The sequence below is a fragment of the Vicugna pacos genome, chromosome 2 (assembly GCF_048564905.1).
Source record: "Vicugna pacos chromosome 2, VicPac4, whole genome shotgun sequence".
NCBI lineage: Eukaryota > Metazoa > Chordata > Mammalia > Artiodactyla > Camelidae > Vicugna > Vicugna pacos.
This window is the reverse complement of record NC_132988.1, coordinates 108,063,682-108,207,860: the sequence shown is the minus strand read 5'-3', so window position 1 is coordinate 108,207,860 and position 144,179 is coordinate 108,063,682. Positions and strand designations below refer to the sequence as shown.

The window sequence follows — 144,179 nt, the reverse complement described above, 5'->3', positions numbered from 1 at the left end:
TTCTCTGCCTATGAATACACTATCATTTCATGCATTCATAGAGAAATCACTTCATCTCTGCTATGCCATTAATCTACAGTCATTTTCCCTATATTTTGCAGGAAAAAATTACTGAAAAAGTAATTTATATTCCCTGTCTCTATTTTTCCACTACTTTTTTACTTCTCAAAGTTTTGTGTTTGATTCTTCCTCTCCTTCATTCTACTTGAAATGTTTTCTCAGAGGCCTCTCATTTCTTTCTTCTTTTCTTCCTTTCTTCCTTTCTCTCTTTCTCTCTTTCTTTCTTTCTCTCTTAATTGAAGTACAGTTGATTTAGGTCACATGTTTTAAATGGCCAAATTAAATTAGCAGTTTTCCTTGACTTCTCTTCATCATTGAAAACTGTTGACTCAAATCTTCTTGTTTGGCTAGAATTCTAGTAGCTAGCTTTGGTCTTTTTCATCATGTTTCCTGGCATCTTGCCCCTCAGACGTCTATGGAAATTCAGCCACATATAGAGTTTTCACAGTTCACAGCAATGCCTCTCAGTTGTATACCTCTAGTCTTAATCTGTCTTTTGGTATCCATCTGGATCTTCCTAATGGTCCAGTAGACATAATCATCCATGAAAATCTATTTATTTTAAGACAAACCATTTTCTCCTCTTAAACTATTCTGATCATGTCTAAAACTCAGCTCCTTATTACAACTTTAGTTATATTTTCCTTTTAAATGTGCTAAGTGGCATTTTTTTCCCCAAACCATCCAAGTTTGAAACTATAAACCATCAGTTTTTTATTATTCATTCTCATTCATCACATTCAATTAATTGAATTATTTCCTCTTCAAAATATCTTGGATAAGTCTTTTTTCTTTTCATCTTCTTGGCTCATGAATGGCACCACCAACTCAATTGCTCAAACCAGAAAAGAATGTCCCATCCTTAATTATTCCCACTCCTTCTTCCCCGAATTACAGCAGTTCACCAATTTCTTCAGATTTCAATTATGAAACACTGTTTGTTTTCTTCTTCAGTTGTCCTTCCTCACTGCCAGTATCCTGGATTAGCCTCCCAAAATCTGTCATGGGTATCACTCTGAAAGATTTTATTTGGTTTTTCTACCATAGTCTTCTTTTACCCCATTCAAATTCCTGAAATCCACTATTCACAGACTAACCAGAGTGGCATTTCTAAAGTCAGATCTAATCATCTCCTACTGTCTTTCAAAGATGCCTCATTGTATTCAGTATGAAGTGCAGAGTTCTGAAGAAAGCTTGTGCTGTTCCATGTCTGGAGCCCCACTAAGTATCCAGCTTCATTTTTGTCTTCAATCACATTGATCTTTCAAGACACAATATTTATTTATTAGTAGTATTTTAAAATATTCTATAGTATCTTCTGTCTCCAGCTCTATGAGTATGCCATTCACTATAGGTAAAACATTTACCGCTCCCAGTCATTTATCTGGATAACTGCAACTCACTCTGTTTTGTACTTAAACAAAGCATTGTCAGATAATTTGTTGTTCAAGCTGGGATTTTTTTTTTTGAGAGTAGAAAGAGATAATAATAATAATTCTGCCAGGAAACAGATATACATAGGATCTATTCTGTGAAACCAAGATACAGGATAACCCAAATTAGGCACTGCTTCTTGGAAAAATGTTCTGAGTGTCAAATATAAAACATAATATTTTATTATATTATATTTTTATATTATTTATAATTATAAAATTAACTTGGAGTTGACAATTAGAACATAAATACAATTTTTAAAATTATATTTACATAATTTAAATGTCCTACAATATCACTTACACTCTCATGATTTTCTTCATATTTATTTTATCTCCTTTAGACTCCATGTTCATTAAGGACAGGGTCTGTGCCTGTCATAATCGTGCATATGCCCTAGCATAGCATCATCCCTGTCCACAGCACATAGACTACATTCAACCATTGTGCATTGAGCAACTGAGTTGTTACCAGCTTGACTGAGATGAAATCATGTCATCTCTCTTTTACTATGTAAACCACAGTTGTCCAGCTCTTGTAATTGTGTGCTCCATATTCAGATGCTTCGTGAAAAAGCATGACTATAATGACAAATATCCCCTACTAAAGTTATCCAACTTTCTCTATTGCCTCACAAACTAGGGACATGTTTTCTAAAATAGCATTTGAGGCCTTCTACAAGTGTCCAAGTTTGTCATTACTCAGAACACCCCTCTATTTACTATGTGTTCCCAACAAAATGCACTTTATTCAGTTCTCTTAAAAAAGCTTCCGTACCCCTGCAACGGCATGGATTTCCCAATATCCATTTTTACTTTTTGCATGCCTCTCAAATTCATGCCTGTCTACAATCTAACCTCATTAAAACCTAATCTTAGACAATATTACCTCTTAGAATATTTTCTAATTAATTTAGGAAGGTAATAAATTGAATTCTTTTGAACCACTATAAATCATTGTTTTCCTTGACTGGATTAGCGGATGGCAGTCACAGTTTGGAATCACAAGGTTGAGACTCCATTTCCAAGTCTTTTAGTGTAATAATATTTGCAGTCGAGAGCTATTCCCGGGCAACCTTCAGCAGTAAAATCATGGTAATAACAATAGTTACCTTGGTATGAGTTCTGTAAAGATCATATTACCAAGTGAAAGCATTTGTATTGGAATAAAAGACTCTTCAATGCAAGTCAGTGTTTTCCTCGGTTGCTGAACTGAGCTGGAGAACACTTACAGAATCATAGGTTTCCATAACCTTGCTTAGTTATGCATTGAGTGGCTTATGAATAATGGTGGTTTCTAGAACAAGATCGCATAGATTTATTTTCTCCTGCTCTCCCCTCCTAAATATAAATACACTGGAAATTATAACTGAAAATATTAAAGGGATCTGAAACCCAGAAAGAAAGAGGCAAATTGGCTAAAGACCACAAAACTTGAGGAACAATAAAGCAATATACTTGGGTTTTCATTTTATATCCCATAAACCACTGGACTAGGTTCTAGAGAGACTTGCAGCCCATGCAGCCCATTGCTACCAACAGGCCCAGTAGAAAACATACAAGAAAAGCCTACTCTCTCCAGCCAAAAATAATAATAATAATAAATAATAATCAGGGAAAGGGAAGTCTAACCTAGTGAGGAGCCCTGGCCACCCCTCCTCAGCCCAGGCCAGCCGGAAGTCTGACCCCTTCCAGGAGCTAAGCCCTAGGCTGACAAGTCCCAGTTTCACGGCCTGGATGTCAGAGAAGTTTGTCCGCCAGCAGCAGTAGCAGCAGTAGCAGCAGTAAAAGCCGAGGACTCCCTGCCCGCCGAGTGGCACAGGGAGAACCAGGACCAGCCACTCCTGCTACTCTCCCCCCGGACAGGCCCTCAGCAACAGCCGACAACCCAAGAAAGTGCCTTCCACCCCCATCAGCAGCAGCAGAGCAGATTATCCAGAAGCCCCAGCAGCACCAGAAGAATAAAACAAGAATAGCTTTGTGAGTGCTCAGAAAGTTGAAGTATCCTTAAAACAATAGTCCACAGAAGTTCACCAGAACCTGTATGCTCAACTTAAACAGAATGACTGCCAGCTAAAATAGAAGATTCTTGTCTCATCTCCTCCCCTTCAGTGTGGGTTGGTACCTAGTTACATGTTTCTAAAGAATAGAACACAGCAAAGGTGATAGAATGGACTTCATTCTAAAGAGTAGGAAGCAGCAAAGGTGATGGGATGTCACTGCCATGGTTAGGCTACGTAAGTTGTAACTCCTGTCTTGCTATTAGCCCCAATACCACCACCACCACCACACAAGCCCTGTCTTAGTTGAATCAGTTTGCCATATTGGAGAAGCCAACAAGGCAAGAAATTGATCATGGTCTCTGGTAAACAACTAATAAAAAACTAAGGCCTAAAACCCAACAACAAACAATGAACTGGATTCTGCAAAACATGTAAGTAAGCATAGCTGTTGGTCCTTCCTCAGTTGTGCCTTCAGATAAGACCCCAGCCCTGTCTGACAACTTGATTACAGCCTTGAAAAAGATCAAGAATCAGAGAAGCCAGTTAGCTGTTAGCAGACTCATGACCAACAGAAACCATGAGATAATAAATGTATGTTGTTTAAGTTGCTAAATTTGGGTAATTTGTGACACAGCGATAGATAACTGATACATGCCCTTTACATTCTTGACTATCATTATGCGGGAAACATCTCTGAAATTATGTGTGGACAAAGAATTCTTTAAAAATTGGGGCAAAGCTATTTAAAAGACAAATCCCAAAAAGCTGATTTATTTTCATCCACCCCCGTCACCTGGTCTACATATCAAGTAAAAGAAACCACAGCAATGCTTACTGTAATAAAAGACATCACTCCTTTGTAATGCTGGCCATTACTTGTACTTAAAATAAATGTTTGTGGTTTAAATGGTTAACTAGCTGTATCATAAAGGCTTTCAGTATTTTATGTTTCCTTCAAAGACCATTTGTAGTATTGATTAAACCCACAAGCATCTGGGAAGGTGTTTTGCCTCAATAGCTCATGCAGGCGCTTCTGTGCAGTGGCAGGGCAAAACTGAAAGAGGAGCGGCATAGAAAACACAACAGCTTTGCAAGCGGCTCCTGCATTTAACCTGAAAACTGGGAAATGCATGCATTTCCCATCTCCGTCAGAAATTTTCCCTATGTTGGTAAAAATCTGATGCACATTAAATTCAAGTTTTAGAATTTTGCCTAACTCACCCATATCTCACTGACATTTTCTTTTCAAATGCAAAAAAAAAATCTCCCTGTCTTCTGAATTTGGTGTTCTCTCTACTTGAAGTTGATATTGGGAGATAGTGGAAGAATTTGTAGACAAGGCTAGAAACCGATACCAAAGTTGTACTGTCCTAACATAACAAAATCAATTCCCTGTTTACGTCACATCTAATGCAGATGTCCCTAGATGGTGGAACGGCTTCCATGTGGTTTTACAGAGATCCAGACGCTGTGTATCTTGCAGCTCTGCCATTCTCTAGAGCCTCAGAGGCCTCGACTTGATCCTTTGCACCCAATTACTAGTCAGAGGAAAAGCAAGAAGCTCTCAGGAGAAGAATTTTTATGGACCATTTCTGGAAATGGTCCATAGACTCCAATAAACAAAAGCCAGCTCAATGGCCCCACTAATCCAACAGCAAGGGAGGCTGGAAAATATTGTTTACTTTCACGTCCAGGAAGGAAAAAAATGAATATTGGTAAATACTAAGAAATCTAAGCAACAAAAATATAGCAGCATTAAGTATCAGTATGATTAGACTGAATGCTGTAAAAATATAGTACATAATTTATGCAGCTTAATTCCAATGTTGATCAGTATTTAAAAAAGGAGGAAATATTTTTGAGAATTATATAACATCTAAATTATGTAAAATAATGTAACAGTGCAACATGTGAATTGCAAACACAATTTTTTATCACAAGGAAAAATTCCTTGGGATAGTAGTCATTTTTAATCTATTTCTTAATTATCTCTGAAAAAGTTACTTTTCTTTCCTCAACTCTGTGTTTCTCTCTTTCCAATAACTTGTTTTCCTTTCCCATATTATTAAAGGAAGCTCTCATTTTGTATCATACTAAGCTGTAAATGAAGTAATTCATTTTGTAGAAAGGCCCATGTGGATATACTTCCAAGACTGGGTCAGGTTTTCAAAAGAGTTTTATTTTAGCTAAGCAATTCCTGCACTTCTCAGCCAGACGAGAAACAGAGGTTGAATATGCTGCCTCTTGGGCAACAGAGCCATTAGGTGGTATCTCAGAGTGCAGGAGCTACCAGAAATGAAGTAAGTGACAGGAAGATGGAAGGAAATGGAAAACAAACCAAAAAAACAAACAAAAAAAAAATCAGAAATTGTTCCCCACTTCAGTTAATAGTATTTAGTTCACAGTGGACCGAGCATCTGAAGGGAAGTTTGTATGTGTTACTATCCCAGTAAAAATCACACATTATTATGCTGCAGCCTAATCCAGGTGATCGTTTGGACATGACCTTGACAAATCTCTCAGGCTACGATGTGTCAGAAAGTACTCCTGTATCTGTAATATTTTATACTGTTCTCTGGGGTTGTTTTTTTTTTTTTCTGGGAAAGAGGTCATGCTGGGCCTACAGTTCCAAGCAACCTGAGTAACCCTGAAACTGTAATTGGCATCGTCTGCCCACAAAATACTATTAAAAATAGGTGTTTGGGGGAAAATTGTAGTTTATTCTATTCCATTATCACATACGGAACCTGAAGGTTTATTTCTGTATTTCTTTCTGCAGCTGTTTTAAAGGCTTCTGAAATATTTAATATTTCTAAAATAAACTTGATTGCTAAATTACAGAAGTATCATAAAAGACTAGAAATAAGTTGATTTACAAAACGTGAAATCCACAGTGAGGCATATAGACTTGTTCTCTTTTCTCCCCTACCTTGACCCCACTGATACTTCTCTGTGGAATTTTATGAACCTAAGTGGGATAAAATAGGTGTTTTCTGTTTTTTAAAGTTACTTTTAGAACAGAAGCTTTAGTATAAAATGTACATGTATACATAAATGCACATATATATATGAAATATGAATAAAATATCCAGTTGACATGCTAACTACTTGTTTCAAAGTCAATATTTACTCTTCGAGTGAATGCTACACAAACCCTACCATAACTATACTTTCGTGGTGTGTGTATGTTTATACATGTATATTTTGCTATATACACATGAATCTCTCAAACATCATCAGACAATTCATGGGTTTGAACAGTGAGCTTTTCCTACCAAGAGAGTAGGTGTTATAAGAAGCAATTTTTTCCTCTGTTGCAGAGAGACTAACAAAAGATGCTTAATAAGAGATTTATCAGAAAACATATTCGTCTAAACTTATTTGGTTCCTGAAATAGTAGATTTTAGGGGAAGTCGTTATATGTCAAATAATACATACTTTCTGTTTTAAGTAACAGAAATCCTATTTAAAGTGGCCAAAATGATGCTTTCCCGCATAACAGGACATTCATAATGAGGTAATTAGCAAGATTGATTCAGCAGCCCAACAACATTAGAGATTTTGAATCAACCCTCAGTTACATTTTGGCTTTCCCTCATGGCTGCGACATGGCTACCCTAGTTCTGAATACCATATCCTCATCTGATAACACCAAAAATGTAAAGGGAAACCAGAAATGGTCATATTTTATTAGAAAGGAAAAACTTTCCCAGAAGCTTTCTCATAGAGTTCTCATTTCTTAAGATACTACTGGCCTCCATTGGGTTGTGTGCCTACAGCTTTCCTAGGGAAAGTGACTTCCTGGCGTTTGTGATTTCCGTCATAAACAAGCTATGCTATCAGGGAGAAGGGGGACGGGGATGGCTGTCACCTAGGTAGCCAGCACTGTGTGTGGATATGAATATACTCTGTCAGGGTGGACAAGATTATCCTCGAGTGTCTAACAACCCAGTCGGCTCATGCATGATTTTCATTTCAGTTAGGCTCTTGGTAGCGATCCTGGTGGGTTAATCTTCACACAGGGATGCAGGCTGAAGCTTCACTGGCTGCACAGCAAGGGGAAGGAGACATGAAATACTGTGCACTGGTTCCAAAAGGCTTTGGGCTGCAAGTGTTATCCTCACATCTGCTCACATTTATTGCTCAGTGGAAGTCACATGACCACACCTAACTGTAAGAGAAATTGGAATCTATAAATTTTAGTGTTTGCTTGTGACTATCTAAAACTTTTATCACTAAGGAATGAAGGAGGACTGAATACGGGGGAGCAACCAGCAATATCTAACACAAGTACCTAACTAACTGGGCGGTTACAGTAGATAGAACAATGGCCTCCCAAAGACACCCATATTCTGAATCCAGGAACCTATAAATATGTTTCTTTATATGACAAAAAGAACACTGCAGATGTGATTAAGTTAAGGATCATGAGATGGGGAGATTATTCTAAATAATCCAGGTTGGTCTAATGTAATCACAAGAGTCATTATAAAAGGGAGTCAGGAAGGCATAGTAAGTGGAAGGAAATGTGATGACAGATGCAAGAGGCTGAAGGGATGCAGAGAACGGGTCAAAGCCAAGTAGCATATTTAAGAGCCTTGAAAGCTGGAAGAGACAAGGAAACAGATTCCCTCATCAGAGCTTCCAGAGGGAACCAGCCCTCCTGGAACCCAGACTTTTACCTCGGTAAACTCAGTAAACCTCCTTTTGGATCTCTGCCCTCCAGAAATGTAAGAGTATAAATTTTCATTGTTTTAAGCCACTAATTTTGTGAAACTTTGTTATAGTAGCAATAGAAAACTTATACATGGTTTGTAAGTATTAAGCTGTACAATATATGTAAAGATTTATCAGGATGCCAAGCACACTGAGTGGCCCCAAAGGGCATTAGAACCCTTCTACTTTTGTTTATGTAAATGGATATTTTCATACGGGAAGAAACACAACAAGAGATAAAATTGTTATTATTTGAAAGGAACAATATAGGCAGAATATCAAAAACACTCTTCAATATGTACTTATATCTGCAAGAATTTGGGATTAAAAACTAGTGTTTCTTAAAAAATAACAGTAAAAGTCTATTTATATCTGTTATATTCAGTATTATTGGAGCAATAGGTTTTGTGTAGATCCTCCGTATGTGGTTGAGGAAGCTTCCCTCTTTCTTGGTATATTAAGAATTTTTTAATTTATTTTTCCTTTTTTATTGAAGTACAGTCAGTTTACAATGTTTTGTCAGTTTCTGGCATACAGTACGATAGTTCAGTCATACCTATACATACACATATACATTTTCATGTTCTTTTTCTTTATAGATTATAGGATATTGAATATAGTTCCCTGTGCTATACAGTATAAATTTGTTGTTTATTTTATATATAGTAGTTAGTATCTGCAAATGGTGGTTCAATTTTACCTAATTATAGGTAATATGTTATTTATCTTTGCTTGCTTTTAAGACTGTGTCTTTAGTTTTCAAATATTTAATTCTGATACATCTTAGTGTGGATTTCTTTGCATTTATCTTGTTTGGAGTTTGCTCAACTGCTTGGATCTGCAAGTTTGTGTCTTTCACCAAATATGAGAAATTTTAAGTCATTATTTATTCAATGCTTTGTCAGTTCCAACTTCTTTCTCCTCTACTTCTGGAATCTGATAATACAAAATTTAAGTCATTTGCTATTGTCCTATAGGCCACCTTAATTTTTTGCAGTCTGTTTTCTCTGTTACTCAGATTAAGAAATTCTATTGATTAATCTCCAGATGCACTGACTCTCTCTTCTGTCCTCCCCACCCAGTCTTGAGTTCATTTAGATTTTTAAATTCTGGGTGTGGTGTTTTTTATTTCCATAGCTTTTATTTGGTTCTTTCCTACAACTTCAGTTTCTTTGCTGAAATTTTCTATTTTTTCATTTGTTTCATAAACATTGTAATTAATTTTTGAAGCACTTTATGACAGATGCTTCAAATTCTTGCCAAATAATTTCAACATGTTATAATATTTGGCAAAATCTTTGCCCTGGCTATCGCCTGAATTGTTAAGGTACTCTCACATACCAGGCACTCCATTCTTCCAACTACCCCTTTTGATTTTATATGTGTATAACTTTTGACACACCATCCTCATTTCCCTGGCCCCGAACCAAGTATGTGAACCAAGGCAACAAGATACTTATTTTAGCCAATCCTCAATCAGAGGTCCATACTTAGAGATAGGAATTAAATCCACTTTATTTGAACAATATGAATTTACAGTTGGAGAGAACTTACTCCCTCCTTCCTCACTCTCAAAATTAGCAAAAAAAAAAAAAAAAAAACATGAAACCAGGAAAACAGTGTGTAATTCTTATCCATCTTTCAAGAACTAAATCAAGTGTTGTTTCGTTGTGATACCTTTATTCTTTCAGGGCTTTATTTTTAGTTCTAAACGGTATCCTTTTCACATCCAGAATTTTTGCCTGTTCCCATTTGTGTGTGTTTCATGAGGGAATGAACCCTATCTTATTCAATCTCGTATCTGACCATCTAGGACAGTATATCAAAAGCAGTAAATGTTGGTTATTTCAACAAATTAAATGAAGTTATTCTACAGTGTTCTCTCTCCGAATGGAACATTAATATCTTTTTAATGGGCTTGATTTCATTTTAGGGTTCAACATCTGTCCCTGGAAACACATTTCTGAAATTTCATTGGAAATCAATGGGAAAGTTTCTTCTGAAACCAATATTTCCTGTGCACAGAGCTTTGAGGAACATGAAGTAAATAACACAGCTGTAATTCTTCGCTGCAACATGAGGATGCCTCTCCTGAAATTAGTAACACCATGAATTGCCATTCACATTAAGGAATTAGAAGTGACTATTTCACTAAGAAGAAAAAAAAAAAAAGACAGTGCTATTCCCAGAAAGAGATAGCTTCATGCTCTACATATGTTCCATCCAAAAATGTAATTCCAAATGATGCATCATGGGACATGTATAAGATCTTAACATATTAGAAGTGTCTTTTGCATAACCAAAAACTGAGATCAGTGAGGCTCATCTGAAATCCCACGGACAAATCTGCTGTCCATAGAACTCACTCTTACACCTAAAAGAGCAGAGGAATTAAGTATTTAGCACATGTTGTAAAGATGATAAACCCCTTTGTTTCAGTAAAACCTCCAGAGAGTCATCATTTTATATAAAGAAACTTGGAAATGCAGTAGAGTTCTCTCTGCCAGAGGAAGTTTCTAATATATGACCCTTGTAAGTGTGCTGGATTTGTTAACAAGCTTCTGTATCAGTTCACAAGGCTGCAAGCTCTTTTCAGGACACTATCTGCCTATAATGTTTGTTCAGGAACTTCTATTTTGAAGTGCCCTTAAATGCTTTTTAAGCCTTCTATTATATACACACACACACACATATCTTTTTTAAGTTATGTTAACAATAAAAGTTTGTATTACTTTCACAGAATGATTCTCCTTATTCCAAACTGTTAGGCTATCAGGGATGTAAATTTTGCATAATTTTAATTCGTGACACGTGGGTGTGTGTGTGTGCGTGTGTGTAACAAATTCATTTACTTGGCTGACCACAAGAGAGGGTTTTGAATGAGATTGTATACGCATGTCTTCCTTTTGAAAAAAATAAATACATAAATGGATGCATTCGTTGAAATTACTGGAAACGTTTAGATATTGAATGGGACTCAGTCATACAGAACTATGATTCTGCATCATTCTGTTCACTCTGACTTCTCTTGGACACTTCTTCTCACTTATGCAAAAATATATGCAGAAAATTCAGGCTTTACGTTACTCAGACACATGACAGGTTTTCAGTCTTGTATTTTCTAGCAGGTATTTTGACCTTTTACTGATGTTGATTTAATGCATTGATGGCCCAGCTCTGCCCTTTCCCTGTATCTTCATTCTTCACCTGGCGACCTTGCAGTTCTTTTCAATTAAGACTATTTCCATATTCCTCAGATCATGTGATTTGCTTGAACCAATAGGATCTTAGCAGACTTTTCTCGTGCAGAGGCTTGACAAAGCACTTGTGTCTGTCACTTTCTTTTTACCTTTGCTGTGATTGCTAAGAGAGCATGCCCCAGCTAGTCTGTGAAGTTGCCTGGGGCTCTGTGAAATATTGAGGGGAAAGCAGTCATCCCAGACAAGGCTGTGCTAAAAGAGCCAACAGTCAGTTGACTCTCAGATTTGCAGGAGATTCCAGCCAAGATCAGCTGAGATGAGCCTGCCTGACCGATAGCTGATGGAAGACCGACAGATGAGCCCAGCTGGGACCAGAACCTGATTTGAAGCTGACTCTTAAACTCGTAAGCTATTATAAATGGTTGTTTTGTAAGCCACTGAGTTTTGAGGCAGTTTATTCACCCCATTATTGGAGCAAGAGACAATTGATGCAACTGTAGTCAAGGCAGCTGCATTAAGCTAAGTTCAACACAATGATGAGGGGGACCCTGAACCTGTGGCTGGGGCGATGCCAGTTGGCTTAAGATCAGCTACTTGAAGGAAACACTGTGTTTGTGGAAATAGGAAAGCTAGAGCCAGGCAGGATCTCTGGAGTTGGGATGCTGCAGAATGGGAGAGGGTAGAATGTGTCTTGGGAAGGCTCTTGGGGTGATTCAAAAGAAATGAAAATCATGAAAGAATTATCACTCCAGTTGTAAGGCTACACTAACATATGTGGGAAATAATAATAAAGTTATAGCATAAGAAACTATAAGACACTATGAGGTAAAATTGTACCACATACACTGTAAATATAGTAGACATTCAAAAGTAAAGAAAGGCGTACAAACTGGATACATCAAGGCTGGGTTTATGGGGAAGGTGGAGGAAGAAGTTGCTTTGAAATATGAATTAAGCTTGATTAAAGAAGGGACAGAGATTCTTGGTAAGCTTTTTCGAATAAAGAGTGAGACTTGTTAGACACTATTAATGTTAAAGCGTTGCTTTATTTGAGGTTATTGCACACAGGAAATATTTTTTAGGGCTACTATAATTTTTTAATTAATATTTAATTTACTGAAGTTACAAAATGAGAGGCTTAGTTTGTTCCATTTTTTACAAAACATTTAGATTTAATTTACAAACTTGTGATGCTCTTTATAAATCCAGTAAATCTTAAGTATGACTTTTAAAGGGGATTTTACATCTTAGTTAATTAAATCCCTTTAAATATTTTAAACAACATTTACACATTTAATATATTTGCTTTTCTTTTATATGCAATTCAATAATCTGAATAACAAAAAAGTTCCCTAGGAACTTAACCAATTCTTATAAGCCTAATAAATCACAGACATAATAAATACAGTAAATCTGAAATTATTGTAAATATTACAGTATTATTTGCAAAACCTAGTACCATTTCTTTTAACTTAAAATTATAAACTTAAGTCAATCATTTTAGGTATACATTTTAAACTAGAATTAAATGGCTTAACTGGTAGATCTGTGATTTTCATTTGGGAGTAATATTACTGTCCCCCGGGGGGACATTTGGACGTATGAGCAGGTGCTTTGGTTTTCACAATGTCTGGGGACCGCTGCAGGTATTTAGTGGGTAGCGAACAGGGACATTCAACTTCCTACAGTAAGTGAGAGCCAAAACATACCCCTTGAGGGCAATAGATAATGTCATCGCTTGAGTTCTTCTAGATGCTGACTCTCATAGATGATTCAAATTCAAGTCATGTATTTGGGAGTGAAGAAGACACTGTTAGGTGAGTCAGCAGTGAGACAGGAGAGGAAGTAAAGCAATGAAGGGTGCTTTATCAAGTCTGCTGCTGCTACTACTTGGGTAACTCAAGCATAACTCAACTGAGGAAGCCCGGGGAGCCAACGGACAATGCGGGTCTCTGGGGTGTCTTACCATGGGAGTGGGAGAACTGGGTTCTGACACACCAGTTCCATTGTCGTGGATCGAGGGCTGTTTCTGGAGGTGTGAAGTCTCCTGCACTTCGGGCAAAGCAGAGGGGACCCTGGCGGCCAGAGAAGTTCCCAAGGGCAAAAGCAAAATCCAGATGTTCTGGGCTTCTAATTGCTTGTTTCTTTGACTATTCCGATTGCAGCATGCTGAACAGAAATCAAAGAGCTTAAATTAGGGATTTGACAAATTGACTTTTTAACGTCCCTTTGAGTAGAGGTGAATCAACCAAAAGTAGAATGCTAATCCAGGCTTTGAAGCATCAGAAAATCTGATCATCTAGAGTTTGAGTCTCATTTGCTTCCTGGAGGTAAACAATGGTGGCTTTGAACAAGTGAACCCCAGAAAAGTTAACAAGGCCTTGGAAGAGAAACGCAACACTGGTCTCAGTCCCTAACCCATCATTTCTGCTCATTGTCACCTGCTGTTGTGTTGTATATGCTGGTGGATGGTGAGAGATGACCCTTCCCAGTCTCCAACAGCCCTTGGAAAAGGTCCTCAGATTTGAATCTCATGGGAGAGGAAAAAATGGAATTGAGCTGAGATTCAAAAATGTAAAACAATGTTTATTAAGGTCTAGGCCCATGAAAGTACTTCACAGGGTTCCATGAATTGTCTAAAATTGTATGTCAACCTTTGCATAAGTGTGTATTTTCCTGAAGAGAGATTCATGGCTTTCATTAACTTCTCTAAGGAGACCGTGCCCTTCACAGAAGAATAAGAAACATTTATTTAAAATAAAAGTAATCCGGGGGGAGGGTATAGCTTAAGTGGTAGAGGACACGCTTAGCATACACAGGGTCCTGGGTTCGATCCCCAGTACCTCCTCCAAAAGTAAATAAACCTAATTACCTACCCCCTGCCAAAATAAAATAATTAAATAAATAAAATAAAAGTAATCCAGTAGCGAAGGAAGAAACAAGAAAAAGGCAGAGGGATATAACTACTACCCACAAATATCAAATATTAATTTTGTCATGACCCTCATAAGAACCCTATTATTATGATAAAGAACTAAGACTTAGAGGAATTAAGGGATTTATATGCTCAAGGACACAGCAGGCGAATGGTACAGCTGGCACTCCACCTTTGATGCGTTTCTGACTCCAAAGCAATATACCATCCTCATCATGCTGCCGTGTTATCTTCAGAGGGTCCTGGAGTGAAGCCCTTGAACATGTATTTTCCAAATACTCTTAACAGTCTGGGGAGAGAAGGAACTAATTTCATGGAAACTGAAACGATCCAAAAGAAACTTGATAAATTTCAGAGTATTTTAATATGACCGTTCCCTCCAGGACCCTTAGACCCCAGTTTCAGGCCTATGATGACTCCTGAGGCTGCACCTGGACTGGTGGATACTGATGTTGCCTCCTCATTCCTTAGAGAAAGAGAGAAAGCATTACATCCATTCCCTGTGCGATTAAATGAAACTCATTTGATGACTCACTTAGTCATTAGAATATCCTAAAAAAGTCAACATATTGTAATATTCAGATTTTAATTGAAGTTCATCTCAGCAGGGTAAGAAGTTTTAAAAGTTCCAAATTTTTAAGTGATAAGCTTAGAATTCTTTCCTCCTAGCGATTTTATTTTTTAACTTCAATTTTGCCCCCAAAATTTTCCTGGAGGGACACTAGGGAACTTTTCATTGCCAAATCTAATAATTCATGTTCTAAATAATTTAACTGTTTTCCCCTATGTAAAAGATGACATTTTCATCATGAGCTATTTAGAAAATGCAAACAAAATGGAAATCATAGAGATACCGCAAAATCCCTGCTCATAAAATATTAACCGTGAGCCATTTGCTACTTAGCGTATCTTATAGATAGATGATAAGTAGATGTACGTATTTTTAATAAATAAAACAGAGGCGAAAATCTTCATGTATGGAGAATCACCATGCTCTCCAGGAAGCAGGAGGAAGCTTCCATGTACATTCACTTTGTTGTCTATTGATATAATGTGAAAACCAAGAGGTAGTATTAGAGAAGGCAGAAGTGAATTGCTTTCCATTACAAAGGGCAGCAAACAGGTGGCTGGAAGAAAAAAAAGAGACACTGTGTCTTGGAAGACAGAATGGGGCATAGCTGAGGCTAAATCAGGAGGGTGCTTTAAAAAAATTAATTGAAATATAGTTGATTTACAATGTTGTGTTAGTGTCAAGTGTACAGCAAAGTGATTCAGTTATACATACACACACACACACACACACACACATATATATATATATATTCTTTTTCAGATTCTTTTCCATTATAGGCTATTACAAGATATTGAATATGTTTCCCTGTGCTATAGAGTTGGACCTTGTTGTTTATGCATTTTATATATAGTAGTTAGTATCTGCTAATCCTAGACTCCTAATTCACAGCTATCCTCCCCTTTTCCCTTTGGTAATCATGTTTGTTTTCTAGGAGGGCCCTTTTAAGGGGCTTTGTAAATGACACTAGAGATTATGAGAGTTTGTTTAATCCTTTCTGTCACTCATTGTACCATCAACAAACATGTGCTAGGACTCTACTCCGCGCATTGCAAGGTGCCCTGGAAATAGAAAGGGGTGGGTCCTGCTCTCAGGATGCTTCTCGGCTAAGGAGAAGACGGTACACCAGTCAACACAGAATTCCGAAGAAGCATGGCTGGTGCCTGGACAGAGATAAGCATGAGAGAGAAAGGAGAAGACACATCGAACCCAGACTGGGCTGTGGAAGAGCCTGTGCTCTGAGGGGTGCTGGCCCTGGGCCAGAAACTGAAGGACAGGTAGAATTCAGCCAGACAAGTGGTATCATGCAGGTCTGCTCAGCAAAAGAGATTTTTGTTAACAATATTGCACTAGAAAGAATAGCAAGCCAATGGGCTCTTGTGTGCAAAGGGTAGAGGGGCCTAAAAGGACAGAAACTTGGTACAGCTTCCTTGGCTCTTCATAGACTTGTGCATAATCAGCAAAACCATACAGACACGAAGCGTGAGCATGTCTGACACGTGAGTTAAGTCCAAGTGGCTGTTCTCAATAGCATACATTCGTTTCAGCAACAAGTACATCCAAATATAACTAAGGCAGAAAGAAGCAAAGAGTAAGAGTTAGAAGGAGACAGATTTCGGGGAGCACAGAATAAAAGAGTGTTCTAATACAACAGGTATCAAAAGAAAAGAAATAAATGAAAGGCAGGAAGGAAAGAGAGAAGGAGAGAGAGGAAGGGAAGGGAAGGGAAGGGAGGAAAGGGGAAACAGTGCTTGGAAAAGCAGTTGGTTCCCCATCACTGACTACATTGGGGTAAACGGAGCTTCCTCGACCAGCATCCTGTGATTCTATAATTTGGGGTCAAACAGGTAACAACAGTATTTCTGGGCTGCAACTGTATTTGGTCTTTCTGTGTGTTTCTTTAGAAAAAAGACAAAGATTCACATTGAGAGGTTAAATGTATCTATTTCTGGATGATGAGATTACAAGTGATTTTTATTCTCAAAGTTCTATCTTAATAAATATCTGAATGTATACTTTATGATCAGAAAATACTATAACATTTTAAAGGCTTTCTAACTCTTGGTCAAACATTTATGAGTATATAAATATAGAATGTATATTCAAATATGACATTATAAGAAAATCAAGGGATAACTTCATATAAATTACCATCTTTCATTTATTATTTTTGATGCAGTAGCTTGCATAGAATAGATCCTCCATAAATCTATTGACTATTGATTTTTGCAACATAGGCCATCTTCCTTATGTAAATAGTACACATATCCATTTTGGTAGCTATTTTAAAGTCAAAAAAACCCCATTTGACCAAAACAGAACATAACATAAAAATGACTATCAGCAAAGGTAAACAGAAAGTGGCAATTTAGGAAAAAATATTGTCTAACATTCAAAAGAAATGGGATTGATTTGTAGGGTGTATTAAACCCTTATATAGATTAATGTTTCAAACTGGAAATTTGGGCAAAGAATATAAACAGAAATATAAGCAAAAAACAATAATAACAAGGAGAAATTCCTTTTCACTAGTCAGCATGAAAAAGCAAATGGGAAGAATGAGACAGCACATTTCTGGCCATCAGATTGGCTGCATTTTAAATATCCCCATAATGCAGAGAACTGTGTTATATATACTGCAGCTTTGTGGAGGTAATTCTGACATTTGTTTAATTGTTTAACTGTTCATTCTCTCTTACACGACAGTTTCACCTGTGAGTTTTTCCCCTGTAGAATTAACTGCATAAATGTCCAAAGAGGCTTTTCATCATAATTAACTTTATATAAAATAGGTAAAAAACAAGTTCATACTGTATAGCACAGGGAGCTATATTCAATATCTTGTAGTCACTTATGATAAAAAATTATATAAAGATGAACTTATGTATATTCATGTGTGACTGAAGCATTATGTACACCAGAAATTGATACAACATTGTCAATTGAATGTACTTCAATAAAATATATATATAATTATTTCAAAAGATAGAAAATAATACAAATTTTCATTCCAGAAATAATGGTTGAATATGTTATGGTGCATTAATGAGACAAATTCTATGAAGCAGCTTAAAATATAGTTTTATTATTTTTTAAATTTTATATTCACATATGATGCATAGAAAAAGAGCTAGAAGAACACACATTAAAAATACACATTCTTCAGGGGTAAGACAAGGATAGAGAAAGAAAGGGTACGTCAAAAGAGACATGTTTAGTTATATTGTGTAATTTATTTTACCTCATATCGACACCATGTCTTATTTGTAGTTAATCAATGTTTTGTTTTAAATAAAAGGAAGAAAAATAAACAATTCTGTATTATCTCCTAAAATTTTGGATGAAGAGGGGAACAGAGACATCACTTAGTTCAAACGTCTAAATGTAAAGACAAAGATCCTGATAGCAAAAGATTTAAAATTACTCAGAAAAGGGCATGTTTCTTGTAACCTAAACTATAACTCAAGTCTCCTGACTCAAATCCAGTGTTCTTCTATGCCCCTCATGTGCGTTCGAAGTATACTTTAATTTTGAGCACAATATCAGTAATTTCTGTGATTTAGATGATGACGATGCTGAGGGTAGTAAGTCTTCACTAAGTGTAAGCAGATGTGTGCATCCCCGGTTATAGGAAACAGAATTGAGTAGAAATTAATTATAACCACATTGCTTCCCCAGATTAATCATAATGAGCTGGTAGTAATGCTTCTACGCGCACTGCATGATAATAGTCAAGTACAGAGTTTATGGTCCTAATTATTTAGTATTAAAGGCTTCATTTTGAGGTACCCAGAACAGTCAATTAGGAAAAAAAATAGAGTAAGTGCATTTATTGAAACTGGAATTTACAAGGCATTATAGTTGCAGGCATAACAAACACTCCCAAGATCATCTCAAGAATTGGAATTTAGGGATAACAAACCCGCCAAAATGATGGTACCAGACACTGAATTTGTGATCACAGCTGTGCGTTGCAGCTTCTGAATGATTCAATAAAAAAAAATTATTTACAGATAATTCAACATTGCAAAGTCTAGTGGGATTTACTGCTTTCCACCCCCCGTATCCTTTCGGCAGAGAAGTTTTCTGTTGTCCACATTTCCTAAAAGAGACCTGAATCTTTGATGTTCAACTCCAGGATCAAGTAACAACCAGGGACCATTTCACTGTGGGGAAAAAAAATAGCATTTGGCCTCATGTCCAAATTCCTCTCCATTGTTCATTTACCAAAAGTAAAATTATAATAAAAACAAGATTATGGACTTTATATAGGCCTATAAAATAACTCCGGAAAATTACAGATCCAGGAAAAAAAATAATCAAAAACATCAATATCAGCTGTAAAACTTTCTAAAAATGCAACAAATAATGTAATAAAGAACAGAGGCGGAATTTGGCTCTGAATTGAGTTGCCCACCTGCAAGTTATTTTTAGGCATCCCCAAGATGGAAAGGAAAACATTAAAAAAAAAAAAAAACTTTCCACAAGTCCCCATAAAAAGAGTGCCCTGTGGTTGAATCTTCACTCAGACCCCAAACCAAGCCTCGGCTCCTCTATGCACAAGACATTGAATAAACTAAGGATAGAGGAAAAGAAACAAAAGAAGATAAAACGAAAGATAAACAAGTACCCAAGAAAGGAAGAAATGAAACTATTTCAGAAAATTATTTTAAAGTTCTTTTTTTTCTCTTCATTCATGCTCAAAGGTAATTACGCTCACCACACAAACAGCCCATGAGACAGCTTACTTGAGAACAAGCTTTAAAATCTGCTTTCTCTCTCTTTCTGACTCCCAGAAAGTACCAAGATTGGGCAAAAGAAAGTTATTTGTCAGACTGAATGGAAGAAACATAGAGAAACAACTATGATGAGGAATGCCCTTTGTCTCTGCAAATGCATTTTCTTCGCACCCTCACAATCTGTTATTAATGAACAGTGATGTGATCCCAAAGTGAGTGGAACTTAATCATTCTTTTACTGGAAGACAATGCGTCATAAAATTATCCAACAACAAAGCACATCTTGGAGAACGCCACCACTGGGGCTAAATTTTTTTTTTCTGTAAATTCTAAAACTTCCGTTTCAAGTTACATGGGCCACCAGTTTTAACATAATACCAGATTCGGTGGCCAAATATGGCAAGTATATTTCGAGAAGTGTAGGCCAGGTTGAGGTATAAGGCAAAGGTTTCAGGTTAATGATACAAGGACCCTGGGAGTCTGGGGTTTTTCTCTTCAGTCAGTCTGGCTTCCAGCACCATCACTGCCATGGAAACCTTCCTGGAAAGCCACCCACAACATGTATTTTCTAAATCTTAGGGACAATTCACAAGCTCATCTCACTTAGCCTCTCAGTGGTATTCATCACAGCTGGCCACTCCCTCCTCCACACGGTCATGCTCTCATCCTGTTTCTTCCTCCAGTCCTGCTTTTCTGTCCTCACACTGTATCATCCATTCCCATCTCCCTACCTTCTGTACGTACGCATGCACCGGGCTGTAGTCCTGAGCCGCTTTTCTTCCTTGCCTTCACTCCTTTCCATTTATTCACATCTATTCGCCGTCTTTTAATATCACCTCTCATCTATGTCCAACTTAGAAATTCCCCCTGAGCTTCATGCCCCCATATGCTGCTCTCTCCTTGATGCCGCCACCAAAGTATCCAATAATTTCAAACCTGATGTGACCCCAAAATGAACTATTGTTCCCTTTTTCTTCAAACCTCTTCCCTTTTCGATCTTTTCTATATTGTTTCCTTTTAAATTTTTATTTGTTGAAGTAGAGTCGATTTACAATAGTATATTAGTTTCAGGTGTACACCATGGAGATCCAATATTTTTATACATTATACTCTGCTTCAAGTTATTATAAAAGTGTGGCTATATTCTCTGTGTTGTACAATATATCCTTACAGCTTATTTATTTTACACGTAGAAGTTTGTACCTTTTAATCTCCTATATTGCCCTTCTCAGCCCTCCCCGTTGGGAGCCACTAGTTTGTTCGTATCTGTGAGTCTGTTTCTGTCATTATGTTCATTTGTTTGTCCTACCTTGTTAAGTGGTACTGTCACCTACCTAGGTGCTCAAAGACAATAAACCTAGAAGTCATCTTTGAGTGCTCCCTTTTGCTAATCCCTCACACCCGATTCATAATCAAATCTTTTACTTCGATCTCCAAAAAGTCTCAAATGTGTTCTCTTCTTTTCTAGCTGCTTGGCTACTAATTTGGCCTGATTCTCCTCACATTTGCCTGGATTACAGCAATGGCTTCCCGACTGGCTTTCATGTGTCTGTCAATGTCCGCTTGCAATCTGATTTTCACACAGAAAGCCCAGGGATGGGTTTAAATGTGTAAACGGTGTATTCCAACCGAGTATCAGTGTATAAATTCCCTCCTTTGATTACAATCCTTTAATGGCTTTCTACTGCGGCAAATCCAACATTTTCAACATGACCTATAAGGCCCACCCTTATTTTCCCTCTCCAACTCGTGTGCTATATACTTGACACGTTGATTTCCTTTTAGTTCCTCAGTCAAGTCAAACTCTTTACTGCCCCAGGGCCTTTGCATTTGTGGTCCTATTTACTTGGACCCTCTCCTCTGCTCCCTTTCCTCACTTATCTTCATAGCACCACCTTCTCCTTCCTATATTCAGGCTTTACCCTCAGTCGCTCCTAGACCACAGAGTCTATTTTCTTCAGGGCACTTATCAGTGAATTTACCTAGACCAGTTCTTTGTTGCCTTGTTTATTTATTGTCTGTCCCCCTTACTTCTTATGTACAACCACCTCACTGAGAACAAGTACCTTAAAGGTCTCATTCACTGCTGTAAACGCCAGCACCTGGAAGAGTGACTTGTATACTGTAAGCATTAAATAGAGATGTCAGGTGAACGAACGAATGATTGTGGGAAAGAATGAATGAGAGCCAGCAGCAAAAAGGGAAGGCATGAAATGTCATCTGCACAATGACACACAAAGTCCAGTGGGTAAGACAGACATCAATAATTGTAATGTGTTAGCATAGCTGGTGAAAAAATTAACACAAAATAAGATAGGAACACTGACAGGCTCTGACTTCCATTTGGGCAGGAAATGACTAAGAGGGGAGGCTTCAGAAGCATTGTTTTCAGGGACGCTTATGGCACCAGGATTTGCCTCCATGCTTTTTTTTTTTTCTTTTCTTTTCCTGCCAAAAGTAGTGTTTTCTCCACATTGGCCTCCAATTAGAGATTTTTAAAGGTGCTTTAAAACCCCATTCTCTAAGACACCCTTGCACAGAAATCAGCAGGTCCCCGGAGAGAACCCAGGCTCCACGCAGTGAGGCTAGAGAATGGAGAACAATGACAACACGCCCTGGATTGTCGGGATGGGGGAGCAGCAACCTCCATGGAAATCAGTTGATGGCGCTCATTAGACTGTTTCCTGTGCACAGGAACGTGTTGTGGCAATTCAAGATTCAGCAAATACCAAGAAAGTTTCACAGCTGCACAGCTACCATCACTGCCTGACAAATCCCTACCCTTCCTTTAAGAACCGGTTCAGATGTCTTCTCCTCTTTGAAGTATTTGCATCTGATCCATCACTTCCTTTCCTGAGCCCCAGTAGGCTTCTATAATGGCATGCGTTACAATGAATAGCAATATTTATCTGGCACATTGCGTTAGCCACCTCAGGCTGCCATCACACAACGTCATATTCTGGGTGGTTTAAACAGCAGAAGTTTGTTTTCCCACGGTTCTGGTCTGGAGGCTAGAAGTTCAAGATTAAAGTGTTGTCAGGGCTGGTTTCTGGTGAGGATCTCTCCTGGCTTGTAGCCTTCTGGCTCTGTCTTCGAATCATGGAGAGAGAGCTCCCTTGTCTCTTCCTCTTGGTACCAGGGTGCCAGCCCTATCAGATTAGGGCCTCAGTGTATGACATCATTTAACTTTATCACTTCCTTACAGGCCCCTTCTCAGCAAACAGGCACATCAGGAGCCAGATCTTCGACATGTGAATACTGAGAGGACACAGCGTTCAGTCCGTAACACATCTATCTCACCAGGACCATGTCTTGGTCATATTTCAAACCTAGCACTTGCATCTGTGGAGCCTGGCATAGATTAAAGTCTCAAAAAATAACTTTTCAATGAAAGGATGGATGAATGAATGGATGGGTGGATGAAGAAATCTTAAACGAGGTAAAAATACTATTTGGGGATGTAATTCAATTTTTATGTTGTTACATAGTTCTTTTAATTGATTATAATGTCCCATGAGAATCAGCAGCTTTTAAGGTATAAGATTGAAATGTAACATTCTAAGAGCTGACATAATGAAATTGGCCTTATGACGTTCAACTAATCTACCCCATGACCTTGGTCTTTAGATTAAAGACAAGCTACTGTGGCTCAGTATTCTAAGTAATTTGAATTTTATATGTTGTAGAATGAATTGCAATTTCCAGTATAGGAAAATGAAAAAGAACAGTCTGAACATTAGAAAAGCAGTTGCTTCTCTTACACTTTATTTGCCCTGACTATGTTTTGATTCATAGAGCATTAAGTACCGTAGGGGTCATGAGCTCAAACTTCTTAACCCGATGCTCTCAATAGTTATTGTCCCATTGCTTTAGGTTCTTCCTCTTAAGGAACACTGATATTTACAACATGTGAAAAATAATGCCCAGTTTCACAGAATTGCCTCATTGAATTAACATTGTGTTCATACACCCAGACATCTTATAAAATTCCATTGGTTAAATAAAAGGGGAAAGTCCTACAAAAAATATATACAATGCCACTGCCTTCAAAATCTGAATTTAAAAAGTCACCCTGCAGACATACCCAAAAACAAAAGGAAACGTTTATATTTATCTCAAATACTGATAGACACTATCATGACAACTTTTTTTTAAAATTACAAGTAACTTAACCTGTTCACTTTCTGTTCTAGGAAAAAAAAGTGTACAAGGAATCAGATATGGGTAAGCATATATATGTCTATACTATTATCTGTCATGCTGACTGGTCTTAATTTCATACCTATGCTTTCTGTAACACCCCTCGCCCAACTTTACCTCTTACCCACTTGGCATTCTTCACCCCACCACCCTGCTCTCCTTCATTTCTCCCCCTGCACTCACCGCCTTCTCACATACTGTATAATTGAAACTTATTTTATTGAAGCACAGTTGTTCTATAATATTATATAAGTTACAAGCATACACTATAGTGATTCACAATTTTAAAACATTATACCCTGTTTATAGTTATTCTAAAATATTGGCTATATTCCCCATGTTGTACAATATACCCTTGTAGCTTGTTTTGTACCTCTTAATCTCCTTACCCTATCTTACCCCTCCCCACTTCCCTCTCTCCACTGGTAGCTACCAATTTGTTCCCTGTATCTGCTTCTATTTTGTTATACTCTCTAGTTTGTTGTATTTTTTTAGATTCTACATGTAAGTGACATCATACAGTATTTGTCTTTCTCTGTCTGACTTACTTCACTTAGCATAATGCCCTCCAAGTCCATCCATGTTGCTGCAAATGGCAAAATTTTGTTCTTTTTTATGGCTTAGGAGTGTTCCATTCTTTATTTGTTCAGATTTGCTGGAGAGTTCAAAATCTTTACAGGCAAGCAAAAGCTATAAGAGTTCAGCACCATCACACCAGCTTTACTACATGTTAAAAGGAACTTCTCTAGGCAGAAAAAAAATGATTATTTTTATAATTATTCTTTATGATTTACTTGTGAAAATTTATGCTCCACAAGGGCAAGAAATTTTGTTTTATTCACTTACAATCCAAGTTCCTACAAAAGTGTCTGGTATACAACAGGCCCCCAAATGAATATTCAGGAAATTAATAAAGTAAATAAAGTGGTTACTTTCTTGAAAAGGTAAATATCTCATTGATCATTTCTGATTCCATCATGATCTAACTAAATGTATTGGAATTGTGTCAATATTTGTAGATGAATGCCTATTTTAATGTTTCAGATTTTAGCATGTTCTGTTTTACCTTAGTAACATTAATCTGAGATCTTATTTAGTGTAAATAAACAAACAGATCAAAAAGTACCTAATGACATTTTCAAAAATATTCTGCTTATGCAGGCTATATACATTTATTAGTGATTTGTCCTCTACTACTTCATTGATCACTACTTCAGCAAAGACCCAGCCTTCCCTCAGAGCACATGGTGTTAGGAAGCAGAAGACCTGGATGTAAGTTCTGGCTCCAACACTCACGAGATATTTAGCTTGGGTTCATCTCTCTTTGTGTTGTAACAACAGTCATACCAACTTTCACCAGGAATTGTAAGACGTCATGCTTGCGAGAGAGGAATACAAACTATAAGCTGCTAATGCAGAATTTCACAATGTGCTAGAGTACATTAGTGCCACTCAAGGTGTTAATAAGTGTTCTACAAAAACATAGCCAAATAAACCAAAATGGGTTTTTGAGCCTTTAATATGCTAATAGGTACAGTGAATCATCAAGAGGAAAATGCAGTATGCTTTACCTACCCAACTTTTTTTCTTAAATATAAAATCATTTTTCTCAAGTTTTACCAATTCTTTCTGCCAAAATATTCCTTTAATGCTGGGCTTTAGAAGTTTTAATTATTTTCATGCTATATAGGTGACTAATTAACAACTCAAACTACTTAAAAGACTTCTCCACAGAAAACTGCAGGTCATTTGCTATGTATAGCCTTCTTCATCTAGTTAAATACAACTTCGTATTTAAAATTTTTTTTGAGTATTATTATTTATCAAAAGTATATTTATTCTACAATTCCTTTCATGATAGCAACAAAAAGAATAAAATTCTTAGATAAATTTAATGAAGAAGTTTAAGAATTTTGCAATGGAAATGATAAGATATTGTTAAGGAAAATTAAAGAAGATCTAAAGCATTCCATGTTCATTGATTCAAAGATTCAGTATTGTCAAGATGGCAATTATTTTCAATTGATCTGTAGGTTCAACATAAGATTCACATCAAGCCTCCACAGGCTTTTCACATAAATTGAACGTTGGTCTAGAAATTCACATGGGATTGGAAAAACCTAAGGTAGTCAAAACAATCTTGAAAAGAAATTGAGCAAAACTAGAAGACTTTAATTTTTCCAATTTCAAACTCACTGTAAAGCTATAGTTTTGAAGACAGAGTGGTACTGGCAGAGGATAAATATGTACATCAATAGAACAGAACTGAGAGTCTAGAAATAAAGCCTTACATTTCTAGCTAATTGATTTTTAACAAAAATACCAAAGCAGTTAATTAGGGAAAAGGACAACTTTGTTAAGAGATGGTGATGGAGCAATTGTATATCCACAATAATATGGATTTAGACTCTTACTTCACACTACACATAAAAACTGACACAAAATTTACTATAGACTAAAATATAAGAGCTAAAATAACAAAACTTTTGGTAGATAGCATAGGAAGAAAGCTTCTGGACCTTGATTAGGCAATGGGTTATGACCCAAAAGTACAATCTATATGGTCTGCAAAATAATCGCCCTTCATGCCTTAATTCCCAGAACCTATAAATATGCTCCAGTATGCGGCAAAGGGGAATTAAGTTTGCAGATGGAATCGAAGTTGCTAATCTGCTGTCCTTAAAATAGAGACATTATCCTTGGCTCTCCAGGAAGGCCCAAGGTAACCAGATATTTAAAAGTAGAAGAGAAATGGAGATGGAGGAATTAGATCAGAGTGATGTGATATGAGAACTTGACTCACTATTTTGGCTCTGAAGATTGACGAGCAGGGTCACAAGCAATGAAATAGAGGCAATCTCCAGAAGCTGCAAAGGGCAAGGTAATATATTCTCCCCTAGAGCCTTCCAAAAGGAACACAACACTGCCACACCTTGATTTTAGCTCAGTGAGATCCTTTTCAGAATTTCGAACTACGAAACTTCAGTATGATGACTTTGTGTTGTTTTAAGTCACTAGGTTTCTGGTAATGTGTATGGTACCCATAGAAACCTAGTACAGAAGAAAATCTTCAAGACCTCGGGTAAAACAAAGATTTCTTAAATATGATACCAAAAGCACAATACACCAGATATTAAAAGTGATAAATGATAAATTTGACCTCATCAAAATTCAATACATCTGTACTTCAAAAGACATTAATAAAATGAAAAAATAAACAACAGACTGGAAAAAATATTTGTAAAACAAATATTTGATAAAGGATTCATATATTAATATAAAGAAAATATTTATAGCTCAATAATAAGAAAATAAACAACCCAACAAAAGTAGATAAAAGAATTGAATATATATTTGAATAAAGAAGATATACAAGTAGGTAACAAGTATAAGGCAAAATGCCCATCATTAGTCTTTAGGAAATGCAGATCAAAACCACTATTAGATACCATTACAGATCTACTAAAATGGCTATAAATAAAATTGGCATACAATAACAAATGAATGTGACAAATGAAAAAAAATAGTGATATAAAATAGTGTAGCCATTTTAAAAAGCAGTTTGAGAGTTTCTTAAAAAGTTAAACATATATTTGCCATAGGACCTAGGAATTCCACTCTTAGGTGTCAGTCCAAGAAAAATAAAAATATATATCCACACTAAGACTTTTACAGAAATGTTCTTAGCAGATTTATTTATAATAGACAAAATTTAGAAACAGCCTAGATAACCCTCAGCTGACGAATGGATAGGCAAAGTAGTATATCCATGTGATGGAACACTATTCAGTAATAAAAAGAAACAAAGTATTGATGCATGCCAGACGATGGACAAACCTCGAAAACATTATGCTGAGTAAAAGAAACCAGACACAAGAAAACATATGTTGTATCATTACTTTATGTGAAATGTCCATAAAAGGCAAATCTATAGTTTAAGATAGAGTTTAATCAGTGGACACAGATCTTATTGAGGTGATGGGAAGTTTCTAAAACTGATTTACTGTGATGATTGCACAATTTGTGAATTTACTAAAAAAAAAAACAACTCATTAAAAAATTGTATACTTGCAAGGGGTGAAGTATATGATAAATAAAGTATGTCTCACTGAAGTCATATATAAAAATGTATGTATTCTGCATTTAAGATGTGATTCTAAAAGTTTCCCCAATTCTAACCTACTATTTTTCTTCCATCCTTGGTTTAACACATTTCCCAAAAAAAAATCTCAAAATAAAAAAAATCAGTGAAGACTGGCTTTTGGTACCATAAAGCCCAATTGAAAGAGAGGTTTTTAGAAACACTTCTGCTCTAGAAAGTGAGATATGACTATGAAATTATCCCTTTTGAAATCAGTTTACACAATTCACAACTATATAATGTTGACAACTCCCAAATTATACATTTTCACAGATTTTAGAATGAATTTTTATAATGAACCTTCTATTTTAAAATGAACAGAGCTAAATATTAAATGGCCTATGAGCTTATCAACTGTCAAATGGAAAATAAAATAAGAAATAGGCTGCCGCTGGAAACTTCATCCCCATGGCTAACTTGTCATTCACTACGAGGTAATTTATCAGCAGCAGGGACTGAAAAAATACACAATTTAAAATATAAATTTGGTTAAGCCATTTTTGAAAATGCTTCATTTAATGCTTATTGAATTATAGCCAGTCACCTCAATAATTTTTTTTTCAACACGGCCCCTGCTGTTAGAATTTACAATAAAAATTGGAGATAACAAAACATATAATTCCCTAACATTTCAATGCAGTGAACCATTAAACAAGAGGCATGTTTGCAAAATCAAAACCTGGATGTATTTTTATTATTATTTTCAAAGAAAGAACTTCTGGCACACATCCCAGACTCCACATTCAGAACAGAAATTAAAGCAATTAAAGTCTCATTGAGAATTACTGATAATAATATAACATAAACAGTGGATCTTACATTCTAGCTGTCTAGATAAGCTACCATTATAGAAGAGAGTAGAGCAAGTAGAAATTCCAAATCTCTTATTTTTTGGTTACTATTAGCAACATTTGCAAGGAGCTAAGCCAAGGTGGGGGATAAACAAAGAATCAAGAGTCTGGGAAAGAATGGGATCTTAGGCCCTCCCTCTCTGCCTCTGGTTTATAAAAACTGGCTTATAGAGGACATAATAACCACAGGAAACATATTAATGACATTAAATCTAATACGCATGGAAAGAACTGAAACTAAAATCCATTAAAACGGTTTCAGAGAGATTGATCGGTTGAGATTTTGAAATAGCCATAGATAAAATGATTTGGTGAATAATTCACTAGGTGAACATCCATTTGAAAAACAAATGAACGAAAGCAACACAGTACCTTTACCATTATTCTATTATCTGTTAGGAATAAACTGAGTAAATTGTTATTCTATTGGAGACTCCTCAAAATTTCAAATGATTAACAGTACCTTTTATAATAAAAACATTTACTATCAGTTAAGAATTTCAAAATATACACAGCATTTTATAGTTACATTATTTTCCATAGCACATTTCTACAAGCCAGTGCTTTAAATTTTTTGAAGATTTTATTTGTTCCAAAGCTCAATAAAATATATATATGTTTGAAGGTCCTGCAATGAGGAGGGTGGGTCATAAAATATTTAATTACTATCCATAAAATTGACTCCATGATTATGCAAATAAGGGTATGCTTTTAGTTAAATTTGTTATAAAAAAACTACTTTCAAATCAGATCATATTACACTATTAGTTAAACATCAAAGGAAAGCAAACTATGTTTTATCCACAGAATCAACGTATCTGCTAAATGACTACGACAGAAACATCAACAATTCCTTTCTCATACCTGAGAATTTACAAGTAAAAAATTTCCCCTGTTAAATGTATATGCCCCCCCAGAAATGACTAGATTTTCATGAAAATATTACTGATGACTGAAGAAGAGTAATATAAATCTCAAGCATTCCAGACACAACTTCAGAAATAAGAGTCTTGGTGAGACAGACCATCTTAACATGTCCAGCCTTCTCTTTCCCTTTCAAAACTCAAATCAAACTTCCTGCTTGGTCCCAAATGCTGGTTGCTTTGACTGGGCACCTAATTTCATTTTCATTTTTTGCTCTTCAATTAACATAGCCATCAACTAGCTGAGTAGAACAGTGCAAGTAGGATCTTGTATGGACAGGTTATGTTAATTATCAATAACAATAATAATAAAACTAAACTCTTTTCATACATAACCTCATTGAATCTTTACAGATGGGTGAACATTAAGTATCATTAATCACATTTCGATAAGAAACCTAGGTTTAGGAAAACAAAGCATGAGACCACAAATTCCAATAATCCTCAATGTATCGTTACTCTGTTTGGCACTGAGGATACAACTGTGACAAAGACAAATTCCTTGTTAGCATTTCTGCCCCTGAAACATCTATCCTAGTTTAGTCTCTCACCCAGGATCTTTCCACACTCTGCTAACTTGTTTCTCTTTTCCGATATACTAATGCTAAAGGGTTTCTTGAAATTATATTAGTGGCAAAATGGGGATGGATCACAGCCAACTACAGATACTGAAGGCTTTTCCTTTCACACCACTGAAATGATTCTTCTGTCAACTCTACCATCAATTGCTGGGGTTTACAAATGTACTTGGACCATTAGGGAGGGACATGTACGTGCATTGCAGCTCAGACGGGATTCAGGAAGGAAAAAGGGAGAAGAATCTCTTGTAGGAAAACACTCAGACAACTTAGGCAGCTGCTGATGGAAGACCCTCCACTAAGAGTGATGGGAAGGTCAACTGGATGATTCCTCAGCACAGGAACCATTCAGAGTTCACTTCCCAAGCAAAGAAACTCAAGTACATCAGCTTGTCTTTCATGAGGCTCCCTGGCACTGGCAACGGAAGATACTGGGCAGCCCTGCTGCTATTGAGTTCACTCTCAGCAGACTCCTTAGGAGGAATCCCCTGTCCGAGAACCAATAGGACTTCTTAAAGGCACACTCCGCCCAAGTCTCTTCTGCCCGCAGCCCACATAAAGATTTTTTAGCCTCCAGGATATAAGCAATGTAATTTTTTTTTATTATCATCCCAATCTTTTGTTAAGAAATATCTTTATATCCTGCATTATTCAGAGCCTTCTTTTGTTCTCAAGAGTCATTCTTCTAACAAAATGCTACTCTTGCAAAACAAAATTTGCATTTTCTAAACTACTGTCTTAAGGGTTTTAAGACTTATTTTAAAAGCATTTGTGCCATAACAATTTAAAATTTTTCCTGAAGCAAGATTATGACTCTGATTAGAGCCAGAATCTCATAGACCTAGTGCTAAGTAACACATAACAATGCTTAATTTTATGAGTTTTTTTCACCACAATGGTTGATATCTATGCTAACCATATGCCAAGAATTGCACCAAGAAGGCTCGCTTGCTTTATCATATTTAAACACCATTAAATAATTCTATATACTGTGTACTATTATTATTCCCACTGTAGTGCAAATGCATATTCTATTCCTGTTGGAAGACATTTAATGGCTTTCATGTCCCTAAAGAACACGACAAAAAGCCCCTAATGTGACATACTTGACCCTTCATAGCTGGGCCAAACTTTGATTTTAGCATTGTCTCTTCTACCATCATGAATACCACCCTAATCCTCATTCTTTCTATCCAGCTACACGAACATTTTGATTTTCACTGAATTCTATAATTTTGCACATTTTAATTTCATTTCCCATGCCCCAAAGGTCTTTTTCCATTCTTCTTCAATTTAAGAAATGCTCTTAGATTTGCATCTTAGCTCAAAAAGCTTCTCCTATGAAAGTCTCATCAATTCCCCAAGACAGAATTAGGCATTCCCTTCTTTGTGCTTGTTTATGTCCATTCCTGTCTGCCAGCACTTACCACACTGTAATTTTTTATCTTCAAGTGTGTTTATCTCATTAGTTATTGGATTACATTAGGAGTACAAAAAGAGGACAGAATCAAATATTAATCAAGGACCAAATGCATATCAAGTACAACAGTAACTCCTTTGTCATAATTTCCTTCCTATGTTTTTTATATAAACATATACAAAAATGTATAAATTTATATAATTATATAGCATCTATATGTAAACAAATATATATTAAAACACAACTATAAAAATATGTATCATATCTTACATAATGTATATGTTAAAATATATAAATATATGAAAATTAATTTATACATGAATTATGTAAATATATACAAAATGATAAGAACTAACTAGTAAGATAAATCCAAGACACAGACCCATATCTAGCATGTGTCCTTTCTCCTATATCTTCTTTTTCTTCACCTTGGCACCTTCAGGCCATTGAACAACACTTGGCACCTAGCCAGTGCTTAATAAATATTTGGCCAATGAGTGAACCCATTTATACTTACCAAGCACTTACATAATAATCATCACATCATGCTCCACCATAGGTCTGAATAAGGAAGATGATGATTATCTAAGTAATAATGAATCATCTCAAAATTAGCAAGTTGCTGAAGATTTTCAGAATAGATGGTGATATTTTATTTATATAAACCTGAACTATATAAGAAGTTCTTTACACAAGGCCTATAGATCCTTAGAGTCTAGAGTTGAAATGATTGAAGTTCATGACCTTCTTGAATTTTGTATGGAATTTGTTGTTCATTTTTATAGAGAAAAGTCCCATAGATGTTTTTTAAATAACAATTTCAAAAGTCCTACGACCTTAAGATGATTAAGAACCACAAGACTATCATTATTCCTATATTTATTATTACTCTAAGATTATACCATTGAGAAAGAATAAGTTATTCAGATACTTATTATGTTTATATCAGAGCCCTAACATTTTATGAGACAATAAAGGAAATGGAGCTGGAGACTCAGCGTACTGAAAAAAAAATTATATGTTTTGCTTCAAACTTGTAATCCACCAATCCTAGCAATTTATATCTTTATTAAGAGAGCCAAACTATATTGAACAGTTGGCTTTTATTGACTTGGTTCGCTTTGTTTTGAAAGGAGAAGTGGGTGAAGGGTGTAGTTTTTCTCCTTCAGTTTCTGAGAGCTGCCTTCTTGGAACACGCTGACAGGTATGCACGAAACATACATACTTCAAGCAAAACATCTGTTTCTTTCATCACTTTCAAGTCAATTTGAAGTGCTTATGTTCTAAATATTAATCAGCAACCCCAGGCTTTGGCACTGCTTAGGTCTTATTTAGAAGGAATACATACACAAACCACAAACCCTGAAGAAAGCACTTTCTTTTCTGATAATGTTCTCATTTCAAAACAGATGTATGCCAAACAGGATTTGCTTGGATGTCTGAGAAAAATGTACGGTGGGTGTGTATCATAATAACCAAATTTGATCTGTTTTAATGTAAACATTTTAAGTGTTTTTATGTCAGTAAAATATCATGCTACTCATCAGATTATACAATAATATTAAGGCTCGATATTCTGTTTATATGGTGATTAAACCTTAAAAGATAGCAACTTTAATTTCACATTGGTTGGACCATCTCTCTCCCGTTACTGTATGTAAAACATTTGTCCTCTACATTGAATCCCCAATCCCCAAATGAAACTAGAACAGGAGAAAACTAGTTTAATAGTTTATATTTTAAACATAATAAAGTGGAGACAAACATATTTTAAGCTAATAAGATAGTATTTTCCTCATAGAAAAGTAAGAAGATCATGGAATTATCCTGATTCTGTAAATTAGAAGACAGTTCATCCAGAAATAAACAAAAAGAAAAGCAAATCTTGAACATCATCTTGCCTTCTAGTAGCAATTATAAGTTAGTTTCAAACAATTTCAGTGAAGCACAGCACACAAATAAATAAAAATTCAAGAGAAAATAACTTGCAGTTAGTCTCCTGAGTTTCAGTACTGCATGAAATCCAAATCGGGCTTGGCTAGAGATATTCTGTTACTTCCTAAGGGAAATCAATACTCTTTAGAAAAGAAAAGGGGGAAAAAAGCATTTTTCTTTTCTTTTTTTAACAAAAAACTGCACCTAAAGCTTGCTTCTAGAAGCTTAGAAGATTCACAGTCCCAGAGTGACTTCAGATAGCTGCATAGAAACAAAGACACACACAAAAAAATCAGGAAAGTTGCCAGAAGTTAACTGTATTCCCACTTGGAAGGGAAGGAAAATGAACCTGCTTTTTCTGAATTTCTAGGGGAGCTAAATTTTATTATTTCTCTCTCTTCTCTGAAAGCAAAAGTAGCCATCTTGAAGTTTATATGACTGCTTATGAAAGGAACATATTTCAATCAACAGAATGAGACACAGACATCACTTTACCAGTGGAACACACGTTGTTGATCTTGAATGGCTTTTCCTTTTAACCGAGAACACTTTTCAATAGTAAATAAATATTACTTGCAGATATCGAATGAATTTGCAAATATATCAACGTCAAGAAGGACGACGATTTTCTTGCTCTCCCATGTAAGTTCTGGACAAGGACATCTCTGAATGTGTTCAAGGCTCCTGTCACCCTGTGGGATGGTCTGCCATGGGCATTGCCATCCTCATGTGACCAGGTTAAAATGAAATTTTGGAAGTCTAGAAGGAAAACGAAGATACAAAGGGAACAGCCTCCATACTTAGGAGTCTTTCTAGACAGAAAAGGAGAAAAAGTTTTCCCAACCATGTAGCATTTTTTGTTTGCTTTTTTTCATAGTAATTGGCAGGTTTTAAGATTTAAGAAAAAGTATGTCCCTTGTAGACATTAAAAATAGAGAAAACTTTATGCAGACATGAAACTTTGATTTTAGGCTTTGTGGACATCTTCAGAATGATAGTTATATGTAATAAAGTACTTTTTACAGTTCCCAAACTTTGTAACTTTATACTGTGATTTATATCAAGACGATGACAAGCATGCGGAACAAGAGCAATTATTAACCATGTGTTTATGAGTTGAAATAATTTTACCGGCAGCTAACAGAGATGTTCAATTTTTCCTTCCTTTCATCTTCCAATCAGTTCAGTTCACTTTGTGGGAGACATTGTCAGTGCCCTGCTAATGTTCCAAGAATATCACCATTCCAGCCTGTTCTGTCTGATTGCCAGATGCTAAATCAGCATCTCTATACTGAGGGTTTTCCCAGCATCTCAGAGATCTTGTTCTGTCTTTGTGGGTTGCAGAATAAATATGTTGAAAAATTATACACCCCAGGGTCTGACTGACAGGAGTTGGTATATAAATATCCCAGGCCTCTCACCCCTCAATTAGGAAAACTCTAAGATGTATAATCTCCACTACTTCCAGAATTTCCCAGAAGCATCAAGCTACCTACAAGTGGTGTCTGACCAAAAGCACCACTTTTTTCTTTTTTCAGGTATTTCCTTCATATCTCAAAGAAATTCTGAATTTCAATCCTAGTCTGTGGGTCTGCTTCTGGGAGAACCTAATCCAAGAGACACTTCAATTGTTTTAAACAAGTTAACTCTTATTTATTAGAGTCTATTATATTTCTTTGCTAAGCTAGACCCAAGAACAAGGGTTGTCCACTCAAATACATTCAAGAGGAGAACAGGAAGCAGATTTAAGAAGCAGACCAGGTGCAAACCTGATGTACATGACAGGGCATGCCGTATTAAACGAAGATATTCACTATTCAGCATCTGCCAATTTTGCCTGGCAGGAATGCCAACCTCTATTTGCTGGATCTTCCTAGTTTTTCAGGCAAAACTAAAAAAATCCTGAAATTTTGATATTGTCAACTAATTAAAAAATGATTTATTATTTCTATAATACTCTTCAGGCCAACAAAACCTGTGTAAGGGCTGGATATGACCCAAAGCCTGTTACTTTGTAAACTCCACACTGAGGAACAAAGATAAAGAATACCTGGTCCATAAATTATTAGTCTACTAGTTCTATTCTATTCTATTCTATTCTATTCTATTCTATTATTAAATTATTAGGTCTATTAGTAAAGAAATTTGCAACTTAGATAGGGTAATGTGCATGCAAGCCACTATCTATGAAGCTGAATTTAAGTGATAAATGAGAGATGAGTAATCATCAAATGATAGTTTGATGAGAAGAAAAGACATTCTGTTTGGAAATGATGGGGAAGAAGGGTTGACAAGAGTACAGGTCAGGAAAAGCTTTATGGAAAAGGAATGTACCCCACAAAGGACTTCAAATTGGCCAGCTTCTGCAGACAACACAGCTGCAAAAGTTCAAAACTTGACAACAGGACCTGATCCATTACCCTCAACGGTGACACTTCCCAGTCCTAGTCTAATCTGGGCAACTACGACATGCCATGCCTGTCTCCAGAAGCTTTACAATGCCCATCAGCACGTAGTGGCTCTGAGAGTCCCTCAGTAGAGAATCTCATTTGCCTTTATTTCCCCAGCATCTTCTCACTATTTTGAGTCCAGAGTATTTCTCATCTATGGGGGAACACCATTTGAGAACACTCTAAGAAATGACGTTGTAGGAGTATCTCTGATTCTAAGAGAAGCAACTAAAGAAGGGGAGATATAATAATTTATCTTCTTCAAATAACAAATATACCCAAAATCTTTATGATCATCCCATTTCTAAAAATTTGTGCATACCAGAGCAGGGCCAGGACAGACTTGAATAGGATAAGGTTGCATTCATGAGTATGTGGATTTGAAGGCCAGTGTGTTTAAAATCTCCTTGAATTCCTTTACCCACAGTGTTCCTCAGTCTCCTACAATGGCATCTAGCAGTTGGTTCCTGTGGCCTGTTGAGGAAATTAGCCAGCACTAACAAGACTCAAGCCTTAAACACTGCATGGGCAATTGAGAAGGAAGTTCCTTTGTGGGACACTTCTAAATAACACACTTCAGTGTCAGCATTAGTGAAAGGAAGTGTTGGCTGTATCTCAGGACATAAATCAATTCCAGAGCAAGTTCATCCACCAGGATCAACTCATGAACCAAACCAGAGGATTGCTTGGGCCCAAAGGCAGAAGACACACCAAAACTCTTCTAATAATCAGGGAGAGGGCGACCCCTTGCTATGGAAATTAGCATCTTTCTTTCTCCATGTGCTCATATGACCACAGTGGTCTTGGAGAATACATTTGAAGATAGAGGCTCCTACATTGTGGCTATAGTGGCTACTATCGTCACAGATGTCCCAATGTGACAAGATAGTTACCAACTCACAATTTCAGATATGGCACCATCTTATTAGTGAATCAGTCTGCTCACAAGCTCAGAGAACACTCTGGCCATGCTCACGCCACATCTCAGTGCAGCACTGGAACTGGGGCACCTACAACCGGGGAGAAGACTTGACTTGACCCCAGCACACAGAGGAGACCCAGTCCCAGGGATGTCCATTTCCACCACTTCTATTTAACATAATATTGGAACTTCTAGCCACAGCAGTCAGACAAGATAAAGAAATAAAAGGCTTCTAAGTTGGAAGGGAAGAAGTAAAATGATTTTCAGATGGTGTGACATTTTATAAGAAAACAATGAAATCTCCACCCCAGAACTATTAAAGCTAATAAATGAATTCAGCAAAGTTGCAGGATACACAATTACTGTAGAGAAATCTGGTGCTTTTCTCTGCATCATAATGAATTATCAGAAAAGGAAAACAAGAAAAAGAACCTTATTCAAAATTGCATCAAATTGGTTAAATATCTAACAATAAGCTTAACCAAGGAGGTGAACAACCTATACTCTGAAAACTATGAAACATTAATGAAGGAAACTAAAGATGATACAAAGAAATGGAAAGATATCCCATGCTCTTTGGTTGAAAAAATTAATATTGCTAAAATGGCCATATTCCCCAAAACAATCTATACATTTAATGCAACCTCTATCAACATACACATGACATTTTCACAGAACTAGTTCAAATAATCCTAAAATTCATATAGATCCATAAAAGAACCTGAATTGCCAAGGCAATCTTGAGAAAAAAAGAACAAAACTGGAGGTATCACTCTCCCTGACTCCAGATGATAGTACAAAGCTACAGTGATCAAAACAGCATGGTACTGGCACAGAGCAGACAACGATCAATGGAACAGAGTAGAAAGCCCAGACATAAACCCACACACCTATGGTTAATTAATCTACAACAAAGAAGGCAAGAACATACAGTAAGAAAAGATAGTCTCTTTAACAAGTGGTGCTGGGAAAACAGGACAGCTACATAAAAAAAAAAGTGAGATTAGAACATTTCCTCATATCACATACAAAAATAAACTCAAAATGGTTTAAAAACCTAAGCATAAGACTTGAAGCCGTAAAATTGCTAGAAGAGAATATAAATCATAGCAATATTTTTTAAATCTGTCTTCTAAGACTAAAGAAATAAAAGCAAAAACTTAGCAAATGGTACCTAATTAAACTTAAAAGCTTTTGCACAGCAAAGGAAACCATCAACACAAGGAAAAGATAACCTACAGGGTGGGAGAAAATATGTGCAAATGATATGGCTGACAAGGAGTTAATAGTCAGAATATAAAAACAGCTCATAAAACTCAGTACCAAAATAAACAAACAACCCAATCAAAAAAGGAGCAGAAGTTCGGTATGGACATGTTTGCAAAAAAGACCTACAGATTGCTAACAGGCACATGAGAAGATGCTCACCATTGCTAATTATTAGAGAAATACAAATCAAAATGAGAATGAGATATCATCTTACACCTGTGAAAAGGGCTATCATCAAAAAGTCTACAAAAAACAAATATTGACTAGGATATGAAGAAAAAGGAAATCTTGTACACTGCTGGGGGAACTGTCAATTGGTAGGGTGTGGTGTTTCCTTAAAAAACTAATAACAGAACTACCGTATGATCCAGCAATTCCACTTCTGGACATACAGCTGGGAAAAACAAAAACACTAATTCAAAAAGCTACATGCACTGTTTACAATAAGCTAAGTTACTGAAGCAACCCAAGTGTCCCTCAACAGATGAATGGGTAAAGAAGATGTGATGTGTACATACGTACACATTTTGTAGTAAATTAGAAGGATGAAGAAACACTTTTCAGATGCCACCTGGTGCCAGCTACCAAATCGAGTATACAGGAAATTCTACAGGGCAAATGACCCAGGATTCTCCATGAAAAAAAAGGCAGAGAAAATCCAGAACACTGACAATACCAAATACCGATGAGGATGTAGAGCAACAGGAATTCTCATTTACTGCTTGTGGGAATTCAAAATGGTACCCCCACTTTGGAAGTCAGTTTGGCGGTTTGTTACAAAAGTAGACATACTCTTACCTTAGGGTCATCAGTTACACTCCTTGATATTTACTCAAAGGAACTGAAAGCTTATAGTCACACAAAAGCCTGCACATAAATATTTATATCAGATTTATTTTAAAAAAGAAAGAAAGTTGCTTGCCAAACCCAGGTCATATGTTTTTCCTCTCTGAGAAGAAAAGGGTTCTATGAAAACCCTCACCTTTCCATTCTTTAGCCTGTTGTCCGCTGACTATGTATAATGACTGCCAATTAGTCAAAACATAACTAAGTTGGGGGAAAATGATGAGACAAAATAGGAGTATAATTATATTTAGCTTTAGAAATAGCTTGTAAAATATGCACTTTTATCAGCAGTGCATAAGTTACTGTTGCTCCATATTCTGGTGAAGCTTTGTTACTGTTAGTAAGCTGGAAATGAGTATAGTTCCCAGGTAATGGGAAAGTTTGAAAAAGCTAAAGATTGTTGCCCTAATTAATTTTTTGGAAGTCGCTCTCACTGGAAAAGGTAGTTGCTCTCACTGTTACAGATTTTTACAAGCTATGCGATTTCATGTGCTTCTTACATATGCATGTCTCTTACACTTTTCCATTGCTGTGCGAGTCTCAGGGAGAGTGGACTGAGTCTGAGTGCATCCCTCATCCCACAGTATCCCAGTTATGAGCGTCACTGACAGCCTTCTACACAGGTATGTTGAAATGCTTTGCCAAGTCCTTTTTCATAGCATCTTAAGATGATATAATAATTTATCAATAATAATTATAATCATAATATCAATCATTAAGTGAAGCAAAATGAGATTTTTTTCCTATGTATTTGCAAAAAATCGTAAAGGACAAACATTGGGATTCTAATTTTAGTATGTAGTTCCAATTCAATGAGGAACTGATGCCCAATCTTAACTGATGTTAAGTTATCCCCAGGATAAGATGGTCTTCACCCCCTTCCTAATGTTCAAGTTATTATGATTGGTCCAGAAATTCTTCCTTCTTTCTTCTGTTGCTTTGTGACTAGTATGATCAGACACCTAGCTTGTCTGAGCCTGTCCCAGTTTACACCCATGGTTCTGGTGCAATTATTAATAAGTCCCCCTTTTGTTCTAAAAAATGTCCTGATTTGGAAGTAATTGCATGGTCTCTCTTCTTATAACTAATAGGCTTCTTGTTTTCTCAGTTTAACATAGGAATGACTGCCTGATGCTATGACTCTAGCCTGAAGCTAGTTTCTATGTTCTCTTTTTCAAGAGTCAGTGTTCTCACCCTGTTAGCTGTTCCCTCTCTGAAGAAACAGAGTTCTGAATGTCCTAACACAACAGGAGGAAGATTTTAAGCCGCTTTCACGTTGATGCGTTGAATGATAACCACCATGAACATAAATGGGGGTGATCCTCAGAGAAGGCTAAGGCACACACAATTTCCAGCCTCTACCCCCTCATGTATATTCCTTCCTTTTCCTAGGAATGTCCTTCCTGCATTTTCTTACTCATCCTTCAGAGCTCCCTTAAAAATATCAAAGGATGTATTACCTTCTCTGACCCTTCCTGAAGCATCCAGAGAGAAATAATCACACTTTGCATCTCTTCTCCAATAATCATCCACTCTTACCTCTTAATAACATGTGCCACATTGTGCTGTGTTTTCTGTGACTATGGCTGTTTTCCCAAGTAAACTGTAAGACATTTGAGAATATCTTTATATCATTATCCATTTGTAATACCAAACACAAGGTAGAGTGCTCAACAAATTCTTGCCATGTGTGAATGAATACAGCCAGTTCAATGTAGCCAACACATACTGAGATCAATTCTATTGGTTTTAAATTGTTATTCTGTGGTCATAAAACCCCAGAACCCATAACAACCAAGATTTCCAACTTATTTCTGATGAAACAAGATTTCCACGAACTTGCCTTGAACCTTGTCATGGTGCAATTGCTGGAGGATAAACTCATATTTTTAAATGTTCGCTCCTGTCTGTGAATGGCCCCCTCCCATTTCTTCCTCTGCATTTCTAACAGGGAATCATGCTAAATAAATCCCAACCGCCCTGCCTATAAAGCATCCTCTCGTCTATGCTCTCTCTCCTGTGCATCCCCTAAAAAATGCTTTGGTGCAGATTCCATCATTTTACCACTGAAAGAAATCCTCTATAATCATCAAGTGTCAGAAAGTCCTGGGCTATAGAGGAATCTTTGGCAGCAACATCTTCTAAAACCAGCTCCATTCTGAATGTTGCTCAATTTAACTTGCCAGTAAACTCGAGTAATCCAACTCCAAAACTATTATCCAGTTATTTTATGACATTCTTAAGCCATTATATGTAATATAGACTATTTTCCTCTAACATAAGAATCTAAGGATAATATCCAGTCAATAGTATGTCTATATATTAACTTTTCAGATTAGCATATATCAGTGAATGCAAACCAAGCTTTCCAAAAGAAGTTCTAAGAACAGCCTGTGATCTGTAAAGTTTTGCAAGAACTGGAGTTTGAGGAGGGGGAGGAGGAAAGAGTGTTTCTTAGATCTGAAGACAAGAGACATCATTTTGTGACTCTGATCTCCTTTGTATATCTGGTTCTATCTATACTTCATCCATCCACCATTCTTTCAACACATATTTGGGGAAATCCTACCCTGTTCTATGTATTGGCCTAAATACTTTGAGAATTACAAAGCTGAATAAGACATGAATTCTGCCTTCAATGATCTTACAATTAAGGAGGGTAAAAAATAAACATAAAAAATCATTTTAATACAATGTGGGAAATGTTATAATAGAGGTAAATTTTGGGTACCCTAAGCTGTAAAAAATTGAAGTGACCTCTATTATATTTAAACAGAAAAGGCTAGACATAATAAATCTGGGGGTTAGGTCTTTGAGAGTGAGTAGAATTTTATTAGACACTTGAAGCAAAATATGAAATTCCAGGCAGAAGGGACAACATGCTCAAGTTGTGGGGACAGGCAAGGGAATGACACATTATGGGAATGTAATTGTAGCCACAATTACAGATGCATACAGGAAATAATAGAAAACTTAGGCTGAGGAGTTAGAATTCAAATCATTTATTGCTTATCTGTCATGCTAAATAAAGACTCTCAAATTTATACTTCTATTATTAAGATTAGTTAATCTGAGGAGTATCATAGACAGATTATATATCTGGAATGTTATTCCATATTCCCTTTTAAGTTATTATCCTTTGTACTCCTTTGGGAAACATAAAAGGGCTGGAGCATCTCCACCAAAGGCCTAACTTTAACTTAGGAGATAAGAAGGCTGGTGGTGAGTAAGTACCGTTTCCCAGCCCTACACATTAGTGCAGATAAAATCAGTAACCTAACTCCATCCCTACCTAGCTTCATCCTGGAAACCGTGGAAGGCAGTAAATGTCTAACTGAATGAGATAAATTGCTCATTATAAAACTCCCCTTGAGAGAACCAAGCACAAGGAATTAAGAAGCCCAGAGCTGAAACTCAGAAGATGAGAATGCTGGACCCAGTTCTGAAGATGTCACTTATGAAGTGAGTAATACACTTGAGTTCCAGTGCTCATTGCTGCTCTAAACAATTGTGTCCTCCCAAGATATTTTGCTGGAGGGTAGATAAAAGGTGGCAGAAGCTGATAGACTCCTGCAGATCAGGAATCAATGCCAAATTCCAGAAAACCATGGACCAACTCCTCAAAGTGATCATGGGAAGATGCAAACACAAATTGTTGGAGGAAATGTTATCCTTCCCACAATTTATGAAGACCTACCTTATGCTAAAGCTTATCACTTCAACCACAGAACTAGAGTATCACATATTTTTTAATTAGGAATGTTATGGTCAGCTTTCAAGATGGAAGGGTCTTCAGAGACTGGCCCGCACAAGCTTCTCAGTGAACAATGTGGGAAGCTAAGAGGAGTTAAAGGCTTTAGCTGAGGTCATGGAGTTGACAGGGCAGACACAAGACTCCAGACCCTCAAACCAGAGTACTTTAACACTCACTTTTATTTTGTTCTCATGGATTGCACAGGGTAAATATCAAAGATATTAAGTTTCCTGCTCTTCAGAATGTCACCCCACAACAGCAAACAAGGTTAAAGGCAAGGGTAATAAAGTCTACACGAAATTGAGATGATGAGAAAGAAGTAACCCGTCTCAAGTCACGCTGTGCTGTGCCAAGTGCTTCATTTAGACCAATACTCTAATCTTCTTAACGAGTCAGTGGCTAGAGGGGGAGGGAAAATACATGCCTTATTTCCTACTTGCTGGCCAATGCAAACAAATCCATCCTTAGGTAAAGAGATGGAGACAGAGAGAAATTCAGTAACTTGCTAATAGCAGTTTCCTATAGCTGTCATGACAAAGTACCACAACGTAGGTGGCTTCAAAGAATGTCTCACAGTTCTAGAGGCCAGAACTCCAAAATCAAAGCATCTGCAGGCTGTGCTTTCTTTGATGGCTCTTGTGGGAGAGAACTGTTCCTGACTCTTCTAGCTTCCAGTGTTTGCCAGCAATTCTTGGCCTTCCTTGGTGTATAGGTGCATCTTCTCCTTGTCACATAGCCATCTTCTCCTCGAGTGTTCTCACATCATTTTCCCTCTGTGTGTGTCTGTTTCTATGTCCAAATTTCATCTTTTTATAAAGACACCTGTCATATTGGATTGAAGCCCACAAAAACTACCTCATTTTAACTTGATTACCTGTATAAAGATTTTATTTCCAAATAAGGTCACATTCTGATATCCTCTTGTGTAGGACACAATTCAGTCCATTAACACTTGCCTCAGGATATACAGGTGGTCCCCTGACCTCCCATGGTTCAACTTACGATTTTTTAAATTTATGATGGTACAGAAGTGATATGCATTCAGTAGAAACTCTACTTCAGATTTTAAGTGTTCGTATTTTCCTGGACTAGTGATATGTAGTGCGATACTCTCCTGTGATGCCAGCCAGCCAGCCACAACTCCCAGGCAGCCACGTGATCACAAATGTAGACAACTGATACACTTAACAACGATTCTGTATCTATTGTGCTGGTTTTAATTTTTAATTTTTAATTATTTTTAGTTATTTTTCCCTTTTTATTGAAGTATATTTAGTTTACAATGTCGTATCAATCTCCTAGGCATGTATCTGGAGAGAACTCTAAGTTGAAAAGATACATGCACCCCAACGTTCATAGCAGCACTGTTTACAATAACCAAGACATGGAAGCAACCTAAATGTGCATTGACAGGTGACTTAATAAAGAAGATGTGGTGTATATACACAGTGGAATACTACTCGGCCATAAAAAAGAATAAAGTAATGCCATTTGCTGCAACATGGATGGACCTGGAGATCGTCATTCTAAGTGAAGGAAGCCATTGTATATTTTCACTTTCAGCACAGCTTTCAATAAATTACACGAAGTATTAGGCACTTTATTATAAAATAGTCTTTATTGTAGATGATTTTGCCCAACTGTAAGTTAGTGTAAGTGATCTGAGCACATTTAAGGTAGGCTAGCCTAAGCTATGATATTTGGTAAGTTCAGTGTATTAAATGCATTTTTGACTTATAGTATTTTCAACTTATGATGGGTTTATTGGTATATAACCTGCTTGTAAGTAAAGGAAGATAGGTAAAGCTACCAAATATTAGACCAAAAGTTGAATCCAATCTGTCTCACCTGGAAACATAACTAAAAATTGTTAACATTTGGAATGCTTATGACTATATTAACAAGCTACACAGGAAGGAAAGGGGTGGGCACTGATTCTTTGGTCAGTAACTCTCACTCATTCTAGATTCCTTGGACCCCAGTGACTTTTTTCATACTTCTCATATTTCATAACCCAAAGTCAGATGTTAAAGCATCCTGTCTCCTTGATTGTCTCTAAATGCTGTCCTTGGTTCTTTGAAAGAAACTGACCCCACAAACTTGATTCCTAGAAAAAAATATAAATACAGGATGGTTAAGGTTCATACTCCCAGCCAGACCTGACCCAGGTTATGAGTGATGCTAATGCATATGCTCAGAGTGAAACATGGTCCATGGAATTGCACGTAGCATAGCACAGTGGTTAAAACTAAGCTTCAGGATGGGGTTGCTTGGGTTTACATCCCTACTAGGCAATATATATTGGATATGTAAGGTTAGCCAATTTATTAACTTATGCACCTTATTTTTCTCATCAGCAAAATATTGGTAACAATAGTACCTAATTTAGAGGTCTTGTAAAGATTAAATAAAATGATTCATAAAAAGCATATATCACCTGATTCATGGTAATGGCTCAATGATTTTTAGTTCTTACTGTTACTTTGAGGGTGAAGAGACCTAATGTGACATGCTCATGCTTTTTCTCTTTCATCCCCTTCCTAGCTACCTCCATCCTTACCATAACAGTACACACACAACCTTGTGTATAGCACAATCTGGCTTGTAACTATGAAGACTTCCTGAATGGTCCCAGAAGAGTCTGAGCATGCTTCTCCCTCAGGAACTTTGCATCTGTCCATTCCCTTAACTGGAATACTCTTTCTGCAAATAATTGTATGGTTAACCTCTGTACTTCCTTTGGGATTCTGACCAAATTCCAGTGGCTCAGAGAAGTCTTTCTTGACAACACTTTTAAAAAGGCAGCTTAATCAATTTATATCTTCTGACCTGCTCCATTTTTTTTTAGCACTGCTTGTTACTTCACTTGTAATTTACAACCATTCATGGCTAAATACCTGCTTCACGATGTCAAAGACAGCTAGCTGCCAGCAAATCGCGCCTCTCCTCTTCTTCCTTAGCTGTGGTATCTATGTCATCAGCACAGCAGTACTGCTAAGTAAAAGACTCCATTTCCCAGTGTGTTTTGATGCTGATTATGGGCATGACCAAGTCCTGACCAATTAGGCGTAAGCAAAATCTGGTGCTGGATTCTTGGGAAGGATCCTTAAAAAAGAAAACAGACTCTCCACAAAAGTGAGTCCCTGTTGTTCTTCGACCCTTTCGAGATCCCTGGAACATGGACATGCTAGTTGGAGCTCGAACAGCAATCAAGGATTATAAGGTGGCTTTGAGGATGGAAGCCATGTGCTCCAGTGGAGAAGCAGATGGCATGAAAGGAAACATATAAGTGAGTTGTGCTCTACCTAAATCCTTTGCTTTTATATGAAATAGAAATCCTTGCAAATTTGGTCACGCCCTTGCTGCTATTAGCTGAACACAAATCCCTTACTAATTAATTCTTCTGTTGAAATGTAGGGTCCATGAAGGCCAGCTGTGAATTATTTGTCTTTTTTTATATTGCAGTTGTAATGCCTGGAATAGTACTTGGCACATGGTACATCATCAATCAGCATTTTTAAAATAAATGAACAAAAACAACCAAATATCCACTATATGTGTATTCCAAAAAAAAAAAAAGATGAAAAGGATATATGTGATTTAAATGTCTGCTATCATCCAAAAAATGATGGGTCATTAGGCATGTTTCTATTGTCACTTTATTAACTTTATTGTATTTATTGAATGTAGCATTGTTCAAGATGAGTGTCAGGTATTCAAATAAAATAACTCTTGTCTCAGAGTCAGCATGTTGTAGCCTGGATTAAATTGATGAATATTTTTAGTACCACCTGGGAATCTGACATTGGATTAGAAGTTTTAGGGATATAGGAGATATAAATCTTAGTTTATAAACTTGGCTGAGCCAGAAATATTATATTCCTTTATTTTCTCTTATTCAATTTAAATATAATCTGAGCCTAGCATACATAGCTGACTAAGATCTCAGTAAGAGCTATAATAGGAATTCCCTTCCACTCCAAGTTTGGCCAAGATCTCAAGCTCTGAAGCATATCCAAAGGATTGGGAGGTCTTTCTGCTCAAAGTCCTTTTGCCCATCCATGTTTCTGTTATGACCTCCTCGTCTCACAGCCCATGATTCCTTTAGATTCAGCAAACCACAGTTATCAGAATCCTTGAAAAGGCACAAGTTCTTAGATCAGGGTGATCTGCAGGGACTGCTACACCCCACTGGGTCCTTCCACCTAACCCCTTCCCCTCCCCACCTACTGGAAATCGCTCTTCCCATAGTCCTCTGGTCCACATAACTGCTCCCTGTCCTACCTCCAGCACACCAAAACCTTATATTTTTTGCAAAACATAGGAGGAAGAATTGTTCATTTCAAGCAGCTTCCGCTTCCTGGTCTATAAATATTACAGAGGCAAAGACTTAAAAAGAAAGAGCTTGCAGGAAAGCAAAGAAGGGAAACAATACAGACAGGAAAATAGAAATAAATCTCTCAGAACAATTTTGTACCACATGAAGATCATTTTGAATTCTCCCATTGACCTATCAAGAAGAGATAGTTTTTCCCACTATACAGATAAAAAAAAAATCAAAGCTCATAAATCTAAATGAGAATGTGGTTGGAACGTGACTGAGTATGGATTTCAACCCAAGCATCTTTATATTTAGAAGCCCTGCCCCTCTTTCCACTAGGACTGTGGTTTTCAGGCTTTATTCCGTAGCATCTTAGTGGCCCATGGAATTTGTCAGGGGAAACCAAGGTTCTCAGGAGAGTTTTGAATGCACATGCCTCCAAGGTGGATTCTCTCTCTTAATCAGAGCAGTTCTGCACCTATCTGCTTAGCCGTTGTCCATGCAATCACATAATACAGTAGATCCCTGTTGCTTAAGGCAGTACTTTAATCTTTGTGCCATTATTTTTTTCCATTTTCCTATGCAGCTATGTCATTTCTGCACACATATCACAGATAGCTCAGAAAAATTCTTCAGCAGTCTACTTCAGCATTGTGTAAGGAATATCTAAGTAATTATTTCCTAGTATTAAAAGGCCCAAGTTTGAACCTAATATGCTTTTATTTAAAATTTTGAGCTGGTTTAAAGTCACTCTTACATTACGTGTCCTCTCACTCATATTTTATCTGCATAGGCTCAGTGAGAAAGAGAGATGTATCTATCGAGACTATGCCTGGGAATTCAGCATCACCAATAGGAGCATGCACACTGTATTACTCAAACATGTGAGTGCCTTTGATCGTGTAAATCACAGTTGAAAAATTGCCAATACCTGCTGCTTGGAACCCAGGATCACAGTAAGAAGAAAGGTCTGTTCTTGTATTTTTAGTAGCTTGGGTTTCTCCAGCTGGCTATACTGTCAGAAGAGATTGGAGCTCTAAATCCATATTCTTCTGGTCCACCATGGTTATAAAATCATGAAATATGATATTCTTGGAAGATGAAGGTGTACTTAAGAGTATTTCCATTGGATTAGCAATTTTAAAATGCCATGAAATTAAAGACTTCCCATAGGAAAATGATCTTCCTAATCCTAGAGGAAAGAAAAGTGTTTGAGTTGGCCCCATGTAGGAAGACATCTTCTCAGATAATACCAAAGTTTCAAACCGGAGACCATCAAATAGTGGCATTGTACAAACAGGTCATATGTTACTTTCTCTGCTTCCTAAATATACTGTGCCCTGGGCTTAGGAGAAGTACTGGCAGTTTATATATTTCTTTGGCTTGTGTTCAAAATAAAATTGGTAGAATCCATCTTCTTTTCATCCCCCTCAGCTCCTTCATCTAAAATTAGGCTTTTACTTGAACAGAGTCTTTGGCTTTATTATTTATTCAAAACATTAAATACCAAGGGCAAAATCCAAGCAGGCCCATTTTTTATATGGTCTGGAAATAATGATGCACACAAAGGCTGATAGGTTGACCAAGGATATACCACCACATAGCATCAGAGCCTAAATTTAAACTCAGTCTGACTGAATCAATGCCCTTAGCCCCTGTGTAATTTTGGCTAAGACTGCAAAGCAGCAATAGTTTCAATAGAATGTTAACTGGATTTAGGCAGTTTGAATAACCCCTCCAAGTGACACAATATATTCCATTTAACAAGAATATGATGAAAATTAATTCCTTTGCCTTCCTTATTCTGGTGGCTAATGTTAAACTATGCATAGAAAGCATGCGATACACACTTCATTGATTAATTATTTAAAGCAATTATTTATCATACATTCTTTTGCTTTTTAAATATTCATCCATTCACTAGGCCTTGGGGATACAAAGAAGAATTGTAAGCAGACCATGGTGTCAACGCACTGTGCAGAGGTAGTTGCTGGGGGAGGAAGAAGCTGAAATACAGTCTAGACACTATTACCAACAGGGCACCCAAGCGACTTAAGTCACCAGAGAGCATGTTTTTTCCTGATTCTCCATTTGGCTGATTCCATGTGCCACAAAGGGACTTATACTAGTAGTTTCTTCCCTGCCAACGAGGTATCTGCCAACAGGTAAATCCTGGCCAAGACCTCTCCAACAATTCCACATTCACATGCATTCCTACCAAGCGCCACTCTACCAATACTAATAGCCCCCTTTCCCGACCAAGGTTGGTCACCCTGCTTCTAAAATTGATGTGATTATTTCTGATTCCACATCTGCTCATGCCAACTCTCTTATCTGGTGTATATTTCGTTATTGTATCTTTCTAATTAAATCCTAACGTTTCATTGTTCAGAATCTAGTTCAATCACAACTCATTTCCCTCTTTACCCGACCCCATAACAATCCATCATTTCCTTAATTTCTTTGTCATTATAATTTATTGTAGCAATTAATTATTTGCAGGGTGCTCATCTCTGCAACCATGTAGTTTCCTCAAGTATGTGGGGTTTATCTCCTCAGCTAGATAAAATGTTCATGTCATATATTCTGAAAAATCTATTAATTCATTTTAACATCCAAAGATTTTACTAAACATGTATTCAATCTCATTGCCTGGCAATAAAAGTATCATTCTAAGAACTAAGAATACACCTAAAAGTATAATAGCAAGAAACACTGTGCATTTAAAGAGAATTTCATAAATATTGTTATATTTATGTGAAGCTGATCGAATAAATGAATTAATGAACAGTGGTTAGTCAACAGGTCAACCTGGAAAGACACACTCCAATCTGGTTATTCTAATCAAAATTCTGTAAGGGCAAAACAAGAAAAGTAAAATAAAAAGTACCATACTCCCAAAACTAAAAAATGCAATTAAAAATATTTTCCAATTAGTCATTAGTACCTTTCCCTCTTCAGAAAGGAAGACACATGTTGGGGCAATCTCAAGGATCCACCAGTTCTCTATTTGCAATGGAGATCACTCATCTTCGAGTGACAGAATATGTAAACCAGGTCTGTTAAGCATTAGAAAGGTTTTGTTGTGATTAAAAAGACATTCTTGTTTGTGCAAGTGAAATTGGCCTTTTTAATTTTCAATACCTTGTAATGATATGATGTGTTCTGCCCTGTATCTATGACTTTTTCCAAATCACCACTCCTTCCTGGTTAATCTCCTGTCCATCTATTTATTCTCCCCTACGAAGATCACTGTTACAGTCTTTGGACAGATCCCACTCTGCCTTTAAGAACACTGCAGCCATGAAGATCACACCATTTATAAAGACCTTCTTTTATCAGGAAAATCAAGACAACAACATTTAGGAGTCTAATTCCTTTAGTAATAATCTCTTCTTTTTATTAAGAAAATGGAATCAGTTTTGATCAAGGTGGAAAGTGTTTAGAAAGGCAGTTATTTGGGGCAATGAGAAGGAAGAATGTGGGAAGTATGTATCATTCATTCATTCTGTTCATCTGCAATATTTTAATCCTGAATATATTATTCCTTAAAAAAAAGCAGTATCTTAAGAATTCACTAGTTGCCCATCAGATGGGAGAGAAGACTAATATTGGGTTCTCCCTGTATATTGATGTTTGCCCAATATATTAGAACTCCTTTTGTGGAAAGATACTCCCACTCAGTTCAGATTGATTTAAATATAAGAGAAAATTATTTGGATAATGAAACAAAGTGTTCATGTTCTTGCTTCACTGTGGCATAATACCTTTAGGAACCTGTCTCTTTGTGTCTCTCAGATCTATTTTTCCCTGTGCTGGATTTGTGTTAAGACATGATCCCGTTATGGTAACACCAAGATGTTTCAAGATGCTATATTATTATCTGTAGCAGAGGCCAGCAAATACAGCCCATGGACCAAGACTGGTCTGAAACCTGTTTTTTATAAATAAAGTTTATAGGAACACAGCCAGGCTTATTAGGTTATGAGCTGGCTATGGCTTCTTTTACACTACAAGGCAGGGTGAGTAGTTACAGTAGAGATCAAATGACTCACAAAGCCTAAAATATTTACAGGCATAGTGAGCTGACCCATGAGCTGTAACAACACAAAATGAATTCTCTTTTACAGTATGTCTCCACAAAAATCGTGGATTTATGTCTCATTTGTGTTATATGTCAATCTCTGTCTCAGAAACAATGACCAAAGGTTTGGTCTTCCATAATAGGCCAGTCTAGGGTCGTGTGCCCATGGATGGAGCTGAGATAGAGCCAGCCTCACCGCAACTGCATAAATTGATGGTGAGGAAGAGGTCACTTGCAGAAGGTGCAGTCATCACTTGAAGAAAGAGTGGCTTCTGGGTGTGTGAGTTTGCTAGGGCTGCCGTAACTAAGTCCCGCACATTAAGTGGCTTAAACAACAAAAATGTATTGCCCTTTTGCTCTGGAGGGTAGAACTCCGAAACTGAGGGGTTGGCAGGGTTGGTCCCTCCTGAGAACTGTGAGGTAGGAGCTGTTCCAGGTCGCTTTCCTTGGTTTGTATGTAGATCTTCTCTCTGTATCTCCTTACATATGGTCCTCATTTTGCCCCAAATAAAACTTAACCCACAACTCTCACATGGTGTGATTGTACTTTAGTTGACAAATCTTTACAACAATCATATAATATTTACGTTACTGTTTTCAGTTATGGATGAAGAAAGAAAACAGAGATTTTAGGGAGACAAGACTTGGAGAATTTGTGATTCTACCAAATCCCATGGCAGTTAAGAGGTAGAGTAGGAATTAGAAATCATGTCTCTGTGAGTCCAAAGCCCATATTCTTGGCACTCGCCTGCAGGATGGCAAGTGGGTCATTAAATAAGATGTGGACGCAAAGTGCTCAGGTCTTAGAGAAAGCGAGCAGCAGCAGAGAAGTGGCAGGTGTCATAAAAAGATGAGAGACTTTGTGGCTGGACTTCTATTGTCTAATCATTGGCCCTTCTATGACTCAGGACAGCAAACTTAATCAAACTTCAATCTGCTGTTAAATAAAATGAAGATGATGAAACCTGCTTCATAGAGTGGTCATATAGACCAATATAACACAAATAAAATGCTTTGAACAGTGCCTGGCAAATGAACACTAGATATAGTTGTGGTCATTATAACAAGTATTGTGATTTTCAATGTCATTAATATTCTTTCCTCAACAATGTATTAGGTTGAATTTAATAAATTTACATGGGAAAAACATGTTATTTCATGACTATATTGATTCCCTTATATAATTTCAAAACCTTTCCAAAAATAAACACATACATTTATGGAGTTTTTAAAAATACATGGTAGATATGCATATTTAACTGTAAACATAAGAAAAACCATTTACCAAATGTTTACAAGAAGTCCTGATTGTAATGATACAAATATCTCCTGACTTCTTACAGAATGAAATGTCACTTTTCACACTTTTTCATACTAAAGGAGTTTAATATCATAAAACTACAACAAAAATAAAGTTGTAAATACTCTTTTTCTTTAACATAAAACCAAATATTACTAAAAAAATCTTTAGGATTCTTTAAAAATTTATAATCTAAATATATGGCTATAGAGGACAAGAAAACAATTGGTGGAGGTGTTTCCACAAATGGGTTATTTGAAACTGGTAAGAAATAAGGGGTAAACAGATCATTGTGTTATACTGAAATAAATAAATAAGATTTCTTAGTCAACTGTTTCTAGATTTTGAGGTTACTATGGGTTTATGCTTTGCTGTGAGAAAAATACAGTGACTTTGTTCTGTTTATGGTTCTGAAAGATGATGAGACTGTCCTGAACATCTTTTTCCACTCAGAAACTGCGTCCTGATAAGAATTTACTTAAAAGAGTAATAAATAGTTCTGTGTTTCAGTAGAAAAGAAAATGTCATCAATTTAAGTGGAGGAAAAAAGCAGAGCAATTACTATAGACAAGTGGGTGGTCTTTTTCTCAAGTCACAACTTGGAGTATTGAGACAAGACCAAGAGAGAGGCTGTACCATTGACCAATTTTTGCCAAAGATCAAATGAAGGTGACATTCCCTTGAACGCAGTATCTTCTCCAACATGTTCCAAACTAGACCCACTGGACTGTTAGCTTTGATTAAGAAGAAACCTTTGCATAAATCAATTATAAAAATGCAAATGACCCTCTGAACAGATGGCTTGTCCCTATAATCTCCCCCCCAAACCCAGGATCTTTTCTCTAAATTGCTTGTATATGTTCATGTACTTGTTTGTATTATTTGAGACAATTTAATTCTAGGTGAAATGTGCTAAACGACTATGTAAAAATTAAAAGAAGTTTTAGAAAGTCTGTGGCTACCAAAGCATTATTGACATTTACCAGGAATATGAAACTTATGAAGATGATGGATGCACTTACAAGTTATAAAACACATACCGTTTTATAGGCCCATTGAAGGAAAACACAATTGGGAACCTTGGTGCAACATGTCCCTCTCAGTAATGGATAGCTGATGCTGATCGTGCTAAGCCTCTAGCTCATTCTGCTTAAAATATAATTTTTGAACCTGTACTTGTGTTCTTGGCTTTCTTATGAACTCATTAGGGAAGTTCAGACCCAAACCCACAAGTTTCCCATCATGCAGTTTATTCCTTCCCTTCCCCCGGCCTTGGCATATGCCCTTGCCTTATTATTTCTGACTTTGTTTGTGAACGTCTGGTGGGAAAGACCTCAGAATTGGAAGTTCCAATTTCTTCTAGTTCTATTTCCCCTAATCCCCTTTTTCACCTATTGTTTTGCTTTATCTCTAGATTAAAACTTTCTAAATCAACTTTTAGAAAATGGCATGGCCCTCCAGGAGCTAGGAATATGGAAGAATGCAAAGAGAGGAAGAGGACGGATCAACAGCTTTGGTTGTTAGTTGGAATACGTAGCAGAAGAGAACCCCTACCAAACGAGGAAAATGGCCCCTAGCCATCCATGACCTGTGCTGACGGTTCCCTCAGTTTGCTTCCCACCCCAAAGTTCCATGGAAATACATCTATCTAAATCAAAGAAGCTGAAACTTGTTTTTTGAGTTAAGCTTTCTTTTAAATACTGTATGTCAAATAGGTTCAAAGTATAATTTACATTTTTGCTCCCAGAGTGTTACCAAAGGAGGGAGAGAGTAGGTTCCACGATCATAGACTGCATAGTCTTAATCGATACTTACACGCTAGTTACATTTCTCCGAGATTAAGGCCCTCTTTAAATTGGGATATTGTTTTTGTGTCATTTCAGGCTTTTGGAATCTAGCAGAAAGCAAATAACCACATGTGCAGACATTTATGAGATGAACAGTCTTATTCATTGCCCCCTCAAAAAACTATACCCCATAATAAACAGGCAACTTTGGTTTTTCCCTAGCCTGCTTTGCATAAGTGTTACAGTCCTACAAGCATTCTTGATCCAAATAATTGCTATGTGACTGCTATTCGCATAAACAGTACTAAAATTTCAGTTTCCATCCAGCAAAAACATAATAGAATGATCATATTTCAAATCTGACCTGTAAAGTTTCTGGGATGTAAAATTAGAGCAGCCAAAGAAATGTGCTCTCAGAACTCCCTTTAAAAGAACCTGCTTCAAGGAGCATGGTTGAATGGCAGCTTTCAGCAAAGACCCATTCGGATTTATTAGGGATAACACCTGTGAAGGATAAAGGACGAGGAAGCAAAAATGAGCAGGCAGAGCCTTCAGACTGTGATGTGGGTCTGACCCTTGGGAAAGGAAATAAGAAGGAAGAATGACTGGGTAGGAAGAACCTCAGCTGGACGTACAGTCCGTGTGCTTCATTCATTATGAAGCCAGACCCCCCTGGGCTGCTCCCAGCCAGTGACTGAGTGCACTAGGCTACTGGGACCAGTCTATTTCTTCCTGAAGTGAAACGCCGGCTCAGAGACTCCCCATCAGACTCTTGGAGGTGCTCTCAGAACTGCCTATTCGTTACACACAACACTGTACACAACACAAATGTACTGTCAGTCCCAGTGTCTTCCCTCAAGGAAAGCATCAAGAAGAAAGATTCATGTTCACTTATTCATTCATTTATTCATCCATTCAATCAATAAATATTTATTAGAACACGTATGCAGGCCAGAGATAGAATTCCATATCAGAATGACAGGGTCTCAGTCATTGTAAAGCTCGCAGTCAAATGTAGTCAGTCTTAAATATTTCAGTTCTTGTGAATGTGATCAGTGCTGTAGGCAGTGTCCCCAGAAAAATGTCACATGCATGGATGCATATAAGGAAATTCTGCATAAATATGGGAGGTTTCATGAGCAGAATCGAGTTCCTTTCATAAGCAGCTTGAGTGTCTGCCTTTCTCCTGGGTCCATTAGCTCACATGGCAATCCTGTCCCAGTCACTAGACTCCTGCCATGTCCTTCCACACCAAAATTTCGGCTTTTGATAAGTTTCCTTTTATTTCTTTTCTTAGGGATTAGAGCCTGGCTGCTCCTGAATTGCTACATTGCTTTCTGAGGTTTCCTTTCATGGCTCCCAATTATTATTTCTGACCTACATCATTCCAGTAACTTCCCAACTCATGCCCTTTTTCTCCAGGGCCTCTCCATTCCATTTGGCCCCATTCTGATGTCCGATGTCCACTCCTGAAGCACAGATTTGGTAATGTCCCCCTTTAACTCAAACATCTTTCCTGCCCCCCATGCCCACAGAAGTATGCGTGGAAAAGTACGTGATGCCTCCCACACAGCCAATCCACTTCACACTCTATTCCTACACAACTCCTGTGCAGGAAATCCACGCCCAGAGAAACTCAGGTCTTCACTTTTCATCAGAAACAAGGTTCATGTTCTTGCCTTAATGCCTTTTCTCACCTAAAATATCCTTCTGTCACATTTTCTACTGATCTCTGCCCATATGTCAAAGCCTAAATCAGGTGTCCACTCCTTTAACACATACGAGGAAGATAAATTACTATTAGGGTAGAAATCAAAGTGGTTATGTGGGAAGAGAAAGTAAAGAATTCATGTAAGAATTATGTTAAGAGTAGAAGTAGCCATAATTAGTTTCTTATTTTAAACATGAGGATTAATTTTAAATACTAACAAAATAAACTGCTCTTGTTTAGCACCTGTCCTGTCTCCAACTCAATTTACATATGGGAAAATCAATGCTTACAGATCTTAGTAAACTATTCAAGGCCTCATAGGATTTAGGGTAAAGTTAACAATTGAATGCAGGCTCATTTAAAAGTTTACAGCATGATCCTAACCATGAGTAAATGACTTGAAGTTTTGAAGCCTAAGCAAATTTGTTTCTTTATGAGAGAAAGAAACAACAAGGATTTTTATCTTTGAAGTGTTTAATTTTGAAACATTTAAATAACATTGAAGAGGAGACATCCACTAGTCAATTGCAAACATGGGAATAGAACTTGGGAAAGAAATCACTAATATAGGTAATGATTTGAGTTATTTATATGATGGTAAGAGATAAAATCCTATGGGTCGATGTACCACCAAATGAGAAAACAAATACAGAAAAGAGAAGGAGACCGGAAGCTAACATTTTGGAAAAAACTTCCATGAATGATAATGAGGAAGAAATTGAACGAGAGGAGCCAGTAGAATTTCAAGACACACATGGGCTCCAACAGCAACATAATGTTGTAAGATGGAAAATGAGTTGGTGGTCTATGTTCAGGGGATGACGGAGATTCCTGAACAAGGAGTTGTAGCAGACCAGTGGGAGCAGGGCCAAATGGAAAGAGGTTAAGGAGTAACTCATATCAAGGTTTTTGACTTTATCAAAGAAGGAAGTTGGCTCTTGGACTGGGCTGTTTATAGGAAAAACTCTTCTGAGGGTTATTAAGTAGTACTTACCCCTCTAAGAACCGTGTTCCCCATTCTGAGAAACTTCCCAAGTAACGTGAGCCATCCACATTCTCGCAACTACCCTTCATGCTCACTGAGTAAAGCAGCGCATTCTTCACGGACAGTTGTTCTTTCACGATTGAATTGCAGAAGCTTGAAGATACCATCGCTTAGTGTCCAAATGACCATTATTCAACTGAAAATGTTGACCAGCAACTGTAACTTGGTGATTCCAGTTTTGAAGGCTATAATGATGATATATTACACTGGACTGCAAAATTTTTCAGGATAGAGTCAATGTAATATTATCCAAATACCCAAGAACACCCCTTACAAATACAAACACACACATACACACACACACTCTCACCTACAGCACCAAACATAATACATGTACTTTTCATTCAATAGGGCTTATTGGATGAATTAATAAATAAATGAATGAGAAGATAAATAAATAAATAGCTTGCTAAGTAAAAAAAAACAGATAAATGCATTTGCAGAGATATAAATATAAACAGAAATTATATTTCATGTAACAATGCTGTATAATAGTACATAGGCTAAAGAGACACAGAAATTAGAAAGACTTTCTAAAGATGAGGCTTCTACAGGAACAAATGCTATTTTATATAGTGTAGTAAGTACTCAAGTAAAGGTCTGGTGACTGGAAAAGAGATAACAAAGTATAATCATTCCTGAGTGGACTATTGATCCAGACAATGTCTAAAGTACAAAATAGAACATTACATTTTTTAAAAATAATAATATTTCAACAGATAAGGAATATAAAATATCTGGATTGGTAAATGTTCTTGTCAATGTTCTCTTTTTTTGGATAATAGCTTTTCACTTCTCATTTATGAGAAGGTCTATTTCATAAATGAATAGTGGATAGTATCAGTCAGGAAAGCTAGCTTAGGCTGTGGTTAAAAAAAAGAAAAAAGAAAAAAAACTGAATCTCAAAAGCCTAAAACAGAAAAAGGGTTTTTTCTCACTCAGATGACATGTCCATTTTGGCTTTTAATTAGAGACCCAGGCTGATGACGTGTATCATCCAGTACATCACACATTTCCATCGTGGGGGAATGTCACCTAGCAACATCACACAGCAGCTCTGAAAGGCCTTCCACCAACCAGGGACGTGTTGTTTCCACTCAAGTTTCTTTGGTCAAAAGAAGACTCACCTGATTAGGCAGAAGTTAATTTATTTTTTTTATTTTATTGTTTTAACAAATCACAATATAATATAGTCAGAGAGCCAATTTTTTTAATTCAATTATTTTCCCTAAAACAATCCCAATGCAGGTGATGTGTGTGTGTTTTGCAAACTTTCAGAGTTAAAATGCAGAATTAGCAAAGCTAGAACTTCAAATCTCACGACCGCCTATACTTATGCCTTGCTTACTATGCGCCAGGCTCAGCATTAAGCGCGTTAAGACGAGATACGAGGTGAGCAAAGCCCGGCCTCTGCCTTTGACGAATGCCTGCGCTAGTGGAAGAGACGGGTAAGTGAATAACTCATCATGAAAAATGTGTTTGGTTTTGTGGCAGGGAAATTAATTCTGCATGGAAGGGTCCAAGAAGACTGCATTGATACCTGAGGAATATTTAATAAGGCAAATGCGAATTTGTCAAATGAAAAATGGCAGATGAGAGGAAGTGAGGTGGGCTGGCATTCCTAGTGGAGGGAACATTATTAGGACAGACATGGAGACATTCAAATGCGCTGTATCCTACTGAGGCAGAAAGTGTTTAATTGTGCTTGTGAATGGAGCACCCAAAGAAGGTAGCCCCAGATGAACCCAAAGGCAAGCCAAGGGCAGGATGGGAAGATCCTCAAGCTTAATAATCATTCTTGATGATCTAGTTTTCAGAGTGTCCCAGTGTCGTTCCTAAACATCAATGATCTCTTCTCCTTAGACATATTAAAGGTAAAAATTACAAAATTCTAAAAGCATTTTAATACATTTGAAAAAACCTTATAATCATCATGTGTCCTTATATTCTGAGATATTACCACAATATGTAAAAAATTAAAATAGGTTACATTTAACACACCACATAAAAACATTTAAAGTATAAGCTATTTTCCTTCAACAAAGAGATCTCTATTTTCCTGAAACATAGAGACCACAAAAGATTGAACGGAAATGTATGTGTAAACAATGAATTCAACACTTAAATTTCACTCTATTCAGCTCCAAAGGGAACAGATTGCCAGGGCCAAATTCAGATGACCCTGAGTTGCACAAGTAAGCCTTTATGCTATGTGGACCTGAAAATCTCCACCAGAAGTTCACAAAGTAGAAACTAAATCTGAAACTAAACCCAACTCCACATCAGCCTCTCCTGAAGTCACCAAATTCCATGTCTTCTGACCACAGTCACCACTGAGTTCCTGTTGAGTCCAGACCTGTTTTGGTTGCTAAAGCTACTCTGTCTGGTTCCTAAAATATTAACTACAGTCCTTCAAAAAAAACCAAAAAACCCAATGGTCAAAATAGCTGACTATTACAACTGCTTCATACTAACAGTCCATTCTACTAAAAAAAAAAAACAAACCCAAAGTCGGTTTGACAAATTTATTAAAATCATGAAAAATTTGAGAGAAATCCTGGATGATACTGGTCGGCAAAAGGGACTGTGTGTGAAGATTTTGTAACAGCAACCCCTGAGTTAAAACGGTTCTCAAACACTGTCCAGGTACCTCTTCTAGCAAAAGATTTGTTTTCTTTTACAATTAAATATCAACTAAAAAAAGAAGAAAAAGAAATTTTAACATAAGCCTAATGCAGTGTTATTTTCCATTAAGAGGCAGAATTACGAGATGACATAAATACATGACATATATTTGAATATTTAAGCTCTTGGAAACATCATGTCTTTAGTAACCAAATATGGACATATTGAGAAATCAGATATCAAAGAAGCTTTCAGAGGGTCAAGCTTTCTGCCATTTATAAGGGTAGTACAAAGAAAAGTTCTTTCATATGTTGCTTCTACAAAAACTTAAAACAGAATATTTCTCTGATGAGAAAGGAATCCTTCTACAATAACCCCCTACACAGCAATCCAAGTGTCCTGAGTTGACTGACTTGAACAGCTTTAAGTGACTTTGGGAATGTAATTGCCAGAACATAGCTTCCTGTTTACAACAGATTCTGCAGTAGTTAGCTCAGGCTGCCATAACAAAACACCGTAAACGAGGTCGCTGGAAGGGTAACAGTCTGCTTATCTCACAGTCCTGGGGGCTAGATGCCTCAGCCGCAGGTGCAGCCCTGTTTGGTTTCTGGTGAGAGCTCTCTTCTTGGCTTGTAGGCAGGAACCTTCCTCTCTCCATGCGTGGCCTCTCCTCTGAGGTGCACAGATGGGGCTCTGGTTTCTCTTCCTATGAGGACACCAGTCCTATCAGGTTAATCCCCCACCTTTATGACTTCACTCATTTAACCTTAATTTTGTCCTTATAAGCCCTGTCTCTAAATATGGTCACACTGGGGGGTTAGGGATTCAACATATGAATTTGAAGTGGACACAATCCAGTCCACACAAGTTCTTACCTAGAAATATGTAAAACCTCTTATTATATTCTTATTCCTTTAGGAAATAAACTACACTAACCCTAAATATGCGACCCTTTAAGATTAGCAGAAAGGGAACCTTGAGACGAGGAAATATTCCCTCCTGGCCTTCTCATTAGCAAGTAGACTGCAGCAAATGCCAAAGCTCCACCCACGGCGCCACCAGAGCACTTTGAACGCGATGTTACGTATCTGCCACACAAATCTCCATGCCCTCCTAGCCCAGCTTGTCAAACTGGGCTCTGGTTTGGGTCTCACCTACCTGTCTAAACAGTCTGACTAAGGAGACTACATACTAGTCAAAGAGGAGAGGTACTGCTTTACCTAGCAGAGTAGAACTCCACCGAAACGCCATGAATAAGGATGAAAATTAATGTATAAAATGCAGACTCATGTTATAGCAAGGTCAGTGGAATGACCAGATGATTCTGGCTGGAAGTTTGCGGGGTTCTGAGAGTCAGTATTCAGTCATGTAATTTCTGAATGGTGGTTGTTACTGGGTGCATTATCACAATATTTCGCTGCATTTCATTTTAATTATCAGTTAAATAACAAAGGGTTTGCAAGGTGTGCTTTGAAATTAATATTTGATTAGTATGAATTCTATGGAAAGATGGACTTTCTTTTTCCTTTCTGGTGAAACGTATAGGATTATATATTTTTCAGACTACGCCCTGATCTTGTCCTGACGTCTAAATGTAAAAGGCAGTGACAAAGAGTGAAGGTAACCACAAAAGAGAGCACAGAAGGGTCGGCTCCAGGGACAACAGCAGGAGGTATCAGAGGGTGTTGGCTAAAAGCTCACCTTTCAGGCTACACTTGCTTTCAAATTCCTGTTTCCCCAGTCCTCACTGAGTCATTTTGAACAAAGCGTTCTTTTTTTTCCTCCCCAAATCCCAAGGGTCTTTATCTGAAATTGAATAAAAATGCCTTCCCACCTCATAGAGTGACCCTGACTGTGAAACGCCATAATACCTGTGAAGCACTCAGCATCGTGCTTTGTTATCCCAAGGCCCCAAACAGGAGTGATTATTTTAGTATTGTTGCCACTAGCAAGGCTGCTGACCAGAGAAGGGGAGCAGTTTCCACTATGAAAGGTTTCATGTTTATGGAATATTTGTAAATGAATGTTCAAATTCAAGAACCAGCCTATGCAGATCTTTGGACAAGTTTCTTGCTTCCTCTGAAGTGCAGCTCGCCATTTGGTCCGATCTACTAATTCCATCAGGCTCCATCGGTCAAGCTGACTCGTTAGAGCTCTAACTCCACACAGGCTTTAGATAGAGTGAGTTCAAAGGACTGCAGTTTCCTCGGCATTTTACTTACAATAAATAAGCAAGTTCTCACAACAATTCTCTTTTTCCAGGTGAGGGGACAGAGGCTCAGAGAGGCTAGGTTAGCCCATACCCTAAGTAAGAATGCTAAAATTTAGATAATACACTTACAAAGATTACTACCAAGTATATTCTAGCTTAGGTGTCAGCAAATTTTTTTTTTTTTTTGCAAGGGCCAGATAGCTTAGGCTTTGCAAGTTTATTAGTCTCTGCCTCAAGGATGCAGCTCTGCCTCATAAGAGAAGCTATTGACTATAGGTAAAATAATGAGCATGACTGTATTCCAATGAAGTTCTTTTATAAACACCAGAAATATGCCAGATTTGATTCTAGGGTTGTAGATTGCTGACACTTGTTCTGGTTAATAGTTATAGTTCAATTTTAATAGGAGCACTTAAGCATTAAAGAAAATCATGTCCATCTATGTGTCTCCCAAACAGAATGTCTTGAATTGTAATTGTCTAAGTCATAGTAAAAGCCTTTCCCCGTAGTCCATTAAACACTGTGCCTCATTGGGCAACATTAGCCTAAGATGCATATTTAGACACTCGAAAATATGTTAGACAGATTGTCATAGTAGTCACTTGATATATATTCGATGAACAAATGAATGAACAACCGAATAAAGAAGCTATTGGTTTATATTGAGGGAGAATGTCCCCATCTCTATCTTCCTCCTATCCAGATGAATGTGTCACGGTTATCAGATGTCCCCTATATGCCAAATTCTCTGCTACAAAGTGGAGTTGTACAGAAGAATAAGACATTATTTTTCTTTCCAAGGATCTCAAGCCTGTGAGGCAAATAAACTACAGAAGCATGGTAAGTATTGCATTTATGAAAGCTGTGTTGGCTCAAGATACTCAGACGTGGATTTTTACAGGAATACTCCTCAAATTTCGCTTCTTGCAGTGTCCATCCGTATTGTACTACTGTTCAAGATGTTCAAGAATCTACCATTCTCACCAAAAACTCAAATTCTGCCTACATTTAGCCTGAATTAAACTGATTTCAGGAAGATAAAAACTAGAAAGAGCATTACTTATTGGATATTTTTCTTGTCATCTCTTTGTTTTATTATTTTCTTTTTTTTAAAAAAGCAGTTCTCTCAAACTTCATGCTGATTCTTTGGCCCAAGTGTTATTTTGGAAGTGAGTTATATAAATTCTGCCCTTTATAGCTTGTATTCTCTATTTCCTATCCTTATGCTTAACTGGTTTTCTCCAAATGCCTTTTCTGAACTTTTCCTTAACATTAACCATACAACCACCACAGAGTAAAGTGTAGATTTTATCTTTATTGTTAAATGCATGAGGCGTCACAAAAAATTGACAGTGTTAAGCTGATGGCAATTTGAGAAAGATGAATCAAATGCCAAAATATGTGAGGGAAAATATCAATACAGAAAAAAAAAACAGAAAAAGAAATGTCTGCAATGATCATGGCATAGTTTCAGAAGACAAGATATGAAGAAAGGGTTTGGAAGATAGTCATATAATCTGGATGAGATAAGTGGGTTTCATTTGTCACAACCCTGGGATATGAGTTTTCAGATCATTGTGAATGATGCTTTGAGTGTTATAATAGAACTGAAAAATGTGGAAGCATATGATTTAATGCCTAGACATCAGTTTTGTCTGCCAAATCCCAAGGAAGACGTCTATAAGCCCATCAATCAACATTAGGATCTCTGTGTTGAGCAAATGACATCCAGATCATAAAGCTGTTGTCATTTAAAATGCATTTTTAAATCACTGCTCCACTACCGTTTATAATGGGTATATTTTTAACTCTAATAATTAATCAGCTCTGACACATTTCCTTTCTTTTTCTCCTGTTCTCCTCTGACATCCTTCTTTTATAAGAAGCCATTTTTTAATTTCCTGGATGCAGAAAACCAGCAAAGATATTCAGGTTTCTACATTTCATCTATGAAATGAGCTTTGAAGGTTTATAAATTAAGGAAGTTGAAAAACAATCTTCAGCTTAGATAGCATCTTGACGTACATGTGCCACGATCAGAATGACATCTCCATTGGGAATACAAATTCACGGCTCCTGACTATATTTCAGAAAGACGTTGCTTGAAAATGATGTACCTCAAGCACACAGTCATATCACGTTCCCCCACCTCTTTGAGAACCGGCTCATCAGATAATTTCTCTTAAAGAGATGCCAGTACTGTAATTTGCCTCTGCTTTAATCAACAGTGAGATAATATAGAAGCCGCATTAAATGATTCAGAATGATTTAGTCAGCAGGAAACCCATTAGTCTAACCATATTTTCCCATACTTTTCAGCACCATGTCCTGTCATCTGGAAATAATAGGTACCATAAAAGCAAATTCTGAAGGCTTTAAAAAAATTGCTAGGAGAGAGCACCGTGTGTTTATTTGGAGGTTGATATTGCCACATATTAATCAAAATGAAAATTTTTTTTCCAGTATATTTGAATTAGATTTCCGTATGAAAGAATGTTAAAATGTTACATTTAAGCATGATATATTTACATATTTATTTTGATCAGCTTGGATTACGCCAGATGTGCACATATAGAATCATACTTCTGTAGGTGTTTTCATTTCTAGTAAATCAATTCATAAACTAAACAAAATAAATAAATAAAAAGGAAAAAGGAATGAGGAACTGGCAGCTTGAGGAGAAGCTCAGTGCATATTAAGACATTTTGAGTCAGTGGTCTGTGTAAGGGTTCATGTCTTGTTATTGTTCATGGACTACCAAGTTTTCAAGATGCATTGGAAATAGTTGTAAAAAATCACAATCACCAATGTTTAATGAATGTGATGGAAGGAGTGAGAAACATTGTAGAAATACAAAAACACAAAAATTTAGTATTTGATCATCCCCTAAACTCTGAGTACCTCTGAGTTCCTCGTGATTTGTGGGTTCTCAGTGAATATGAATAGATAACAATCTTTCTTTCTAAAAACTCAGATTCCCCAGAAGATTCTCCAATTTTCAGAGTGTGTCAACATAGCTGCCCAAGCTATAATGTAGCTGTTCTGTAGCCAGCAGAAAGAAGAGTTGGGAGAAATAAGGGTTGAAACGACAGGGTGATGGCAATAGCTAAAATAAATTCAATTCTTTTAACTGAATGAGAATTTCTTGTTATCATTTTGCAGAAGAAGAAATTGGTAACATTACAGTGATGAGTAGAAAATACTAATTCTTAACGAGAATCCCAAGTTCCTACTCCAGACCTCCAAGTTTGCTATCTCTTTCAAGGTCAAAGTGAAGAGGATGGTTATTAAGTCAGTGATCAGTGTTTTAATTTAATAATGTAAATAAGATCATCCTAAGTGGCCTATTTGATTGCTGCACTATTTATGAAAATACACTCAACAAAGCTACATGAAATTATCTACTGGAGTCACCAAATGGTGACGGTTAAAACATGGTTTCCACTTCCCAACTGCCCCCTAAATTCACTACAATGATTAAATGAGCTAATGAAAGTGAAGTGGTTAACACAGTGCTTGGCCCTCGGTAAGTACAAACTGTGAAAAGCCCTGGTTCCCGTGGAGGTGATGGTTAAAGGACAAGAAAAATAAATAGGTCTGCAGTGGTGGAAGAGCTTCTCTTTTTGACCTATTAAAAAAAAAACTAGCACTTTATAACACTTATTACATTCACAGGCAAGCTCTAAGTATTTTGAAACATTAACTCATGTAGTATTCACCACAGCCTAATGAGATGGACGTTATCTTTATGCCCATTTTATGGATGAAAGAAACTGAAGCACAGGGAAGCTGTGCAGCTTGTGCGAAGGCCCAGCTAGTGAGTGTCAGAGCCAAGATTTTAATCCAAGCAGAGTGACACCATGGCCCACCCCTTAGACAACGGGGTCTTCTGACTTCCATCTGCATGTATATTGTGGCTGTTACCAGTGAAACCACCGCTATCTAACTAATATCTTATAAATGCAAGTGGTTTTCAAAGTAACATCCTTGTGGTGTCCTTGCAATTATGAGGCCAAAAATCACAAGGATCATTTTTCTCTTTATATCCAAGACTAAAGCAGAGCAGTTTAGGCTGAGTTTGTGCTAATTTGACCTCATTATCTCTTCTGAGCAGAAAGCTTTGGACTGTGATCAGGGGAGATGTCTGTCTTCATGAGAATTAAGCTCTCATACCAATAAAAATGATAAAGAATACAATGATTTGTTTCAACTTCATTGTTTAGCTAAGGCACTTAGGCCCCAAATGTATGATCCCAGAATTATCTAGGACCCCATCATCCTTCACGATGTGAAAGACGACTTAGATTTGATCTTAAAGCCCCTAAGGAATCAAAACTGGGGGGGTGGGAAATGGGATGAAAGGAAAAAAAAATCCCCAAAGCCTTCCAAAAATATTCCACCCACTCTAGAGTTTTGGACAACATTGTCAAAGGAAAAACATTTAACACTCTCTTTCTTTAAAGTTGGATTTGTCTGACTGGCCGGGGCTTAAGAAAATGTTATGTTTATTCTGTGGGAATATTTGTGAAGAACGAGTTTAACTTGGCTACTGGGAAAGTTGTTTTTGTTGTTTGGGTTTCTTGAATGTTAGTGTTTGGGATGACTTTGTTTTCTTTGGGGTGAAGGAAGCAACTTTTCATACAATTTAGTGGTTATATGAAACCTCCTCCATTGGCCTCTCATGCATGCCACATAGTGTATATAATATATATTTCAGCTAGGTTTGTTTTCCCAAAATCCAAGAATGACTGCATTAAAGTTGCTCAATTTCAGAAAGATTTAAACCACAGGAAGGATAATTCTAGATGACGCCAAACTACAGGGGTTTCCTAAGTAGACTGTGTATCATTTCACCTCTCTCCTGGGTGCTCCATCCTGTGTCTTGGGGCCTCAATTTAAAAGCCACCCTATTCTGATTCAGTGTGTGCCTGAGTTAGAAGGCTTCACAATTTCCTCTCTAATAAATGCAAAGTCTGAAGCTCCTTCACCCACCTCTGTATCTCCTCACATTCTGATCCTCTCTCTCCCAACATATACATACAATACACACAGTTCTGAGTACCAGTGTGGCCTCAGGTTTCCCTTTGTCCCTTTAACTCTCAAGAACATTCTGCAACCTTAAAAATAGCTCTAAGCCAGACTCCTGCAAAGTAACACAAGAAAGTCTGATTACAGACTTTATTTACTCTCTGGCATCCAGAGGAGGTTTAAGAAGTTTAATGAGACAGCTTCAGGACTTTAAATATTTAAGTTGTAGGTCATTCTTTTTCTCAAATTAGTTATCATAGACAGTTTGGAATAAAATATCCTATAGATAAAGTATGAAAGTAGAATTTGTGTTTCAATCCAAGTCAAAAATGCAAAACTAGCCTGGAGTGTTGTATACACAAATTCAAACTGGGTTTAACATGAGTTAAATGAAGAGACTACTTCCCAGAGGGTGGAAAAAATTTTTTAAAATAAAAAAAAATATAAAGAAGGATAAGAAGATTCTTATTCTAGCCCCAAAGGGGCAAGAAGGGGGAGGATTGAGCCCATATCACATCAGCAGCTTTGGCCTCAGGAAGGGGACGGAGGTCGCAACAGGACACTCACTGACATCCCCCTCCTCCTTCCCTCTTTTCAGCTCCAGTCTCTCCTCTTGGCCAATAACAACCGAAAGCCTTTAGAAAGGCGGCCCTTTCATGCAGTCTGGACAGGTCCCCTTCCCAGGGCACAGGACGAACGAAGTGCACCAGAGAATGGATCTGGAGGGGCAAACAGCACAAATATTCTGAAGATTATGTTTTAAAGTTTAAAAGTTAAACAGTGATAGATAGATAGATAGATAGATAGATAGATAGATAGATAGATAAAAGCAGTTTATTTGGACACTATTGAATTCAAATATGGTAAAACTCTGAAAACCCTTTGCATCAAATTCACACTAGGTTCAAGTCTGAAACCTCTTTCCCCACCAAAGCCCAGCTAAAAACTAAGTTGAAATTGTATAGGCAACACCTCCTTGAATAAAAATATTTATTAACTGAAGTATCGCTTTCTTTCAAAATAAATCGCTTTATACTTTGACAGAAAAGAGATTGTAATCGGATCTTTCCCATTCTATCTTTGCTCTGGGATTTCAAAAGGCATCCTGCTATATTTCCAACTCAGGGTTAGAATTTAAGACTGTGAGATTCTGGGGGTTGTAAAATGATCGCTTTACCAATAAAAATGGTTTTGAGATAGGTTGACTGTTTTTCTAAACTGAACTTAAGTCAGAGGATAAACATTCCTGTTCAGTATCTATTATTATTCTAAGTATTGCTATACTAAGAAATCATGGAGAAATCCTAAAAGAAAAAAAGGAAGAAAACCCAGCTGTGCCCATCTACCCTGGAGATAGGCATGAATGGTGTTAATGGAGTTAGCTATTTAGCCAAGTAATTGAGTGTTTTTTCTAGCCTTGATTGACTCACAAGCAGTAAAATGAAATTTGGCAAATACCTCATTACCCTTGTGCTAGAGCTCCATGGAGAGCTACTATGGGATTCTGACCTGGCAGTGGTTGGACACTTTCTCAGAAAGCCAGGAGCAGTTCCGTCCTCGTAATGAAGCCAGGGGCTGAGTGATTTCTCATTGCAGAAGAAGATTATTAACAGAGAAACAGGAGCAGTGAGAGATCTGTCCAGAGAGAGGTCCATGAAAAGAAGAGTAGCTTCTCCAGGTTCCATGCATAACCTACTTGACATCATGTGACCAAAAATGGCTCACCTTACTCTCCATTACAAGACGCTCACCTGCAGGTGTCTTGCTGGAAAGGCAGTTGTTAGGGAGATACAGGGATAGGGGATTGAAAGCACCAACACTTAAGCAGCTTGTTGGAATCAAGCTCCACAGCAGGTCCCGAAACTGGTGGATAATTACAGGAAATATCTGGGCAATGGTTCTCAATTACAAATGAGAAAGTGCTCCGTCTCCCCCCACCCCACACCGCAGGGCCACATTGGACAGAGAAGGGAGTAAGCCAGCCACACTGCCGTTTGCTCACTAGACTTCAGTCGTATCCACAACTTTCCATTTCTCCCAGCCCACTAGTCTTTTTTTCCTCTGGAGTTTTTGCCCACGAGCTTCATTCTGTCTGGACATACTTCCCCTGGTTCATTGCATGGCTCCTATTCTCCCCACCCCAACCTCGTTTTCTCTCACCTAGTAGGAATGAGGAAGCTTCCCTGTCCATTCCTCCCTCTGGATGATAAGCCATGTGAGAATAGGGACCAAATTTGAATGGCCTTTTTTTTTTCACCATCTAACAGAGTGTCTGGCATGTCGTAGACCCTTAATAAATATTTATTCAATGCGTGAATGAAATTTTCATCCAGTTCTAATAATACAGTAGCCCTCCTAAAGGCATATCCTCTTTTCCTTTTTTTTTTTTTTGTTAACATGGGAAATTATACCAAAACTTTCCCAGAGCCTTTGTATTTAGAAATGCCTGATTAGCCATCCCTGCCCCACCATCTACCAAGGAGTCTTGTTGCCAACAGAGTCACAAACTGCAGGGCAGACAGAGCTGAGAAAACTGCATTCAGTGCAGCTGGGGATGGTCCTTTGTTTTTAAGTAGATCTTGTCTTTATCAGAGCTTGAAGACATCCTATTTCTTGTAACGTGTTGTGAAGATGACACTGTCTTCTCATTAATATCTAATAAAGAGATTAAAGTGACTTACAAAGAAAACGATTGCTATTGTAAAAGTTCCAGCAAGGAAAGTGCTCAGTCTAGCTGAAGAACATAGGTGTCTTTTTGTCAAAAGTCCTACAGACTTAGGAGAAAGAGGAAACCCTCCAGGGTACATTTTTTTTCCATTTTTTTTTTTGACTGGCAAAATTTGTTTACCTTCTCTGAGACTCATTTTACACATTTGGAAAATGTGGATAATCCAGAATTCACAGAGTCATTGTAAAAATAATAAGAAAAACAAAATTATATGTGTATATATGTACACACATATATGCTTAGCTCAGTGATTTGCATATTTGATAATTTATGAAGTTTACTAGTGTTACACACAAGAAATGTTAGGATGGGCAAAATATTAATATGCCAGGTTGTCACACTCAAGAACTCTTAGACACATAGACAATTTCAGGGTAAAGAGAACTAACAAATAACAAGAAATGTGTTAAGTAGAGCAAAGAGTATAGCTGGAATAAAAAAAAAAAAAAAGCTTGCCTAGAAAAAACATAGGCTACCCAAAGTAAAATATTTATAAGAAAGAAAAACAGCAAATACAATCAAAATAATAAAAGGAAAAGAGGAGTTCCTCTTCTCAACTGAAAAGTGTCTAAAAACACGAACACTTTAAATATTTTTGTAAGTTCTATGCTGACATAAATATAGATATGAATTACATTTAGTTGACGTGCTCTGGAACATATTATTTATTCCCAGCAGAGGTTCTAATAGGAGTCCCAGCATTCAGATCCCTTCAATACAATCTGGAGTGTCCGTCCAGTGGGTGCACCATCTATGATGGGCTTTGTGCAAGGAACAGAGCAGCCCCCTGGGAAAGAACCAGGAAGCCTGGACCTCCACTTTGGTTGTGCTCCCGTGCAATGTTCACCAGCACCTGCCCAGCGAGCAGAGCAGAGGTTGAAATTTTACTCACACTCCCTTCTTCAAGTATTGCAGCCTGGCCTAAGGCTGGGTACACACAGAAAGAGCACCTTGCTTGAATTTACCCACCCCAAATCTCTGGAGATAAGACAGGAAAATCCAGTGTTAAAAGGAGGAAAAAAACTTCAGGTGTGTTCTATTAAATTTTTTCCTTGCTTGCACTCTTTGCTATCAGAGATTGTGACCAGAGAAGGAAAAAGTAGATGGTGAAAATATAAAGAAAAGGAGAGAGTTCACCAAAATTTCGACATGGTATCAGGTGCCCACAGGAATAGTGTAAAGGAATGGGAGGGAGTTAACCTTGAAGCAAGAGCTGGCATCCCTTGGGACATGGGATGATCATGCTGACCTCAGTTGTGAGGGTACCACTAACAGTGGAAGTTAGAGGATGCACAGAAAACAGTGAGTACTGGGAGGGGCAGAAGTCACCTGAGCACTGCTGAGCAGAGCAGGGAAAGTAAATAAATAGCAGGTGTCCTACAGCAGCCAAGTTCATGTTCGTGGAAAATGGTGAACAATGGTAGTGAGATATCCATGGCAATTTCTGTTCTAGGGATGAACAACATCAAAATTGCCTACGAGCTCTGAAAATTAAAATTCCTGGCCCTAGTCTCAGGGACTTGTAAATCTGCATTGGGGTTCTGGAGATCTCCATCTTTAAGACATCCTCCAGGCATTACCTTAGTCTTCAAAATAATTGATCTGGAAAAACATAGACAATCCCTGGGGAATCTGAATTCTTTCGGGGGAAAATCTAAAGGGTGGGCAGAAGAGTTGATGTTTCTACAGGGCGGGAGAAGGCAAAACAGAAAAAATTTATTTTGTTACAGTTTGCAGAGTTCAATCTTTTTGGTATCAATATCAGAGGGAACAGCATCTTTTCAGTGTTTATGATAGAATCAAGAGGCAAATTAGAATTGTAAAAACGATAGTTTCCAAAAACAGCTATTTAACTGGCAGTGTAATCTGATGAAACCTGTGAACTAAAAATCTGCAGAACCGATAACATTGTCTGGATTTTTGGTTTTGCTTTGTTTCAATATTCTTGAGAATTTTTAGTAAACAAGAAATGTCCCAGATCCCAGGAGGGATTGGGTGAAAGAAATAAAAACCTCATCATGTAACTTTACTTGAACGTGGACACGGGTAAAGCATCGATTAGTAATTTTCTGAAGTTGCCACACACATTTTCCAGCAAAATGAATGTGTCCTTAACCTACCTTCCTTTGTGAGCACTAGATAACTGAATAAGTGGAGGGAAGAAATGAAGGGAAAACAAAGACACTATTGATGGATTCTCTCTGGACTACAATGGTCAACACAAGGGCGGGAACAGAGTTACATTAGAGAGTCATGGCTTATGTGCACAGTCATGGACTGTATAGCATCTCTGTCCACACAGCCAGCGTTCAGAGGAAAGTCAGAACTGAACATGCATTTATATCTGACTCCTGAATTATGAAGTTAAAAAGATACAGATAACATCCTTTTGGGAATATTAAACATTTTTCATTGTCAGCATTTAGCATTACTGAATGTAGGTAAACGTTTTTTAAAAAGTAGCTTTCCACCTAGAAAGAATCATTTTGTCAGAATTTATAGCAGCCAGTGATGTTTGCACCAGGAGCTTAAGATGTCCTCATTCTAAAAGAAATTTCCTCCTAAGGGGGGATGCCAGTGGTCACCACAGGTTTATTAAAAAGTCAATGCCAACCTACATGTGTGTGTTCTAGATTGTTCCCGGTGTGTAATACTAAATTTTTTTGATAAATGAATACATGAATAGGCCAGATTGACATATATGTTCCAGCACACTTTTGATACATCATGAGCTCTAGAAGTTTCTCTGTGCAGCAGAAAAGGCCTCTTTCCTAACTGTTGCCCAGTTGTTATGAAAGTTAGTCCTTCCTTTAGTGCATTTGCTATCGTCTACCCTCCTGACATTGAAGATATCTTTCACCTTTTTTTTGTTTGTTTGTTTTCCTAAAGCAATGATACTAATTTAAATTACCTGCCACTTATAAAGGAGATTTCTTACTTTTAACTAAAAAGAAACCTGTCACCATGGTGATGCTATTTATGTGAGGGGAAACGGAGTTCAGGTGAGGAGGATGTCACAGATCATCAGTCTCTCCAAGGACTGCCCGTTCTCTGCACTGCGGCTGCAGGAAGACAGAGTCCATCTTCTCCAGGGTAACCCAGAAACCACTCCTCAGACCTGGTGCCCTCAAGTTACACTGAACACTGAGTGTCCCGTCCCCACCCCAGTGGCTCCCACGGCGCTTCCTGTGGACAAGCTTTATGGTTCCTGCAGGACTGGAAAGTTGTTGAAGCGGCCCCCGGCTCTGGTCAGTCCCAGCATGTGATCCAATGGCCCTGGGATTGATCGAAGTGATCAGGCTCCAGGAACAGCGGGGGGAGTTTGGCATTCATTGTTGTTACTGCACAACCAACTGGCCGTGATGCAGCGTGGGCGGCAGCAAAGCCAGGAGGACTGCGTGTTCCTCCCTGTCCTTTAACTTCTGCTGGACTCCCTACCCCAGATCTCTTTAATCCGAGAATCAGAGCCATCCCTCTGGTTTAAAAAGCCTGCGCCTCCTAGGGCAAAGGGCAAAGTAATTCTGTCAGATTTGCTTATGAATACTTCTTTGAAATGATCATTTTAGACTAATGGTAATAGCAGAATCTCCGATATGTCAAAATCGGTTACTTTTCTTATCCAGTGAGATACTAGAAGCTCGAGTCATCAGCTTAACTGGCGCTGACATCCCGCACTTCGTGGCCCAGCCGACGTGGACACTTAACCATGCACCTTAGATCCTAGTTTTGGTAAGAAAACTCTCATGCTGTTCTTCTTTGATTTTATTTCTATTTCTAAATGAGAACAAATTATGTTTACAAAAAGCAGTTTAATAAATATTTGGAGTATAAACATTAGCTGAACTCTAAAAACAAAATGACAGTTGGGTTACTCCTGCAAGAAAACAAGCCCAAAGATGTCTAAAGTAAATAAAATGATGGAAAAAAGAGAAAAACAGATTTCATTGGGATCCAAACCCATTAAAGAATAGTCACACCTGAATATGTGATTTACCTCAAATGTTTGAGTCACAGACCCTTCTGTTTCAGAAAATGCCTAAAACAGATGTTCCAGTCGGGAGAGCTCAGAGCCTTATCAGACACATATTATTAATTCAATCCAATTTGGGGAAAAAAATTAACGAATATCTACTATGTGCCAGTCTCAGAAAATGTGAGAAAGATGACTAAGCTCCGTAATACGATGACACATATCAAATCTGTTTTATTCACGAGTTCCCAGCACAATAACTGGCTTATCAATCGTAGATATGTATTTATTCATATGAAGGAATGGAATCATCCCCTCTTTTTCTGGGACTGAAAGTATAGTCATCATGGGTGACTTGTACTTGTTCAACACACCCCTGGGAGGTAAGCAGGAAATATATCATTAATCTTGACTACCTGGTGAAGCCCCTCATTATTAGGTTAAGCAATATACCCAAAGTCAGGCAGCAAAGTAGAAGCAAAATGAGGAGTACTCTTTCCCCTCCACCATAATGCCTGGGTCCACACTCATCTCCATGGTTCCTTTTCCACTCATGCGGTGGGAAGTGCAATCATCAGCATTGCCCTTTCCTTGATTCACATGGAGATACTTCATTCAGAACGTAAGCTTCACAGACCATCAGGCTTTGCAGACAGAAACTGACATTTGTTGAGTTCTGGTCATGTGATGAGCGCTGTGCTAGGTTTCACACGTTAGCTTATTTAACCTTATCTAATTATTCTCTAACATAGGCATCATTTCCCGTTTTAGGTCATTAGATATGGAAAAATTAAATAATCTGCCCAGGGTCAGAGAGTTGGTAAGTGGTTGAGCTAGGATTTCCACAATCTTGGTCTTATTTCAAAGCCCATTGTCTTTAGTACACGTTGACTCCAAAAAGGAAAATTAGCTCCTCTTCACCAAGTGTCTGGGGACTCCATCCTAAGAAATAACTGAACAAGCTTGCAGTGGACCTCCCTAACGAGAAGTAACCCTGGTTTCCTTTGATCAGAAGGAATGCTTCAGAACTACATGGTGTTTACAATGCCTTGCTCCAGGGATTGCTTTCTTTCCACTGAGATGTGAAACCACAAACTAGCTGCTTTGGGTAATTAAAGATCCTTTACACCAACTGAATGTGTCAACAGCAAATGTCCTGGGTAAATTTCAAGTAAGTAATTGCATTCTGCCAATCTGAAATGCCTTTCTAATTTCATTCCCTTAACATATCCATTTACTGTACCTTTTACTGTGGCTGTAGATAATTCTAAAATAACCAGGACCACACAGTCCGTTGTTCCAAATAAGAAGGAGAAAATGGACTTTCATTTGAGGAGTGTGTCAAGTTCTTCTATATCATTGGATTGAAGCCAATATATAAATATTGGGAGTTCATTTTTCCCCTTACATATCAGGTTTCTGATGGCTAAATCAAGCACCAGGAATAAAAGCTGATTATCTCTTTTTTTTCTATCTCACCCTTACCCACTATAGTGTGGGTAAATCAATTTATTCATATTATAAGAACTCTGCACTCCTTGGAGAAAAAAAATATTGAAATATTACATTTATAGCTACAGACAACCTAATACCCAAGATATTTTTAAAGAGCTCAACTCTAGAAAATAAAGTGTCATCCTAAAATCCATCACACATGCTTTATTATAACAAGCCATGTTATGCCCCAAAGGGGAAAAAAATCTCAACAGCGAGCCATAATTTGCAAGATATTTTTCTCATAGGACTTAGCAGGGAGGATTTCCCTGCAGTAAATCATTTTTAAATTTACTGGCAAATCAGTTGGCTAAGTAAATATTACAAATAGAAAAAACATAATATTCCATAAATTAATATTTCAAGCAAAAGCCCTCAAAGAATTTGTGTTCATAACTAATCCTTCTCCCTCAAGAATATGGTATATAATCAAGCAATTTGTAAACTAATGTCTAGCTAATAATTCTGTAATTGCTATGAAAGCAAATGAACCAATTGTTAATCCTATCTAAAAGCACTCAAAATGGTTTTATAAGAGGTCTCTCACACCCGGGTAACACACCCACCACACACACACACACACACACGCACACTCACTGTTGATCTCATGATCTCATTTTCAAAAGTAGTTTTATAGCTGTGCCTCAGAATTTTGAGTAACATAAAAGTAGAAAAATTGGCATAGAAATATATGTCCGTTTCCATTTTTATAAAGCCTGAATGCTTCTTATTTCTTTGATTCCATGAAAATTATACAACATTTTTCAAACTGTCAAAAGAAAGTCATAAAACAGGATCACTAACTACCAAAAATTGGCTCTTTTCTCCAAGTCAAGTGTACCAATTTCTCATACTGGCCACATAGAAATCCATAATGTTTAAACTTAGTAAGAGGTCCAGAGGCCACAGCCTCATTCAAGTTAAAAGAAATGGGGAATTGTTGCATTATGAGTTTCTCATTCCTCAGGAATGAAGGATGGCAAGTGGCTGAAAAGCATCCCCAGATTCAATCATGGAAGCATTTCCAGTGATTCTTTAATTCTTCTTCCCTTTTTGGATGTCTCTAATCCTGGAACTTAGCCAGAATTATACCAACGTTCTAAGATATAATTGCCAGATAAACAGTTTAGCAACATAGTTTAAGAGTGAGAGTGTGTGTGTATGTGTGTGTGTGTGTGTGTGTGTGTGTGTGTGTGTGAACTGGTGAATTAGCTGGGAAGATGCCTGGATTCTGAGCAGTCCTCAGTCTTTAGTTTGTGGAGGTAAAATGCAAGAAGTTACAGACTTAAATCAAAGGTGAAGCTAGAATCCAAGCCTATAGACTCCTAAGTCAGCTCTTTGGTCTATCCATGTTCTTGTTACAGGAAAATGTGGGGCCAGAGGATGGCTGTGTCCCAGGTCTCGGTTGAATCCCTGCGATGCATTCTGCGATGTGTGGGTCCTCGACTTCACACAGGAAAGAATTCAAAAGCGAGCCACAGTTGAGTAAAGGTAGATTTATTCAGAGAGATACATACTCCATCGACAGACTGTAGGCTCTCAGAGGCCAAAGAGGCCATGAGGTGTGCAAGTTAGGTGCTCAGTTTTAAGTAAAAGTAGATACACGCTCCACAGACAAGAGTTGTGGTCAGTTTTACTCAGAAGGGAGAGTGACCACGAGGTGTAAGGATTGTTAGATTTTATTGGCTCCGTAGCTTCATATGGTAACAAGTGGGAGGGTTATTCCAACCACTTTGGGGAAGGGGCTGGGATTCCTAGGAATTGGGCCATCACTCACCCTTTGACCTCTTAAGGTCAGCCTTAAAACTGTCCTGGCACCTGTGGGAGTACCATTTAGCATGCTATTGTATTTCAATATTGAAGCTCTGGGCATTGAATCTTCCACCATCTTGGTGCTCATTGCTGTGTCATTGTGTTAATGGCTGTGCCATGCCCCCTTCCTTGCTGTCTCACTACTCTATACTAAATTATTTCCTTCTTTTGCTTGCCTATAAAATATGAACTCCTGGGTCACACAACTAGCCTCTCTAATATTAACCCTCTCTTAAAATCTAGCTTGGTCATAATCTTTTGAGAAAAATATCCTCAATGAACGTTTAATGAATTACCCTCAATTCTTTGTCCAGCATTACGAAGCCAATCCCAACCTAACTTTCTCACTCTATCTTTCACTGCTTCCCAACGTTAACCCTATATCTCTGGCCCTGATCTCATCTTATAAAAAGCAACATAGAGCTCCCGTCTCCTTTAGGAAATTAAGTTTGGATTTTTCTTCTTCCTGCAAAGGAGGTAATGACAAGGTCATGAGGACTTTTGAGAAACACTTGCTGTGGGCTCAATCATCCTTTTGTTCGCTGGCCATTCCTAAGCTGAGAAAAGTCAATAATTTTCTGTTACTGTAAAGATTTTGACAGCTACATAGTCACTGCAAAAATATGCTCCAGACCTTAAAGTAATCCATCTCATTAAAGCCTGACCTCTGACAAAAAAAATGCCAAGGAGTTAAATATTTTACATGCTTCTCATGGCAAAATGTTACTTCTCCATAAAAAAGCAATCCCGAGAAGACACTGGAAGATAAAAGAGGTTTTTTTACAGAGTCAGGGAAATCAATACTCATAAGACGATCATGATTACTTGGGAAGATATATAAAATGTCCAATAAATTGTCCACAAATGCTTTTAGATGACCATATAATAGGAAGAACTGAATTCACATGATATCTTGTTTTCCTATCAGTGAAGCAGAAGCAATGATAGATATAAATGTGATTTTTTCCCCCAGTGGCATGAATCTTTTTTTATTGAAATTGGCTGTGATTTTAGAAGAAGTAATAGGAGCAGGAGTATTCTTGGATTGCTGCTTATTTTAGGAGAAGGCAAATAGGAAACACGAGCATCTACTCAATGCTTATTTAGTCCCACGTACTTTGCAAGCTTTATCTTCATTCTCATTCTTCAGAGGATGGCGCTAATAATCCTCTTGCAGAAGATGATGCTAAGAGAGATCAAACATCTTGTTCAATGTTAGCAGAAATCATAAAGGAACAAACGAGAACATAAGCCCTGTTGTACCCACTAACTATACATACACTTTTCAAACATCAAAGGAGCTAGAAATGGAAGAAAAAGAAATTTGAAAGTTTCTAGAATGTTCAGTCTAATATTTATCATCTATATTCACACACACACATTGCACGTCATGTTTCAATATTAGCATACAGTGGGGAAGCCGCACACACTTCTCAAAAAGATGATCTACTAGAGCATCTTCAGACCCCAGATTTCAGATTAATAATTTTATGGCAAACTTTTATGCCAAAAATGATACTATACCTCCCATTCTTTGAATCTGACAGAGTTTCTCAGCAGATGTTTCATCCTATGACTTAGGGACTTTATTATTTAAATCCAGACTCAGTAGATGTTAAGGTTCAGAAATCTTCAAGCTACTCCATATCCAGGGATTTGGAAAAAAGGAAAGGTTATTCGAACTTAGTTCATTTTGGTTTCAGGACAAAGGAGACGTGTGTTAAATTTATCCCCATGAGCTGGGAAAGAGACACAATGAGCCAATTAAGAGACTAAGACAAGTGGCGGGTTTGCATTAGGTCCTTGTATAATTGATTGCAATATCTTCCATAAGGGGAAGAATGGCTTACACTAGGTAAAGTTTCCACCACTCTCCTACCTAGTGACTCTGGTTGACAAGTTTAATCAATTGATAATAACATGCTTTTCTTAGAAACAAATGCATAGCCTCTGAATTGTTACCAAATTCTCATCAAATATTTTACTACTCTCAGTAGTAAATATCATCAGTATCACTTCAAGAAAATATCACCAGTGAATAATTTAAGTTGGCATCTGCATCACTTAGACCTCAGTTCTGTATGTAACAGAAACCTCAAATAAAGGTGATTTATTGTACAGTATAAATGAAGTCCAGAAATAGACAGATCAGGGCTTGTATTATGGCTCCACAAAGTCTTTAGGACCCAGGATATTTCTCTGCAAACTTTAGTATTAAATTCCATATTCAAATTCACCTTGTTGTTCAAGTTTAAACCTTCTTGTCATCATGCAACAGTTACAGTTTTATTAGAGACACCAAAACCAATATAAGTGATATAAAGAGATTTATTATATGGATTAGACATTGTGCAGTTGTGGGAGCTGGTTAAGTACTCCATGAAGGCCCACTGCCTCTGCATACAATGTTGGAGTCAAGCAGAGATCACAGTCAAGAAGGGAAGATGGATGAGAAGTGGGAAAAAGCAAAACCAAACTAGAATGCATGAGAACAAGCTGAAATCCACGAAGATACACTGTAACCTTCATCAGTTTCTTACAACCTCCAAGAATCCAACTTTAATCCTGCCGGTGACCTGAGAAGACCTAGGACACTTTGTCATGGAACTCCACAGAAGCCTGTTAAGACACAGCAGGATTCAAGGAAATAAAGGAAATTCAGCTGCTGTCCCCCAGGGCACCTTATGGCTGCTGGGATTTAAACCATCATATCAACATTCTGCGTAGTAAGAAGGAAGATGTATGGCCCATCTGAATCAGCTCCTTCCTTAAAATCTTTTTAGCAACTTGTGTTGTTAACCATAAACGCAACATAGTGCATCGTGTCTCTAGAACTTTCTCATCTTTCAAGACAGAAGTTCTGTAACCATTCCCTGAACGGAAACTCCCCATTTCACCCTTCCTTTCAGCCCATGGAAACCACCACTCTGCTTTCTGTTTATGTAAGTCTCACTCGTTAAATGAGCTCCCCCAGCTCTAGGTATGCTGCTCCCCAAGTATTTTCCACACTGCAACCAGAGTAATTTGTAGCAGTGCAAATCTCATCATCTGTCCTCGTGTGAAGTACACAGGAAGAGCTCTGAAAAACTTACAAAGCCTTCCCTGTTAGTCCCCTGTTTACCTTCACAGGCTCTTCGCTCCAGATATCTGCTGACAAACAGGGTCCCGCTCACCTTCAGGTTCTTGCTAAAGTAGCTTTTTCTTGTTGGAATATCCTACTCAACTCACTGCACCCCCCTGCCCCCACCACTCTCAACTGCTCCTTCTCTAGATAAAAATTTGTTCACTCAGTCAACAAGTATCACTGAGTCTCTGTGATGTGTCAGGCACTATTCCAGCTAGGCATGTAGCCAAATCTCTAACTTCCTGCCACCTCACATTTTCGTTGGAAAGATGGATATTAATCAATTAATTAAACAGACAAATGTAAAATTACAGTGGTGCTAAAAATTACAAAAAAAGGCATACACAGAACTATGCATTTTTTTACTATGTAGATTTGATCTGGACAGGGACATGCCCCCTAAGGAAGTAATAATGCTTGAGTTGTGATCTGATGGACCAACATTAATGAGGCAAAAAGCAGTAAAAAAGAGCATTTTATACATAAGCGCTAACCTTTGGAAATTCCCTGTAATAGGAGGTAATATGGTGTGCAAATAATATTAAAATTAGGCATTTAGTTTAGTGGTCATGGCCTTAGGGGAACTTTCTAACCATCCAGCTCCACCCACAGCTGGGCTCTGACAAGCTCCTGTGTCACCCTGAGCAGAGCTCTATTGTCGCATTTACATGATACAGTGGATACAGCGTGACTGTTGACATGTCAGTGTCACTCACCACAATGTAACTTCTTTTAAGACCAATACCACATGGTCTTCATTGTTACATGCATAGAGCGCACTGCAATGATGATACTGTGAACAAGAAAGGAAAGGGGAATGAAGGAAGCAGCCAGGAAGAGAGGGAGGAAGAAAGGTAGGAAGGGAGGGGGTAAAGAGGGAGGGAAGAAAACTGCTGAAACTGTTCAAAAATAAAGAATAGCCTGACACCCTAAAAGGTGAGAGGAAATACGGGATGTGCATGGAAAGAGTTTACCCTGAAGTGAGAGCTGAGTGCATGTGTCCAGTCATGGAGGCTGATTTAATGGAGACGGAGAAGGCTGCCTTTGAGGCCTCATACACCCTAGAACAGCCTCTGGGAGGAAAAGATGAGTAGCTCAGTTTGAGTTACTGCAGGGAGCGGTCAGTGCTTAAATCCTCAAACGAGGGCCTGCTCAGAAGACCTGAGCACTGGGGACTAACTTGCCCAAGAAGGACACAGTTTAGCATGAGAAATTCTATAGACAAAATCAAAGGCAGCAGTAATCAAGGCAGGGTTCCTGTGGCTGAAAAATGAACAGCAAGGTTTGTATCCAAAGAGAAGAATTTTGTTTTCAAAATGACAGACAACCTTCAACAAAAAGCTTTCTTTAAATAAGTGGAACAATGTAAAATTGCCTGCATTTGACCATTTTTTAATCTATAAAAATAATAATTTCAAGTAGGCTGGAAAGAGAAAGAAAAATGCCATATGACCTCATTTGTATGAGGAATCTAAATAATAATAATAACAATAATAATAATAATAATAATAATAATAAAGACACAAATGAACTAATTATTTATAACTAAGATGATTGATTTCTTGATTATGTGTAAGCACACTTGACTGTCCTTTATGATTGGATTACCGAATTCTGTTGATTTTTATTTTGTGATGGGCTTTATTCCTTTGATAACTATGTAAGTTTAAAAAGCTAAAGCTCTAATCTGTTCTTAGAAACAATAATTAGTACATATATGTAAACTAACAAAAAAGTGCAGTATACTATTTATATGTATTTACATGCAATGTAATGTGTATGTGCAGTCAAACTATAATAATTTCAACTAATAAAACTGAAAAAGAAAAAAACAATTAATTTTGTATAGTCTAGCTAATCTAATACTATAAAGAACTAAACTAAATAATCCAGAACTCCCTGTACATCTGGGCTATCTCTAACTTCTCTACTTTTTTAATATATTACATACCCCCTGGTAAAGAAGTTTCTGTACCTTCACCAGCTGATAGTGTATGTTGTTCTGAAAAGAGAGAAAAGAAGTCCATTCATTTGCTCTTCATTCATTTATTGAACATCTACTGCTTGATCTCCAAAGGTGCCAGGCATTGTTTCAGGGCTGCAGGAGTAGATAAAGCAGCAGCTTATATGGAAGCAGACCTTTAACAAATAAAGAAAAAAATAATAACAAATGTTAACATATTTCTATATTACAAGTGTTAGGAATAAATGGGTAAGACGCAATGAGAGAGAATAGGGAGTGTTATGGGTTGAATTGCGTCCTCCTCAAATTCATATGCTGAAGTGCTAGCCCCCAGAATATGTGACTGGATTTGGAGATAGGACGTATAAGCAGGGGATTAAGTTAAAATGGGATCCTTAGGGTGGGTCTTAATCCGATTTGACTGGTGTCCTTATAAGGGGAAGAGATGAGGACACAGACACAGAAAGGAAAGACCCTGTGAAGACACAGGGAGAAGGCGGACGTCTACACGCCAAGGAGAGGGCGCTCAGAAGAAACCAACCCTGCCAGCGCCCTGGTCTCAGGCTTCCAGCCTCCAGAACTGTGACAATACATTCCTGCTGTTTAAGCCACCTCATTTGTGGTGCTTTTTTATGCCAGCACAAACAGACTAAAACAGGGCCAGGGAGGTGGGTGGAGGTGAGGGCGGGACTAGATTCAGCTGTCTCCGAAGGAAAACTTGGTGGGAATTAGGGGGGGCTTGGTCAAAGGGGAAAGCAGCACAGACAGTATTACCATGTACATACCATGGAGTCAGAAACCTGAAAACCTCTGTCCCCTCTGAGTGGTAGCTGATTCTCTACCTCGGCCACCAGCAGAGAGGCTGCTATGTGGATGTGGCTTTCGTTCATAGTTTCACGTTATACATACTCTTCGTGGTCAGATTTTTAAGATTTCTCACATCATTTACTACTAATACTGATAATGCCTAATATTTATTGAGTGGTTATTCAACACTTCTGTGGTATCAACATGTTCAGTGCTCAAAACAATTCTGTAAGATATTCTTTCATTAATCTTATTTTATAGGTGTGTTACAGACGTGAGGCACAGTGAGGTCAATGCATTTCTCAGGTGTGCAGAGCGAATATAAGAGAAGGAAGATGAATTTGATGAGTCATTCTTGCTTTAGAACCCATGTTTACACACAGTTGTAACAGTGCTGGAATATTGTATGAATAAGCTCTTTAACCATTATCTATTTTTTTTTTTTGGTTTTTATCTTACCTGAATATTCATCCTGCCCTGAAATTAAATTATTACAAACATACGAATTATACTTCAGACCCAGATAACATTTTTTAGTTACGAATAAGCTCTGGACTCCAGACTCTTTAAGTGAATAATAAATGTTACCATGTTTTAAACTACGATCATCAGGGGTTTTGTAACTTGCAACCAATATTTCTCTAACAGATTCCTCATATAAGAAAAACAAAAGAAAAATCCTCTGAGACAACATATAAGAAAAATAGAAGAAAATATTACCCAGACTTACACCAAACACCCAAACTGCTAATATTTGGTGTTTATCTATTAGATTATTTTTCTACATATAAATTTTCTTTATAAAAATTGGATCATTTTGTAACCTACATGTTATCTGAACATTATGTTACTGATATTTTGCTATTATGTCTATTTTATGTGCACGAAAAATTTATGAAATAAATGGCATTAATGATTCTTATAATGCAGGGGTCAGAAAACTTTTTTCTGTAAAGGGTCAGAAAGTAAATATTTTAGGCTTCATGGGCCCCAGTGTATCTGTTGAAATTGCTCAACTCTTCTACTAAACGTGTAACTTTAGATAACATATAAACAAATGGGGATAACTGTGTTCTAATAAAACTTTATTTATAAAAACAAATGGTGGGCCAAATTTGACCAATTAGCCAGTTTGTGAATTATTATTTTGAAGCATTGTTTTGATTAGCTATCTAGAATCCCACAAGTGTACATAGCATGATTTATTAAGCCCTGCTTCCATGTAGGGAATATATTTCCTACATGTTTCCTATGATCTATAAAACCAGAAAAGCAGATATGTTATAAATACCAATTGAATGAATAAACAAATGCTGATAGATTTTAGGATCAGGATTAAAATTTTGATGTGTAAGAAAGACACTAATTTGAGAGAAAAAGGAAATATACGGTACAAAACAAAGAAGAGGAATTTGGACAACTTTTTATTGAATGGGATAGACTTGAGAAAGCAGATGAATTAGGAAAAACAAAAGAATGCTGAAATTATCAATGGCCAGATGGCAGAATCCAAAAACCAGTCTCCTTGGAAGAGAAGATTTATAGTGTTGCAGTAGAACAAAACCTAGATTAGAATTTAGTGATTCAGTGCTTAAATCAAGAGAACTTCAGGTCACATTAATTTGAGGTTTGATTTGAAAAAAAGCCCCTTCACTGGAGGGAAGATGTCTGTTTCTTTGCAAAGTAAGAGTGGTAAGTGGATAATATCCAAGTTTCCATCTAAGTCTACATTGTAAACTCTGTGTTAATTTTTGTAGCAATCTCTGGTCTTAGGTGTTCTTTATCCTGGAAGCAGCAGTCTGGTTTTCAATAGGTTAAGTTAAACATGGGCATTTCTTCAGAGGGAGTATTAAATCATAGGACAAATAAAAGGGGCCCTGGATCTATAACATTCCACATAATAAAGCAAAGGCACAGATCAGTAAAGCATGCCTGTTTGCGAGCATTAATCAGTGCATATTATTAAAAATTTCCCCCAAATTCACAAATTCTATCAAATAAAGCCGTGAAGAAACAAAAACATTCTTGACCATATGGCAAAACCTAATCAAATACCCCTTTGGAAACATGGTCCATCTGCCCCTTAAAGAATATTACAGCAGTTGTCTTCCAGGTTGCCTGTTCTCCTCCTCAGTAGTTGAAAGAGGAGATCAGATGATACTTCATTTGAACAAAATCTTTATTGAATCATCAAGTGCAGGCTCTGTGACTTGTGAACCAGGAAGCAGCTCCTCCCTGCTCACCAGTGAATGCAGGAGAAAGGGCTTGGAACATTGGTGATAAATGAGAACCATTCAACTGCTCAGCAGTTTGAAGCTGCTGTTTGGTGAGATCTACACAATAATTTAACAGATGCCAGGAAGCACTTAGAAATGTAATTAAAAAAAAAAACCTATTTATCATTGGCAAAGCTTAGGGTCAAAGCATTCACCTGTGACTCGGCTGATCTTTGTGGCTACTGGTTTTCAGCTGTGTCCTTATCAGGAAGAACATAGAGATTCATTATTTTAGGGCTATTTAAGGCAGAGACCTTGAACATTTTTGCAATGAAAGATTACTTTTCATTTTCCTAGAACTTTGGTATCATAGGCAGTTTGGGGGCAAATATCTGAATATTAGGCTTGACTTCTGAGTAAAGTAGAGAAGAGACACTGCTAATGTTGGCCATTCAAAAAGCCAGAAACAGAAGAACTTGACAGAAAGGTGGGAATGGTAACCAACCTGAGTAAGGGAAGTGTAGTACATGTTTTCATATTTAAGGTGACCTGCGTTTTTATTCTAGTATTTACAGTACTCAGTAATTATACCACTACTGTTACTATTGAAATTACTACTGCTACCACCATCACTACTTATCAATTATGGACAATTTACAGTGTGCTATTCTTTAGTAAGTTTATCCCCAGAATACATTTCCAATCCCTGCCATGTGCAGAACACTGTATTAAGTCCTCAACACATCATAATACGGTTTTGCTTTTTTAGTCCTGAGCATTTTCAGTAAGTAAGCTGCTTTATATGTCAACGTTTCAGGTCTGGAAGTTATAACCACGGGTGGTTATTCAATATTTCCATTTAACAAGTACGTATTTTCATAGATGATAGAGGATAGAATGTACAGTGAAACATCTGCATGTGCTAATAATGCAGGGCAAAGAAGGTACCAAGTGATTAGGACAACCTGGAAGAGGCTTGCAAGGTTACATGAGAAGAACAATAGTATCATCTTCCTTCCACTGCATCTTGAGCAGAACCACAAGAATAATCCGTAGCAAGGCACCATTTTATTAATTCAATGTGTGTTGAGCACCTGTTGTGCTAATGATAATATTATGGGCTTTTAAAGTTATTTTTTAATTCTGATACAATGATAGAAAATGTATCACACGCTTTTGTAAGAAGTGATACAGAGAGATCCTGGATATCCTTTACCCACTTTCTCTGATGGTGACATCTTGCAAAACTATAGTCCAATATCACAACCAGGATGCTGGCACTAAGACAGTCAAGCTATAGAACATTTCTGCCACCACAATGATCACTCATATTGTCTTTTGGGGACTACAATCTTTTTCTTTTATTTTATATCACCAAATACTCCTTAACTCACGATGACCACTAATCTGTTCTAAATATCTATGATTTTGTTATTCCAAGAGTGCTATGCAAATGGATTATATACTGATGTTTTTGCTATTGATTTTCTAAGCATAATTCTCCAGAGATTCATCCAGGCTATTTTGTGTAATGGGCCATTCCTTTTGATTGCTGAGTAGCAATGTCATGGTATGGATGCCCCATCATTCACCCATTCATCCATTGGTTGTTTCCAGTTTTGAGCTATTAGAAATAAAACTGCCATAAACATTCACACACAGGTTTTTGCAGGAATATAAGTTTCCATTTCTCTGGAATAAATGCCCAGGAGGGCAATTGCCGGGTAGTGTGGTAATTGCAGATTTAGATTTTTAAGATGCCAAATTGTGCTCAGAATGGCTGCGTCATTTTACATTCCCATCCACAATGTATAAGTGGTCCACTTTTCCTACATATTCTCCAGCATTTGGTATTGTCACTATTTAAAAAATTTTTTTAAATTTATTCATTCTGATATGCGTGTACTGATTTCTTACTGGAATTTTAATTTGCATTTTCTTAATGGTGAGTGATGATTAATATCTTTTCATAAACTTATTTGCCATCTGTATATCCTCTTCAGTGTAATGTTTCTTCATGCCTTTCCTCATTTGCTAATTGCATTGATTGTTTGATTTTTTACTGTTGAGTTTTGAGAGTTCTTATATATTCTAGATACTAGGTTTTTGTTCTATATGCAATAATTTCTCCAAATCTGTACCTTGTCTTTTCATCCACTTAACAGGCTCTTTCACAGTACAAAAGTTTTAATTTTGAAAAAAATCCAATTCATCAATTCTTCCTTTTATGGTTGTTTCTGGTATTAAGTCTAAGAATTCTTGTCTAGATTCAGATCCTAAAGATTTTTCTAACAGTTTTATAAAGTTACATTTTATATATGTCTGTCACTAATTTTGAGTTAATTCTGTATATAATGTGAGATTTTATTTGAGGTTTGTTTTTTGCCTAAAAATATTCTAACATCATTCTTTTTAAAGGCCATGTTTCCTCTGTACAATTTATTTTGCACCTTTGGCAAATGTCTTTGGAATATATCTTTGCTGATCTGCATCTGGGTTCCCTCTTTTCTTCCACTGACCTGTGTGTCTAAACTTTTGCCAGTACCACACAGCCTTGGTTACTGCAACTTTATAAGTTTTGAAATGGGGTAGAGCAATTCCTCCTATGTTATTCTTTTTTATTTTTCCCAACTTGTTTAGCTATTTCATTCCAGTCCCTTGCTTTTAATATAAATTGTAAAATATTTTGCCTATGTCTACAAAAATCTTGCTGTGATTTTTATTAGAATTGCATTAGACCTGTATATCGCATTGGAGGAGATTAACACCTTTACTGTGTGGATCTCCTCATCCGTAACGCTGTACAAGTTGCTCCATTTCTTACAGATCTTCTTTGGGTTTTTAACAGTGTTTTGTAGTTTTTATCATACAAGACTTGCAAATTATTTGTTATATTTACACCTAAATTTTTAATTTTTGAAATGATTGTAAATTGTATTACATTTTACATTTTCCCATGTGTTAATTGCTATATAGAGGGAAATATAATTGATTTTTGTATGTTTATCTTATATTCTGTGATCTTGCTAAACATGCTTATGAGTTCTATGAGTTTGTTTTTGTTTCTGTTTTTTGTTTTGATAGATTCTGTAAGAATTTTCATGGAGATGATGATGTTCCCTGCAAATAGAGACAGTTGTATATGTTTCATTCTGACTCTGTGTGCTTGGTAACTTCCTCTTCCAGCCTTATTGCATTTGCTAGAGCTTCCAGTACTGTGTTAAATACAAGGGTTGAGAGCAGACTCCTTGCTGGGCTTCTGATCTTAGACGGAAGCATTCAGCCTTTTACCACTGAGTATCATGTTAGCTACCAGGTTTTGTAGAGTAGACGGCTTCCTGCTCAGTGGTAGTGAAGGTCCTAGCTCTCCACTTGGCTTCCCTGATACCAGTCCACAAGGAGAAGGGCATGACGTCACTTCTGAATAAGTGAAAGTCCAGGCAGGCTTCCCACGTGGTCTCCACAAACATCATGGGGTCACTGTTGTTACTGCCAGTGAGGAGGGTGAATATCCCAGCTGTCCACTCTCTGCCACCACCCTGGCTTGGGAATTGAGATGCCCCATTACAACCTGACAACATTGGAAATCTAGGTTCTCCACTCAGCTTTTGCTAAAAGAGTGGAGCGGGACCACAGTTTGTGTGTGTGTGTGTGTGAGAGAGAGTTTGGGCTGGAGTAGAGCAGTTATTTTCCAAAAAATGTCTGTCTTGCTGTGCTTCGCCTTTCCACTGTCTTTGATTAAAGAAAGTGGGTTTTTCTTAGACCCATTTTTTGATCTGTGCTTAGTGTTTCTGGGTTACTGTTTTCTTCAGCCCCCAATCTGAGCTATATGAAGCACAAAGAAAATCCCAGGAAACACCACAGTATCAGTCCTTCAGTCCCAATATATCCCTATTGGTTTCTCTTCTTCTCTCCACCTTTCAGGGTCTCTCTCTTTCTCTCTCTTTCCCTCTCTATCTCTCTGCATATATAGATATAGATATAGATATAGCCAAGAGCTTTTCTGTCTGTGCTTAGAAGGTGAAATAGAGCAAAGAGTGTCTTTTCTATCTTCCTGAAAGTGTAAGTCCTCCATAAATTATGATTTTTATTTCTTACATTTATTCAACAAATATTTATTGAGATACCTACTAAGTGCCAATGATACAAAGTGACTAAGACAGTTATAATTTCTACCCTCCAGATGACTACAGTCTAGTAAAGAAGACAGATGTTAAATAATACTTCACAAAATTATTAGTTAATTACAATTCAACTAAACTGTACCAGACAAACTAGCAAATGAGCAAATATCAGGAACCTAACCTAAATACAGAAAACTTAGTTCTATACAATATTTTATACATCATACATGTGTTAACTATATATAACATTATGATATATAAAAAAGAGTATAGTTTTTTCATACAATATGAAATATAGTGCTTCATCTTTTGAAATAAATCAGCATAAGGAAAATAAAATGGTCTTATATTTAGTGCCTAATAATCTTGATCATGCAGTGATAGTTGAGAAAAATGCTCAGGAATGTTGAATCACAAATCTGGAAAAGTTGAGGATATTTCTCAGTGGTACATTCTTATGCTTTCAAGGTTACTGTAATGAATGACAACTCTCTTCTCACCCAGATGCTCTTGTACCAACACAAATAAGACAGAATTCCAGGCTGAGTGAACTTTGATTAGACTCCAGTATGGTGATTCTTACGGTATCTGTGCCTGTGAAACTCTTCAGTGACACAGGACTACTTCATTATGGAAAGTTCAGCTACTTTGTCTTTGGATTGGACTGACTTCATTGTCTACCACCCTCTAAAGAACATGCTGACATTTTTAATTTGATGGACTGCTGAGAAACCACAGCAGGATATAGAGCAACCCATCAAAAGTGAATTGAGGATTTCATTGATGTGGAGAGCTAATTATGTGACTATGGGGAGTGGGACACTGATTGAAATCCATATGACTTTTTAGAGCTCAGGAGGCTGGCTCCTGAGAGGAATAGTAAATGAGGGCGACTTGCTCTCTGCCCTCAGAGTTGCTGCCCAGTCCTCCTCTGTAAGAAGTCAACTCCAGGGACCCTGCTCCCTCCCCCAAAATGAAGAGTTCAGAGAATGGCAGGAACGTTCTTCCCAGATCTTGAAGTAGTTTTTGTTTTGCCTTAAGAAGATGCCCAGAGCCTGCCTTCAGATCCTTTACTAAATGTATTAACTCTGTCTCTACACTTTCTCTAAGCTTATCTTGAGCTCGGATAGCTTTGAAATAACACCAACCACTTGTATACGTATATATGTGTGTATGTGTGTATGTGTGTATGTGAATGGACATGGATATGTAATAGATAAGTATGTGTGTGTTTGTTTACATTTTGTACATACAGTTTGTTTAAATTCCCTAAGAACAAATCAGTCCCATGAGGTTATGGTAAAGGTTACTAAACATAGAAGACCTGGGCTTGAATTCCATTTCTGTGACTTTGAGCAGCTGATACATTGTATTGTAAAGATTTCATAAGTACCTATTACTAAGACAGCACCTACTACTGTGCTTTTCAAAGAGGTACTCAGTAAATGTTGGTATCTACCATTTTCTTACCTCATATCCATCATTTGTTTAACCTACCTCATCTTTACTGAGCCTGAGAAGTTCCACGTATGTGCACAATCTGCTTCCATTTACCTAATAAGGCTCTCTTTGGCCTTCATACCATGTCCAAATATTTGGTTTCAATTCATACTTCCTGGAGTAGGAAATCCCTGGCTCTCCACTCTCAAATATATGCTTTTAGGATGACTGATCCTTACCTCAGTTCTCACGGCTCACATTCCTGACTGAACCAGCCCTATTGTGTCTCCAAATCAAATTCTGCCACTTTTTCAGAGTTTATCAAGGTAGTTTCAGGAAAGGGAAGAAACATTTTGCTTGGGCATTAATTTAAGTGACATATAAGACATTGAGTTATATATTGTATGGGCATTACCTCATTTAATTCTCACAACCCTCTTATCTTGGTATTACTATGCCCACTTTTTTACAAGTAAATAGATGCTCAAAGAAATCATTCATATGAAGTCACATATCTAGAAAATAACTGAATCAGAACTCAAATTTTGGTTTACTTGACTTCAAAGGGCTTTGAGCTCTTAACCCGCCTATCATAGTGTTTCTTAAAATCAAATGATGACTTAGTACCTCTTAAAGGAGAAAACTGGTAGACTCACATTGGTGATTTAAATGATGATTTTGATAATGTTACTTCTTAAACAGAAAACTCATTTTTATAACTTTTGTGCAACCCACAAACAAAAAGATATTCCCAATGGATGTGAAAGAGCCTTCTGAAACTCACCATGTGAAAATTGGTCTCCTAATATTTAGTTCTATTCCCAAACCTACTTGTTCTAGATTCTTTTTTATTTCACTTAACGACAACTGCATTCATCTCATATTACAAGTAAAAAATTTTGATGCCATCTAACTCGTCTTTTTCTTGTTCTGCACATCCAGCCCATCAGCACATCCTGTTAGTTTTATTACTTTCAAAATATTTTCAGAAAGTAAGCTTTTCCAACAACCCCCACTTCTCCCATCCTGGTTCAGGTCACTGTATCTCCCACCTGAAGTAGGCTCCCTACGGGGCTCTTCGCGGTTGTCCTTGATGTCTTTAAGTTCATTCTCAACACAGCAGTCCAAGGAATACTTGCTAAACCAAATTAGATCACAACACTTCTCTGCTCCAGTGTGTCCAACGGTTTCCACTGGACTCTGGATAAAAGCCAGAATCCTTCCTGTGACTTACAAGACCCTATACAGTGTTTTTACCTCAAATGTTATTTCATTTTATTCTGCCTTTTGTTTATTTATTTATTTATTTATTTATTTATTTATTTATGTATTTATTTATTATTGAGATACAGTCAGTTGACAATGTTGTGGTTAATTTCTGATGTACAGCATACTGATTCAGGAATATATATATATATATATATATATATATATATATATATATATATATTCAGGAATATATATATTCCTCTTTATACTCTTTTCCATTATAGGTTATTACAAGATATTGAATAGAGTTCTCTGTGCTGTACAGTACAACCTTGTTGTTAATCTATTTTCACTGAACAAGAACAAATCATCCTAAAATGTATATGGGATCACAAAAGACCCAGAATTGCCAAAGCAATACTGAAGAAAAAGAACAAACCTGGAGGAATAACCCTCCCAGACCTCAGACAATACTACAAAGCTACAGTAATCAAAACATCATGGTATTGATACAAAAACAGACATATGGATCAATGGAACAGAATAGAGAGCCCAGAAATAAACCCACACATCTATGGTCAAGTCATCTTCAACAAAGGAGGCAAGAATATACAATGGAGAAAAGACAGTCTCTTTGACAAATGGTGTTGGGAAAGCTAGACAACCATATGTAAATCAATGAAATTAGAACATTCCTTCATGCAATACACAAAAATAAAATAAAAATGGCTTAAACATAAGACACCAAAACTCTCCTCAAAGAAAACATAACAAAATGTTCTCTGATACAAATCAGCAATGTTCTCCTACAGCAGTCCCGTATTGAGATCTCTTGGGCCACGTGGACCTGATCATTCTCAACAAATACACAGGCACGCTCTTGCCTTAGGGCATTAGTATCTTCTAGTCCCCTTTGCCAGAAGTGCCCTTTCCTGGTTAGCTACATGGAAGTCCCTCGGTTCTTTGATGGAATTTTACCAACTCAGGAAGACCTTCCTTGACATTATTTAAAATTGTAGGTATCCTCAACTCTCCTCTTTCCCTTTCCCTTTTCCTCCTTATCTCTAATCTATCTCACACACTGTATATTTTACATATTCATATTGGTGACTGTCTCCTCTTTCATTAAAGTAAAAAACCACAAGGAGAAGGATTTTTATCAGTTCACTGCTATATTTCTAATAACTAAGTGATTGATTTGTGCATAGACAATAAATAATTGCTGAATCAAAGAATAAATTTAAAATTAATAAACTGCAAAATCAATAAAAGTTAAAAATGACATTATTTAATTTTATATTATGTTATAGATTTAGTGTCTAATTTATAGTTTATTTAAACTGTACATATAAAGTTAAATGTTATAGATTAGTTTTATGATACTTATGTTGATTTGTTGAAACTAATTTGCTGATACTACATTCAATAATAGAAACATATTAGCATATTTTTGTGTTTCATGTGTTTTCTAATTGATTCTTTTGAATTTGTGTGCAGAGTCATAGTTTGAGTCACCATGATAATCACTTGTTTTAATTTCCTTATTAACAATGAAATTGTTTTTTATTTTGACGGGTCAGTCTAATAGTACATTTCAAGCTACAATATGAAAAAATAAAACATTCTTTGCATATTTGTTACCATGCTTATTGCCAGTGAAGTTTGGATAATTGGTATATAAAAGATGAAAAATGTCCCCCAAGCATCATTTTTACCATTAATGAATATGGCGCAGAGAGCATGAGTTATTTGTTGACTCCCACGCTCTGTGATGTGCAAAGATTCACTTTCACCCATGACTCTTTTCTTCTGGACTCTCATGAAACCTATCTTACCACTCCAAGAGAAGTGTTCTGTCCTTTATTTCTTGTGAAGGTGATTGCAGACATAAATGCAAAGATGGGCCATAAAAATGCATGTCAATCCTCAGTTACAGTGATGTTATACAGGTGACTCAGAATATGCTTATACTATTTTTTAAGATTCTTATACAAAGGAAAATACAAAATTTATAAATTCTTATGGAATATGTCTGAAGACCCCCAGGATCCACAAATCTTAGTTTAAGAATCATTCCTTATAAACAACATGGTCCTACTGTACAGCAGAGGGAACTATATTCAGTATCTTGTAATAACCTATAATGAAAAAGAATATATATTATAGCAATCACTATGCTGTACACCAGAAGCTAATACAATATTGTAAATCAACTATATTTCAATAAAAAATTAAAGAATAAAAAAGAAACATCCCTTATACCACAAAGATTTTGCAAGACAAAGTATGATAAATGACACATGGAAATATGACAGTAGATTCAATTGGAAGAGAGATATTCAATTCACGAAAAAAAAAGGCAGGCTTTTTAAAGAAGTGACACTTGGGCTAAGGCCAATTTAGCAAGGTGGAAACTGCAGAGGAAGTTAATTCAGGTAAAGAAAATTGCATGGGCAAAGGATTAGAAGCCAGAAAGTCCTAAATTTCTCAATTAACTAAAAACCTTTGACTTGAGGGAAAGGAAAGTACAAGAATGAGGTTAATGTAGATTAGCATAAAAGGATAATCCGGACATTAGCTACGTTAGGAAATATTGATAGCTAATAGACCTCCAGTGACCTCGACACCTGCCAAGCACTGTTCTGAGTGCTTTACACACAGTAATCTGTCTAACCCGTACAATAACCACTTGAAGCGTGTATGTTCTCCTATTCTCTTCTTTCCTGAATCTGAGAGAGCCTCAGTAACTTTCTCAAGGCCACACCACTGGACAGATCCCATAGTTTGATTCCAGAGTCCACGTTTAACCACTGTGTTCTAGATCTCTACGTAAACAGCTCAGGACGTCAAGCATTAGGATCCCATAGAGCACAATACATTATTGAGTGTTGATATAGCAGAAAGAGCACAGAATACTTTCAGGAGTAGGCAGCGATGTTTTGAGACAAAAATCTCCCACACGTTAATAAAATACCTCACACCTTCAGTTTTCTCATTAGGCCAGAGGGTGAGGAAGAGTTACCAAAGACCTTTTGCCTTCTAACAAAACACATAATCAGAAGGCTCGCTTCTCATTTCCTTCTTTCTGTTGTAGCGTCCGTTTGCCTCCTGCCGTTTCCCACGTCACCTCATCAGAGCCTTTCCTTTCATTTCAAGCCCTGTAACTGATCTGACTGCTCATTTGTCTTTTTTTCTCAAGAACTAAATATTTTAGTAGTTTATGCCCCATGAATCTGATGTAAGAAATTGTTGGCCTTCAGTAATCTCATGAATGCTAAAACTGATCCACGAAAACCGGAAAAATCATGTTAAGATCTTTCTTTCCAGGGTTCTCCACCCTCAGGACCATAAGAAACACTTCGATAAAAATGTTTTGAATTTCCAGGAAACAAAAGTCAAGCATATTAGGCAAAGCGGTTTTATTTTTCTCCTTAGTAAATCACTTACACTTTCTTATAGCTTCTTTCATCTGTCAACTAGAATGATAAATGGAATTCCCTTGAAGCATAAATTAAAATTCATTTTAATTTTGATAAATATAGAGTGGATATTTTTTGTTCTCCTCCACACATTCTTTTTACTAAAATGTGCAGTCTGGGACCTGATCATAGCACTATTTGTAGGTGACACACCAAATACAGAGACATTTTATATAACTTTATAATAGGTATCTGAATCGTAGAGCATAGATGTTTAAAAATATCAAGGCCCTTAATATTTAGCTTAAATTTTGCTAAATCAATTTAGACCACAACATGAAAATATATTTCCTTCTGATTAAAAAAAAATTTTTTTTCTTACTTGAAGAGACAAAATGGAATATATGTTATTTTTCTTTTTGTGTTTAAGTGAAGGCAGAGAAAATAATACGAGAAGTAGTAAGTAAGTAATAAGATAGAGTAAGATGGTATAATTTATATGTTTATAATGATAACTATGGATTATCTAGAAAATTGTAAACTTTGTTAAGTATTCTGTTTTACAAAAGCACACTTTGTTGATTATTATCGAGATCATTAAATATTTTCAATTGTCAACAGAAATAATAAATGTCATTCACCTGCATCTGCAGTAAAAACAATCCCGGATCAGTGTTATGCTATGTGGTATGTGCAGCAGGACTGAGAAGAGGAGTATTAGATGGATCTTCAGACAGAAGAATAACTCCACTCTTCGTGGGGATCAGTATGATAAAATGTCACCATTCCAACCTAAAAAGCAGTTGTATTAATGTATCCAATACTTCATTTAAAATATGTCCAGCCACTATTGAGTGCTGGAGATAGCATTCTTTGGCACTGCAATGAATGAAAAAGACAGTACAAACAGGTATTCACTGACCTCATGGAACATTTATTTGGGGGAGACCTAGATACTAAATAAATAAACATGTGAGCATATAAATAATGCTCAGATCCTCTGCATAGTATGGTAGAAAATGCTGGGAAACTGGAAATCTAAGTTGCAGCATAAGTGGAGGGAAGAGTACATGGAGACCTAAACAAGATTAAATGTTTACTCCACTAATTATCACCCAGATGAACCTGGGAAGACATTTACACTCCCTGGGCTTCTGTCTCTTCATATGTAATGTGAAGGTACTACAGTGGGGAATCTCTAAGGCCTCTTCCACTTTGTATGGTATTCAAATCCTTGCATTGAGAAACACAAAGGAACGTTTTCCAAAGGGAGTAGACTGCCTTCACACCCAAATGGCATCCCTCTGTCAACTAAAATGTCCAAGGTTACAAGCCATCTAAACTGAAGAAGTCCCACTCATGATAAAAGAAGTAACTTCGAGACTTCCCATCAGGATGACAGATTGAAATGCTCTCCATTCATTAGCTTTCCTCTCCACTCCAGACTTCATGAAAACAAAACAAAACAAAAAAGTGATTTTTTTTAAACCATCTGTAAATCCAAGGAGAATGGAGGCAACAGCATGCAGTTTTTCCAAGCTGCAGACTCTGTAACTCAGCAGACCAAGAAAGCTGAGCTCTAAATGAGGACCTAAGAAAGCTGCTAAGCACCTCGACCTACTAAAACATACACAGAAGAGTCATAAATTGTTTTGACCTAGTACCTTGCAGAAGGATGATGTCAGGGCTAAAAACTGGAATATTGACAAAAATTCCACTTAAGAATCCTTTACACACCTCCCCTTCCACATCTAATTCTCCACCTTGAGCAGTCGGAAGACAGATTTGCCGTATCCTGGTTAAAGATGTGACAGTTATTCACTGTAAAAGATATCTGTAAAAAGACCCTGGAATGGGAGCCCAAGCATAACTGATGACAAGCGTATTAAAATGAAAGCAAGCAATTAAGTGAGAATGTATACACTGAATGTAGAGACCCTTAGACTGCTTCTGTAAAATTACTTTTGATCCAGCACTCTCATTCTCAGGAATTGTTTCCATAGAAATAAATAATAATACCAAAGATATATTAAAAAGAATAATGCATCCATATTATGAAATATTAGACATCGATTTAAATGATTTATTAAATTTATATGCAATACAGCAAGAAATAACCCCTTATAAATTTTAAGTGGAAAAAGTAATTTTGAGAACAATATCTTTAGAATACTCATACTGGTTAAAAAAAGATTTTAATAAAGAGGGAGTGTAGCTCAGTGGTAGAGTGTGTGCTTAGCATTCATAAGGTCCTGGGTTTAATCCCCAGCACCTCCAATTAAAAAAAAAAAAAAAAGAAAACTTAAAAAAAAAGCTGGGGTAGAAAGAAAACAATTTATAGAATGTGTATCTGATTGTTGTGTAAAATACGCAAAATAACGTAAAGCAATATGCTGAAAATTGTTGATTTCAGTAATATCATTGGCCAAGTGCGGAGGAAAGCTTTTTCCGTGCATAATACCCAGCACAGTGTAATGATCTACAAGACAGATTTTCATGTGCTCATCATACCTTTTAAAAGCTTCTGCGTTAGCACCTATACACTATCATTGAACTTAGATGTTTCCTCGTCTATCGACCTGATATTCTACAGATTAGGTTGAACCATATGAAATTGTCCACATTTAACCATTTTGACCTACACAAGAGGTAATTTCATATGCTTTAGCCTATTATTGATCTATTTGATTCCTATTTATTTTACTCTGGGATAAAGGAAATTCCCTGAGGACTGCAATTTTTTTTTTTAGGTCTCTTATTCCTTGTGCTGAAATAGTGCATGACTGATAGTGGGCATCAGAAAAAGAGTTTATTAAATTTATGTAGGAGTGAATAATGTAGCATGTATCATTCTTCTCATTTAAATAGGAAATATACTATTTTCAAGTGTCAATTTTTAAAGATATCTAATAACATTTTTATTGCCTCTTTAAACAAATAGTTGTTTAAGAAGTGAAATTGATAGTTTAACTTCTAAGGATTATTGCTTTGTTTACATAGTTGTACCTCATTTCCAGTTTTACTGTGTTATCAAAGATATAGCCTGTAAAATTTTAACCTTTTATAACTTTTGGCCAAATATATGACTAAGCTTTATAAAATTTGGAAACACCTAAGAAAACATATAGTTCTCTTGTAGGAGATCCAGTTAACATGTATCTAGTATTTCAATTTTATTAACTGAATTATTTGAATTTTTATCCACCATGGGTTAATGATGTTAATTCATACTACAATTGAATCCATTTTCATCTACTTATATTTTTAAACAATGTGATGATATTCATTACATAAAGTTTATAACCATTAAGTATCTAACATAAATTTATCAATAAATAATGATTCCTTACTCCATTCAAAAAATACTCTTTTTTGGAAATTTAAAACTAATTTGTAATTATTAAACTATCTCCTTGTATTTGAAATGACGAAGGCTACACAAACAGGCCTTAAAAATTCTTATATACATTTTTAATCCAAAATCTATCTTTACTTTTTTTTCCCAGTGATCTTTAACTACAGTAAAAATTATAATGTATGAAAATCGAATGAAGTGGCACTGATTTATATGCAGTCAACAGGGCAACTAAACTGCATAACTATTCTTATAAAATTTAAATTTTAGTTTGGACACAAAACAAAACCAACAGAGCAATCCTTGATCTTTTTTTGGTATTTGTCTGATTTAGTTCCAGATCCTCAAAATGTAAGCTTGCTTTCTTCTGTGTCATTAATCCTTTAGAAAGAAAAAAGAGACAGTAGAAGAGAAAATAAGATTATTTTTTAAAATATACATGTGACTAGATAGATATATATACACACACACATATATATATAAAATATACATATATACACATATATATAATATACATATATACATATATATATATTCATTCATGTGTTTGATTTGTTTGATCCTTGCTTAAGTGTGGTAAACCATTTTTGGAATAATAATTGTGTTAATAGCAAAGGTCTACTAATATTATATATATATGTATGTATGTATGTATGTGTATATATATGTGTGTGTGTGTATATATATATACATATATATATATATATATATAGACCTCCATGGTGTGTGTGTGTGTGTATGGAAAAAGAGATTAAGATTTATTCTTCATTCACTAGATGAGTGTGATATATTTATTTCTCAGAGAAATCTGGGTCATCTGTTTTCACTTGAATTCAATTTTCATAATCATTGTTGGAGAAATTTGGTGGAGTACACCACACATATGACACTATTCATCTTCCTTGCAATTTGCTTAAATGCATGTTTTCTGATTTTCCTGTCAACCTTTCCATGGACTTGTCTCTAAACTAAGCTATGCTAACATATACACTGAAATATTAGCAGACCTTTGCTATTAACACAAATATTATTCCAAAAATGGTTTACCACACTTAAGCAAGACCCAAACAAATCAAACACATGAATGAATGATTGCCTACAGCTCAGGAAGGAGGACAAAATTTGCTATTTCAGTCTTTTCATTTGCTTGTTTTCTGATTTTTTTGTTTTGGTTTTTGGTCACAGCTTCTTTTGTAAATCTAATGAATCTCAATCCATTAATAACAGAAAATTCTTTATCTTTCTCTTTACAGACAGTGGAAGACTACATAATTTTGCTAAAAGGAAATGAAATCACAGAACAGGAAATTAATTTCCATGACAATTACCTAAACATTTCAGCTATATGTTACATTTGAATTTTAATTTTTCACTGATTGGACTTCAAATGTGAAATGTATTATTATTCCTATTGTATTTAGTACTTATCTCACATTTTAAGCTAGAACCTTGATGGATTCCGCTTAGTTTGAACCACAAGAACTAGGCTATGCTGCTCTCCATAGTAGTCTTTATAAATCTCCCATCAGAAAGTAAACTAATACATCTCTTCCATTCCCTTTGTAGTACATAATATGTTCGTAATCAATATCCTCATTCTTCCAATAAAAGTTGACTGAGCTTCTCTCACATGGTAGGTACCACTTCAACCACTGGATATAAGAACAACGCACAAAACAGACAAAACTCCTGCCTTCGTCAGACTTATATTCTAGGAGAGAGCTCAAATTTATAGCGTGAAAGTTGGTGAGAAGTGCTATGGAGAAAAATAAGATGGGGAAGGAATGGGCGAGTGGGTGCAACATTGAGTGGGTGGGTCTGGGTAACTTCATGGAGAAGGAGCCATATAAACAAAGACTTGAAGGAGGTGAAAAAGGAAGCCATTTGAATATCCAGGAAGGATATAAATGAATATTTGGAGGATATAACAAACTTATTAACACAACTAGACATCAATTTTCAAATTCTTTACACCTAAAAGTTAACTTTAACAAATATTTTCCAATATCTAAATAGCACTACTTCAATTCAATAGGGTAAAGCAAACTTTGGTGTGAATTTCTAGACCTGTGTCTCTTTCACAGAAACACTGTCCCCTTCTCCTGGCTGTTTTCTGCCTTTTTTCTGCTTGAAGTCCTCTCTTAGGGAAATATACTCAATATTTAGTTTATTCACACTAAGGTATACACACTGATAATCCTTATAGATTTAACTGCCTGTCCTCTGGAACGTCTGAATTTTTAAAGTAAACCCAAGTTCAAATGAAATAAATGAGTTTACAGCAGTGGCCTTTCAGGAACTGGCAAGAGGTAATAATGCTGCTGTAGAGTGTACAGGGCGGAAAGCACAGGACTTTCAGTTGGAAGCCTCTGGTCTCCTTGTACTAAGTTGCTGAGGGCCCTTGGGCTCATCATGTGACCTCTCAGAGCCTCAGTTTTTCACTTGCATATACTTTAAAGCTTCAGACGGACCAACGATGACATCTGCAGCTACAACACGATATATTGATCTCCATTTCTTTTCTGTGAGATCCTATGGGAGACATTTAAAAAGGAGGAAAAACAGAGGAAGTATATTTAATTCTGCAATGTCAGAGACTGAATTTCTAATTCAATGCCTCCTGTTTCTTAAGTACCCATTAAATGATAACCCTAATTTCAAATAAGGCAAACCAGTAACTATGGTAGGGTACACCAAAAGGTCCCATGGCTTTTATGTATTAAAAGTAAAACGAATGCTTGGAAATGTCTGCTGGGATCCACACTGTATACAGTATATATTATCTCAGCCCACCAATTGCCTCTAAACTTGCTATTTATAATTTGCCCAGTCTTAATTAGCAGGCTGCTCCCCAAGTCAGTCCTGCTACAGGCTGAACATGAAACAGAATATAAAAAAACAAAGTGTTTCTGGTTGCTGAAAGCAAGCCATACATATTCATGGTGAAAACAGAAAATCATTTGCCAAACTGTGGATGGTAAATACAAATTAACCTTGCGACGGAAAGTGTAATATTTGCATTTTCAAGCCTTAGATCTCTCTGGGATTAATTAGGTGATCAGTAGGAATTAGAGTTATCACGAACAAAACCTGGTCTTAGATTGCATGTGTCACTGTGAGTGTCGGATTATGCATTATTTTCTCTTTCATTATAATTCTCTGGTCTAGTCCACAAAGACTGTGGTATGACCTGATTGATTAAATCTCTCTGTGAAAATATTTTGCCAACTGTACAGGGCTACATAAGTAAAATGAGGTTTTATTGTTTCTAGGTTTGCTCAACGGACTCACAAAGAGATATATTAATGATCTGGAAGGCTCTCAAATTGTAACCCTCCTGTCCATCCCCACTGTGACCTCCATGGTGCAGCTCATCAACATTTCCTTTCTAGTAGAATACGCAGCTTCTTAATTCTTCTCGCTGGCTCAGGGTTTGCTCCATTCTGGTTCATTCCCACAGTGCTGTCAGAGTGAATTTTCTGAGACTCAAATGTCATCAAGTCAGATCATTTATAAAGTTCAGCCAGGCCTTTTGGATAAAACTCAACTTTCTTAGCTTGCCATAGATCAGCATGGCCCTGCCTACCTCTTCAGACCTGTATCCTGGCACTCAATCTGTCAAACAGTTCTTGACCAACCATCAATTTTGGGCCTGGCGTGGTTGCAGCCCCTACACATTTCACTCTTCACAGTCTCGCTTTATTAAATTGTGGATAGCCCCTATACACACTGGGGTCTCTAAGGTTTCTGTGCCTTTTCCCATTTTTCTTTTCCTGCTGAGAATGCTCCTTTTCTCTTCTGCATCATGATCAATGCTTACGGCTTAGGATGCAGCTCAGACATCACATTCTGTGGGAAGCCCTCCCTGACTCCATTCCGCCCAGTGGAGTGTCACTCCCAAGGATTTCACGCTGGACCCATTACTGTCACGTCACTTACCACCTACATTATATGTGTCAGCTCTCCTGTTTTCTTTCTCCTCCCTTCGACTTCTTGTCCCTTGAAAGCTGGGACTGTATCTGTTATTTCTGATTTAATAGTGCCTGGTAGAATCTCTGGCACGTTGTACATGTGAAATAAATATTCATTGAAGGAATTAATGCCAGAGGGAAAAATGCCAGAGGTCTAGGACAACAAAGAGAAGTCATCCGTGACCCTCAAATTCATAAAATAGGTTTTCATTAATTATTAAGATATTTGAGTAAAGGCAGATTTGTGTTTTCTTTTATGTCGCTTATATCCTGTTAGATAGCCATGGAAATTTATTACCAAATTTAATATATCATGTCACTAGGAATCTACCCTTTTAATTTATTTCACTGAAAAAAAAACCCTATCTTTGAAATCACAAGCTTAAAAAAATAATATATCATGCTTATGGATTTCTCAGTTTTGAAAGACAGTTAAGCCCTTTCTTAAATAATTCCCCCAAAATGTAGGTGAGGGCCTGTGGTGGGTTGGCATGTGCATGATGACAAATTATGTACCAAAGTTTGGAGAGAACCCCAGCCAAAAAGCAAGTTAGGAAACCATAACACTTGTCAAATTGCAGGCAGTTGTCTACCCCAGAGGCCAACCTGATATGGCCTGCTACCTGTGTGTTTATGGTCGTGATCTAACAGTGTGTTTTACAGTTTTTAAAAGGATACATGCTAGATGGCTGCCTAAGTACCTGTAATATCCATGCTTTTGTCTTTTGATCCATAAAGCCTAAAATATTTACTGCATGGCTTTTGATCTATAAACAGAACAAGTTTTCAGACCCCTGGTCTCCTAACAGAAAAAAAGAATTTGAGCATGGAAAGGAGAAGACAGAGATAAGAAATAGACTCTGAATTATTCTAGAGCAGCCCAATGAATTTAGACTTGTGTGAAGCAGGAACATTTGAAATCACAGTCATGTGTGAAAAAATTCTTCACTTACATTCAAGAAACGATTCACTTTTTATACAATCAACTAATGGGTCCTAGAAGAAAGTCTTATATTAGAAGTTTGCCCATAGTCCTGGAGATGCTATAAGGGAATTTGATGGTACAGTGATGGTGTGAAACATAAAAGAAAAAGGGGAAAAACTAATTTTGGGGCAAAAAATAAAAGAAAGAAAGCCTAAAAAGTTTCTCATCATGAATATCCCTTCCTAGACATGAGCAAAACTGAAGAATTTCTGTTTGCCTGGGTCCTCACCTGAAAAACTGTGATAAGGAATGAACGTTCAGTGGCCCATGTGAACGGAGTTCTGTTCACTTTGGACTCCCAAACTAACAGCCAAAAGGAGTTCACACTAACCTCATCCATCCTCCTCACTGACGATGTGTGTGCACTTAAATCAGCCCTCAGATTTATCTTCAAGGGTAACTGCAGGTTAAATTGGTAAATTTTGCAAAAAGAAAATATATATATATATGTATATATATATATATATATATAGAGAGAGAGAGAGAGAGAGCACTAGACCATGAGTCAAAAATTAAGGCACATCTTGACTAAAGAGATGTTAAGAGCTCTGGAGTGAGAAAGTTCCAAAATCTATAGTGCATTCTCCTCTCATTCTTGAGAAAATAAGAGCATACATAATGGAGTATATAACAGAAGCAATTATAATGTGTGAAATTCTAAATGGAATCTATGGAGAATGATCGATTTCTAATAGCCCTTAATTAGGTACCAGCAATATAATCTGCAAGGCCCCCTCAGCTTGTAAAATGTCTTTTTTGACCTTGTTTTTTCATCTTCTTCTATTTAATTGTCTCTCCTCCATACCTTCTTTATGTCTCAGAACAAAGAAGAAGGCAAATCTCTAGCACAGTTACATCTCAGTGCATCTTATTCGTAACATATAACCATTGATGCCATCACTCAAGGACCCACTATAGATTAGGCTGTATAAGCACTGCCTGTCCTTACAGCAACTTGGAAATAAGGCTTTCCACTCTTCTGATAGGGAAACTGAAGCTTGGACAGATTAAGTAACGTAACTGTGTTGGGCTGTGCTGTATCACCTTGGATCAGGCAGGGAACCACGCTCCCTAGAATCTCATTCCTTGGATGCCAGGTTAAAGTTGGTGAAAAGTGGCACTTACACAAGATTCAGAAGACAAAGTAAAGCAGCAGCCATTTCCCTTGGAAGAGAGTCACTATTAGACACAGTGGTGGGCAGAGACACTGTGTTCTCGTTCTCCTACTGATCAAAAGCAACCCCAGCCCACCACCACAATCCTGCTGGACACCACGGGGAGGGGAAGCTACACCAGTGCAGTGGCTTCTGTAAGCAGCCTGCAAGCTCCCTTTCTGTGGCCGCACGTGAACAACCAGATGTGCTTGGCCTCTCAGATTTCCTTGAACACTCTGGCTTGTCCACCTGTAACAGTGCTTCAGGAAGACTGGGGCATGCTTCTTTCTCTGATCTTTTGACCTCCCCTTCCAGACTTTCACTTCTTCAGTTCTTACCACATTAGTTTTATAGCAGTTCCCTCCCTCCTATAATGTCCCCTATGGCTTTGCTCCCTTGTCTAATCTCTGAGTGACACATACAACTAAGACCACAGAGAGAACACATGAACCTTGGAGAGTCATAGTCGAAGTCCATGCCCTTCTGTCTATGGACTGTTGTTTCCAGCCATGTTTATGTTTAAAGATGACCTTTTTTTTATCGAAGTACCGATGATTTACAATATTATATTAGTTACAGGTATAAAACATAGTGATTTAATATGTTTATAGATTACACTCCCCCATTTCCTCTCTCCACTGGAAACCACCAGTTTGTGCTCTGTATCTGTGAGTTTGTTCCTGTTTGTTATATTCATTAGTTTGCTTTATTTTTAGATTCCACATACAGGTAATAATATAAAATATTTTTCTTTCAGTCTGATTTATTTCACTAAATGTAACACCATATAGGTCTATCCATGTGTTGCAAATGGCAGATTTTCATTCTTTTTTACGGCTAAGTAACAACTATTATATGTATGTGTATGTATATATACATCTACATACATATATACATATATATACACACACATATACACCACATATTTTTATATATTTATCTGTTGATGGGCACTTAGGTTACTTCTATATCTTAGCAATTGTAAATAATGCTGCCATGAACACTGGGTTGTGTGTATCTTTTCCAATTGGTGTTTTTGTTTTCTTTGGATATATACCCCGCAGTGGAATTGCTGGGTCATATGGTAGTTCTTTTTTTAACTTTTTGAGGAAATAAAGATAGAGTTATTTATTTTAAAAAACCCACAAATATCATGCACTGTATTACTCCACAGCACTGTGGAAGAAATCAAAACAAAAAAGGCCTATTTCCAGCCCTTTAAAAGATGATAGAAAATGTAATATTCACAGATCACCACAATGCAAGGTCTAAAGGAACTAAAGGTCATAAGAAAAATGCAGGCAAGTGCAGAAAGAAAAGAAAGTGCAGAAAAGCATTGTGGGAGAAAAAGTGTGGGACACGGAGTCTTCAGAGATGGATGCTCCCTCAACATTCACACAGAGAGAAGAGCAGAGGTCAGAGGTGTAAACCACAGAGAATGCAGTAATTATATAACAAGATGAGACATCTTTATTTTTTAAAAATCTGAGTCTGAATTCTATTAGGGGGAAAGCCACATTAGTAAGGAAAAAATCCCGGTGTTGGACACGGAACAAATAAGTCTCCCTTAACTCCCCAGGGTCTGAAGGGCTGGTGTGACAAGGCTTCAAGAGAGGGGAAGCTATTCCGCATAGCAAGACGGAGGCACCGGAAACTGGCCTTGAGGGGGATGCAGAGTGCAGGGAAATCAGGGAGACGGCGAATGAGGGAGACCAAACAGGAAGCCAAGGAGGAGGGAGAGAGTGGGGAGCAAACAGGAAAGGAGAAGGAGGTGGAGGAACTAGAGCAAAATGGGAAAGGAAGGAGGAAAGAAGGGGGAGGAAGAGGACAGAGATGCAGTCCTGACATCCAAGGGCAGAAAGTTTCAAAATCTGAATGCTCCCATATTAACCCCAAAATCTTTTGAATAGTTTTTCAAAGTAAGTGCATTGTGTGAGTACTCTTGTATGTGAACACGTAAGAGTTTTGTGTCAAAGTGTTTCCAAGGAAAGCAAGCCTGTCTCATTAGAAGGCAAGAACTTAGGGATTCAGGGAAGCCCTGAACATGGCAGAAATCATGGGGAAGATTTTGGAACATCACAAGACACAGATTGAAGTTTGAATCAAGTGTAATGAGCTCTTTGGCAGGCAGAGGTGCCCCCAGAATACATCTGGGTGACAGTCATTAAAGCTGCCATACACTGAACATTCTAGGTGTGTTACACCATTTAACCATCCCAACAACTTTACAAGGTTCATAATGCTGTTATCCTCTTTTCGCAAGTGAGAAAACGGGATCTTAGAGCAGTTGAATAGCTTCATAAGATCATACAGCTTGGAAGGGTCAAAGACGATGCTCCAACCCAGGTCTTTCTGATTCCTGAATCATCACGTCTCAGTGAGTTGGAAACAATTAGTTGTATTCACCACAGTCTCCTTTATTCTCTTTGACTCTGCATTATGTCAAAACCAAATTATTTCTGGAACACTGCACAAAATGTGGAATCTGCTATCAATTTTTCTGGGGCCACTTCTTATTATGGTTGCCTAAAATAAGACAAAGCTGCAACATCACTGTTTCTTTTCATTAGGCGCTTGTTATGGGACCGTTGAGCGATCACAATAAAGCTAACATGATCTCACACGTTCTTATTAAGACAAGTGTTTCAAATTAAAAATTAACATCTTTGACATGTTAGAATGGTCTATATTAACTCAAAGTCAGGTTTCGAAATAGAAAAAGTATGACATTAGTATGATCTAATGGACAAGGGGAAAGAACACCTTCTCCCATTCCTAACTTCTACCGCAGAAGGAAATATTTCCCGTGCTTTTGTTAAAAGTCAAAAAGCAGGGTTAAAAGGCCAAGTGAAAATATAACCCAGTTGCCAGTAGGTTCAGTCATATATCTTAGGTACAGATTTTTTAAGAGGTGGCTTGATATGAGATCCTTAAAAATCAGGGAGGAAATCCCAACTGTGTTTCCTATTACTCTGCCTCTTACAACTGAAGACTCATTGCTACAGAAAGTCTCTTTTGTCTTATTTTTATGTAATGTCAGTCTTTGGCTTAAATAATACGGGATAGGGTTTCACGTTAACAAAATGCACACCCAGTACATTTTTCAAAAAGGAAAATTCTGGAATGTCTGTTGAAGTATGAGACACAGAATTTCCTGTATACACAGAATTTCGTTTGTCCTCTATGTTAAATCACAACCACCAAGCTGACACTAGAAAAATAATAAAACGGGTGTTGGCACACATGTCGCAAAATAACCAATTGATTTTATGTTTGTGTTTGTAGCTTTTTACTTCAGTGTTGACTACGTCCATTTTCAGGTGGGTTTTGAGTTATGAGTACAGTTGGAAGCGTTTGACTTGGATCAGGTGGTTTCTCGAGACATTCATTTCATAAACAAAATTCAGTGCAATTGCCTAAATTTGTAATTACTCATATTTTTAAATTTGTGTATCTGAACTCAGGTGCGCATATCTTCTAATTATTAGAGGAAACGTCGCTCCCTTTAGTTTTTTATTAGGATCTGGGGCAAAGTTTGACAAACATTTTCTGTAAAGTACCAGTAGATATGTAAGGCCAAAGTTTCTCAGCCTCAGCACTGAAACTGAGTATAAGGTAGATTCTGTAGGGGCTGCATTGTTCATTGCAAGATATTTAGTAGCATCCCAATCTGTTCTGATGAGACTCCAGGAGTGTCTCCCACATCTACCTGTGACAAACAAAAAGGTCTCCAGATTTTGTCACACATCTCCTGGGGCCTAAGAGCAAGTTGGCCCTGGTTACTAACCATCATTTAGAATTTACAGATCCTGTATTTCCTATTGCAACTATGAAAGCAGTCATGGACAATATGTAAATGAATAGCATGGCTGCATTCCAGTAAAACTTGATTTACGGACACCAAAATTTGAATGTCATACAATTTTCACATGTCATGAATAATTCTTCCCTTTTTCGCAACTATTTAAAAATTTAAAAACCATTCTTAGCTCATGGGGTAGACAAAAAGAGCAGCAAGCCATAGTTGCCAATTCCTTATCTGCAGGATAAAATGATAAATAAGATTCGCCTCAAAAAAGAGTAATTAGTCTCTGCCTCCGGGAGTTCCTGATCTACGATAACAAATGTTGATTCCTTCGCTTGATAAACACTGTCTAGAAGGAATGTAAAGTTAGTGATGGTGGTAGTGCCAACGAACAGGGTCTACAGTGAAGGCTGCACACAGAAGGGTTTAAACTATTTTAATAGGTGGTTGAAATTTCACCAGGTAATCGGAGAATCAATGTGAGAGAGACATACTTATGTACATACATACATTATATATATACACATTATGTGTATATATATATGCATTATATATATACACATAATATATATATATCTAGATATGTATTAACTTATTTTGATATATATGTGTATGTATATGTACATGTATGGGATAGACAACTGCTGTATATAATATATTACAATGAAAGCAAAGAATATAAAAATATTTGAGGAAACCTCAAGCCTTATGTTTCGTAGATTGAGAGATGAGATAGATGTGATTATTATTTCGTAATTATTATCATGTGATTAAATAAGCCAGATGGACATCCAGAACTAACTAACTAACAGGCAAATAGATCCTATCTGGGCTTTTGTTTCTGCCTTTGAATGATCTCTGTCTGCATTACACATCAAAAATGCAGTTTGCCCACCTGAAAAACTTTGAGGAACATGGACCCCACACAAGAGGTAATGTGATATCAGTGATATCACATAGGTCGCAATGTGACCAGTGATACCATATCATAACAATGATGTGATCAGTGATATTACATCACATCAATGACGTGGTACGTGAGAATGTGTATGAGGAACAGGAGCTTATTGAATTATAATCTTGTGATGTTGTGTATAATGGGTTCTTATTTATTTTAAAGGAACAACATCCAAGGATAGGATAGGCTTCTTTCAACCCTCCTTTCTTCATGTTTTTGTTTGGTTAGTTGTTGATAGTAGAAGTTGTTTTGTCTTGATTCGGGAGGTTGTATGTATAGTAGCAGGTATGTTGTATGGTTTTGCAACAAGTCACTGTTTCTGAGCTGGGCTCATTACAGCAAAAGCAGTCATAAATGCAATAGGTTTACAGACCAACTCATTCATCAGAAATTGAAATTATCAGATGTTAGCATGGGTTCATTTGAAGAACAAATTCACTTGAGCCCTTCCACCCAATTGTACCCTTTGAAAATTTCAAGGAACAAGCTACGTCCATGGTGATGAAATGAACTGAAAAAAATATAGTGCATTCGGTTAGAAAAATGAATATCTCCCCACCCCATCTCCTGAATTTGACCTTGTTTATCAAATTCCTGCCATTTGCAGAGTAGTGTTTTCTGTAACATGTACTGATATAGAAAACCCAATATCATAACTATATTTTCCATGTAACTTTAATCCTCTGTTTGGGCCACAATTATTCTCAGTGACTAATGCCAACCAAGCTATACAGTTTTCAGTTGATTTCTAGAAAAGTATCAGTGTCAGTTGCGGGAATCTGTGGCAACCATCTAAATGGATAAAATTAAATGTTAAAGTACCCTGTGGCTCAACCATTTCCTTGCAAGCATCTAGTCTAAGAGTTATTCACTAAATAACACCCTTACGCTGTAACTGCAGGAGATAAAATGTGCTGCAACAATCCAGGGAATAGCTATCTTGATTAATGTAATTGTCCAAACAACTAAAAAGTATCCCTTTGAAAAATATACATATAGATATAGATATATTTGCCTTTATATACATATTTTTTCTGTGTGCTATGCATGCCTCTATTATAGGTTTTATTTCTTTCTGTTTTGTATTATAGTTGGTACCCTACATTTCTTTTACTATACTATCCCACAATGCTTTTGAGAGAAGCATTTATGTTCACATCTGTACACACTACAAAACTGCACAGCACTTAAACATGTGACAAGTGTTTGTTGCATTTCAATTTAACTACTTGATAACATAGTATGACTTCTAAAAACATACAATAATTGAAAAAGTGACATTTCTGGAATAATTATAGCATATGAGTATTATTTTAGAAGAGTTCTTTACCAATTATTGAAGAGAAATTCTGCCCTCTACCAAAAAAAAAAATTATTTTTAATATCAAGCAGCTAGTCAAAGATTCAAACCACCTGCCCCAAATATTTCCATTTTTCTCACAGATAACATGGAAAATTAACAGATATTACCCATTTGTGGCTTCTCAAGCTTCTACTTTGAAGGAGGAGTTATTTATTTAAATTACTTTTAAAATTCTTATATATATAATGAAGAGAGGAAACAATTCCTCTCTGGAGAGGCATTCAACATGAAGATAAATTAACAAAGTTGTCCTCAAACTTTTTGTTTATCAGAATCACCTGTAGGTATTTTTAAAATTCTTACTCTGGGGTCAATCCTCATAGTTTCTACTTCCATAAGTCTGTGCAGGAGTCCAAGAATTTGCATACTTAACAAGTTCCAAGGTGATGCTAACATCACTGATATGGGAACCCTACTTGAAAACCACAGATCTAATTTAAAGTCTCATGTATCCAACATTATCATTTCTTTCATTCGTGTTAGATAACTCACCTCCTTCACTAACACTTGAGACCATGGGCAGTGCTCGTAATCAAGTACAAGTTCCCTTTTCTCATTTGGATAACATTTCCACAGAGGGCTTTCTTTCCCATCTTTATTAGGAAATGTATATGCCCTAAATTCTGAATTTCATGAAATATCTATCAAGAAACCAAGAAAACATAAAAAATATGATAATGCCCTGAAGAGAATTAAAGCTTAACTAACAACATAGAAATAGTACTGGTCCAAAAGATAGCACTGACTTGAAAACAAAGCCGGAGACACTGACATGCTGGGTCAAAGACTGAGGTCAACATTTCCAGAAAACAGGACAGAGCAGCAGAAGGTCCATATTATTTTTAGCTGTTGCCTTGTTATAAGTTTATGTTCATGGGCTGGTCCATTGCTAATGGTAAGCCATTCTTGAAATAGAAATAATAGTAAGTCTATATGTATTGTTTACCTTATACAAATATTATGAGTGTTGTTTCAAGAAATAATGCATTTAGGAAGCAAATTACATTTTTTATTGACAATTTCAATTTATGATTCCGTATAGTACTATCAACCTTGATTGGAAATCTGAATATTACGTTATTCAAATACTGCCTGTTAATGTTTGCTGTCATCTTCAGTGTTGGGAAATTAGCTATAGAATGCAATTCCTTGTAAACACTTTAAGTATTAATGCAAGAGAAGAAGATGTGAATGTGTTGTAGAACATAAAACATAAAATCAGAATCTGCTCTAAAACCAGTTTTAACATTGCAAAGCAATATTAATTTCAACAGCAAATAAAAATCAGGGTCACCAAACAAAAGCTTTTCATGGCCAAAAATTGACGTGAGCTCATCAAATGAAGCCCTATGTACCGATCTGAAGATGTTTATGAATTTGCTTTTAAAAATATGACCAATACTCATTCAAAATAAAATGAATTTTTCTACATCTGGAATATTTGTCACAAAACAAAGATCAATTCTATTGACTATTAATAGGGCAATGAATATATTTTGTTGTTTTAAAATTTCATTTTAAGAATGATGATTTATAAATGCTAAATATTTTATGTTGTCTTTCTAATTTAAATTATTATACTCAAAATTTATTTTTGTGTTAGTTCTCCTTTCTTTACCATTTTTGTTATGCAATATGTATAACAAGTTGAGCTCATTTGTATGTATTTTCAAAATATAAAATCTTGTCATAATATATGGTTAACAACGATAATAAACTATGCACTTAACATCAATTTTATTTTACAGCAAACTCCTGAAACTCAGTGTGACTCTATTGCAGGAAAAAAGGATTCACTGTTTATTTTTATGGTAACTCATTATTACTAAATATCATATAGAGTGCTATGAGAAATCAAAAATAACATGATTTTAAGAATTCCTGCAAATTCCTGAAAATTCCAATTTCACATTCTTAAATTCAGTATCTGTGAGGAATTTGGGGATGCTACATGTGGGTGAATAAGAGTCAAATGTTCTTAATTTTTAAGTTTCCCGAAGTAACAAACATATGACATTTATATTAGCCCCTTCTGAGGGCATTGAATCTGCTATTTCCTGTGCCTGAAACATTTTCCTGGATATCTCCCTTGCTCCCTCAGCTTGTTGGTGATAACAAGTTTCTCTCCTAGAAAACTGGTTGGAAAATGTTGGGGGAGCACGGGGATGTACTGTGAGCAGTAAATTTGTCTGCTATACACTCTCTCCCTTTAGTATTAGGTATTGTGATTGTCTCTTGGGAATAGACCATAGTCTTCCAGTCATCTTTTTCCCCAACTGAAGAAAGATTTCTGACATTGCCAACATCTGATTGTTAGGACAGAATTTTCCAAGAGTCTTTTGGCATGTGTCCCTAAACACAGACACAGACACAGACACACACACACACACACACACACAGACACACACACACACACACACACAAAGTAAATCCATTCTTCCCTGATTTCCTTAAGCTTTGATTTTATTCCCTTTACTCTTCTTGCTTAGTTTTAAGTTTTACTGTTATGCTGTGTTATGGGCTCAATTGTGTACCCCCAGAATTTATATCCATGGGAGACTGAGGTCCTAACCCCATTTCTTCAGAATGTGACTATATTTGGATATATAACCTTTAAATAGGTAATCAAATTAAAATGAGGTCATCAGGATAGACCTTAATCCAGTATGACTTATGTCCCTAAGAGTAGAGGAGGTCAGGACTCAGACATGTACAGAGGGAGGACCATGTGAAGACAGGGAGAAGGTGGCCATCTACAAGCCAAGGAGAGAGGCCCCAGGGACGGGAACACTGCTAACCAGCCTCATTTTGGACTTATATCCTCTAGAACTGAAAGGAAATCAGTCTCTATTGTTTAAGCCACCCTGTGGGTGGCACTTCATCATGGTAACCCTAGCCAACTAATACATGCTGTAAAACACTTCTCCCCTCTAAAACATTCTCTGAGATAGTATGAGTTAGGAAATCAAAGGACATAAAGATTTCCAGCAGGAGTCTAGCAGTGTGTTTCTGTATTTGTAGTAAGAAGCATATATTTTGCTTAGAAGGCTGGTCAGTAGTGTTCCCTAAGGGTCAAGTTCTCCTTATGGAAATGTGAGAGGGATGTATTTTTCAGCATCCTTGAAAAACAGAGGCAGACACGTGACCTGTCTTGGCTAAAAAAGTATAAGCGGAAGTAATGTCTGTCATTCCTAGGCTGAAGTTTTAAGAGTCAATATTCAATTTACCACATTTAATTCTGTCTGCTTTGGAAGATGCGCATCATAAAAATGGAGGCTCCTGCATCCTGAGCTCCTGAGTGAGGATGGTGTAAGGAGAGCTGACAGCCTGGCCTGTGGTGGTCACAGAGAAGGGATGAGAAATAAGCTTGAGTTGTTTCCAGGCACTGCGATGAGGTGGCTGTTGGATACTGCAGAACAATTAACTTACCCTGACTCTTCACTTTATCTGATGCATTTTTGTTTTCCAATTTTTGACTATGCGTTAGACACATAAGCAATTATTATAGTCCACATATTTTTTTTTCTTCTTTGAAGGATTAAAACCAGCTTTTGGGTAACAATTCCAAGGGCAATGAGTGGGTTGCATTCTGAACAAAGCATTTAGCACATTGTTTTCCGGCCTCCCTCTTGTAGCCATTTTGATGATTCTGAATAATCACTGGACACTCAGGTCCACAGGGCAATATTTTTGTACAGTGACGAGAATTTCTGTGATGCTGCCAAAATGTTCATTTCTTGGGTGTAGAAATCTAACTCTCCTGCATTTATCATAACAGAAAATTCCTTGGGGTTTCCTTAACTAGCTCTCAATTACCTGGGTGCCAGTTTTCAGCAGGTTAGCATCCACAAGGCAGGGTGCTTCAAAAGACAGAAGACCCAGAAATAATCTAGGGTGTAGCCACAATCCAAATACTCTCCTGAGAGTGGGAGTAAGTGGAGGAAACTACAGGTATCTCACCCAATTTCCTAGACCTGTATGCACTCTGACTTAAAACTCCACACCAATCTGGAAGCATATGGATGTCATTTATTTCATTTCCTTTGCAGAAGAGCCCTTTAAGAAACACTTCTTCCTTTCCCCCACCCCCATACCATTCTCTGTCTTATCATTTGAAGGCTACAGAGGAATTAAATTCATCTTGAAAGAGTGTTTATGAATTAGATTGTGACCATTACTTAAATGATTAAATACTCAAGAGACATAATCCAACCCAGAGACCATGTCACATGAGGGAACCATGGTTAGCATCAATTACTGTTCATTTTCTATAAACATGGCCGTGAGCCAACCTTGGGGTGGGGAATGTGAAGTTGGTAAATGACATATTTGGCATCTCCATCTGTTTCTTTCCTTACCTCTTCAGCATTTGTTCTGCTTCTCAGGGCACCAAAACTACTATCAGAGAAGGGAGTTCATTTCCAGCCTAGACCCCTCAAACTTCCTCCCAGTCTGAAAAGACAGAAGACAGTCCTATGTCGCACATCATATTAAGGCATGATTTTGGAGCTTACCTCGGAACACTAAGGATCCCTTATCCCTGGGAAACAGATTCCAGTTTTTAGGAAAAGTCCAGGGTAGGTTTTGAAGATGTTAAGCAGGTTCCTTAAGTTCACCCAGAGCCTTCCGGTGAACACAGCATAGCTTTTTCACAGGCTACCAATTAATTATGTATGGATTTGGGATATTAGAGGATGGTCGGTCATGAAGAGCCTTTCGGACTTAGGGCTATTACTAGAGCCTGTTTCTAGCTGACGCTGTGATTGACTCCATCACGTCAGTTCCACTCTGCCCACCTTGTTGCTGCATTCCTGCAGCTTGAAGTATTCATTTCAACTCCAGGGGCGGGACCTGCAGAGCCTAAGCCAATCATAACAATCCTATCCCTCTTACCCTGGCAAACATCTCAGAGATGAGCCAATCAGCTTAAGGATTTATTCAGGAGCAAGCAAGTGACCTAATTCAGGGAAATAAACAGAAGAAGACCTTTGCTTGGAGCTTCTAGGAAAGAAGTTCCCTCCATTTTCTGGAAGATCTCTTAGAAAGTACTCTTCTTCTCGTCTGCAGAGCAGACGAGGAAGGAAGTAGCATAAGGAGGCACGTCACGTCTTGGGATCCCAAGCGGGTACATGTCTACAATAACGCTGACAGTAGAAAGCAGGAAAAAAGGGGGAACGGATCCTTACTAAACCAGGCAAGAACCAAACCCACTCTACAATTCCTGCTGCCTCTACATTTTCTTCCAATCACATGAGATCTTTAAACCACCTTTGTTTTGAAACAAATTTAATGTGTTTGTTTTTACTTGAAACCAAAACATTCCTTCACTGTTAAATTATCTCTGAGAATAAACCCTCTGATACTTTGTAAAAGCATGCACATGTGCCCAGTGCCCAGGTGACTCATAATGTGCTGTCTTTAAAAATTAAAAAAAAACTTTCTTTGTCAAATAAATTTATGTTAAAAGCTCCTTTAAAGAGCCTCTCTCCATTTTAATCATGATTCAACACACATACTCCCCAGTACGAATATTTGAAAAAATACTACAATTATTTTTGTTTGCGGGAAATTCAGTATATTTTGGCAGTAATTATAGAAACTGCTGTTAATTTTGATTAATAATACAGAGACAATATGTTTTTAAAATACTGATTTTATAATCTTTCTTATTTTTCTCAAACATTTATTTACACTTAATAGCATAATACAAAAATTTATCATCTTTATTTTCATGATAAAGAATGAATCCATTAATTTGGCATAGGAGGCTATTTCTATTTTTTTATAAAAAAGAAGAAGATGGAGGAGAAAAGAGAACCCTGAAGGCAACCCTAGGTAGACACATAACATTAGTTTATGTAACTTCATAATCTCTGTAACTAGTATCGTCCCTCAGTCCTAATGGCCTATGTCTTATCCCCGTAAGTGCAGGAAGTTGCCTGTTGTTTCTCAGCTCACCATTATTTATATCTTTATTCATTTATATTCTTAGCAAATGATTTCTCAGCTCATTTTACCTCTCTATGCCTCAGTTTTCTCTTGTATAAAGTAGGTTTTTTTTTTTTTTAAGCTTAAATGAGTCAAAATATGTAAAGTTCTCAGAACACTGCCAGGAGCACAGTGTGCACTCACTGCGTGCCAGCCATTATTGCTGACTGCCAGTCCAGCACACGTGCAACGAGCATTTCTCCCGTCATTCTTTATAAATGCGATTTTATTGAATGCACAGCACTCTGGGAAAAAAGTGTATCAAAATATTGCTTACTTGTGATTTTTGTGTTTTGGTTGGACGGTTGCGTTGTTTGCAGTTAGTGTCTGTTTAATTTGACCACTACAAATCACCATGGAATGAATAGCACCCCTAGGCATCTCTGCGTACAGGTCTCTTAATTCCTTAGAGAAACTGAAATTGGAATCACTCAATGAACAGATATATTGATATGATATAGGTCCCCCAAATACTCCTTGGGTTCCCCTGTCCTTCCCAGCTTCCTTGTTGTAGATCGGGGCTTAGTTCTGGCCAATAGCCCCTGGCAGATGGGGTGTATGGACTGAAGTAAGTTGTGTCACCTCCAAGTCACATATTTAGCTGCCAGCATAAGAACTTTGGGTGTTTTGTTCTCTCTGCTTTAGTGTGTTACTGAATTCCTCCATGAAGGACAATAGATCAGAGAGTCTTTGGACCTGAAACAGACTTAACATGGGTGAGAAGCAAACAATTTTGATTTTTAGTACTGGAACTTGGGATATCTTTGCTGCTGCAGAACTAGAATGCTGCTATGGTAAAGACTCAGCAGTTGCATGGCAGAAGGTGAGGAAATTGATACCAAAGTTTAGCAAGATATTGATCCATTTTATGGCAGTCACAGAATAACTGGCAAAACTATTGTACAATGTATTTGTGGATCTATATGAAGAGACTGGAAAACAGGACACCAATAGTATACATTGATTGCTATTGACAAGTTATTATTAAAAAAAATTAAACTCAGGAAAGAACTGACCAATTTGTAAGCAGAATTTAAAAGGAAAAGATACAAGTTCAGAAATTCAAAACCTTGCAGGATTGGAAAAGGTATTTGCTTATTACCCCTAAATAGTAAATGTAAGAGCAAAGATTATGATAGTCAAAAGTGTCCAAGAAAATGCTCATGTGATTAAGTGTTCTCAGGGCAAAGATTGGACTAAAGGTGTGGTGCCTTTCATTTACATAAATTTACTCAATAAAAAAATTGGATGCAGAGTGAGGCCTTGTCATGGAAGCTCTACAATCCCCAAACGGTCGCCGGTAAATGAAAAGAAAGGCGTTTACAACTGGTGAAATGAAGAAATATACCTAAGTCTCCAATGAACTGTGTCCCTGGATACTGGTCCACGGAGCTGACCAAAGTCAAATAGACAAGAAACCTACTAAGACTTTTAGGAAGTTGTACCAGTGAAACCATAAGCACAGACGGAATAGTTCATGTTTAGTCAGACCTTATCATTAGACCTGACAACCAAACTTTCACCAACAGTAAAGAGAAAGATGCAAAGTCACTAGGGAAGTCTTTCCCCCATGATCCACTCCAGAGGGACTGAGGAAGAGAACAGAAAGGAAGACTGGCTAGAAAGTGGAGCCAGATGACACAGAGAACAATGGATTTGGGAACTCCTCCCAGACTGCAGAATCAGGAACTAATCAAAGAAGGCTCCACCTTACCACTGCAGGGTTCTGATCAATGTCTTTCTAGTGCAGTAGAATTGCTGTGGATCAGTGATTATTGGTGTCTTCCGTTCTCCTTTCTGAATGTGAATGCTTTTTGGTGCTATCCTGTCCTCGCTCCACTGATGTACTATGAATACTGACTGTGTGGTGGGGTAACACGCTTTGTTAGTTTATAGATCCCTAGGGAAGACTCCAGCCGAAAAAGAAAAAAAAAACCCCAATATTGCTCACCAAGTACTTTATGAGCTTTCCTACATCATCCAGGCCTATTGCAGTTAGCGAGATCATAAGACTTGATCTGCTCATATAAGGAATGTATTTATTTCACTTCTGTGATAAAGCAGCTAATTTGCTAAAGTAAGAGGATACAGTATTACCTACAGTGAGACTGAGAAAGCCTCACTTGACTGGGGGGGAGCTGTAGGACTGAAGCAGTCACCATATGGAAGAGAGCTGCTGTAAGAAAATCATCATGACGTCAGCAGGGTCTACCACAGTTTTCACATGAGCTCAAAGCCAACTGCCACTGTATTAATCTACTGGAGTTCAGGGTCTTCTGTTGTTTTTGTATCCTTTTTATTTATTTGATGACAGCAACATAGATTAACCCAGCATTGTACAACAGAGATACAATGTAAGCCACTTTCGTAGTCACGTTCAAAAAGTAAAAGAATCAGGTGGGATGAATTTTAATATTTTATCTAACTCAACATGTGTAACATATAATCAATACGCAAATTATTGAGATGTTTTGTATTATTTGTATTAGTCTTCAAAAATCTCATCTCAATTCAGACCAGCCTCATTTCCATTGGTCAACAGCTACATGTAGCTGGTGGCTACTGTATTGGCTAGCACAGATTCAGGCTGTCTAATGAATATAGCTGTGTATTATAAGTCAGCACCTTCAACTATGAAAAGAACCACCATCTTTCCTAAGGTTAGAGAATGTGATGGTTAATTTTATGTGTCAACGTGGAAGGTACGTTTGGATGAAATTAATATTTAAATTGGTGAACTTTAGGTAGAGCAGATTGTCCTCCATATTGCAGGTGGGCCTCATCCAATCAGTTGAAGGCTTGAATAGAACCAAAAGACTAGCCTCCCTGAACAAGAGAGAATTTTCCAACAGGCTATTTTCAGACTTCATCTGTACCACTGACTCTTCTGGGTCTCTAGTCTGCTAGCCCACACTGCAGAGTTTGGGCTAATTATCCTTCCCTAATCACAGGAGCCAATTCTTCATAATAAATTAATCTCTCTCCCTCTCTCTATTATAGATAGGTAGATAGATAGATAGATGATAGATAGTTTTTCTGGAGAATCCTGACTGATGCAAAGAGCAATTACTTTAACTAAATTTATCCATTCCCATCTTCTGTGTTCTCCCCTTCTGTCATGAGAGTTAGATTTAAAAACCGCATTTTCCAGAAGACCTTATACTTTAGAACTTAGGTACAATGGAGATTCCATTAATGAGTTGCATCCACAGTGTTTTTGAAAGACAGAGTGAGGAAAAGTCTTCCTTCAAATGAGATGTAACAGACATGGGATTTTCAGTTGCTGTATTCAACTTTCCCGTGTCTAGTAACTGATGCACGGTGATATCAGCAGTGGTTCTAGCAGCAGCAACAACCCTTCCTAAGCCCTGGATCACAGCTACAGTGATGTGACCCTAAGCCCGAGGACCAGTGTGGTTCCCCAACATTTATTCCTCTAGCCTTTCAACAATTTTCTAGTACTAATTCCATTCTGCTTGATATACCTAGAGAGATTTCTGTTTCCAACATTAAACTCATTTGGTAGAATAATGTTATATTTAATAAGTTGCTAGATTCAAAAGATTCAGGATCAGTTATGGTAAATCCTAAACTGCTGGACCAAGAAAGACTAAAATACAGTTAAAGAAAATCAAAATTCATTTTTCCTTTATGTGCTAGTCCAAAGATATATAAATTATTTTACTATGTGGGTAATATATGTAGATACAGATTGTCAAAAGGCTAGTCTTCAATTAAGAAGACAGCACTCCTCATTGTTAAATTTTATGCAAACAAGCTTTGGAGTGGAATTGCTAAAAGCTGTGTACATGAATACTGTGGAGGGAAGTTGGTCCCTATACATCTGGAAAGGGCTTGCAATGGTCTATTAATATGTTAAATCAAATCAAATGAATAAAATAAAGTACGGAGGAGAGATTGTTTTGGATAGGAAGTTCTGTCAAACCTAACGGACAACCCATACTCTTATGATAAGCTGTATTATTAGTCAGAACTATTTTGTTTGCAAATTTTGGAAACCCAACTTAATTTGACTTCAAGGAATTTGTTGGATCACAAAACTAAAAATTTCAGGGGTAGATTAGGCTTCAAGCAAAGCTCAATTTAAGATCTCAGATATTGCTATCAGGACACAGTTTTATTCTTTCCACTTCAGTTTTCTTCTTCTCTCTTGAGTCTGTTCTAACTCAGTATCTCCCAAGTTGGGAACAAGGTGACAGCAAACAATTCCATCTTCTTAGTTACTCAAGAAGGGGCAAGTTCCTCTTCTCCAACAAAAGTCCCAGAACTGAGGCTCACAGAAAATAATTTGAATTTGAATTAATGAAAATAAGGTCTTGCATTCATTCCTGAATCATACTCTGAGCATGGGTAACACAACCTGATTTGGTGATATTTCTATTTTGAAGAAGAGGGTAAAATCAGCTCTAACAAAACATGTGGAATGACACTGGGCAACTAAGTTCTTTCCAAGTGAAAATTAGTATATTCTTACCAGAAAAAGAAAATAGGATTATTATGCAAGCAGCTAGACGTTCAGTACATTAAAATATATAAATCACTTGCTTATAAGTTAAGCCTTATAATTTTGTAAGTTAAATTCTTAGCATCAAATTTTGTAATCTTATTGTATAAAAAATTTTCTATACCAAAGGTAGAAAACAGCATATGATCGATTATGTGATAAACATTTGTTGTGTAAGTGGGCTTTCATTTATCGATTTATCAGTTATCTGGTCCCACATAAAAATAGTCTAAAACGTTATGCCTTAAAACAACAGCTATTTATGTGCTGAAGATGCTGTGGGCCAGCAGTCTGGTCAGGGCTCAGGGGGGCATCTCATCTCTGTTGCCAATTAGACTCGGTTATTCATTTGTTGTCAGTTCTCAACCGGCAAGTAAGTTTCAACAGTTGTGAAATTTTTCTTGCTGATCTCAGAGGCCCTTACTCACAGGCTCAGATTTTTTTTCCTGGAGAGATAAGGGATGACTGGACCACATGTCTGTCATTCTCCTGCAGACGGACCACATGTCTGTCATTCTCCTGCAGACTGACCACAGACTGTCATTTTTTATCAAAGCAAAGAAAGCCCCAGTGCACAGACAATTTTAAGCCTCTGTTTACATACGACTTGCCAATATTCCCATTGGCTTATGTAAATCACAAAGAGTGGAAAAATAGATTCCACCTCTTGATAAGAGGAGCTGAGAAATATTATGGCCTTTTTATTTTTCAGTTGCCACAGTTCAGTCTACGACCACAGCTATTTGCATTCTTCCCATCAGCAAAGTAACTCATCCTCCCCAAAGACTCCAAAAATGTCTTGACAAATTTCAGCATCAGGCTTAAAATCTAGTATTTAATAATCTGGATCTGGTCTAAAATGGATATAGTTCCTAAGATTCATCTCCTATTGATTCAGTGACATGTAAACTAAAAAGATAAGTCACTCGCCCTTATTCTGCACATGAACACAACAGCCACATTAGATAAGCCTATTTCAAAAAAAAAGAAGAAATAGAAAACACTGGTCCATAACAGTTGTGAAATTTATCTGTGGGGTGTGCCATCTAGTCACGTTACTCTGTTTCTTGGAGACAAAGTGTTTCTTGAATAGAACAGGCTCCCTAAAACAAATTCCCAGCTCTACTTTTCTCCACAGTTTTCAGTTCTGCCCTCAGAGTCATTCTTCTTTTTAGAAAAGAAATACCCACGTATTTTGCTCAACCTGCTTTTTATCTCTGGCAAGTTGGGGACCAAGAAACATTTTCTAATTTGAATTAACTCTTCCAGTTTTAGTGCAAGCAGATTGTTACTACTTTCTTTAAAATTCTGTAGGTTTCCTATGATTTCACAAAAACCATATCCACATTTGGTAATGTCAGTGTCATATTAGCTAAAGTAAAGTCTAAAGTAAGTCACATGAACCAACCCAGATTCAAAAGATGGAAAAATAGTTTCCAACTTTTGATGGGAGGAGTTGCAAGTTTTCATGACTTTTTTTTTTAATCAAATCAACCAGACAACAGGAGGTTTAAATATTTGCTAGGAAATGTTCATATTAATTTACAGTAAGTAAAAATGCTATTGTGTGATATTAAACTCCTGATTCTTTATGGACATTGACTTTCCCCCCAAACAAACTTAATGTCAATTAGCATCTGGCATTAAATTAAATCAGGCAGACAAAAGGGGCGGGGGGGAAGCATGTGGGATGTGTAAAATGGTTAGGCATGAAACTCATAAAAGAATAAACAGTTTCCCAAATTCTATTTTCTAGACACAGTCTCTAACTATCCTCAGAACAATATCACAAATTCCAGAATTCTGAACTAAGTGTTAATACTGACCTCAAATTTTGGATTTAAAATGAAGAATTCATATGCAATTACAAACTAATCCAAAGACATTTTTGCAGATCTCACCACTATCATAAGAAATGACACCTATTCTTTGAGTAAAAGGGAATATTTGTCTTTAAATCTGCCCTGCAGTATTAGCATTACATTACATTTAATTTAGGATACAGAAATTCACTGCCATAAAGTAGTTAGAAAAGATAGTGGAAATTTTTGCAAGCCAATAAATATTTTCAAAGCTATCATCAAGGGTCAGTATACTTACCCAGTTTCTATAGAAACCATATTTCAGTAACTCAGTATCTGAAATAAAATCACCTTGAAGCAAACTAAAAACATTCTATGTATTGTATTATAAGATATAAGCTTTGGAACAATGATCCAATGAATTAAAAACATAAAATGTCGCATTTTCCTTTAACTATTTAGTGAGTTATGTGGAATATAAAATTTCAAACAAACTTGATAAACATTACAATTATTCTCCTTTTCTAGTCCCTCAACATGGTGTATTTTCTGCCTTTAGACATGAGGTAGGAGGGGAGTATGTGGCTGATAGGAACGGAGGAGCAGTTGGATGGAAAAAAAATCAACCTTCCTTCTGGAAGTTCATACTCAAGGGAAGAGATCTACATACAATAGTTTGAATACAAACTATGACATAAAGATGCCAAATCTTATTAAGAACTTCATCAATGCAAACCATGAACTTAACGTGTCCTTACTCATCGCTAGGTCCTGTACTAGACTGTGGGGGTGAGGTTGTCATAACAGCACTTTATGGCATTTAATTTAAATAGCTGATTAAAAAAAAACACAGCTACACAAAAATCTACACAGGAATGATTATTGTGGCTTTATTCAGAATTGCCAAAATTTAGAAGCAATCAAGATGTCCTTCAGTAGGTAAATGGATAAGTAAGCTATGGAACATCCCCACAATGGAGTATTATTCAGCATTAAAAATAAGTGAGCTATCAAGTCATGTATGAAAAGATTTGGGAGAGCCTTAAAAGCATATTACTAAGTGAAAGAAGTCAATCAGGAAAGGCCACAGACTCTATTATGCCAACTACATGACGTGCTGAAAAAGGAAAAACTGTAGAGACAGTAAAAAGATTAGCCAATGGCTAGGGAAAAGGAGCCAGAGATGAATAAGCAGAGCACTGATTTGGCAAAAGAGTGAAAATACTCTTCATGATACCACAGTGATGCATATATGTCATTATATATTTGTTCAAACACATAGAAGGTACAACACCAAGAGTGAACCTTAATTTAAACTATGGTCATTGTTAAATTATAATGTGTCCGTGTAGGTTCATCAGTTGTAACAAATGTACCACTCTGGTGAGAGATGTTGATAATGGGGCAGGCTGTGCATGTGTGGGGGCAGGAGGTATGTGGTGAATCTCTGTGCCTTCCTCTCAATTTTGTATGAACCTAAAATTGCTCTTAAAAAAAAAACGTAAAAAAAGAAAGGGGGAGAGAAAGGAAGCATGAAAGGAAAGAAGAAAGGAAGGGAGGAAGGGAGGGAGTGAGGAAGGAAGGAAGGAAAGAAGATGGAAGTTATTCTTAGTTTGCAAATGTTTGTTAAAAATAACCTGATATGAAACTGTAATTCTACTTTTTAAAGTGGTTTCAGTATTGATAATTTAAATTCAGACATTTATTTCTTTGAAAACAGAAATTAAAACCTTAACTAAAATATACGTGTTATAATAGAAACAAAAAAATTGTTAGGATGATGAGGAACAGAACATTGTATTTCAATTTAGAGAATTCAGGAAGGTTCAGCAGAGGAGAAGGCGTTTGTATTGGGCTTTTGAATGTGCACAGAAAAATCTGGTATTCTGATAAGTGGGTTTATTTCTTATAATTTTTCTTTTCTATCTTTAGTATAACTTTATATTTTTTATATTTTAAACCACTTTAAAATTGAGCTCATGTATATCCATATGACTTAGCAATCAGAATAAAGAATTGAGACCATGTGTGTCAACATGACTCAATTTATTTCTTCTATGAAATTCTTCTCCAGGAAGATAAGACTGTAAACCAAAAAATAACTTCACTTTAAGTTTCCAGCAATTCCTATTAAAATTATCTGCATAGAGTTTTCTCACATAGGTAATTATTTCTTCTATCAATAAAATAGAATATTCATCTGGACAAAGAGTTTGTTCACCAAACAACAGAATCTCATCAATATTTTCTCACCAATCCTATCTTATTATCTCATGAGCTTGGCCCAGCTACAGTCAGTCCTATGATGGTTAATTCTATATGTCAGCTTGACTGGGCTAAGGAATGCCTTGATCGTAAAGCATTATTTCTGGGTATGCCTTTGAGTTTCCAAAGAAGACTAGCACTTGAATCAGTAGATCTGAGTAAAGATTGCCTTCACCAATGTGGGTGGACATCATCCAATCCATTAAGAGCCCAAATAAAATAAGAAGGTGGAGGAAGGACAAATTTTCTCTCTTCTTTGGTTGTAGCATTCACCGAGTAATTTAACAATTCTAGCTTTGCTTAGTCAACAAGTCATTCCAGTAGACTTGTGGAGGAGTCAGCTCTTGACAACCTTAGAGTGCCCACCCAAATCCAACTGAGACACCATTGCCATCATGGGTCAACATTATTCCCTCAGAAAACCCATTCCTCTGAGGCCCTGGATCCTTCCACCAATGGCTCCTTGTGGCCAAGTGATGCTCTCCCTTTCAGAAGTAGGTTTAATAAACTTAGCTTTAGTTGGTTGTTAAGTTTTTCTGATTTTTTTTTGATATTTGACCATCAACATATAAGTATCTTGCTCCCGAAGGACTATATCATTCCATACACCTTCTTTGAGGCTCATCCATTGGCATATTTTATTCCCAGAAATTTCCCACTGAGAACAGTAAGCATCACGTAAGGGGAATGTCTCGGAGGTCACTGGCTATTAAAAAACAGAGACAGAATTTGAACCCAGGTCTAGCTAACTCCAAAGCCACTGATACTGCTGCTAAACACCATTGGTTAAAATCTGATTATACAAGATGATCGCACAACCAGAGAAATGAAATAGAAGTACTTTTCCCTATTCCTCCCGTGAAGTACAGCTAAAATCCTGAACATTATATATAAAGCAAATATAATCATACTCTGAGAAGTGGAGAGAAAAAACAGAATAGTTAGGGAACTTGGGATTCAAGCACACAGCAGCAAGTACATGGGTTTCTTTTCGTCTCATCCCTGACTAGGTGCTGGAGAAGCTAGCCATATATTTTTTTTCAATATTTCGATATAAATCTGTGACGAAAAATCACACACTACAAATAAGAAGAGCAGTTTTGCTAAGTGTATGAATTGATGGCTGTCTGTTCTACAGATAACTGTAAGATACACAATGGATGCCAAGCGCTGGTGCAGATATGTAAGATTATAGGATAAATAAGAATATTTTCTTCAACATGGGCAGTTCTCAAAGGACTCACAATCTAGGCAGGCAGACGAACAAGTAAGCAAATTACTTCATTTATTGAGAACTTCCTAAGCACTGGACACTGGGCTAAGGCTAAATCCTATTTAATACTCATCATCCTATGAACTAGATTCTCTTACTTTTATTTTATGGAAAGGACAACTGAAGCATAGAAAGTTTAAATACATTGTCCAATATTATATAATGAGCAAGAAGCAGAACCAGGATTCAAACCCAAGTTTGTGTGATTTCCAAGTCCGAGGTCTTAACCCCTTTGTATATAGCTTTCTATAAATATTCACACCATTAGGGACAGTGGGAAAATGCAGTCATTACACCTACATGGTTAAAAGAAGGGTTAGAAATAATCATATTCATTTCCCATCACATCTAGCACAGCACCAGGGTATTGATGTGTATTGAGTTCTGTCTAATTTAATTCAAAAGAGCTGAATACATTAAAAAGTATGGTATATTTTCTAATTTTATATGTTTACCATGTGCTGTATAGTATCTATAAAGCATAGCAGATAGAGAATTTTATTTACATTCTCATTCCAACATGCTACCTCTACTTTTTTTCTTGCAATATTTAATGTAGCTGGTTCTCCTCCTTCATTAGCCTCCATCCGCACCCCATCTAACCTTCCTAAATAATCCAAGACCTAAGAGTCCACTATTCCAGTCACTTAAGTATGCTATTAATTGCTATTTTGTGAACAAAATACATCCAATTGAACCTATTCATGCTTTATATTTGTTTTTAAATAGCCCGTGCACCATCATGTCAACACATACTTTTTATTTTCCCTTTTCAGCATTTCTGAAATTAATAATAATGCATTGGCAATTAATTTAATTTAAGTTTTAAAACACCTGCTGGGCGCTTTATGCTTTTTACGGTTTCAGAGTAGGGGTTAGCATGTGTGCAATATGGAAAGATTTTTATTTCTTTGCTCTCGCTCTCTCCCTTTTTAAAAAAAAATTTTACTGCCACATCAAATTTATACTATATATTCCCATGCTATAAAAATGCCTGCTTTCCAAACTATTGCATGTGCAGTTTTATAAGGTGCACCAAATGGTATTTCCCTTTCCTGCACCATTTTGATAATCACTCTGCCTTAATGCATGAAGGGGTTCTTTTGTATAATGGATGTTGGAATGTGTTGATAACTTTAACAGACAGTTGTTAAATTGAGCATACATTTAGACAGCAATTTGGACGGGCTGTAACTACAATACCTAGCGCGCTACCAGAAGAAACTGACATATTTCAGGAAGGGTGATCGCTCGTAATTCATCAGATATTAAATGACAAGATTGGTTTAACACATTCTATATATCTCATCCTGGTTGACATGCTACTATTTTACTTGCCCGAGAGTGCAAATCAAAATGGCAGCTAATACTGTGCTCACGTTTCAGACAATCGAGGGCTGTAATAATGGAGCAAATATTGTAAAATGTGCATTATTGCCACACTCATTTTCATCTTCATCACCATAATTAAATTAGTTGAAAGCATGCACTGAGATCATGACATGCTGCTAAGTGCTTTGTGCCTTTTATGGAACTACACCAGTATCTACACACTGAGAAGTGACAGCAATTAATTTGAATTAACCACCCCCTGCATACATAGTCTCTGCCCCACCTGACATAATGAGCACACTGTGGAAATCCTTAAGCACCAGAATAGAGTTTTGTGGTTTATGTTTCCATTCTCACAATGTAGGGACACTCCTCCAAAGAGGAAAATAGTAAAAAGAAAGGCAAGAATGCTAAAACCCATAGCATGACAGATTGTACCCTCCTTTGCTCACGAGACTGTGGGCAGCGTGGGCTAGTAACACCAACCACAGCACCACCCCCCAAGTGTTTGAACAACTGCTTCAGCAGGTCCTTCTCCCAATCGGAGATGATTTTTGTCTTTGCTCGTGCATATTTCATGGCTGATAATTGATTTTCTTCTTTCTCTACCTGGAAAGAAATTACTCATGATTTAGGTACTGTTCGTGGAAAATAGTAATTGACTTAAAAGCCCAGCGACATTTTACTAATTCTTATAGCCCCTGTCCTTAGGTTTGGCATATACAACACATGGTAACAATGTTGACTGAATGAACATTTTGAATCAAGCAGACGTTCTGGCCCCAACGTTCACTAAGTGAGACTGATAAGTTAGTTAAAATTTCTGAGCCTCAGTCTTCTAATCTGTAAAATCAGGAAAATGGAATTTATCTCAAGGTCTGATAATTTTATGAGATGTCTGTATTAAGGGCTTAGTACAGCCTAAAGATAGGGTTCCCTTTTTCTTCCCCACTGTTCCTCCTTCTGCATTTCTCTTCTCATGTTTGTTGTCTTTTCCCCAATTTCCTCTTGAGCTTTCTTTCTTTCTAATTCAAATTCCCAGAATCAGACTCAGACTTTCTTCACACCAAAAGACGTGGCTACCTCCCCTGATACAGAATGTGTAGTGCTCCCCGCACCTGGGGCAGTCTCTTATTCTGAGAGGTAAACTTCAGGGGACAAAACTCTTGCAAAACACAATTTATCAAAAGCCGTGTTTCCTAGTCATAGTAATGTAAACAATTTGATGTTCTGAGTGTGGACTCACGTATTTCATGCCTCTCAACACAATAGACAAAAGCATTGTTTTGCTAACCACACTAAAGGGAATCTCAATTGTCCATCAATTTTCTTTACAATAATTTTCCAAAAGCATTGTCACATAAAGAAGGAACTAGAGAGTATACAACAAAGAAATGGACAAAAATGAGAAGACGGTTAGCAGTAAGTCATTATTTACTAAATGTACTGTGCTATTTTCTAGACTTATTATATTTGTGGTATTTGTTCGTTTTTTTTTTTACATTTCCAACTTGTACTTTTTTCTTTTTCAAAATAAGCATTCATTTTCATACTTAACTTTGTATTTTTTTTGTAATAAACAGTGCAAAATTGTATTAGCTTCAGCATCTACCTATAAAATCTTGATCCAACCTTACACAAACACTTGACATCATGCATCTATAGTCGACCTTCTTACTTAGATGGAAGCTTCCACGGGTGTAAGAAACACAGCTTTCATGTTCACCTCTGTGTTTTTTCAGTGTCTACACTGGAGCTCAAACTTTCAACTTCCAAAGAAATAATATTTTCCATCTTTTAACATGACTATGAGGCATCTCTTTATATCATAGTCCACCTCGAGTGGCTCCCTCAAGCTTGACGTCACATGAAATGCACAAGACCCTACATCAAAGTCTAAAATGTAGTTGTTCTATTGAGATGGTACCGATGCTTGCTCCCAGGAAATTGTGAGTTCGGGAGAGGTTGCTGCAGGATATGCAAGCATCTGCCCCTTGGGGGTGTGTGGCACGGCCGGGAATGTCCCATGCACACTGAGCCATGATTTCAAGCATATTTCTTTGGCTGTGGATTCCTGGGAAACAGTAAGCGCAGACAGACAGCATTGCACAGAGTAATTAGGAACAGAATGACTCCTTTTGAGATTGTCCTCAGGAAACTGTTGCCAACTGGAAGACACACACAAAAAACTTTCCGCTGAACCTCCTTGTCTAGTGAGAGGGGACAGCTGACAGCGTAAGTGTTCGAGCTACTTCAGTTTGCACTTCATTGAAGAGTGAAACACTCATACACTCTTGTTAAAAGAAGTTACACGGAATTTATCCATGAAAAGCCATCATTAATGTCCCTAATGATCTTCCAAATAAGGTAGAAAGAATGAACACATTTCATAGACAGGAAAACCTGGATACACAGGTTCTGTTCAAGGTTCTGTTGAAAAAATACAAACATTATTTTTAAGAAATTAATGTTTTGTCATGATTTCCTCACAGTCCTATCTCTGCCAGCTGTAAGAAAGTGCTATTTTCTGCCAAACGGTATTCCTAGCAGAAATAAATACTTTATAAATCCATCCCCTTTGAAACTTGCATTCAAGTAAAGTCACTCTTATTTTTAGAACATTTATGCGTTCCTACTCTAAAAAAATCATTTCAAGTTCTACTTACAAAGATCATATTTCTTCTTTACTGCCAAAAGATCGCAAATGCCTACAAGGCAGAAAACTTCCTGTTGAACAAGGGAGATTAGATGAGGCTTTCAAGAAAAGATTAATCTGTCTATTGAAATACAGTTGGTATTGCTTAAGCTGATGATTTCCTTAGCAACCATTGCGATGAAAGCAATATGACAATGTCACTGGTTTTAATGAGTGAACATTTTGGTACTACCGAACGCATTAAGCACACAGTTTTAAATAAAGTAACCATTTACAAGCGACAAGAAGCAAATGGCAATAAAATAATGTAACAGGAACGGAGAATATGAAAAACTGAAAGAGGGCTGCTGCCTTTTTAAAAGTCAAATTCTCAAATAAAATCATCAGAGCTTCTTCAAATCGCTGATATGGGCATCGCTTAGGCATCTAATTACAAAGATTCCGTTGACCAAACCACATAAACAGAGGAGCATTTGTCCTTATTTCAGAGAGTAAGCAAACCACAAATTGCGCTGCAGGACCCTGAATACAGATAAGCCTGAAGCTGCTTCATTTAGTCCTTATACATGCACATCTAAATAGAAGATCTTTGCAAGTTTAAACATTTCAGACCCAATCTTGTTTTAGTGAGTTTTAGCTTACGATATAATTGTGATTACATCGATTTATAAAACCTCAAATATGCCTGAGTGTCTCTTGGGATTTTCCTTCCTCCCTGTTTTTTCACATACTTCACCAGCACTCAGATCATCACGCACGTCTGAAATGCCTTTCCTGCTCCTCGGACTATCCGTTTTAGACGCTACTCAAGTCCCTTACATTAAAATACCGCGATGTCCATGAAACCCTCCCACTCTACCACAACCTCCACCGCCACCATCCCCAGCAGAACTGGCTTCTCTCGAAAAGCGGAGTTTGGCGAGAAGGCCCCACTGCAGCCTTTCCAACTTCCCACTGCAAAGCCTGCGGATAACCTGAACATTTGGATACACACAACAGAAACAGTCACAAAAGCACCCTAAACTCATTTCGACTGACAACCTAACCTCAGAATCTGAGCAGTATTTTCACAAAACTGAAGACTGACGGCCCCAAGTTAAGAAAAGCTATGACAGGTTGGCTTCTGTAGCACCTTTAGAAGCCAGAGTCGCCCTGTCTACAAGAAAGAAAGTGCAAATAAACTTTATTATTCATCCATTCACTGGCTCATAGCTCGCTTATTCATAAAGAGGTCTCTAGTCTTACAAGAAGATAATTCACCCGAATTCTGGGTGGGGGAGAGGAGGCAGGTGGGCTTGGCGTTTGAGCTGCTCATAAGAAGCGTAAAGTAAAAAACAGGAGGCTCTTTCCCCGTCAGAGTGATGGGCAGGGTGATAATTCATCAGGAGCAAGGACTTCTGGAAGTCAGTATAGTGTGGAAGGTTGGAGCCAGAGAGAGAGATGGCTGAAGGTCACAGAAAAGGGAGGTGTAAACTTGAAGATGAAAGCTGCCTCTTGGACCACACTGATGGAGGGGAAAAGGCGAGATGTGAGGAACCAGTTCAAAAGAATGGTTCTACAGCACTCCCTAAACAAGACAAAGAATCACGTACAGTCAAGCAATAAAAAGCCTATTACATCATCATCAGTGAGGGCCGAGAATCCATGGTCTCTAGGAAAAGAGCAAAAGTCACGGGGCTGTAGATATAATCAGGGAGAAAGATGATAACGTAAAGTTCAGAAACTAAAATATCAAAATAAAAATCTACCTAGAAAAGCTTAGTGGTAAAAAGACACTAGAAAATTGAATCCGTGGGAGTGGTTTATATGCCAGGGGTCAGGGGTTCGGGGAAGTGGGGAAAGGGGCATTGTGAGGGCAAAATCATGGAAGACACGTTGACACATGGAGAAAAGAAAAAGAAAAACCACCCACAGCTGAGAAACAGCCCCACAGAGGCGAACAGGACAACCGGGCTGAGGATGAAGCAATTTTATATTTGAAGAGAAATTTTTAGCACATAAAATATGTCCAAAGATGGCAGATAAAGGGAGATCAGAGTATTTGAGGCAAGACATAAAAATAAAAAAAATCTAGACATTTATGTGGAGAAATGCTAAGTATAACAATAGAGAAAATAAATCCTACGTTCAGACATGCAAAAAAGAAAACAGCAGAAAGATGTATAAAAAGGGACAAAACTGAGCTGTCCTCAGACTTTCCTGTAACATCCAATACTAGAATCTGCCAAGGAAACAGTCACAAGACTGGGATGAGAGAAAAGTTTGTGCTCCATAAATTTTTATACCCTGCAAGTTTTCATTGGTGGATAAAGCCAAAAGAAAGAAATTCTAAAATAATGCAAAGTCTCAGGAACAGAAACCACCCACATGGCTACCCAGGGGAAAAGAGCCGAAGACATTCTCTAGCTAACATTGAAATGAGTGAAAGTCGAGGGTTCAATAAGAGGAAAGTATTTGGTAAAACAGATGGCAGTGAGCACAGAAATTGGTAAGGGACAATATTGAATTACTATGGTAAATATTTGCAATGAACAGAAAGCAGACATCAAAGATTATTGAGAGACTATATAAACAGCATCAGTGATAGCAACAATTGATACATACATTCATTTACTAACATAACTGGATGACAGAAGGCAGTAAAGTGGACGAAGTATGCTAAATTCTGTTTCATAGAGAAGGCAGAATTTTTTTTTCTCTTTGATAGTGATAGAAATAAAGTTTTAAACCATTTTTAATTACTTAAAAATAAGCACTAGTTTAACCAAATCTTTAAAATGGGATATATTTTTTCCAGATTTCTACAAAAAAAATTGCAAATAAACAGAGTTGAAGAAAGAAAATGGAGAGAGTAATTTTAAAGCATAAAATAAAATAAAATTAAAGACAAGAAGCTAACTAAATCAATTCTAATAATAAAGGAAAAGGATTCTAGTGTTTTATTAAAGCACGAGGACCCTCAAGGAAACTTATCAAGGTGAAATATTTTAAAAATGAGCAAATTCCTACATTCGAGGTAATAATGACAAGCATTAATTGACTGCCAAGGCTGTTGTGAATAGCTTACAACACTTTACAGGTAGTGGTGTATTTCGTCCTCACAGACCACTTATCGGCACTACTTTTGTTCCCATTGTACAAATGAGGAAACTAAGATGTCAATTAAATCACTGCTTGAGATGTATCTAAACTTTACAGAAAAGTATAAAAATAAACAAATATTCACCAAAGTCAAACAGTAATGCAGTAGGGATGGCAATACTGATTTCAAACAGTTCTAAGCATTGTCATGCAATAAAAAAAATCAACATTTTTACTGTAGATATCAAAAAGTTGTTAGAAATAGTGGAAAAATCATTATAAGAGACTTTACTACATCCCTGTTAACTTTTTGACATGTCAAATAGTCAAGAAATTAATGTCACAGACACTTTGATGATTTTAAAGCAAACTATTACTTCTAGCCAAGTCCCAGTGTCCCTTTCAAATATATTTTTCTTAGAAGATTTTTAAAAAATTTTTAAATATATATATTTTTAGAAGGAGGTAATTAGACTTGTTTATTTATTTCTTAATGGAGGTACTGGGAATTGAACCCAGGACATCGTGCATGCTAAGAAGACACTCTACCACTGACCCTACCTCACTTAGAATATCTTCTGTTTGTTCCTGAGGCATTATTTCTTTGTATTTTATACATATTCATATGTATACACAGAAAATTATCTAGAATGACATGAATTAAATGTTATACAAGTTTGACTTTGTTTATAAGGGTTTGTGTAGTTTTTAATAGTCTTTGTTGCATTTTCTTTCACATTCTTTAAATCTTTAATATATCCACATAGGATTTCTAAAATCAGAAAATGTATACATCTAATATTTATGCATCCAAAACTGCTTATTGAACACTAAATTAAGTGACTGAATTGGCACTAGTAAGTAGTGGCTGACCCTGATGGAAAAAATTAACATGCAAAGGAAAAGAATACAAGTTTCTTTTTCGTCAGTAAAGGATTCATGAACTTGACTCTATGAACACAGCTGTACAAACCAGGGGGCGAAGTGGGCTAAGCTTTATGAAAAGGGCAAACATCCCTAACCACCAATTCCCATGAAGATATCCCACTGCAATCTCCACTGATGGAGTGAAGTGAGAATTTCATCAGGTGCTTAGAGGAGCTCCACTCGCCATTCCCATGGGATAATTTGGTGCCCTCTTGGCCTCCCCCGACTGCTCTGTAGACTCTGGCCATGTGCCTATCTGGTGAGAGTAACTGTCAACAGCCCCACAACTCCTGGAGCGCTTACCCTGAAAGGTATGTCAAAGGGGATGCTGGGGCAGCTTCTGAGATCTGCGTTACCCTGGCCGACCCAGGCTGAAGATCTCTGTGAAACCTGTTCCTAAAATTAGGTGTTGGTAATTCAACAGGGGAAAAATGCACATACCCCTGCCCTCCTGGAATTCATATTTTAGAGGAGAAACAGACATTGGATAAATAATTACCACTGTGACGAATGAAACCAAAAAATAGGGGCTGGTTGCCACGAAAGTCTATTTTTTCCTTCCTCTACTTTCCCCTTTTGCATTGCTTATTAACCCAATATGGTGCTTGTTACCTTCTGTTTTGTTCTGTGCCTCTCTGTGAGCACAGCTGTTTTCCAAGGAGTCAGTTGCTTGCAGGCATCTGCTCAGCGCCCGCCCCAAATCAAATATTCAGCAATGTCTTGCTAAAATGAATGAAGAGAAAGCCTTAGGTCTCTCAATATGCTTTCTTTTATCGATATTTTCTATTTAGACACAATTTCAAGACACCAGGAGCCATGTTTGTTTAACTAGCCTAAATCTTGCACAGACAATTCTTTAGAAGGTTTCTTTTCTTTTTTTCTTTCTTTTTCTTTTTTTTGGCTTGTTATTACTTAACATTAGGAAATGATGAGGTGAGAATGTTTATATACAGAAAGAGTAAAGTTAACCTTGTACTCACCTATAAAAATATGTGCTAGCAGTTTGTGATACATTTCAAGGTACCAAAAAGATTGGCATAAATACTGCTTTTGTTGTAGCAAATTTGGAAGAGAAGGGTCTATGACAAGGGATCTCTGATTCTGAAAGGAGTCGACACCCTTGTCAGTGCTACAGAACATATTCTGTTCCCTTGGGTGTGATCTGGAGTCCCAGTGAATATTTTCAGATCTGTCACATGCAATAATTAAGTTGGGGTCACTCCCATCAGCAATGTCATGGATAAGAGGAAGTATACTCATCCAGTCCACACACCTGGACTTGGAAAACATGCTATCTTTGGTCCAAGAGTGAGGAATTGGGGTCACTGGGGAGTTTTGCTAGTACTTTTTGACAAAGATTAAAAGCCTGGGTGTTAATTAGCTTAAATCACACTGAGAGTTTGGAGTGATTGGATTCATTTGTTCAAACTGAAAAATCAGCTGGGTCTTCCTTTATAACCAATGCCTAGTGTAAGGACAAGTAATGGTAAGATACCTTGTGGAGACAAGCTATGGAGGCTTGAGCCAGTAAAATCCTGTTAGACTTTGACCTCAAGGCCTGAGTGTTATATTTGGTGACAAGCAGAGAGCTCCACTGGATTTTACATGACATGTCTTCAGTCTTCCTCAAGAGGTCCTCTGTTGCTTGCTCTGGTTTTATATCTCCTGTCCTCTGAGTCGCCCCCACCCTCCTTCTCTAACTCACTTTTCTAACTAACTCAGGAGACACTTGGTATATTATCGCATCCTGGGCAGCATATCCGTGGGAGGGCTTCAGAAGTAATGCTTGTGATGATTATGGTTAAGGTTGAGTTTCAATTCTGACAGGCCTAAAATTAGGAATCAGATAAGATTACATGTGAATATGTTTTTAAGCCCAAAAAACTAACATACCATCTTTCTCTCAGCTGGATGCGAGCAACCTAAATCATCAATAACCAGAGCCTAGATTCGGAATATTTTCAAGACTGAAATAAAATCTCTAGTCCTTGTATATGTAGGATATTCTCACACTGCTGGAGTTACTGGAGGCTATGCAACCACCACCAGTGCTAAAAAAAATATGTCAAGATCCATCTCTTCATGTACAATCAGAAATTTATCCTATACGTCAACCTCAGTTATCACTACTGTGTGAAGGAGATGATCAGCCGTTCATCAGTGGATCAGTGTCCACACTCATATTGTCTGCTCTTCAAGAGCCTGCAACTTAATTGAAAATTATAGGAAACACTGATGGAAAAACTGGCCAGAGCACAAGTCAAGCACCATGGTTGCATTATCTCACTTGTCTTCGTGTAGCACACATCATGAGAGAGATGATATTATGCATTTTTCAGATGGTGAAGCTCAGGATCATCATTAGTAACAAACCCATGTCCACACAGCTAGAAATCATGTTAGAACTAGATACAGTGGATCAGAGGAGAAAGCTACCACTTCCGGTTGGGGTGTTACAGAAGGTTTAGGATGGGGCGCCTTTGTGAACTCAAGCTTGAAGCAATGATTTCTATAACAAAAGAAACAGATTATTTACCGTCAAAAAGTTGAAATTTACTCCAACCCTCATTCAAATGTATTCATTTATTATAATATATATATTAATATTTACTCTGTGTCAAATACTGTTCTTTGCATTGGAACGCAGCTTATATTAACTGTTTATACTAACAGCCAAAATCAATACCCTCATAATGTTTATATTCTCTTAGGGAGAAGGGCCCAGGCAATCTGCACACAAACAAGTCCATGAGACATCGGTTGGTGGGAAGTCCTGTAAAGTTGAACAAAACAGGTTCAGGGGAAGAAAGAGTGAAGGGAGAGGCAGGACTCCTGCACTTTATGTAGTTGTCAGGGAAGAACTCACCGGGACTCCGCAGCCTGTGGGAGGGAGGGAGCCATTGGCATATCAGGGAAGAATGTTTCACAAGAAGGCTGTGGCCCACGGAGGCCTTGAGGCTGGCAGGAGAGTGGCTAGAAGGGAAAGATGAGATCAGACAGGGAGCTCGGACCAGGTCATTCGGAGCCTTGTAGTCAGTAAGAGCTTTTTTTATCAAGACAACAATGTAGCATTAGGTGTGTCTGAGCAGAGGAATTACGCTTGTATTTTAAAGGATCACTCTGGCTACCTCTTACGTGATGAGTCCAGTATTACGATTTCAGACCTAAAAAGATAAGAAAATATAACCCCTTCAGGATGCACTCAGGTAGACTCCCTGCAACAGATCATTGAATCCAGGTCTGTATCTTATTAATAAAACAAACCTGTAAGTCCAGGCCAGCTGACATCAAAGTCCCCTTAGATTCACTGCAAAAACTCACATGGAGCCTGTGACTAGTAACCTGGCTCCGTCAGAGGGTCCAAACTGGTGTGGTTATAAAGAACAAAAGCAGGCCAGCGGCCTCAGCGGCTGAAGTGGTGCGTCCTGCGGTGGGAGGGCTCCCGCGCAGCGGCGCCTCTAGCAGCCTCCGCTGGAGACCAGCCAGCACCAAGCGCAGGCGCCTGCTGTGCCACCAGGAGATTCTGGCTCCACAAAGAACTCGCGCCTTGCTCGCAGGCAGTGAGGACTGTGCTGGTAGGCAATCACTGTTCCCACTACCGCCCCTCGGCGGAGCTCAGTCCCAGTATCTCCAGGCCAAACTTCAAGACCTCTGATCCGCACCTCCTACTGTACTGACATTTCAGACACCTCCAATTAGACGCTCAATTCTTCTCCTGGTTTCAAAAAGTGAATTATTTCTCCCAAGGGCAGCTCTATTTCTGTTCCAGCGTTCTCTTTCCTAGAATCAGCCATTATGCAAACCTCCAAGACTAGACAATTGGACTCACCCTTCTTTAAATTCAGTATCTGATGAAAAACATTCAGTCAGTTCTTCCTTTTAAAATGCTTTGCTAGTCCCTCTGCTCCTACTTCATTCAAGTTGTCACCTGTTTATAATTTAAATACCAAGAAAAATCCCTCTTTCCCCTAATTGTATTCAGTCTTTCTCTGTTCTAATCCATCTTACACATGACTGCTGGACCCAGTTTAGGAGGTGATTTGGGTTATGGCTTTCACTTAATCAAGAACCTATTACAGCTCACTGTTTCATCCAGCAAATTAAGTCAAAATCCTGTTGTCTAGATTTGGAGATCCTCCCAGTCTTGTCAGTCTCCAAGTTTCGTCAAAGAAATCCTGAGCTGGACAGTAAAACAGTAAAAATCAGTTTTATTGAGGAACTCTTGCATTAGGGGAAAAGAGACCCCAGGATAGAACTGGTTGCAAAACACAAGTGGGAATTTATAGTCAAGAGGAAGGTTGGGTGGAGGGGAGGTCAGTGGATGAAAAATTACTGAACGGAAACATGAGGTGTTGGAGTGGGGGGATTCTGGTTAAACGGGATTCTTGCTGAAGGCAGCCCAGGATGATCAGATATCACCGGGGGACCATGGGGCATGAGAAATTTGATCAGATATTGAGGAGAGTCAGATATCAGAACCTGGTAATCTGGATACAGTTGACTTAGCAGGATTCTTGCTAAAATTGGGAAAATGCAAAGACAGACACAGAAGCCCAAAGTTTGAGGCCTAATTGCGAAGAGAATTCAGAGGAGCTTGATTAAACTCTGATCAAGAAGAGCATCTTGTGGGTATCTTATCTTTTTCATGCAATTTGCAGAATTTAGGTTCTTTTCACAGACCTGACGTATAACATGCCTACACACCTACCTCTGTCTTTCCTCTTAAGAAACTCCATCATGAATTGCCTAGTCCTGTCTCTACCCAATCAGATCTCAGTCTTGAGAGGCCAGCAAAAAATCTACATCATGAAACCTTTATGAAGTCAACAGTTCATCATGACCCTCTTACATCTCAGAGTTTATTCTTTCAACTGATGAGCTTTCATGGGACACAAACTTTATGTCAAGCCCTGAGCCACAAACTGAAAGAAACACAAAGAATATAATGAAATTCCTTTAGTAGAGACCACCAGGGGTTCTGCTATATCTTCTTTTATAGTAACACCCCTGAAGTTTAGCTTAATGGATGCAAGAAAAAGAAATGTACTATTTCCAGTGACATCTTAAAAAAAAAGGGACAGCTGGACCCAGCTTAAGAGGTGATTTGGGTTATGGCATTCACTTAATCAGGAACCTATTACAGCTCACTGTTTCATCCAGCAAATTAAGTCAAATCCTGTTGTCTAGAGTCTGCCTTCAACTTTTCACATCCCTCTTTGCTATGGATGCAAATGTGGATGTGATGTTGAAGCTGATAAACTCATCTTGGGCTAGGAGGTGGACATCTTATGAAAAAGGAGGAATTGGTTTCTGGATTATTATGGAAGTCATCATCCCATGGACATGAGGTAATGCTTGTCAAAAACTCAGTATGGTGGCTGGCACATGGTACATAATTAAAACATTAAAAGTGAATTAATGATACTGTTGATGATAAAAAGGAGGTTGATGGTGGTGGTGGAGATGACTAGGATGATCATCATGATGTTCTCATTAACAATGAACACTTTGGGATCTAACCCTTCATTGTTTCTGGCTGTGAAAATAAAGCAGCAGGCTTAACCATGGAAATTAACCTAGGTTATATTCAACCTTCCCCACTCTTTGGGATTTAAAAAAAATATATATTGTCAAGCACCCTTTGCTAGCTCTTTGCTAAGATCTTTTTTTCCCCCATTTTTTTTTAAGGTAGAATCCAAAAAAATGACAGAGAAAAGAGTGAGAGGCAGAAGAAAAGAGAACAAGACTTGGCCAGAGAAATTAACTGGATCTAAATAACAAAGAATTTGGTGATTTGGTATAAGACTGAATGAAAAAGAAAGGTCTCACAAGCTGGAACTGAAGGGACCTTGAGTAAATCCTTCTGATGCAGCTTGAAAGTAATTCAGGGTTTAACACAAGCGGCAGAATGGAGGGAAAGGCTTTGGCAAGTTTGTTGCAGGTGATGAATTGTATTGCCTGCAACGGCTTTTGAGAAATTAAATAAATATTAAATTCATTTTAAATTGCTAGTAAGTGTTTAGACTGGGAACGTTTGAACCTTACTGCATGCAGAGACTGGACCATGAGGGGTGACAATTTTTATTAAGATTGCAGTAGTACAAAAATATGAATCTTTTTAAAATGGCAAGGCTATTTTATTTTTTCTGCCAGTATATTTAAGTATAGAATAGCATGCCTGCATATCTTTTTTAAACATTTTTTTCAAAGAAGAAAGCAAATTGTGGAACACTATTCTGAATAAAATGAAATAACTGAAGAATTTAGAAAGAAACATCATGGAATTTGCCCTGTGTTTTATCAATGTATTTTTACCTCAGTGTGGAAGAAGGTGCTATACACTAGAATTACACAGAATTACTATAATTGTAATGAATTGCAAGCTATTACCCAGTGAGGAGCACAATCTATAGTCTTAATCTCCCCACAAGAACCCATAATTGTAAAAGACACAGAGTCTCCATGTATGTGAGCCAATCAGTCTGACACCTGAAACTCAACTGTCATTGTATTTACATACTCATCTCATGGCTGAAGAATTCTGTATATATGTTATCAGATTTTGTCCCTGCCTCACTGAAAATACTGCTCATGTCAGTATTAAAACAGAGACCTCCGAAATGTCAAATAGTTAGTTTTCCTAGTTCTCCTGACCACTCCTTGAATGATTTTCCATTAACATACACTGACTTTCAGGTAATTAATTATTTTTTTAAATGTATGTGTCTTGTATACATAGACACATACATGCATGTGCATATGTATTTGTTAGGAGATGTATGTATGTATTAGGCACTGTTATTTGCTCTTTATAAATAATGATTTATTTATCCCTGTAATAACATTATGAGGTGAGTACTAATGGTATGCCCATTTGATACATGGGGAACTTGAGACATCACACAGCTGAGATTTGAACCACGGTATTCCATGCTGAGATCTTTGTTCCTATTCGTTGTTCACTGCTCACAGCAATGGAATGAGACCCCCAGTTTTCCAGAAACTAATGCTCGACATAAACATTTCAGCAGGTGTCTCAAATGCACACCAGGCCAAGCAGACAGCATAAGCTAGTGAAGCAGATGTGTGAAGAAAAATGCTGGGAAGTCATAGCAAGTCATGACAGAAACATAAGGACGGCTGTAAATCTGAGAGCTTGAATCTCTCCACAAGCCAGCGGCCAATGTGTCTTGCAGGAGGTAGGTCCACTTTTGCTAGATCCCCCATTTTTTCCATTTTTAAAAATCAGCTCCAAAAACTATAAACATACTGGTGCTGAACAGACTCCTTCCTCTTTGGACCAAATCCAGCACGTGGCCTGATGGTTTTTAATCTCCCTAGCTCATCAGGTCCTTGCAAAACTGAAATAACATGAGCAGGAAAAGAAGATTTGGACCTAAATCCTGGCTCCAGAGTTTACTAACTCTGACCTTGACGTATCATTTAAGCTCTTTGAACCTCACTTTCTTTGTCTCATGGATAAGATGGTGGGAATCATGCTTACCTTGCTAGAGTACTGCAGATATTAAATGAGATCATGCATGTAACTCAGTTAGCACCATGTCCCACACGTAACACACACTTCCGTCAATGTTCGTATTGAGAAATCGTTTGTATTTCTCCTCCATGTTTCTTTCTTATCGTTCCTCATGTCTTTGATTAGCTTAAAGTCTGGGGTAAAGATGGACTTACAAGTAAGTTGCTTCCGAGTTAATGCCATTTTTAGGGTCAAGATGAAGTACAATTTAAACAGCTTTTTCCTTGTCCGACTGATAACGTCTTTTGTGCTCTATTACTTTAAATTGAAGGTGGCAATCTGGCTTAAATGCAAATTCACTTTAGGGATAACATCCTAAGGTAAATGTTTGGTAATTTTTGTTAACCTCTGTTTAGCCAAGTTTTAGATCTTTTTTGGGAAGAAAGTTTAGACCAGACCAAGGAGGAAGGACCTGGGAGAGAGGGTGGGTGGAGGAGGAAGTGGGCAGCGAGGCAGCAAAGCTCAGCCTTCTCTCACTTTGGCAAGGGGTTGCTCAGCCTCCAGTTGTCGTGGCTGAAGCCTAAGCAGGACGGAGAATCCACTTGAGCGTGTGGATCAAAGGGGTAGGGGACTTGTTCCACCAGGACGGCAGAGCTGAGAAGTCCAGCAGGGGTCTGTGTGGCCACAGAGACATTCTCTGTGGTCCCAGGAAACCCTTACTCTCCTGGGCCAGAGGACAGAGTGAGGTGGCAGCACTTCCAGAACCTAGGGGTAGGGGTCACCCCTGGAGGGGACCAGAACAGGTGGGCCTGCCTGGCAGGACCTGGGCCATGAAGGAAATGTGGCTGGGGCCTGAGAGGACACACGAGACGAGACAGAGAGGGGAAACTTTCTTGGCTTGCCTCTTCCCGTCTCTCCAATCTGCTCCCAGGCCTCACACCCAACCAGAAACCAGTTGCCTGGGGCATCCAATCTAAGGGGTCATCACTCCTTCCCTCTTTGATTCAGTCAAGAGCAAAGGAAGAGCCAAATGTGGCTCTGAGAGCAAATAGGCTAAAGGATAACCATTCTGTAAAATGGTTGTTTAATCTGTTCATGTAGGATGGTGGTGGTGGGACATCTGTTGAAGTGTGCACATTACTTTAATATGATTGTTCTCTGGGTGAGTCACCTTTGAGACCTGTGATTATAGCATCCTGTTCTGTGCTTGCGAACTGTTTCATGAGTTGATGTGCTGGCCTGGGTCGTTTCTGCTGTTTGCATTTTCCTTTCTCATTCATTTGAAACCACACTTGTGTCAAATAGAAATATTTCACACTCCAAAAAAAAAAAAAAGACACTTCCATGTATGTTCTCTTAGGTTCTTTCCTAAAATGGGAATCTGTCAGTTTTTTACTATTATCTACCCCTATTCCTGCTTTTAGGAAGAATTACAGCAGCACATAGGGCTGGCCTGGAAATCGGAGTCAGGGAGCTCTAGCTCTCATGGAAGCCCTCTGTATACCAGCAGGATGATATCTGAAGTGACTTGCTTGTGTTTTTTGAGCTTGAGTTTCTTTCTTTACTAACCCAAAGTAGGGATTCCTGCCTTACTGAGCTGAGCGAGGAATAAATAATACGAGGAAAATACAGGGCACCATGTCTGGTCCAGAATAGGGACCCAGTCAATGCTTTTTCTCTCCTCTTTCAGAAGTCATTTTGTATTCTTTTTTATTATTTGAAAGGTGAATTTTCAATAGCTGTATTCTGTATTTCCAGTCTTGAGAAGTTCCTGTTCTGATAGAAAGAAGCATACAAAACACGAGAGTGCTCCGGGTGCCTTTCCCACGGTCTCCCGAGCCGATGCCCACGTCACGTCTTCCAAGCCTCTCATTCCTATTCTTTCTGCCATTTATGC

General features: G+C 37.3%; 2 long non-coding RNA genes across 4 annotated transcripts; one reads left to right on the top strand and one right to left on the bottom strand.

The window, feature by feature from the left end:
• Positions 1-82,199: 82,199 nt before the first annotated feature.
• On the bottom strand, positions 82,200-137,967 carry LOC140700578 (uncharacterized). Of its 2 annotated transcripts, none has more exons than XR_012078986.1 (4): positions 137,934-137,967; positions 137,672-137,778; positions 135,418-135,528; positions 82,200-82,326 (listed from the first exon to the last, which is right to left on the bottom strand). It is a non-coding gene; the product is annotated as an uncharacterized lncRNA (long non-coding RNA). The 2 variants fall into 2 exon arrangements; XR_012078987.1 differs by lacking the exon at positions 82,200-82,326 and adding an exon at positions 115,327-115,408.
• Positions 137,968-139,707: 1,740 nt separating this feature from the next.
• Positions 139,708-140,810, top strand: LOC140700575 (uncharacterized). 2 transcript variants are annotated; one of them, XR_012078981.1, is made up of 2 exons: positions 139,708-140,153; positions 140,498-140,810. It is a non-coding gene; the product is annotated as an uncharacterized lncRNA (long non-coding RNA). The 2 variants fall into 2 exon arrangements; XR_012078982.1 differs by having other exon boundaries at positions 140,494-140,810.
• The last annotated feature ends 3,369 nt before the right edge of the window (positions 140,811-144,179 follow it).